Raw genomic sequence first — 142,722 nt, 5'->3', positions numbered from 1 at the left:
CCAGGGTTCAAAATATAAAGATAAAGATGAACATAAAACTGGGCTCTGCATTTCCCGCATTATGATCCTCCAGACACATCTTGAAGCACATGCAGAATCTCACCTTGGGTTTGAAGACTTGGAGGGCACAAACCCAGATGCCCGATTTGGGGACCACTCTTCAGATTCTGATATCAAACCTATTGTTTTAAAGGCCATTACCCAGCACCTCTCAGTTTATGGGCCTCTTTTATATTTACAAGTCCTATGAATGTGCAATTGAAATAGACCAAAAAATGTGTCTCTAGAATCTTACGTGCTTGGAAATCAAAGCAGGACACACTGGTGAAGACAGAAGTTGTTCCAAAAGCTGAAGTCTAAATTATGGGAATCAAGTTGAAATCTCAGTTCTCAGAGTAAAGTTCAAAATACATAAAGAACCAGACAAGAAAACAGGTATCATTGCCAAGAGAAGGGAATGGAACTTCAGCAGGAAAAACAAGCCCAAGAAAGTTATCAGATGCTAAAGACCCAGGGTTTCCATGCCACTTCCCCACCGGGGGCCTCACATGGAGCCCCCTGACTCCAGGATGTGCCATTCACATGTGCTATTCGATAAGATAAACGGTGCCCCCTTAAGTTGTGCGGTATGCCAGCCGGCTCCATCTTCAGGTTATGAGGATTTCTAAGGAGATCAACCATGGTGGGGAGTCAAAGAGGATGGTGAAGTAAGATGTGGGAAATGCCCTTTCAAAAGGTGAAAGCAACATATCCAACATGTGTGCAGCACCTGGTCTGTGTCTCCTTCCTAGGTCTTCACTTGTTTTGTCTCATTTTATTCTCTGCATCTCCCATTTAAGAAGCTCAGAGAGGTTCAATAACTTGGCCACAGTCACACAGCTAGTTCTGGTAGAACCCCAGTTGGAATCCAGATCACTGACTGCACATCAGTCCCTCTCCATCCAGCCACCAGCTGAGAGGACTCCAAGCCAGTCTGGACATGACTTTAACCAGGCCAAACCAGGCTGGAAGAGCCATTGAGGGCTGATGGAAGGAGGAAATTAAGCCACAGAAAGGTAACGTGAAGGGTTTGGGGTATAAACAGAGGGAGGAGGAGACCCAGTTCCTCTAAGCTCTAAGGACCGGGGGGATGAGAATTGAGGGGTTACTGTTGATTAGCATCAGTGAAAACTAGCATCCAGGGTAGGGAGCTGCCCCTTGTCTCCCCACTTTCTCAAGTCTCTGTCTTTCCAGGCTTTACTGAGGGATGACCAGTCTGTCCCTGGGTTCTGAACATTCTGGAAATGGCTCTACTGGGGTATTGGAGGGTAGGGGCACTGGAATGCAAAGCTCTGACTTTGGGTCAGGAAGCCTATCTCAGGCACTTGGGTCCAGAAGTGGCCTGTGAACTCAGCATTGGATGGGAGAAAGAGGGACTGAGGTCTTGTCCTTTCTTGGCCCCTTTGAGCTTGACTTTGGGTGTGTCACCTTGCCTCTATGACACTCAGTTTCTTACTTCAATATAGTACAAGGAGGTTAGACTTAGATGATATTTCTCATTGTTTTTCCATACCTAACATCCTTTGTTTCTGGAATTTGCCTCTGCTCCAATCAGAAAGGCTAGAGTAAAGCCTTCTCCAGGGCAGTGGCCTTGTTTTGCGGGCTCACTTGGTCTGGGTGGCTCAGATTTGTCCCGCCCTTCTCCTTACCCACATGCTCCAGGGCTCAGGCTTCATGAGGAGAAGTGGGGGAAGGGAGCAGCGGCAACGCCTCCCTGGTTCCCAACACCTCCCTACCTTTCTGAATTTTTAAAAGTGCCTTTACTCAAAGTTCATCAAAAATTCATCAGGCTTGGGATTGGCCCAAGTGTTTGCCTGAGGAGCCAAGTCAAGGTGGAACAGGAGGCCGGCAGGCGGTGCAGACCTCTGGAGCTGCACTGAGGGCATGGCACAGGCCTATATGCTGAACCCTGCACCACCCCGTGGAGAGAGGCCAGAGACCAGGGCAGCAGCCTGCCTGGGGAAGCTTGATCCCACCTGTGGAGACAACCTTTCATCAGCCTGGGCCTTATCTTCTGCAAAGTAGGAGTCAGAGCCTGCCCGTCCTTTTCAAGGAGGTCGGGAGGATCGATGAGGCAATGGGCAGGCCTCACTCTCTCTAAAGTGAGGGCTTTAACACATGGAAAGGGAATTGGATAGCATCACAACTGACTTTAAAGGAAGGTATTTGAGAGCTCCTGGGGGAGCCCAGTGTTTCCAGCCTGGGCAGATGCAAGGGGAAGAAGGGAGATTGCTGGGCCAAACACTCTCCTCTGGGCTTCCAGTAGCTCCTTTCCTCATCCACCTTGTCTCTTTAGCTGCTACAGAAGATTCTGTTTTGGAAAAAAAAAAAAAAAAGATGCTGTTAACTTTTTAAAGTTTGCATAGCACTGAATAGTCCACTCTTTCTTTAGAGAAAAAGAAACAGAGGCCCTGCATGGAGAAGTGACTTGCCCAAGGCCATTCAGCCAATCAGTAGCAGAGATGGGGCTGGAGCCCAAGGGTTCTAGCTCCCAGGCCAGGAGCCTGCCTGCTTCTGCATCAGTTTCACCTTGCCAATACCTTTGTCTGGATGTGTCCTTGGTCACCCAAACCAGATGTCAGCTTATCTGACCACAGAAAGACATTCTCCAAGTCAGCATGACCAGGTTAAGAAAGTGAGTGGATCTTCATTGGACGCCCATGATGGGATGTTCTTGTTTGTGTCTGGCTTATAGGTGCCCCTGGCTGGAGTCTTTCTGTGGAACAAAGTGAAGACCCTCCAGCTCCCAACAGGTACTTGGGTTTCAGTCCTCAGAGCACTGGGTTATCTGGTCCAACTGTCTGGTTTTCAGATGTGGAAATTGAAGCCCAAAGAAATTGTAAGTCAAGGGCAGGCATGGTGTGGGTCACACCTATAATCTCAGCACTTTGGAAGACAAAGGCAGAAGGACTGCTTGAGGACAGGGGTTTGAAACCAGCCTGAGCAACAGAGCCAGACCCTATCTTTATAAAAAATAAAAATAATTTAAAAATTAGCTAGGCACGGTGGCACACACCTGTAGTCCCAACTACTCTGGAGGCTGAGGTGGGAGGATCGGTTAAGCCCAGGAGGTTGAGGCCACAGTGAGTCATCATCAAATCACTGTACTCCAGCCTGGGCAAAAGAGCAAGACTCTGTCTCTTAAAAGGAGGAGGAGGAGAGTTGTGAGTCAAATTGACACTAGGCCTCCTGGGTGCCCAGTTAGTGCTCCTGCCACATCACCATGCCTCCACTGGTTCTCTGTTCTCCTAGAAGTCCCCTCGGCCCCTCCTCCCCCAGAGGTGTCACGAGGCTGGGGAGGTATGGGGATCCACTCTAGAGGTCTTCACCTCTCGCACTGTATCAGAGAGGCTTGGCCAGCTCTCAGAACCAGAAAACCCACTGAGGACCAAGCAGGACCATAATCCGCAATAATCATGTTTTTAATAATCGCCTAGAGTTTGTTTAACATACAATCACAGCCAGCAATAAATCCAAATTAAAGGCCCAACCAGGAGGCCTAAGTTAAGCTGCCTGCTTGGAAATAGAACAGCTGAGGAAAAGGAGGGCAGAGGAGGAAGAGGAAAGGTAGGAGCAGGAGAAGGGGAGCAGCCCTCTGAGGAGGTAACACCCTCAGGAGGGCCAGGGAGGTGGCCCCAAGCAGGTTAGTAGGTTCCTGCCTGGCCCTAGTTCCAGCCCCAACCCTAGCACAGGTCTTGCTATCTTCACCCAAAAGGATTTCTCAATGGTTCAAGCAGAGAAAATATCTAAGTTCCAAAACCTCAGAGCTGCAAAAGAAAGAGACAATATTCACTCCTCTGCCTGTGGGCACACAAGCTCCATAAGGGCAAGGACCTTCTTGTTATGTTCAGTTCTGTGCTGCCCCCAGCTCCTGGCATCTAGTAGGTAATCAGCAAACATCTGTTGAATAAACACATGAATAAAGGAGTGAATGTGAACGAATGCTTTCCCATCCATTTATTCATTCATTTGGGATATTTTTCCCTCTCAAATATTCATTGAGCAACTACAGTACCTGCAGGTACAGAGATGAACAAGATTCCTGTCATCTAGAAACTGAGTGCCAAGGGACGAATAACAGAGATGACTCCAGCCTAAGGGGGCCTGGCCAGACCAGCAGTGAAGGGTGGGAAGAGTAAAGGGTTTCAGAAGGGGTTTGCTTAAAGCTGAGTTCTGAAGGGCAATTAACTGTTAACCAGACTCGCAGGAGCCTAGACCTGGGTGTGGCAAGTGATACTGACCAGAGGATAATGTTCTAGACCAAAGGGGCAGCATGTGCAGAGCAGGGGAGCAAGAGAGGATGTGGCATTGCCCAAGAACCACAGAGAGTTCAGTGGGGCTGGGAACAGAATGAGAGCTGGAAGCCGAGGAGGAAGGAGGGAGGGAGGTGGACAGTTGGCAGGGGCCAGCCATGGACAGCTGTGTGAGCCATGCTAAACAGTTTGGACTTTATCCTGGGGGCAAAAGGGAACTTATGGAAGTGTTTTAAGCAGGAGGTTGACATGACCAGAATTGAAGTTTGGAAAAATTGCTCTAGCTGCAGTATGGAGAATGGATTAGAGGTGAGGGTGCCTGGGGCCAGGCAGAGCCGTCAGGAGGTGGCTGCGGTGATCCACGGAGAAAAGCGAGGGCTGGGACCAGTGAGGGATGTTGACACAGACACCAAGGAGGGCCAAACTCAAGGGATGGGGAGGGAGCAAAGGGCCGCAGTGACTGAGTGTGGGAGTGAGGCAGTGGGGGCATCTGGTGTCTCCCAGTATCTCAGGTGAGAGGGCAATGGCAGTGCCACTGAGAACCGAAGTGGAGCATGCTGGCCAAGACACTAGCTCTCCTGCAAAGGCCTCTCTGGGAAGATATAGCCACTTGCAGCCTGCAGGGGAGGACAGAAACACTCCCCTAGGTGTGCCTTTGGTCCAGTTTGGAAACTGAGGCCTAGGGAGGGTAGAGACTCACCCAGTGTCACTCAGCGAGCTAGTGGCAGAGCTGGGAACAGAGTCCAGGTCACCTGACTGGGAGCAGAGGCATTACAGTGATGGCATAGTCCAGATTCCCCAGGGCAGCTCCCAGTCCAGATACACCATCTGCCTGTTCTTTTTACCACACTTGAGCTTTTCAAGTCTGTGTCCCCCCTGAGGGGTCAGAAAACACCATCTCTGTTGCTGCACTAAAGGGCAGAACTCAAAGGCTACACCATCCTTTAGACTCTAACCATGGAGGAGAAAAGAAAGAAAACAAGGCATTGGGACATCTGGTTTGAGCCCTTCCTTTTCTGCTTGCTTAGGCTGGGCAACTTCCTGACCCTCTCTGAGCCCCAGTCTCATCTGTAAAAAGGGAATCAAATGGGCTCAAGGTATGGATTGAATAAGAACACACACATGAAAGATGGACTGTGAAGCACCACAGATAAAATGATGGTTTATTTTCACATCAACTCCTTTAACAAATATTTGGCCTCTGCCTGTTCCATTCTGGACCTGCCTGGAAGCACCATGGTGCATGTGGAGATGACTAAGACAAGGGCTGCCAGTGGGAACCGTCCCCTGGTCCACAGGCTCTGGAATCTGAGTGAATCCATACAGAAGCTGGGGGCTGGGTCTCATCAGCAGGTGGTCTTACGTGCCAGGGCCTCCCATCCCTTGCACTGCCCCAAGTCTCACTCACACTATATCCTCAACCTTGAATTCCCACCTGGGACTATCATCCCAAGCTATCCAACATTCATTCAACACACCTTTACTGTATGCCAGGCATGGAGATAAGTGCTGCGGTCCCTGCCCTCTGGGAACTTACAATCTGACAAGCCTGGGTGCATATGGGTCCAGTCTGCAAGCAGCTCATGGCACACTCCTGCTCAAAACCCTCCCATTGCACTTAGGATAAAAATCGCACACCTGCCCTTGTCTCAGGGATGTGTCCACCACACTGACCTCATGTCATAGCACTACCCTCACTTGTGCCACTCCAGAGACAAGTTCTTCAAACACACCAAGAACAGTCCCACTGCAAAGCCTGTGCACATGCCATACCCTCTGCCTGGAATGTTCCTCTCCAAATACCTACATGGTTCACTCCTTCACTTCATTCAAGCTTGCACAAATATCCCCTCCTCAGAGATGCTTTCCCGATCACCCTTGCTAAAAGAACTGCCCCAATCTCATTTCATCCTCCTAACCTGATGTATTTCTTCAAAGCACTTACTATGACCTTTCTTTTAGATTATTTAGATTCAATTATATTTTTATTTGTTTACTATCTGTTTCTCCCAATGCAATATAAGCTGCATGAGATTTGATTTCGTTAACTGCTCCCCCTCAGTGCATGCAACAGAGGTCAATAAAGATTGATTGATTGATTGATTTGTTGATTGATTGGATGAGTGAATGCCTGAGTCAATACTTGTGGCCTTTGTGCCATGAGAGAAGCACTGACTGCTTCTCCCTGACTCCAAAATGCACTTTTCAAAAACACTTACTCATTTCTGAGATGGAAATACATACATTTAGAGCAGGGTTTCTGTTCCCCCAAAAGCTATTATTAAATCGATGGTGCATCTCACAATCGATGGTATCTCACAATTGAGGGAATGCACAGTAACCCAGAGAGGGCAGGGAGTCCTCCTCCCCAAGGAGACTCGGTGGAAACTTCTCCAGACAGATAATATTTCATGGAGCTTTAAGGAATGAGTGAGCATTTTCTGCAATGAGGTGGTAGAAAAAGCATTCCAGGCAGGGGAAACAGCACATCCAAAGGCACAGGGGTCTGGAACAGCAGCTGTTTGTTGCCAGAAGAGACCCACAGTCTGGAGCAGCTGGAGTGGAAGACATTGGGGGTAGTGACTAAAGATGAGATGACAGGTCATTTAGAAAGGGCCTTAACTGCCCCTCCAAGGGACATGAGCTTTGTTCTGGAGGCAGATGGTAGCCATGGAGGGGTGTGAATTCCTCATTCTTCTCTCTCATGTCCACCCCATATCAGACCACACAGAAAAGCATGCTTCCGGATTTAGTAGGGTAGGTTAAATCCTACATCCAAACACCAAAACCCAAAATGGATTTTTTTCTACTTTCTCTCCATTATGCAGGTGATTTGCTACTAGACCTGTTTCCACTTGGCCTTCAGAAGCCGAGCCTGTGGGGCATGGCACTCCCTTTGGCATCCCCTACCAGGCCTGGGGAAGGGCAGCAGTCTGGTCCTCTGCCTGCCCAGGATGGCCTTTCTGCCTCATGGAGATTGATTTCCCTCCTGCTCTGGAAAGGAAAGAAAGGAGGAAGCAGAGCCCCAAGCTGCCTCGTGATACTACCAGGTGCCAGGCACTGTGCTGAGCATGTCATATCCATTACCTTCTCTCCCTGGGAGGTGGGTAACATTGTCATTCCCATTTCACAGATGAGGAAACTGGGGCTGCCGCTCCAGCACCTGCCATTGCCTGGCCCATAGTGGACACTTTATAAACATTTCATTTTCCCATAACATTAACTGGGCACTCACTCTGTGCAAGGCCTTCCACCAGGACCTGTTTCCAAATGCTCATGCTGGTCTCTCTGAACGGAGTCCCCTGTGCCCCTTCACACCTGGAAAACTCCATGGATTCTTCAAGTTGCTGCTCAGATGCCACCTCTTCTGTAAGGCTTTGCCTGACCTTCCCCAGCAGGACCCAGTACTCTGTCCTCTGCTTCCCTCCCACTCTGCACAGCATGAGACTTCCCTTCTTCTAGGGCAGAAACTGAGCCTAGCACACAATCTGGCATACAGTGAGTCTTCAAAACATATTGGTTAAATGTGTGAGTGAGTGAATGAATGAATGAATGAATGAATGAATGAATGAACGAACAACCAAGTGATCAACAAAAAGATGCTCCCATAATGGAGAGCAGAATCAAAAGTGGGGAAATATACCAAGCTGAAGTAGGAGTCAGGGAAGGCCAGCTTCCTTCCACCAAGCTTAGGATGTCAGAGCCAGGAGGAAGGCATTCTGGGATTACTCCAACCAGGGGTGAAGGAAGGATGAGGGGGGTTTTCACAGAGGAAGTAGCTTCGGATAGGGCTTTGACAGGAGTTACAAAGGACTTGCATGGGAGGAGAAAGAGCAGTAGGAAAGGCCAGGCCAGCTTGTCCTGGCAGCAGCCATGCCTGAGGGTGGGGCCCATTTAGCAAATGGAGCTCAGCATTCAACCGCCCTTCACCAAGCACCAGCAGAACAGAAGTAATCTTTGGGTTTGCAGTTAATTTGTTCTTTTAATGGACCTGTATTGTTGTCAGTGATTAAATTGGGCTTCCCCCATTAGCTGCTGGATTCCAGGGAGGCAGCTGGTTTCCCAGCCCCTCTGCCTTAACTAAAAGTGAATGGACGGGAACATATGTGTTCAGGACTGGGGGGAGCTGGGCAAATACACACTAGCTCAGAGGCATGTGTACCCCTGTGGATATGCACAGTGAAACTTAAACACAGGCTATTTTGAACATGGAGACTCAAGTCCAGTACATTTAAATGTGAATCACACCAATGTCTGCGCATATGGGTTGAAAAGATTCAGTGATTCCTATATTCATGAAAAGGCTGAGCTGAAAAAAGCCTTAGAGACCATTGAATCTAAGCCTTTTTTTTTTTTTTTTTTTGACAAATAAAAGGGAAATCCCAGAAAGGATAATCAACTTTCCTGAGGCTACACAGCACCTTGATGCCAGAGCCAGGTCTGGAACCCTCCTCCCCTGGTCTGTGTCAGGGACCTCCTAAAATATGAGCAGCAGCAGCAGGTCCAGGCACCTCAGAGCCTGAGTTCCCAACTGTCCTCCAGGGTCTGCCTTCTTGTTCATTTTCTGCTCCACCAACCTGTTTCCTAAACATAAATGTAATTACGGCATCACAGTTCAGCTCACAACAGTTCTACCCGCTGACATGTGTGCAGCACTTTACAGTTTGCAAACTGCTGCACCTCATTAACTCTCAGTCTCAAAGGTAGGCAGAGCTGGTATTATTTTAATCTCCATTTTTCAGATAAGGAAGCCAAGGTTCAGAGACAGTAAGGGATTTTTCCAAGCTCACAGCTTGAAAAGATAAGACCAAAATTCAAAGCCAGGCCTCCCAAATCCAAATCCCAGTTCCCCCCAAAAGCTGCTCCATGGTTGCTGAGTGCAGAAACCAAGGTTCGTTCTTCTAAAATTGCATTCAGAAACACGACGGTCAAGAAGCACACACACACGCACCCATCACCCCAACACATGTGCCCGAACAAATGAGCAAGGCTGGGATGTGTTCATCAGCCTCTCCTATTCATACATTCCCTCCCCAACCTAGCCAAGGCTGGTCCAAATCTGCTGACACTCCGGGCACTTAATAAACAAAAACATCAAGTCACTCAATCAATAAGCTCAGCTGTCAACAACAAGCGAGGGCTGAGCACTCCTAAGAGCTAATAATGCTTTGAGCTATAAACATGGCCATTAGCTGGGCTCTCGCCCTGCCAGGCGGGCTCTGCCACTGTGGGCAGGGGTACCTGCAGCCGGAGGCCATGGTATTTCATGGTCGGCTGAACCCACCATCTCATCCGGGCTGGGCTTTTGCTGCCACCTCCCTCCCCTGACATCCTGGGTACCCCTGCCTGGGACATAAGGAGGGGCTGCCAGGCTAAGAAGGCCCCAACTGAATCCTCCCAGAAAATGTGGAAACCCCAAAGGCCACCACTTCCAGGGCTTCTGACTTTGAAGCCTGTGCTGCCTCCACAACCACATAGTGCCACCCTTGAGAGCTGCCAGTAGATGATGCTACACATCAGTCTTGGAGGAGTCCCATTCAGAGAAGATGCCAGACTATCTGCATTTGAATCCGGCTCAGCAACTTAGTAGCTGTGGGACCCTGGGCAAGTTACTTAACTTCTCTGTTCCTCAGCTGCCTTATCTGTAAAATGTAAATTACAGCCATCTCCCAAGGTGACTGTGAAGCTCCTGAGGTGGCTGTTGTGACTTCTGTGCCTAACAGAATGCCCAGCAGATAAATGATGCCTGGGAAATGACACAAGAGGAAAGTAATCCACAGAGCCACCTATGTGGGTGGGAGAAGCCAGCAGGGTTGAAAGGGGGAGGAAACCTGAGCCAAGAGGACAATGTCCCCACCCTCCTGTCTCCCATACCTTGATGTCAAGCATGGTCGGGCAGCAAGCAGAGTCCACCTTTTTCCAGCTGTTTCCTCCAGATGATATCTGACCTTAAAAATTTTGTTCAGCCTGGGCAGGTGGGGGAGGTGAGGGATTAGCAGGCCTGGATGGTACCGGAAGACAAAAGACAGTGGCCTGCCAGGATGCCAGCCCTGGACTAGGGTGGGCACTGAGGACCCACCCTGGATCCTAAATCCAGGCACAAGATTACACTACTAGTCTCTTCTTTTAAATGAGTATAAACCTTGGCAGGGAGTTGCACCACCTGAGCTGTTGTTGCAGCATGTAGAATCAGGGGTCATGTACTCCTCCAACTTCCCAGAGGAAAATAAGATGCCTTCTTTGTAAGTAGGATTACTTGTCAGCACTTTTGACATTCCAGTGGCTTCTCCTATCTGTCTCCCTGCCTGCCTGTCTCACAGTCTCTGTCTCTCTACTCTATCTCTCTCTATGGCTCCGTGTCTGTCTCTGTCTGTTCCTTTTTGTCTCCCTTTATCTTTTTGTCTCTATTTTATCCCTCAGAGACAGTGTGAGCACACACACATACATATGCACATGATCTTATTTCACCTACCACTAACTCTTCCCCCAGTTCAGAATTCCTGGAAACTTTTGGATAAGAGTTACCACCAATGTCCCAAGGTTAAGGGGCGAAGCATCTGCCAGGTATGACGGTTCAGAACCATGGACAGAGTTTCGTGGCTGGGATCTCCTGGCCCTTAAGGAAGGAGGGCAGCTCACAGTGTCTTGGATGGGTCAGGGGAGTAGGGGAAGAAGCTCCTAAGACTGGCAAGGGAAGAAGAGGAGGAGCCTGGAGAGGTGTGAAGGGCTGGACCTGTGAAAGGAGGTGGAAGTGAGTGTCAAGTGGTGAGGCTGACTTGGGCATATCTGCGTGTAAAAGTGAAGTAAATGAAATGTAAATGCCGTGACTGTGTAAGGGAGTTGAGTGGATCTGAAGGCAGCTATGAAGGCCATGCTAAGGAATGCAACCCAGAGTGAGAGCTGTGTTGGCTTCAGCCTTCCTAGGGTTTCCCTCCTCACTGACTCCTGGAAACCAGAGTGAGTCCCAGGGGCTGCAGAGACCTACCAAGCTAAGCCCCAGGGAGCAGCAGGAGAGCTGAGTGCCTGTGGAGGGAGGGCAGGCAAGAGAAGCAGGACATTCCACCAGGCTGGAGGGTAAATATTTAAAGGGCTGTTTCCATGAGTATAAAAACTCAGTGCATCTGCTAGGCAGTATTTGCAGAGGCTGGGAGGGGAGAGCTGGACCCAGGCCAGCCAAGAAGCCTGTTTAAACCCTCTAACTCACAGCTCCCTCAACCCACACTGCACCAGCCTTCTGGCTCTTAGAGACACAGGGCACTCTGCCTACTGATACACATGCTTGCACACAACAATACCCTGTGTACAGGGACATGACTAGACACACAAACATACATACATGCACGCACACACATATGCACAGCTCACTGGTTCCTACAGAGATGCACAAGTGAACACACACTCACAGCACCCAGATACACACCACAGACTCACAGCCAGACAGTGCAGATAGCACACTGCATGCCAGATCTCTCTCTGTCTCTCTCTCTCTCTCTCTCATACACACACACACACACACACAAGCGCACCAGCCACACTGTATCACATACCCAATCAGACCACATAGCTCACATATCATTACAAATACATCCACAGTGGCCTATACATCTCACATGGTAACTCACACACTTGGTTCACATGGCATCACACCCACAAATGTGTGTATGACTTACACTGAAACACACAGAGACCAAGAATCACACATTAAACAATATTACAAGTGAGCCAGTACATACACAGAAAGCCTACCCGATCTCAAACAGGAATCAAATACAGTCATCCTCCACGTAATGATGTTTCAATCAACAACAGCCTGCATATTCAAGGGTGGTCCCATAAGATTATAATGGAGCTGAAAATTTCCTATTGCCTAGTGATGTAATGTTGTAGCACAGCCCATTACTCACATGTTTGTAGTGATGCTGCTGTAAACAAACCTACAGGACTACCAATTGTATAATAGTCTAGCATATACAATTATGTATAGTACATAATATTTGATAATGATAATAAAGGACTATGTTGATGGTTTATCTATTTACTATGCCATGCTTTTTATCGTTAGAGTGTACACCTTCTACTTATTAAAAAAAAATGTTTACTGTAAAACAGTATGCTGTGTTACTCCAGCAGCAGCCTCATATATCTCGTGTTTACTGCACTTCTTGATTGCACTGTTTTCTCTTGTGCTTGATTTAACCTCACAATGTTTTGTTCATCATAGCCCCAAAGTGAACAAAATCCACTGCTAATGTTGCCAGTAAGAGGCCACATCAAGTGATTGTCCTGGAAACAAAATTAAAAGTGATTAAGGACTATGAAGGTGGAGAATCAGTGATGGTTATTGCTCATCAGTCAGGCATGTGCCATTCCACCATAGCTACAATCTTAAAGAACAAGATCAAAGTGACAGAAGCTGCTAAAGGATCTGCTTCATTGAAGGCAATGATACTAACAAAAGTTCTAAAAGGGCCCATATCAGATAGACAGAAATTTCTAATGACTTGATTTGAAGACTAGACACAGAAGCCTATCCCTCCCAGCACCGTGATGATCACTGCCAAAGCAAAAATTTCATGATGTTGAAAGAAGATGCTGGACCCAACTATGATGTTGAATTTACTGTTAGCCCTGGGTGGATTAAATGATTCAAGAATCATTATTTATTACATTCTGTGAAAGTGAGTGGTGAGTTTGCAAGTGCTGATGTGATGGCAGCTGAAGAATTTTTGAAAACTCTAGCAATCTGATCGTGGAGGAAAATTACTTGCCAGAGCAAATCTTCAATATGGATGAAAGCTGCCTATTCTGGAAATGGATGCCTGAAAGGACTTTAATCCTAAAGAAGGTCAAGTCAATGCCAGATTTCAAGACTTTTAAGGACAGGATGACAGTCTTGCTTGGGGACAATGTTGCAGGCCACAAATTGAAACCCTTTGTGATCTGGGACAGTGAGAACCCCAGGGCCTCAAGCATATCAATAAGCACACATGGCCAGTGTACTTCAGGAGCAATAATAAGTCATGGATGACCCAACTCCTCTTCCAAGACGCCCCCTTGTGTTGCTATGCCAGCAAAATGGAGAAATGCTGTTTGGAGAATAACATACATTTCAAGATTTTGCTTATTGTTGATAATGCTCCCACACATCCCTCTTTTATTGGTGATCTTCATTTCAATATCGACGTGGTCTTTCTGTCTCCAAACACCACCTCTTTGATTCAACCAATGGAGAAACGAATTATAGCAGCTTGTAAGACCTACTGCTCAGGGAAGATCTTTGTTCAGGCTATTGCTACAACTAAGGAAGGCACTGAGAAGATATTGACGCAATTCTGGAAAAATCACATCTTTGCATCGTGAACCTTGCTTGGGCTTAAGCGATGTCATCAATGAGTGTATGAATGGCATCTGGAAGAAGACACTCAAGAGGTTTAACCAAGCTTCAAAGGATTTTCCAAGCATAAGGGGATTAAAAATCAACAAGGCTGTGGTTGAGATGGCAAACAACTTCAACCTGGGTGTGGATGAGGATGACATTGAGGAGCTCTCAGAGGTGGTTAATGAAGAATTGACTAAGGAGGAATTGTTGGAACTGGAACAGGATCACAGAGCTGAAGAAGAGGCAAGAAAAAGGGAAAGTGCAGGAGAAGAAAAAGAACCCTGAAGAAAATTCACAGTGAGGAGTTTAGCAGAAGCTTTTGCAGACCGCAACAAGCTCCTTAAAAGGTTTGAAAATGTAGACCCTAACAACAAAAGGTTTGCATTAATAGAGAGGAATGTTCATGGTGCATTATTTGCTTACAAGCAAATCTATGATGAAAAAAGAAAACAACCAAGCAAACTACCATGGATATGTTTCTGAAAAGAGTGACACTACCTCAGGAACAGCCTCAGGCAGGTCCTTCAGGAGGGATTCCAGGAGAAAGCATCATTATCACAGGAGATGACAGCTCTATACATGTTATTGCCCCTGAAGACCTTCCAGTGCAACAAGATGTGGAGGTGGAAGACAGTGATATTGATCATTCTGACCCTGTGTAGGCCCAGGCTAATGTGTGTGTTCATGTCTTCACTTTTAACAAAAAACTTTATGAAGTAAAAAAGAAATAAAAAATTTTAAATAGGAAATCTCTTATAGATTAAGGATATAAAGAAAGAAGATATTTTGTACAGCTATACAACATTTGTGTTTTAAGCTGTTATTACAAGAGTCTGAAAGTTAAAAAAAATTAAAAAGAGTTTACAAACTAAAGAAGTTACAGTAAGCTAAGGTTAGTTTATTACTGAAGAAAGAAAAATATTTTTAATAAATTTAATGCAGCCTAAATGTACGGTGTTTATAAAGTCTACAGTAGTGTACAGTACTGTCCTAGGCCTTCACGTCCATTCACCACTCACTGATTGACTTACCCAGATCAGCTTCCAGTCCTCCACATGCCATTCATGGTAAGTGTTCCATACAGGTGTGCCATTCTCTATCTTTTATACTGTATTTATACCATACCTTTTTTCTATGTTTGAATATGTTTAGATACACAAATACCATTGTGTTAAAATTGCCTACAGTATGCAGCATGGTAATATGCTGCACAGGTTTGTAGCCTAGGAATAAGAGGTCATACTGTATAGCCTAGGTGTGTAGTAAGCTATACCATCCAGGTTTCTGTAAGTACACTCCATGATGTGTGCACAACAATGAAATCACCTAATGATGCGTGTTTCAGAATGTACCTTCATCACTAAGCAACGCATGACTGCATATACTTTAAATAGCATGTCACACTCACACGTAAGTGTGCACACACAGATATTTAACACTCATGAACTCACATAGCTCACACATCAGTTTACTTATTAAAGGCCCAAGAAACATCCTGCAGCATTACATGCTACCTTGCATATGCCACTTATCACCACTTAGGAGGCTTGAGACTATAAGTATAAACACTGTACATTTAGACTACATTAAATTTATTAAAAATATTTTTTCTTCAATAATAAACTAACCTTAGCTTACTGTAACTTGTTTAGTTTGTAAACTCTTTTTAATCTTTTTAACTTTCAGACTCTTGTAATAACAGCTTAAAACACGAACGTTGTACTACCATATGAAGTTTATATGGTAGTAATTAAGAGACTTACTCTGGAGTCAGATAGCCTGGGTTAGAATCCCGGTTCTGCTATTTATAATCTGATCTCGGAGGTGCTCATGAGAATTAAACGAGATAATGAACAATGAACTTAGAATGGTATCAAGCACATGATATGCACTCAATAAACCCTATAATTATTATACGGTTTGCAAATATTTACAGTGCCCATTTCACAGGTAAGGAAATTGAGGCCCAGAGAGTTGAAGTGATATGTCCAGAACCATAAGAATGATAATAAAGATGGCGGTGGTGGGGATAATTGTGGTGATGATGACAATAATGGTGACGATGGTGATGACAATGGTGGTAGTGATGATGATGATGGTGATGATTATGATGATGATACTGATGATGGTAGTGATGATGATGCTGGTATTCATGGTGATGACAATGATGATGATGGTGGTGGTGATAGTGATGATGGTGGTGATTATGTTGATGATGATGATGGTGATGATGGTGACAGCAATGATATATAACAGCAGATACTTATTTAGCACTCACAAGAGCCTAACATAGTCTTGAATGCTTTCATGTATATTATCGCATTTCATACACATAACATTCATATGAGATAGGCACTATGATTATCCCCATTTTACAGCTGAGGAAACTGAAGAACATAAATGTTAAGTAACTTGCCCCAAGTTGCATAGTGAGTGATTCAAAGAACCATGCAGCTCTGGCCAAGGAGCCTTAACTCCTCTGACTTCCCTTCTGCTCTTCTGTGAAATGGTAACAACTATGTCTCCCTCAGAGGGATTGTTTCTAGGACTGGGCATATTTGCAAGCATAAATGGTCTTTGTAAACTATGAAACTATCTATAGATATTGACAGCAGTACCATGGATCTAGGAACTTCACAGAAAGTTTGGCTTTCAGTTTCTGTGATCAGAGAAGCATCTGGATCTCTGTCTGGTTTTCTTGGGAACATTCACAAATGCCAGAATTCTTTGAAGAAAGTGCTCAGAGAGAGATGGTTCTGGGGCCAGCAAGGGTAGAGCCTTGGGAGCAAACTGGTTTACATGACTTTTTCTAGCAATGAGAAAAGTTACATCTCAGTTCAGCATAGGCTATGTTACACTGCAGTAACAACCCCAAAATCATCTTGTTGTCGTTAAATTTCCATCACCATTCAGCAGGAGGTTCTGCTCAGGGTCGCCACTGGGCCCCAGACTGATGGAGTGGCTAACATCTTGCATGTTGCCAGTCACTCTACCAGAAGGAGAAGATTGCTCTGGAGGGTCTTACTTTGGCAATTAAGCGCTTGGTCTGGAAGTGACACATGCCAATTCTGCTCACAAAGTGAGGAGACAGAACTAACACAAAACCCCACTCAAGAGGACCAGGCACAGCAATCCTACCATGTAGGTGGGGAACAGGTGGGGACAGCTGGAAATAGCTGTATAGCAGTACTAATGATGGCCACAAGGAGGAAAGAAGCAGCAGCTATGGCTCAAAACAAGGGGAGTGCTACGCCCTGCAGCCAGAACTGCTGGGGTGGATCTGCCTGCTGTGGCAAGCACACCTGGTCCTGAGAAAGCTTCCCTCCCAGGGTGATGTTCCAGGGAAGACTTGGACTATGGAGTCCTAGAGATCTGGATTTGGAAGCTGGTTTTGCAACAATTCTATGTAACTGTGGATGGTTATATCCTCTTTGAGCCTCAGTTTCCTCATCTGCAAAACAGGGTAAGCTCCCTACCAAAAAAGATGTCGAGGAGATAGCACCTATACTGTGCTAGACATCATGCCTGGTACATACCAGATGCTTTAGAAAGGATGGCTATTCTTCTCCAAGGGTTAAGGCATTGAAGACACCTATCCTCCACCCTGGCCCCAGCCTCTGAGCCTGGACTTTCCCACCTCTCAGTCTATCCCACCCTGTCGGCCTCCTGCTGTCATCAGGTGTCTGCAGTCCTGTCATGCCTTGCAGTGACACTGGCACATCCTTTACACATGAAAGGAGAGAGGGGAATGCTGCCTACCTGGCAAAGGAGTGAGCCAAGGAAAACTTCAGTGGTTTATATGCATGCTCATTAATGAGGAAAACAATTATCCCCCCAAACCTAGGGACTTGATGAAGAAGAGATGTTCCAGGGTAGCACAGGTACCCTCATCCTGAGAATCTGCCTCTCTCCCAAACTGTGGTTGCCTCTGGGTCCAGAATGATTCGTGGGCATCCCCAGCTCAGGCGGGTGGAGAAGAAGAGGTGGGGGTCTGCTTTCCTCAAGCCCATACTTCCTCAGCTTCCTTATCTTCTCTCTTTATTCTTTTTCCCAAGCACATGTTTACACTCCCATATCTCCAACTGCTGCCCATAAGTGTGCAGCTCCCAAATTGCTCTCTGGTCCAAACTTCTCTCTCAAGCTCCTAGCTCATGTTCTCCTTGCCTCTTGTGTATCTCCATATCCAAGTCCACAGACACACCAACTTCAGCCTGGTCCAAACCTAACTTATCTTCTCTCCCAGCCCTCCCCAACCTGGTCTTCCTCCCACATTCCCCATGTAATTGCATGAACATTTAAAGACATCCGTTTGTTCAACACAACTTTAATATCCTCTCTCTAGCAGACCCTGTGCCAGGAGCTGGGGATACAAAAATGAAGGACATGGTCTCAGTCCTTGGCAAGTTCTCAGTCTAAACAGAAAGACGGACATGGACCAAGCACTGTGAAGCAATTGCAGGGACATATGGGGGCAAAAGAGGGAGTAATCAACTTTGCAGTTGAGGCTGGAAGTGGTTAGAAAAACCTCCCAGGGAAGGCAACTTGAAAGGTGAGCATCTTGGGAACAGGTGGGAGGTGGCATTCCAGGCAAAGGGAATAGCAAGTGCAGAGCCTCTCAACATCACAGCACATTCGGAGGGCACAGCCATCTGTGGCTAAAGCATCAGGTGCAGAATTGGAGGAAAGGAGTGAGTAGGGGTAATTAAGTGCAAAAGCAAGCAGGGGACAAGTATTTCGGTGTCACTTCACTATATCCTGAGAATAGATTCCCTCTACTAATGGGGGCGCATTGACAGGACAAGTGTGTGTCTCACCAAGGAGTAAGGGATCTCTAGGATCACTGGGGACTCCCTTAGCCAAGTCCACGTTCAACAAGACCTGCCAAAAATGGGAGGTCATTTCCTTTTACCTTGTAGCTTCTGCTTCCTCTTGGCTTATGCCTCCTCTTAGCTTGTGCTGGCCATGACCTCTTAAGGCCCTGACTCTTCCTCATTTTCCTGGACTCTTCCGTAAACTCTAGTAATTCTGGAGCCTTGAGTTGCCTGGTCTTGAGTTAAGTCTACCCCAGGTCCAGCCAGCTGAAACCCAGGGAGGCCCGTGGCTGCCCTTTCACTAGGGAATTTGCACAGATGAGATTGATAAGGGAAACAGAGGGGTTTGAGTAGCTCAGCCACCTCCAGGTCTAGTGCTGCAGCAGGTCTACAGGGCCTTAGAGGAAGTACTTGGACTTTATTCTGAGGGCAATAGGTATCCATAGATGGATTCTAAAGAGGAAAGTGATAAAGCAAGATTTTTGAATTAAACAGATGATGGGAAGATGCTCTAAGTGCTTGGCAGTGTGGGCCAGAACATTCATGGAAGAGGTAGCCCTGGCCCTTCTGCCCATAAATCAGAGGCTCTGGGGCACAAAGTGCACTAATGGGAAATAGTCACTAAAGAAAGTTTATTTCCCAGACTCATGGAAGGCAGAGCTCACTCATTCCCACTTATTCATGTAGATAAGGAGCAAGAGTCTTGCTCAAAGTCATTGTATGAGAGTCCAAGCTGAACTTGAGTCCAATCTCTAATCCAGTGCTGCACAGCTTCTGTGGCTGAAAGCCTCCCCACCTTACAGAAGGGAAGAAGCCATTTCTAACTCCCTATAAACAACTGGGAGCCCCCACCACGGCTCCTTTATGAATGCAGCCTAAACCTATCACCCCACTTCCTCCACATCCTATTTTTCTGGACTAATTTGTCAAGGACAGAGGCAGCCAAATCAGCAAGCCTGCTGCTGTGAAAGCCAGGTGGCAGGGAGGTAAAAATCCATGATAGGAGGCCCTAACACCCTTTCTGGTCCCTGAAAAAAAAAAAAAAAAGCATTCTGAAGCCCACAATTCAAACATGCAGACAAGCACACACATACAATACACACATAGAAGTTGCCAATTCAGCCAAAAACCTTTCAGAAGTATCTCCAGGCTGCACTGTCTGTCCTCATTTTAGCCAGTTCTCCCTGGAGAACTCTAGGTGGGGATCCCGAGCAGAGACCACCACACAGATCAGTTGCCTCCTGGTCCTGCTCAAAAACTTACTTTTCCTCTCTAGGCTTTTTGCCTCTTAAATCTTCTCTTTGACGTGTACTCTGTCTCTTGGCTGCTTCCTGTCTCTATTTCTCTCTGTATCTTCCTGGATCTTAATGAGTCTTTTGTCTAGGTCTTCCTAGGTCTCTCTGGGTCTCTGCCTTGGTCTGTGTGTGTCTACGTCTCTGTCGCGCTGTCTTTTCCTATTTTTTTTCTCTGTTTATATGACTCTTTTTCTGTGGCACCATTATAGACTAGCAGAGTAGAAAGAGCCTTTGGACTTTATCAGGCCCAAACCAGTACCTGTGAAAATGAGGAAATTGGAGCCCAACATGAGGAAGAGACTTACCCATGAACATACATCCAGTTTTGTACTACTATGACTAAAGCCTCTCTTGTTTTATCAAAACTAGAGTTTTCCACGCCAGTTTGTATTGGTGCCAAGTAGAAGGAGGAGGAACAAGATAAGGAAGGCAATGGAGATTCTACAGCAGCTAGGTGCACTAGGAAGAGCCTTGAATCAGTAGATAAGAACTCAGTTCTAGTAAGAGTAAGTGAACATGTTGCTTAACCTCAGGCATGTCACTTACCATCTCTGAGCCTCAGTTTCCTCTTCTGTGAAATGGAGATAACTAGACCAATCCTGCCTGTTTCAAAGGTCTCTGATTAATTTCTTATTAGAGAAAGGATGTGGAAGTATTTTGGAATAAATTATAAAGCATCAAGCAGGAATGGAAGGCAGGACAAGGACAATGACTGATGACTGATAATGATGATGATAATGATGGTAGCGATAGCAATGAGAGTGGTAATGATGACGATGGTGGTGGTAATGAGAATGATGATGCTGGTGATGAGAGTTGTGATGATGGTGGTGACAGTTATGATGATGTTGATGTTAAGGTTATTGATGGTGCTGATGATGGTGATGTTAGTGACAAGAGCTGTGAGGATAGTGGAGATGTTGGTGATGACAGTAACGAGGGTGATGAGAGTTATTATGAGAGGGTAATGATAATGTTAGTGATGATGGCAGTGATAATGGCGATGTTGGTAATGAGAGTTATGATGATGGTGACAATGATGATGCTCATGATGATGGGGGTGAGAGCTGTGATGGTGGTGATGATGGTGATGAGAGTTATGATGATGGTAATGTTGGTGGTGATGGTGGTGATAATGGTGATGTTTGTGATGGTGGTGGTGATGCTGGTAATAATGGTGACAATGGTGATGGTGGTGATGAGAGTTGAGATGAGGAAGACAATAGTGATGATGGTGATTGTGTTCACAAAAACAAAATGTAATGCCCTGGATCCAGCCTTCTGAGAGTGACATATAAAACAGTGAGCATGCTTTGGAGACATCAGCACTCCTTCCACCTCATACCCAAGAACTTCTCCCCACCCCATACCAACCCAGGCCTCCAGTCACACCTTCTCCTCCAAGTTACCCCAAATCCCTGATCCAAGCTCCAGACCCCTCAGCCTTCCCATCTCCTCCAGCCCCTTCCTTGCAGGTGCCACTCTATGCTGAGTCGATGTGTGTCACCTCCCTCTCTGCAGCCTCAGCTGCTCTCCCCTGGCCACCTCCCCAGCCTGTTCTTTCCCTGGACTCACTCCTACACCCAGGAAAGGAGAGCACACACAGTCACCATAGCTATTTATACCTGGAACACTTCATGTTTGCCTGCCTCGGCCTCCTTCCATTCAGCACCGCCCTGCAGCCAGCTTTCTAATACAGGACAGCCAGAGCTCTTCCTGCTGCCCACACCCTAGCTCTTCCTTGACTTCTGCAGCAAAACCACTGTGGGATGTAAGAGGGTTGCTCACAAGGTAGAACCAAACCCAATTCTCAGCCTCAGTTTCCCCAACATGGGAGTGATCCCTTAGGCTCTGGAGACTATGAGAAGAGTTTCCTAGCATGCATAGATGGAGGGTCAGTGGCTTCCAACCTCTGATGACACCCTTCCCTTCCACAGCAGGCTGGAGCCAGAGGAGTGCAGCTGTAAGATGGGCAGTGTTCTCTGTGTCATGGGGCAACCAGTGCTTCTTCCCACAGCCCTCTCTTTAGCACAGAGAAAGGATCAGGACCAGTCAGGGGATTAGAAGGGATTAAGAGCAGGAGGGAAACAGAGCTGTCAGACAGAACTAAAGGCTGAAGTTCGGAGCTCCAGTGTCCTTATCCTTGTAATGCCTCCCATCTGTTGTACCTCAGTCTCCCTTTTGTAGAAGGCATAGCCTCCGACAGATGCAGAAGCCTACTGAATGGCCTCAGTGCACAAGGGGACAACGGCTGGCAGCCTCCTACTGCCCTGGCCTCCCCTGCACCACCTCCCCCATCCATGGCTGCATCTTTGACAAGGACCGCTAGGGAATCAATCACTCTCAGCGGAGCCAGGCCCCGGCCCCTGACATTCCAATTAAACGCTTCACTCTGACCTTGGTTGCATCATCTCAGCTTGGAATAACGTCATCTATCTTCTGTAGATGGACAAAGCCTATGGGCCAGGCAGCGGAAACTAGCAGCCACCAGTCCCCAGAGCCGCCTCATCACCACAGGGACACATTTCAATCAAAAGGAACTGCAGCAGCAGCACTCTCAGGTAGAAAAGCCATCATCCTTCCCAGGGACAAGCATTCATCTCTGCTGGAGGAAAGAAACAGCCTGAGTCCCTGCCAAGGGGAGCCCCATGTTTATCCTGCTGCCCTTCCCATTAGTCGGCTGTCAGCATTCAGCTGGGAACTCTGGAGTCCCAGGTGGTGATCGGTGGGAAAAGGGAGACCAAGGATAGGGCTGATGGAACCTGGTTAGAGCTGGGAGACAGCCCCCGGCAGGGAGTGCCCTTGCCTGATGGAGTACATCCAGCCCTTCCCTGAGGCAGCCCACACACTTAGAGGGGAGAAGATGCCTCTACAGTGGAGCTTCTTCCAGACTGATAGGAAGAAGGACCCTCCTTTCTGATGAGGAGACACAGCCCTTCCTGGGGAGAGCCCAGTCTGAGAGACACAGAGAAGACAAGGCCCCTCCCTGGCTGCAGAGACACAGCACTTGCCTTGTAATACTCCATCTGAAGGGGAGTATCACAAGGCCTCTGCTGCATCATGGGTATACCCCCTGCATTTCCCCCGATGGAAGGCCTCGGGAAGCTGAGCCCCTCAATCCAGGGATTCCTAGAGGAACGTTTGTAATCTCTGATGTCAGACAGGCCTGACCTGGGTTCCAACTCTAACTCTATGTTTTCCTCCCTGTGTGTCCTTGAACCAGTGACTCAACCTCTCTGAGCCTCCTCTCTTTACCAAGAAAGTGGGAACCACCTTGAGAAGGAAGTGAGGTCATGTATATGAAACACAGAATGTCTGACACACTGAGACCCTCAGTGGAAGACAGTGGACTCTGGGTGTGTCCAACTCAAGGGACAGGGAAAGGGAGCAACCCAGGTCCCACACGGTAAGAACCGAGTCAGCATCGGGGACCAGGAGTGGGGCCCTCAATCTGCCACACCCCTCTTTGGACCACCAGAAGGCAGCACAGAGGCCACATGCCCAGGAAGCATACTGAAGACAACCTGGGGACCTAGATTGTAGGGGCAGGGGCCAGGACTCACCCCCAAGGCAACTCCAGGTTTAAAAATTAGAATCTATTATCCCAGAAGCAACAGAAGAGGTTCCTTGAACGCCCCCACCTCCGAAGAGCTGCTTCTGAGCTGGCACTGTTTCCTATGGGGTTATTTTTAGTTTGTTTTCCCAGTAATTATTCTTTTGGGTGGATTTCAGGGTTGTAGCTGGGTGCTCTCTGGGAGATGGGCGCGGTATCCATACAAAAAAAAAAGAGGGTTGTTATTCATAGTAATTCAGCTGGATTTGTAAAGTTGTTATTAAGCATTTGTCACCACAAAAGTCACTTTGATTTGGCTTTCCTTGGAGCCGTTCTTTCTGCCCAATTTTGCTTCCTTGTCTTACAAGGGAGGCCTAGAGTATTTAAGAGGCCTATCCAGAACACACAGAAAGAAACAGAGATGACTCTTCGCAGGAAGAGAAAACAAATCCTCTGAGGCTTGCATCTCAGAGGAAGAACATGATGTGGATAACAATGATAGCAAACGTGCACAGAGCACTTACCACGAGCCAGTCACTGCTCCAAAGTGCTTTGCAACTTTACAAGGTAGGTGCTATTAATATCTCCATTTTACAGATGAGGAATAGGCACAGAAAGGTTAAGTAAGTTGTCCAATGTCACATAGTTAGTAGATAACCAAGTTGGTATTTGAACTCAGGCAGCCTGGCTCTGGAACTTGGCTTCAGAACCACCCAATGACAGCTCCTGGTGACCATCTGAGAGTATCTGAGAGACAGATGGTGAGATGGAAACGAGGACAGGGCCCCCGTGAGACCAGGGTTAATTTTTGTGTTCTGTTCTGCAAGCCTAGAACATTACTTCACTTGGCCTGGGGAGGGAAGGGGGATTTCCAAGTGAGGAAAACACTCTGCAGGTACCCCCAGAATCCCCTTGAGGATCCCCTGCTGATGGATGTTGATGCGGACACAAGAATTCCCAGGAAGATCAGCCTCAGAGGGCATTTATAATCAGATGTGCTGTGAGCTGGTGAATTAAACACAGGCTTTAAAAACAAATACACTTGAGATCAAATCCCAGCTCTGCCAGTTGCTAGCTACATAACCTTGAACAAGTGACTTTCCCTCTCGGAGGCTCAGTCAGCTTCCTCTCTAAGTGTAGATAATATTTACACACCACTCAAGATGATAGAGAAGCTTCAAAGAGGCTTTGGATAGAAAGTAACTGAGACAGTGCAGGGCTGTGGTATCTGAACTACTGCCTCTTTTGCCATACATTCCTTTGTTCAGTAAATGTCTAGGAACATTTACCCCATGTGTGCTGCTGTGTTCAATGTTATCGAAGATTTAAAGATGAACAAAATGTAATCTGTGTCCCTCTATTAATCAATTATTGCATTGCTATAAAGAAGTACCTGAGGTAATTTATAAAGAAAAGAGGTTTAATTGGCTTCTGGCTCTGCAGGCTACACAGGAAGCATGGCACTGCCATCTGCTTCTGGTGAGGGCCTCAGAAAGCTTCCAATCATGGAGGAAGGCAAAAGGGAGGGGCTGGCATCACACGGTGAGAGCATGAGCAAGAGAGAGAAGCGGGAGGTGCCACACTCTTAAACAATCAGATCTCATGTAACTCAGATCTCGCAAGAACTCACTCATGATCTCAAAGACAGCAACAAGCTATTCATGAGGGATCCACCCCCCATGACCCCTCCCACCAGGCCCCACCTCCAACACTGGGGATTACATTTCAACATGAGATTTGAGGGGACAAACATCCAAACCACATTAGTCCCTACAGATTTTATACGTAAATGAGAGGAAGGCTAAACAAAGATCAGATGGATTCTAACAATGAGGCAGACAGTGATTGATTCCACCTGGGGTGGATGAAACAGCCTTTACAGAAGGGCCCCAAGAAGAGATGGGGAAGGAGGAACAGGCATTCCAGCAGAGCAAAAGGGCACCACGGCAGAGAAAGGCATGACTTATTGGGGAAGAATGGCTAAAAGTGGGGAGGGTGGGCTGGAAAATATGTGTCAAACCCTAAATGTAAATCTGGGGAATTTGGGATTAATCCTGTGGGCATTGTGGAGCCATAGATGGGTTTTTAGCAAGAGGAAGACGTAAGTGAGCTGAGAATCAGATTTGGGAGGTGGGGTGGGAACTTGAAGTAGGATTCCCATCTTAAAGGATCTGGAAAGAGAACCTGGGTTTTGATCTCAACTCTGAAATGGGCTCCTGTGTGAAATCAGGCAAGATACCCACTGCTGTGGGCCTCACATTCCCCCTGTAATGCTCACGGGTTACCAGGATGGCCTCTAATGGCCCATCTGGCCATATGTCTATGATGTGAGGGCTTCCCGTCTTCAGAGTAGACCCGGCTTCCTCTGCAGTCCTCAGCATGCCTGACTCCTTCTCTCACCCTCCCAGCAGGCCCAATTGGCCCTCCTGCCCAGTTCAGGAATCATGGGCACTGCCAACCCCAGAAGCCAGGCAGAGCTGGCTCAACAACTCTGGGAGGTCACGGGCAGCTGATCAGGAGGCCATGGAAAGAAGTTGGGCCCCTGGCTCTTCCTCTCCCACTTGTACCTGGCAGCCAAGTTGGCCAACAAACAAGAAGTTGAGGAGCTTGTAACCACATCAGAGTTCGCTGCTATTTAGCTGCTGGGCTGTGGCAAAGAAAGTGTCCTTGCTCTCTTCATCTCTGTATTTCTGTCTCTGGCTCTTGCTCTCTTTCTCTGGCTCACATTAGGCAAGTGCTTTGCCCTGGAATTAAATGAAGCTGTATGGGGGTGGGGAGGAAAAGAGAGGGAGGGGACGGCGGAGCCCAGCCTGCATGGCTCAAGTCCAAATCCTCCCTTGGCTGGGTGCCCGGGGTGGTCCTAGCTTACTGTCCACGTGGGCCAGAGGGAGGAAGAGAAAGGGGACAGCTAGAGTCAGGGATGGCCACGGGGTGGGGGTTGGAGGAAGTGTGCTGCCTGAAGAGGAACTAAAGGTAGAGATTCTAGGGAAATGGGAGTAAAAAGATCTGTAAGCAGCCAGTACAGAAGGTAACCCATTTTGCAGAGAGTTGAGTTGCCCAAATAATGTTGGGCATTAATGTGGGGTCGGGGTCAGGGACTGTGCACAAATGTGTGGGGTCAGGGTTAGGGACTGTGCACAAACACACTGATAAAATGTTCCATAAGCCTCCCAGTGTCTTTGGCCCCAAACGTGTGAAGTCATATAACTGAATATAGTAACCACGAGCGTGCATGTCACCACAGACGGGTATCTTTGGGCACAGAGGCAATGGGCCTGCTTCCTCTCCAGCCCCTTTCCTAGCTTTGCCCCAGCTCTCAAATGCCCCAGCCATGCAGAAACACTCACTGTCTCCTGATCACACCATGTCCTCCCTGAATCCAGGCTTTAAAATGTTGTTTTCTGTTCTTGAAGCAGCCTCCTCCCCTCCCTTTCTTCTCCCCACTTCCCCAAACCAGCTTGTCTTTCCCTTAGTGTAGCTCAAAGTCACCTCCTTCAAGAAGCTTTCCCATATCCTGCAGCACTCATGTCCTAGGCTGAACTAGATGCCCCTCGTTCCTGCCCCAGGGCTCCTGTGCTTCCTTCCAGGGCAGCACCCACTGCCACTGTGCATCATAATCCTATGTGTCTGCCCACTTCCCTCTCCCACACAATGGCAAACTCCTTGAGGGCAGAGGCCATCTCATTCATCTAGCATAGCTCCAAACACACAGTAGGTGATTAATAATTCACTTAGTCAATAGCCATTAACTGAATACTCAACAGACATCAGGCAAGGGGCACACAACAAGGGTCAACGCAGATAGTGCCTGCCTTCCTGGGTCTCCCCTTTATGGGAGGAGACAGGCAAATCAAGGCAATCTGAAAGCTGCTTAGATGTGGGAGACGCACGGCCCTGCAGGTGAACTGAATAGGGATGGGGGTGTGGGCAGTGTCAGGGAAGGTTTCAGAGAGGAAGAAATGTCCAAGGTGAGGATGAATGACTGGATGAGTACATAAATGCAACTGCTAGAACTGGAGTCCAAGGTCTGGGTCAGTCTAGCATCCACACTGCATCAGGGATAAATCCCTGAAATAATTATCCAAGGAGCCTCATTCTCTCTAGGAAAGAAAAGATGGGTTTCCAAGTCCGAGGCAGGATTGAGCCAGGCAGTGAAAGTTTGGGAATGGGCACACCGTGGGGCAGGGAGCCAGGCATACCCTTACATGGGGTTATATTCCTGTCTGTGCCAGTAACTGGCGGTGTGGACTTGGACTTGTCACTAGCTCTCTCTGGGCCTTGGGTTTCTTATCTATAAAAATAGGAAGGGGGTGGATTCTGAGCAATAATCTTAATGAGAACATGACCCCATTGCAGGGGGGATTTACTGTGTAGTGACGACTAGGCACTCGGGGTTCAGAGAGAAACTAAACAGAAGGAAATGTGGTCAGAACTTGAACCCTGCCTGATTCCAAAATCTCTGTTTGTTTTTTTTTTCCATGAGGCCATATAACCATTTCACAATGTGTCTGAGAACTTTATAAAGAAGACCTCTGAGCTGAAACGTGAAGATGGGCACGATTTTAATTGGTGGAGAAAAACACAAAGGAAGCTGGGTACAGCAGGAACAAAGGTGGGGAGGGAAGAATGAGCCTGGCATGAAGAGGAGCATCCCTCGTGATGGTGGTGGCAGGGAGTTCGGCTTGGCCTGGCTGGGGCAGAGGAGTCATGTTGGGGAATGGTAGGAGATGCAGATGTCTCTGTCCTGCAGGACTTGGTGGTGGGAAGTGGTGGGAGGAATCAGGGCTCTGGGGTCCCAGCCCAAGCCCTACCAGTCAGGATGAGGCTGACATGGCAGGTGGAGGAACTCCAGCCTCCGCAAGGAAAAGGGCATAGTAAGAGTTGGGACTGCCAAGAGAAGCATCAGGGGCATGGGCTGTGGGCTCCCAGGCTCCGGAAGATCATGGAAGTGAGGTGCCAGGCAGGGCCCTTATGGGAACACAGACCCAAGACCCAATTATTGGGACTGGGTAAAATCAAAGACCCGGTTACTGAAGTAAGTGAATATGGATAAATAATCCACTCAGTTTATTTTGTTGAGCACATATGCCAGGCACCATTCTGGGCACTGGGGATACGTTGGTGAATGGTTCATACAGAATCTTGGCCCTTGGGGAGCTTACATTCTATCGGAAGAGACAGATAGATACACAGGCAATTATAAAATAAAATACCAACTGCTATGAATCCAATTAAAGTAGCATGAAAGAATAAGGCAATGGAGGTAGAACAATAGTTGCATTATTTTATATCAGCTCATCATATACCTCGGAAGGTATCTCTGAGGAAGTGGCAGTTGGGCAAAAACCTGAATGAAGTAAAGGAGCAAGGGGTTAGGGGAAAACATTCCAGGTGGAGGGAACAACAGGTACAAAGGCCTTGAGGCAGGAATGTGCTTGATATATGACTGCTGGGCGGCCTTTGTGGTGCCAGTGTAATAAAATAGAAGGGAGAAGGGGGAAGGGGGAAGCAATGAATTTGGAAAAGCAGCTAGAGGTCAAATCACATAGGCCCATAGACCTCAGTGAGCAGTTTGGTTTCAATAATAGCAATGGTTAACCTTTACAGAGCATGCAGTGGTGCTCAGTACTGTCAGGTAATCAGTATGCATTTACTAGTATTTTAAAAGTGCCTGCTTGGGGGAGTTGATATGATTATCTCCATTCAACAGATGAAGAAACTGAGACTCAGAGAGGTGTGGTGGTTTAAAAGAAGATGGCTGTAGAGTGAGTGATGGGGCCAGAATGTTAGGGTGTCCATATGTTCCAGTTTGCCCTAAATGGTCCACTTAAGACTGCTGCTCCAAAGTAATTTTTAGCCCATTTATGCCTAGTGTTCCATTATTGGAATGCTAAGCATGTGGGAATTATTTATATCCTACCGCTCCAGGTCATTGCCAAGATCTGATTGCAAAACTTCAAAAAATTGCAACCTCAGGCATAAATGGGTTAACAGAACCCCTTTTTACTCTCAAATATATCTTCTACCTCCAAAATTCATACGTTGAAGTTCCAACCCCAAGTAACTCAGCATGCAACAATCTTTGGAGCTAACATCTTTAAAGAGGTGAGTAAGTTAAAACGAACCATTTTCATGGGGCCCAAATCCAATATGACTAGCGTCCTTATAAGAAGAGGAAGATAAACCATGATTCATGAACACAGAAAAATGACCATATGTGAAAACATAGCAAGAAGGTGTCCATCTTCTAGCTAAGAAAAGAGTCCTAAGGGGAAACCAACCCTGCCAGCATGCTGATCTTGGACTCCAGCCTCCAGAACGCTGAGAAAAAAAAATTTCTGTCGTTTAAGCCATTTGGTCTGTAGTATTTTGTCACAGCAGCATGAGCAAACTAATACAGTTGCCTTGCCTTCTAGGACTGGAACCCAGGTCTCTGCTTGGGAAAGCCACATGCTGGCCCTCATGCCATGCTGCCCTTCACTGCTGACATTCTCCTGTCCCACAAATAGCTATTGTTCCTGGAATCTGAGCTGGGAGCTCAGCCTACAGGGGAAGGCAAAGCAGCCCAGCTGCAGGGTGAAAGTTGGACAATTGCTACAATAGCCACGTGTATGCATAACTGTGTACTAAATGGGGTGAATGTCTAACAGCATGTAGGTGTGAATCTGGGTGCTGGGGAAGGGGAACAAGAGGCTGAGCTACTCAGAACAGTACTGCAGAAAGAAAACTACTTTCTCATCAGAGGTGCCTGTGTTCCCAGAGCCCCTGTGCTGGCCTCCTTCACACACTGCCCTCCCCGTGTTGAATGGCCTGTTTATGTCTGGTACCCCACTGCCCATAAACATGTCCACCCAGAAATGATAGCTTTGCCATATATGAAATCCTGGGCCCTTGCATATCACAGTGAAAGTGGCTAAATGGGTTACATACCTGAGCTTTGGAATCACATATATGTGGTTTTGAGTTGTGACTCTGCTACTTTATAGCTCTATGACCCTAGGCAAGAAACTTGCCTTCACTCAGCCTCAGTTTTCTCATCTGGAAAATGGTAATAATAACAGTACCTACGTAACAGCGTTGTAGTGAGGACTCAGATAATGCATGCAAAATGCCGGGCACAGTGACTGGCACGTAAAAAGCATGCATTCATTAACATTAGTCATTAATATTACTAGGTTCTCTATATGGGTTGGTGAAAGCTCTTGAACTTCTGCCATCTTGACCTTATCTGTCTTGTTCAACCTATGCATTCCAGTACAGAAGCATTCCATAATACTTCACACACAATTAGAGCTCAATAAAAATTTCAAAGGATTTCATAAAATGACTGAATTAACAGGCCTCCGTTTTTGCAGCTGTAAAATGAGAGGGCTAGCTTAGGAAATCTCGGAACCCCCTTGAGCTGAGACAGAGTAGGATTCCAGGATGATCCCAGGAACGTGTCTTCATGACGCTCCACATTGGCTCATCTGATTGTCTCCTGATGGTAGACATTCTGAAAAACAGAGGCATGCTGAAGGACAGATGTCACCTGGCCTATCATGAGGGCAGGTCAGGCATGGGAGGAAGTGGGTGCCAGTTTATGTATGGGTCCTTGATAAGCATCCATGCAGGGCACTGGGGCCTGGGACAGAACCCCACTTGCTGCCTGGCTTCTTGGCAGGAGGACAGGGCTCTTCCAGGCATCACCTGGGAACTGGTGACTGAGATAACCTCCAACCATTGCCAATCCTCTGTCCAGAAGACACAAACAGAATGGAAACAGCAGAGACACTACCACCTTAAGCTGATAAGGTGCTCATCTGGGATAGAAGAGTACACACATGCCAGGTCCTCTCTCCAGCCCGGGCTCCAGTTGGGGTGGCTCCTCTGACTTCCCCTTATCTAAGCTCCAGTGGCATTGCTGGTTGGGAATCCGTAACTAGGACTAACATGTGAGACCGTGGGCAGTCTGCTGGGGTAGTAGGAAAGGCAGAGGGAATGTATAGAACCTCTTTCCAGGTAAATGACATGCAGGATTGGAATAGCGGAAACAACTGGCTGTCTACCTTGTGCTAACTGCCTTCACTCTGAGCAGTAGGATTTACACTGCTGAGAATGACAGGTCCATGGAGCACTGGAGGTTGTAGTCATATTTTATTCTCCAGGTGGGCTATCGGCTGCCCTTCACTTCCCTGAGGCAAGGAGGAGGAAAATCTGGCATTTGGAGAGTCAGAGGATCATCAGGCCCATGGACTTGGCACAAGGCTTCAATCCAGGAAGGGTAGATCCATATCGGAGGTACAGGAAGAACTTGAGGCTGAAACTGTGTTCTCTAAAGATAGCAGGCTGCTCCCTCGCCCTTTCCATCCACAGGCCTCAGTCTTCTCCGTAAGATGAGCAAAGTGCATGATGCCAAATCACACCACAATTGCAAGCAATTAGAAGCTTAGTGTCTGCCTTCCCTTCTAGAAAGTTAGTTCCATGAGGACAAGAGCTGGTTTTGTCTTGCTCACTGTTGTACCTACAATGCCTGTGATGTTGGAGATATGCACCATACTACTGTGAAAGAGAGGGACAGAGACAGGGAGGAAGGGAGGAAGGGAGGAGGAGAAACTGAATCACGAAGGAAGGTCACATAAGAGCTATGGGGTGGGGTGAGATGGGGTTGCAGAGAGAAGAATTCGATGTCTGAGTCCCTGCCCACCCTGACCAGAACACTGTGCTATTTCCACAGATGGCTGGGTGAGATGCAACATTGCTGCCCCTCAGACCCTAGCGTCAACTGGGAACATTTGAGGAGAAAGGAAATTTGATCCACAACACAGGGTAAGGTGTGTCTTGAGCTCAGAAAAGCACCTTGTCTCTTCCTTCTGGCCATGCTCAGGCTCCATGACCCTTCTGATGGGGTGCTGGGCAGGGATGGAGGGCCCTCCCTGCTTCCTTCCTCCTCTTCCTGAAGCCCTCCTCTGCCTCAGGATGTGGATCTTTCCCTCTTTCTCCCCCACACAGAGCCTGATTGCTAGCTTGCTTCTCAGGGGGTTGGTGAATAAGCCCTTGGGTGACATTAATTGCCATCAGGCATTAGGGGCCTAATGAGAATCATCTTCTTTGATGACTCCAGCACCTTCTATCCCCAGGGCCTCCAAGAGCTGGCCAGCTCTCCTCAGGCTGCACCTCCCCCCAGCTCCAGACAGATGTGGGGGTGGGGGAAGGGCCAGAGCAGCCCTCTACAGGCCCCAGTACCAAGCGAGGCAGCAACAGCCAGCAGCCAGGGAGGAGGAAGCCTTCCATGAAAAATGCAAGCACATTTTCCAAAAACAAAATGTCACTGTCCTAGATGAAAGGTAACTCTCAGGGTCAAGAGGGCTAGCATGGAGTCAGGCAGATGGAGGGCACGGTTTGAGTGCCCCAGCTGGCTTTCCTCTGACCTGGCCCCACACTCACTCCAGTTGAGTGCAGAGGTATGGAAGGGTGACCCTCAAGATCCATATCCTCCCCAGTAGGGATATGTCCATGGGATTGAAGACCCTGTCCCTCCAGAGCAGGGTAGGATTGAAATTCACCCTCTGGGGATTGGAGTTGATACCCAATGAAGCTATAAAATCATTGCCATGGATCCGATGCCTGGTTGACAGATGAGGTGTGAAGGTTGACTTGCCGGGTCTGATCTAGGTTGCACTCTAATGGAAAGGGCCTGATGGTGGGAACAGACATCACTCCAGCCACCCCTCCCGCTAGTCAGCAGGTGCCTGGGTGAGTATGCAAGAGGGGCAGTTCCCCACCCCCACCTCATGCCTCTTTAAAGGCTTGCTAAACAACCTGTAGGAAAGCACTGTCCCCTCCTCTTCTCCGTCTTCCTTCCCCAGCAACAGAATAAATAGGTTTCCCACAGCTGCGCCCCGGACCCATCCCGCACGAAGCTGAGCCCCAGAGCCCCCGCGGCCCGAGAGGAGCTGGGCACAGCAGCGAGGCTGATTCCCAGCCAGTGCCCAGCGAACTCTGGGGATGGGGGTAGGGTGCCCCCTACCCGCGCCTCTGGAAGAGCGGCTGCAAAACACCTCCGGCGCCCGGTGGGGAGCGTGCATCCTTTGAAAAGGGACATGAGTGACTGCGGTGGCGTCTACCCTGGAGAAACGCAGCTGGGGGAGGTGGAGGCTCCTCCCGCCGCAGCTGGCCGGCCCCGTTCGGGTCCCAGCGCTACCCGGCGTTGGGAAGGAAAAATCAAACATAAAATAGGGGCGAGCGGAATCGCGAGGTCGGCCCTTGGCCCGAGTCTCATTAAGGAGCCGCGCGCGCCCCCAGGCTGGGAATGCGGAATGGACACGTGGACAGAGGAGGGGGAGCTAGGAGTGGGGGAGTCTCCGTGGCGCGCGAGCTGTGGGCCGCGCGCTCCGGGGCCACGTGACCACGGGGAAACTGGGAGGGGTGGGAGTGAGCGCGCCAAGCTCGGCGCCCGCTTCTGCCCGGGTGGGCGCTGAATCCCGGACGGAGGAGGAGGGCGGGCGAACGCGAGTGTGTGTGTCTCTCTCGAGTCATTTACGGCGGAGCAGCCGGCGCGAGCGCCGAGGAGGCGGCGACGGCGGCGGCGGCTGCTTCGTGCAACTGTGGCTTCCCCCACCTCCTCTTCCTTTTTGCTCCTCGATTCTTCTTCTTCCCCCACACACGTCCATGGGAAGCCGGCTCCCCTGCCAGCACCTCCTCTCCTCTCGGCCCCGTAGGCACCAGCTGCCGCTTCCCTGGGCGCAGGCTGCGCAGGTGCCGGCTGCCCTGGCCCCTGGCGCCGCGCCCGCGTCTCACCGCCCGCAGCCCGGACTGGCGCGGCGATCCGCTCGTCCAAACTGATTCGGAGGGAGCGGGAGCCGATGCCCGGCAGCATCGAGACAGCGGGCGAACGGGCGTCCGGGGACAGGGTGGGGGCGGCGGGGAGGAGGCGTCGGAGACTCTGAACCCCAGAAAAGTTCAAGGTTTGTGCAGGTTCCCCCAGGGAAGGCGAGGAGCGAGGCGGGGCAGCGCGCCCCTCTGCCGAGACAGCGAGACCTTAGCGGGGTGGCCCGGAGCTGCCGCAAGCTGCAGAAGCCCCTCTGCATCTTACAGCGTTTATGGTCATCAAGCTGGAGTCGACGTCTTGGGCAGGAAGGGCTCGGGGCAGGGCGCATTAGCCGGCTTTCTCGCTCCCTCGCTTCTCCAAGCCCCATCTACATGGGGCAGCCCGTTCTGGACGCGCCACCCTTGCTCCAGCCGCCGAGCGGCTGCCTGGGCAGGAGGCGCTGAGCCGGCCTGTGTGGAGCCTGGGCCCTGATCCAGACTGGAGAAAGCGCGCTGGAGCGGAGAAGCGAGCCTTGCGAGGGGACAAACATCTGGCCGCCCGCCTCGGGCATCCGGTCTGGGCGTCGCCTAGGGTGGTGGCGACCCGCGTCGCCAGTTTCAGCACCGCACGGAAACTTTTCCTTCTCCAGATGGATTAAAGTTGTCTGGATTTTCTCTTTCTTTGAGAAAGACAGCATTCATTTGCACCTGACCTGGGATTTTTATGCTGGGCTGCTGCAGGGGCTTGGAGGAAGAAAGCGGCGCTATCCATGTGCGGTTACTACCGAAACCGAGGAAATTGGGGATTGCGTTGGAAGTCTGCACCCTCGAGTGAGTTCGGATTCGAGCTGGGCCGTGGGGCCGGGAGATTCAGCACTGGGCTCTAGGTAGCCCCCGGGACGCCCGCGGCCACCGGGCTCCGGACTGCACGTGCAGCTCCCCCCGCGCCTCGCAGATCCTGCAGGGGGCACCAGCTGGGGGAGGTGGAGGCTCCTCCCGCCCGGAGCTGCGCCCCCACCGGCTCCGAGGGTGTAGCCGCCAGCGCCTGGGACGCCCCCTCCCCGCAAAGTGTCCCCGAATTGCACTCTGTGGTCCCGGAGCTGCATCTGAGACAGCCGGGCGCCACGGCAGCCCTGAGTTGGATGTGACCAAGCCCAGCCTGGGGCCAAGTCGTCGTCGACTGTTGCCCTCTCGGACCCCTCCCGCCCCCGCCTCGGCCATGGCCCCGGGGATGTCGGGCCGCGGCGGCGCCGCCCTGCTCTGCCTCTCAGCGCTGCTCGCCCACGGTAAGTGTCGCGGCGCGGACTCGGGGTGAGGATGCGGCAGGCGCCACTGGAGGGGGTACGGGGAAGGCTGGGGAGAGGAGCACCCACACCCCCTGGACTCGCAGCCGCCACTCCGGGTTTGGCGTCTCTGGCTGCAGCTCGAGTTACCGCCAGCCCCCGAGCCCTCCGGCGAGCTCAGCTGAGGGGACCGAGCCCGGCGCCAGAAAAGGGTGGGGGGAGGGTGTCGCTCCAGTCCTCTCCTGGTTATAAAGAAGGGTTCGAACCCGAAGGTCTGGGGGCGTGTCCGCCCACGGAAATCTAGAGGGATCCGAGGGATCCTCCGGATCGCGTCCAGGCCGACCCCCGCCCCCGTCTCCCCCTGCAGCCGGCCGGGCTGGGGGCTGTTGGGATCCACCGGGATCGCGTCTTTCCCCGCCCCGGGCGCGCAGGCCGGTGCGGGGCCGCGCCGCCCGTCGCCTCGCTTCCTGCGGCGGTCCTCGGGAAGGGAAGTGGACTGACTCCGGGCCGGGGAGCCGCCGCGGCTCGCACGCCCGCGGTCCTGTGAGCTGCATCTAAATGGCCGGCTTAGGCGAGCCCGGAGGGCGGGGGTCTGGGCACCGGCACAGGCCGGGGCCGTGGGCCGCGGGCCGCGCGCGGAGGGAGCGGGCTCCGCGCTCTCGCATTCTGCAATCTGTTGCGTCTGCTCCCCAGGCTCGCCCCGGGCTCCGCGGTAAAGGGGGTGGGAGAAGGAGGGATTGGGGTTGGCGCGCTTTGGCGGTGGGACAGCGGGCATACGGGTGGGGGGCAGCGGGTTTTTGAACAGCCCCCAAGAGTGGGAACTCAGACCAGAGGGAAGGAGGCTGCAGCGGGCCTTCCGCAAGCTGGAGACGCTCCAGGAGGCGAGGGGAGCAGACCGAGGTGGGAGGGAGAAAGCTCCGAAAGGAGAGTGGAGAAGCGGGGCCGTCTGCTCTCTCCTAACGTGAAACCAGCCGACCTGGGATACATTTTCTTAACCAGCAAGGCGTGGCGGGGTTGGGGGGCGGGGGTGTTTCGATGCTCCACGCTGAGGGGTGAGCCTCAGGCAGAATGGAGGGCGCTTAGATGGAGGGGGCAGTGGGCTCTCCGCATTGGTGGAGCGCCCTCAGTGTGCCGGGCTCAGCTCTTGCCCAGATCTGCCCAGTCCCTAAGAGCCTGCTCAAGCTCGCCAGGAGTGTGCCCAAGGTCTCTAACCAGCGGCCTCTTTCACCCTGACCAAAGCGCATTCTCAAGGTTGAGAGAATAAGAAAAAGAGGGGCTCTCGGAATCGTAGGGTCCTGGGGCTAGGAGGGGGACGGGGAGCAGGCAGACCTCCCTCTATGGGTGGCTTGGTTATTCCCAGCTGAGGTAACTCCAGGGGGGTTGTTTTGCGTTCAGTTCACCAGAGACAGCTAACCTCAGTTCTCTATGGGAGGAATAGGCAGAGCAGCGAGCCAGCAGGGGGGCGAGGGTGAGGTGGGGCGAAGTGGGAGCATAGCGGGGAACCAGAAATCTCTAGGCTCTGTATGCAACACTGAGAATGAAGGTGGGGGAGAGGGAGGTGGGCTGCCTGTCTGCGCACTGGAGCTGCATGGGCTGCACTTGTGACCTAGCACTGGCCGGCAGGGAGTTTCCCTGCCCAGTAGGAGGAAGCCCAGAAACCCAGGCCTGAGTCTAGGTGGGTTCTTCCCCTCTTCTTACATCTTGCTGTCGGAGTTCCCTTCCCAAAGCCCGACCATGGCGTCACCTCAAACGCTAATGATGGGCAGCTCAAACTCTGTCATTAGGGCCCCTCTGCCCACCTTCCGGATCCCTGAGCCTGGAATTAAAGATTCCTTTCCCTTCCTCACCTGCCAGAATCCTGCCTGTTCCTAAGACGCAGTTCCAGCTGGGCCTTAGCGTCCTGGCTGCCTTCCCTCGGTCTTGGCCTTGGCCTCCTTTTTTCCTTAGGCACCAGTGCCCTCTCTGTGCCCCAGTAGTCCTGGATTGGTGGAGGCAGAGCCATGGGCTTATTCCCTGTCTCTCCACACAGCCAGTGCCTAACACAGTGACAGCACACCTAGGGCAGAGGGCTTGGCTGCCTGAGCAGAAAGAAGGTATTTGAGGAGGTAGGGTCTGAATCGCCCTACTGAGCGGACATTTCCCCTCCTGACTATCTGGCTCCCTTTCCAAGCTCCTTCCCTGAGTCCTGAACTCTCTTCTCCATCCCATGTCTCAGTCTCCCCTGCCTCAGAGAAGGGTGCCAGCAGATACTTAAAACTTGGGGGATCCCCCAGATGGGTAAGGCCAGTATGATAGAAATCCCCCCACAATAAAACCCCATCTCCCCTGGGCTGCCCTCCTCCTCCAGGGCTGCCTGACACCTACCTAGCCACCCCTTCCCTCTGTTAAGAATAGGGTCCGGGGACTTAGTCTCCCTTTAAACTGACTCTTGGTTGGGGTTCCGGGGCTTTTCTAAAATGCTGGGAGATAGAGGGACAGTTGCAGTTTTCTGTGCCTGGCAGGCAATTGAGGTCACAGGGTTCTGACCACACAGCCAGACTGGGAGCCAAGTGGCCTGGGTTTCAGTCTGATTCTGGCACCACCAGGCAGGGTGACCTTGGGCTGCCTCCCTCACATTCCCCATCTTCCACAGGCAGCGTGGTCTCTGGCCTTTCTTTCCCCTTTCCAGTTTCTGCCAGGACTCCTGGACAGAGACCATGTGTGAATGGAGCCTCACTACCTTTTCAGGGCCCAGTTCAGCCCATGAGATAGGCAGAGTGGTGTGTTTGGGCACCTCTACACTGTTCCCAGCCTTCTTCCAGGGAACATCTGTGAAGGCCACTTTCTTGTATCTAATATTAGGGGAGACTCCCAGCCCCACTGTTAGTTTGAATAGGAGTTTAGGGGTCAGCGTGGTGAATAAATCTGTTAGAGGGCTGATTATGTCAGCTCCCTACTCAGGAACAATTACTGGTTCCCCACAGCCTCTAGGATCAAGGGTACACTCATTGCCCTGGCATCCAAAGCCGTTTATGATCTTGTCCCAATCCACATCTTCACTTCAAAGATACTGGCCTCTCGCCATCCTCTGTGTGCCCTATGAGGTATTGCTTTTCTCACTTTCCTGCCTTTCTGCTTTTGCACCCACCAGCCCCTCCATCTGGAATACTTTGCCTCCAGAAATTCTTACTTAACCTTCAAAGCGGAGTTCAAATGTCACCTCCTCCAGGGAGCCTCCGTAGATTACCCCCTAGCTTCTCACCAGCAGTCCCCATACCCCGATAGAAATAAATGAACTTTTTCCATGACTTCTTTGGTACTTCATGCTACTTTTCTAGCACTTTTTCCTCATAGGCTGCTGTGTGAGGGGTACACATGGGCATGCTTACCTGTGCAATCCTCCTAATCCCCACGTTCTTGCATTTAGGGTAGGAGCCATGTCTTCTATGTGTTTGCATGGCTCTCCAGTGTTTGACACATAGCAGGTGCTCAGAAGAAATGGATGGGGTAGGAGGACAACTCTGTATTGAGGGACCCTCCCAGCATCAGTTGAAAAGGGAGCTCTGGGGTAGAGGGCAGAAGAGGGGCAGGGGAGGAGACAGGCAGAGATACCACAAAGAGAGCAAGAGGATGGAGCAGGCCCATGCCATGCCCATTGAGTGGGCACATACAAGACCCATGTGTCTCCGGTGACATGTTATGACATGGTCTCACAGGATACAAATGTAGTGTCCAGGGTCATTCTGAATACATGATCTCAAAACATGTGTCCTCACCTCCATGATCCCCAGCCCAGCAACCTTGAGTTTCTCCTGCGGGTTGTGTCCACACCCCTACCCCATCCCCCGATCACCCAAGCCCTGAGCCCTTTTGGAGATGCAGGAGGAACACAGCAGGACAGGGTAAGCACCAGCCCTTGGGAGACCCCTTTATTGCCAGGCGTGAGGGATGATGCTTGCTTCCCCTCTCCCACACCCATCTTTCTTCTGGCCACATGCAGCCGTATTCACAACACAGCCTTGTTAATGTTTAAGACCAGTAGGTGGGGATGTGTTATAAACTTGGTGGCAGGAAATGAGCTTTATTGGAATCCATTCTGAGGACGGCTGGTGCTTCGCTGTGGGAGATAAGGCCACTGTGGAATACCAGAGCTGGACTTGGGTGTCTCCTAGGCCCTTGCCTGGGGCCTGTCTGGAACTGACAGACCCTGGACTTGAGATTGGTAGTGAGTGCTGGCGATGCTGCAGAAATTGAAACCCTGAGAGGCACCAACTCCCACCACTGGGGTCTGGCCCACCTACCTGGGGCAGGGGAGTGTGCAATAGGGGGCAGGGTCTCACCTTGTTGCCCTGCACATAATGATGTCCAAAACACTGAAAGAGGAACCACCAAATCCAACCTCATGTGGATGAGGAAATGGACACACAGGGAAGGGACTGGCCAAGCTCACTCTGCAAGTTTGTTCTGGAATCAGAACAAGCACCAGAGCCCAAATGGGGCTCCTGGCTTGGCTGTCTGCCCCAGACCCCTCAACAGATTCCACCACCTCTACTATCCCCTCTCTCTGCAGCTTCTTCCAGTGATGGGCTTCTAGCCTCAAGCCAGCCTCTGGTTGCAAGCAGTCATGATAATCAATTACTAGTAGCATTCATTAATAAACCTTACCAAGTGCTGTGAAAGAAATGTGAGGGAGTCCAGACCTGACCCCCAGCTCTTTCAGTAGCTCAAAGTCCAACTTGGGGGAATGAGACAAAGGTCCAAAGTCTTGAAATTCAAAGCAGTTTGAAATCACACAGTCCTCAGGATACAGGATATCTGGGTTCAAACCCTGACTTTGTCATCAGTTTGCTGTGCAGCCACAGGAATTTGACCTACTTCTCTGGGTCTTGTTTTCTTGCTCTCCCAAATGCGAGGGGGCAGTGCCCTCCAAGCCCCCTCCCAACTCTTTTGTTCTGTGATGGAGAAGCCCCTTCTTACCTCCCTCATCTTTCTCTGTCCGAGCACACGCCTCTCTCCCCAAGCACACGCCACTCTCCCCTGATTCCTGCAGCCGATGCTAACAAGTGGAAGAATCGTATTCTTCCTCCCCATTTCCTCCCCAGGGTCTTCCTTACTTCTTCCTTGCCCGTGCTCAACACAGAATTTTAATAAGAGATTAATGAACCAGTTGTGTGTGTGTGTGTGTGTTTAGGAACATAAATTTCTTTAAAAATTTTCCTTCTCTGTCTTCTTAAATGAAAAGAAAAGTAGGCCTTCTTATCACCAATTCAGCTGGCTCTGCCATACTCCAGCAGTCCCCAAGGATGGGACAGTGTATCACAGAGCACCCACACTCAGCTAGCTACTGCACGGGTCTCTGGGGGACAAATGCACTGCCCAGAGAAAGCGGGGACTGAGACAGGTGAGCCAATGTTGCAACAAGTGGGGACAAGCAAGCCATTAGAGTGGTCTCAGCACCCACAGTCCGAGTCCAGGCACCATTATCTCCTTTCTGCTGTGTCATTTGACCCTTTCAGCTCCCCACCACCACCACCTCCCACCCATTCTCTGCCATACACACTTCCATCCCAGGCCCTGCTGGCTAGCAGACAACCCAGCAAGATGAAGTGGAAAATGGAAGCAGTTACCTAGATAATTCAATGCTTGTTGCACGAATGAATGAGTGCAAGGATGAATAATTCAATGCAAAAAAAGGGAAGTAGAAAAGATAATTGAAGAAAATCTCTTTTTGCCTAAATTATCTAGGACATTACCTGCCCTCAAAAAGTTCTGCTTTTTATCAAACTGTAATCCTTCCTGCTGCATTCTCACCCACACTTTTTTTGGCCTGTGAGAATGAGCAGCTGGTTATTCTCTTCTCTTACATGACTTTTTTTGTTCAGTTCAAACTGACGGCAGTGGGCAGGATGTGTGCTTGCTGGCAGAACTTCTCAGATTTTCTGTTTCCCTGGGCCTATCTTTCACGACCACTGGAGCTGGAGAATGAGGTTACCAGGATGGATAGGATGACTCTTAAAATGGTCCAGGTTCTCAGCAGCATCTCCATCCAAGAATTCCCAGAACTGAACATCAGACCCCACGGGGCCCTGGCCCTGAGAGAAAAGGCAGCTAGGATACCCCACCCTTACTCCTAAACCCCTCCCCAGGAACACAGCCCTGGAGCTGGCCAACCCTTAAACAGAATTAGTCACAGTCACAGAGTGGCAACCTCTCTCTTTTTCTGAAGAAGAAAAGCTGTGGCAGTGGGGGGGAATGGTTCTTGCACTTGGGGAGCACCCAGTATAACAAGGGAGGCAAATTTCCATCTTCAGAGAGGCCCCAATAAGATGAGGGAGGCATAGCTCCAGATCTCAGGGGTAGCCTTTATTCCTTGCATGGTGAGGGTCTGATAGTGACTGATGACCACTTTGCCCAGAGACTGAGGACCCCACAACCTTCTCAGCCCCTCCTGGTCTCTCCTTCCCTACCTCAGCCCCCAGGGTTTTGGGGGAGCCTGGCTCTGGTCCAGAAGCCAGGGTATTTTTAGTAGCTTGGTACAGGTGATGCAGCGGCCTTGTCATGGTGGAAGAATGGTGTTGGTGGGAGGTAGGAGCACAGGTGCACACTCATGTGCACACCCACTCAGTCACGGCCACACACTGCTAAGCTTGAGCATTCTAACTCTTCTCCAGTTCAGATCCATGATGGCTTTGTTTGTCACATTGGCTGCTATGTGAAGGCAGCACTGTGATCCCCTTTTTATGCAAGGCAAAGCTGAGGCTCAACAGAGTCCTGGCCACACTGGCTTTTGAAGTCATGACCCTGCCTTCGGAGGTCTTCTTGCCATACCTCTCTGTCTCCTGCCAACAGAATCAGCACAGATGCAGGCAGCCAGCCATGCGAGCCCATATACCTGAGTGAGTCCTGCCGGGTGCTGTCAGGGCCCACTGACCCTCCAGTTTCCTCTGAGCCTTTCTCTTCCCTTGCCCTCCATGCTTCTTTCAGTCCCTCGAATAAGTCATGCTCTTTTGCATGTCACAGTCTTTGTGCATGCTGTTCCCTCTGACCAGAACACTCACACTCTTCCACTCCATTGCCTACTCAGCTGTCAGGGCAGAGCATATCCACCACTTCTTCCTGGAAGCCCATCCCTATTCTAAGAACAAGGACCCACTACCCACTGCAACTCATTGCAGATTTGCTGTGGTTTTAATTCTGCATTGCCTGGCTTCCTGCTGGCCAAAAGCTCAAATAGACCTGGACCGTGTGTGATCTTTTCTCTGCCTCTGTATTCCCAGAGTCTGTCTGGGATGTGATGTCTGGAATAAACTAGGCAACCGATGACTTGTCAAATGAATCAATGAATGAATCATTGTGCACATACAGGCACACAGAGACGTTGTCACTCAACAAGTATTCAGTTAGTGCTTACTACGTGCCAAGCACTGTTCTAGGCATTTGGTTGTAGTCAGCGCGCACAACAAAAATCCCTGCATTCATGGTGGGTATGTTTGTCAGAGGAGGGATGCACAATATACATTCTTATGTATATTGTGGGTGGGGAAGGCAGACAGTAAAAAATAAATTCATTGAATAAGTGAATTATATATGTTCAAAGGCAATGAGTGGTTTTTGTTGTTTTGTTGTTGTTTTTCTGAGACGGAGTCTCACTCTGTCACCCAGGTGGTCACCCAGGCTGGAGTGCAGTGGTGCCATCTCAGCTCACTGCAACCACTGTCTCCTGGGTTCAAGTGATTCTCCTGCCTCAGCCTCCCGAGTAGCTGAGACTGCAGGTGTGCACCACCACACCTAGCTAATTTTTGTGTTTTTGGTAGAGATGGGGTTTCACCATGTTGGCCAGGCTGGTCTCGAACTCCTGACTTCAGGTGATTCACCCACCTTGGCCTCCCAAAGTGCTGGGATTACAGGCAAGTGCTATTTATTTTAAAGGCAGGGAAGCAGGGTGAGGGGAATTGGGAAATCTGAGGTGGGTGTGTATGTCAGGGGAGGGATGCGTAGCATTAATACCAATGATCAGTTGATAGAATGTCCTTTGGCAAAGACATTAAGGAGGTGAGAGAGAAACTAAGTGAATATCTGAGAGCCTTCGGAGCGGAGGGACCAGTCAGGATAAGAGCCCTAGGGGGAGTGGGCTTGACCATTCAAAGAACAGCAAGGAGGCCAGCGGGGCAGAGCACCTGGACGGACCAGGAGGGAGGGGAAAGGGCCAGGGGCGCCCTTGTAGTCACAGTGACTGGCAGGCTGAGGGAAATAGGGAGCTATCATGATGGAGGCCACATGCCGGCTGTTCTCATCTGCCCAGGGCACATGGGATGCTAAGCAACCTTCAATGTATTTCACAGATTTGGATTTTCTTACTAATTACCTGCCTTTACAAAAAATCAGTTCAGGGGCAGGGATTACAAGCACTTGTTTGGCCTGTCTGATCTTACACCACTCTGATTTGGGGAGTGCAATAGTGGCAGGTGTGGGGGTCCTTGTGTTCAGGGACTGCAAAGTCAACTTCTTCTGAGTCCCTGAGCACCCCGCAAAGGCCCTGGGTTACCTGTTGCTCTGACCTTACTGCCTGTTGCCGTTCTATGTCTGCAAATGCCTTAGTTGGTAGTCCGTCCACCCACCACCGGAGCCCTGCCACCGCATGACAGCTGCAGCCCACACCTCCTAGCCAAGGAGGTGACCTGCCCCAGGATGACCACATTGTCCCCTGCCCTGTCTCTACTGGAGAGAGGCTGGCTTATGGGGTCTTTTTCCAAAAGCAAGGAACTATTGGATTGGAAATAGGAAAAATGGCCATTTTCTCAGCTGCCAACACAGCAGAGAAATGATCTCAATTTTCTATGGCTGTACTCGGCAGGATAAAAACTGCCATCAGCCAGCCCCATGCATGAGAGGTCTGAAATGCTGTGGGAGGTGGTCGGGTGAGAGGCAAGGGTACTGGCATGGTGCAGAGGGGTGGGCTCCGTCCTGGGGCATTGCCAGCCCTCCTGCCTGGGAAGTTCGCCCCCACCTCCAGCCACCACTGACCACACACCTGTGTCTGAGCAGTTATTGAACTAGCTAGTTATTTCAATGGTCACTTATGAAATGAGCACCTGCTATGAGCCACACCCTGTGCTGGACACCAGGAATCTTCCCCCCCCCCCCCCCCCCCCGGAGCTGGCTATGGACTCTATTCTCTTGGCTTGGTCCCGACACTCATAGCTTTCCTCCTCCACTCTCACCCTTTCCCTACACTCAGCTCTAAAACCAACCTGTCTGCTGTCCTCACTTCCACATCTGCACAGATTGTAATAAAATGCGGAGTCATCGACATGTTGCAAAGGATGCAGAGCATTGTGGAGGAAGAGGGAGAAATGTCATAACTGTTAGAGGGATCTGGGGAGGCTTCATGGAAGAAGTGCCACTTTAGGAGCCCTTGACTAAGTTCAAGAATTCTGCTTCTGAAGACTAATCAGCCAGCATCTACTGTTTGTTTGATACCCTGGATAAGATAAAAACACAGGGCAAAAATGGTCACTGGCCAGTGAACTCTCAGAGTCTTGGTGGGAGAGAGCCAAAATGCCTGTGAAGAAATAGCAAGATACAATGCTAAATTCAGGGTATGTAATTGGTAACTCTTTACCTGGGTGATCTTTAAAGACTTTGGCCCAATGTTCCATGAAGTGCTGGGGAGCTGTAGAGAGTTATGGAGTGAGGGAGTGACATCATCAAAGCAGGGTTCTCAATAATTACTTGATCAGGGAACAATTGGCAGATTGGATCAATGCTGAAGCAAGTGTTGGCAGCATCTGATCTGGGAGTGGGGGCCTTGGGATGGGAAATGAGCACTAGAAGTCATCTGAGGCGCCACCCCATGACAAAGAGCTCACCGTTAGAACCAGAGGGATACATCTGAGTGTGAGTGCTGACTCTGCCGCTTACCAGCAGCCTGACTTAGGTTTCCACTCCTTGGTTTCCACCTCTGTAAGACTGGATGGCAAATTGAAGGTGAGGAGGCCGCAGCACGAGGGGTCAGTACGTGGAAGTGTCTTTATTATTTTAGCAGCCAACGCCTGGAGAGCAGAAGGGACATGCCTGTGACTTCATAGCCAGTTCTGACCCCTTGGTGTACAGGAGCATCCTTACGGTCCAGTCAGGAGTTCTGAAGAATATGGCCAAGTAGGAGAACCTAGAGAGAGATGGGATCTCCCTCACTATTTTTTTTTTTTTTTTTTTTTGAAAGACAAGGTCTTGCTCTGTCACCCAGGCTGGAGTGTAGTAGTATGATCACAGCTGGCTGCAGACTCAACTTCCTGGGCTCAAACAATCCTCCCACCTCCACATTCCCAAGTAGCTGGGACTACAGGCACATGCCATCACACCTGGCTAACTTTTAAGCTTTTTCTCTCCCTGGGGTCTTGCAAATACATCGTTGCCCAGTCTGGCCTCGAACTTCTAGCCTCAAGTGATACTCTGGCCTTGGCCTCCCAAAGTGTTGGGATTATAGGCATGAGCCACCACATCCAGGCTCCCTCACTATTTTTAATGGAGAACCAGCCTACCTCCTCATTCCTCATCCAACGGTCAGCCAGCAGCTGAAGGAGCGGATCCACACAGGTGTCACTGTCAGCATTTGGGCCCCAGGAAGGTCTTAGGAACCAGTCATGTCAGAGAATCGTGGTGGGTCTTCAAGTCACACAGATGTAGGTTGAAATGGTGTGGGCTGCCTGCTCTGCTGCAGTGTAGCTGAGTGACCCTGGAGCACTTACTGACATCTCCCTGAGCCTCTCCTCCCCTGTCTGCACTGGGAGTAATATCCTCTCTCAGGCTGGGCTGCCACATGAATGAGATCCCACGGTGTGTTTGGAAGTATCCAGAACAAATGCTACGTGCCTGCTGGAGGGGCTCGGTAAACTGGGGTCTTTCCATCCTTTCTTGCCTAGAGCCAGGCCTTACTGCTGGGAAGCATGTTTAAGACAATGCCAAAGACTTCCCGGAGAGCTGTTTTCTGGTGGTTGGGTTTTTTGTTTTGTTTGGGATTTTTTTTTTTTTTTTTTTAGCCCTTGATGCCTCTTAGCAACATGCTGCTTGTTTTAAAAACAGCAGTGGCCAGCTGCTGGCCCCCACCCTTCCTGCCTCCCCACTTTCCTTCCCAGGAAAGCAGTCACAGGCATTGCCCCATGTTCCCAGTGCTTCTGCAGCCCAACCGGGGTGGAGGAGGCATTCCTGGGTCCAGCAGCCGGCCCCCATCACAATGCCAAAGTTGCACCCAGCTGGCAAGCCCACTGCTTCCTGAAATTTGCATCCTCCCCATGGTGGGTATAAAGTCTGTCTACACACTGCCAGGACAGCACTGCCATTGCCAGATAGCAGGTCTAGGGTTATAGGGAGTTTCTGACAAGGAACACAGGCCTCCCTAATCTGCAGCCTGAAGGTGTATGGGGAGAGATACAGGCTTGAACCCTGAAGATCCTGGAGCAGGAGCCTCCTCATCCACTCCTAGCAGGATGGCCAGGTAACCATAGGCATATTACTCTTTCGTTTCAGTTTCTTTATGTGCAAACAATAAGAAGAAAAACCTACTCATCTTGCAGGGTTGTTGAGGATGGGGCCACTGCAGTTATGCACTCCGCCTGACACTGTCAGTGCTCACTCAGTAAATGGTTGCCATAATCATTATTTCATAATGGTATCATTGGCATCAAGGAACCCTTAGGAGTCACCTCAGACAAACCTGACCCACCCAGAGGGTCCCCCACCTCCCCACATTCCCACCTCTGGTGTTGCTCTTTCCACCACTGTTCTCTCAGCCAACTTCAAGCCCTGTGATAAACCCTTCCTCCCAGTGGAATTTTGTTTTCTTGTCTTTGAAATAGAGGTTGCTGAGCAGCATCGGCACTGTCCAATAGAAATATAACACCAGCCACGTATCTCACTTAATCTTGTCTATTTATCACATGAGAAAAAGTGAAAAGAAACAGGTGGAATTAATTTTAATAGTATGTTTTAACCAATATGCCCAAACGATTGTCATTTCAACATGTAATCAGGGCCAGGCCTGGTGGCTCATGTCTGTAATCCTAGCACTTTGGGAAGCTGAGGCCAGAGAATCCCTTGAGACCAGGAGTTCGAGACCACACTGAGCAACAAAATAAAACTCCATCTCTACATTTAAAAAAAAAATTATATTGAAACAATCAAAAATAAAAACATGTAATCAGTATAAAAGATTATGAATGAGATACTTTGTTCTTTTCTTTTGTATTAAATCTTCAAAATCCCCTGTGCATTCTGCCTTGCCAGCAGCATATCTTCATGCCAACTAGCCACATTTCAGTTGCTCCACAGCCACATGTGGTGAGTGGCCACCCAACAGGACAGTACAGGGCTGGATGCTGCCCACGGGCTTATCCATACCCAGTTCTCCTATTGGAGGTATTTTCAGGGCCCCAGATTCAGTGCTCTGGGACTGATGAGCTGAGCCCACTCACCTCCTGCTGTCCTTCTTGGAAATCCCCTGCCCAGCTCAGTGCCTGCTCAGCCCTTCCTCAGCTCTGGCATGATTTGTGCTGACGATGATGACTCCCATCCATTCAGAGGCAGCAGCTTCTAGGGCCGGGGTAGGCAGCTTCCAGCTGCCTCCTAAGGCCACTTTCCCTTCTGCTCTGCCAGGAGATCCTGCAAACCACAAGTCAAATCATCACCCTTCTTCTCAGAACCACCTCACTGAGAGTGAGAGCCAAAGTCCTCACAGTAGCTCGTACCACCAGCATGATCTGTCCCTTTTCCCGACACTACTTCTTTGACCCAATCTTCCCCTTCACCTGCTCGTCTCTGGTCATGCTGGCTTCTTTTCTGTCCCTGACATGCCAGGCACAGAGAGCCTCAAGGACTTGGCTGGCCCTTGCTGCCCCTCAAATAAACACGATTCCCGCCTCTTACCTCCTACCTCTTTCAGGTCCCTCCCTGGTCCCCCTCTATCTAAAGCAGCCCTGTGCACTTTCACTCTGTCCCCTGACCCTGCTCTGTTTCCCTTCACCTGACATATGACATGGTTATGTGTCCCATTGGAATGGAAGCCCTTGAGAGCAGAGGCCATCTCTGTTTTGTTCACTGCTGTATCCCCAACCCCTGGGGCCTGGCACAGAGGAGATGCTCAATAATGATCTGTGGGATGAATGAATGAACCTGGGAGCCTACTCCTTCGCAACTGCTCACCCTTTCCACCCCAGGAGTCACTAGCAAGACAGATTGGGTGGCATGATTGGCAGTAACCAGAGAGAGAAAATGTATTCCTTCATTCACTCATTAACACATTCGTCTGCCATATCCCAGCTGTGTGGTCTTGGAAATATTGCTTAAATTCTCTGTGGCTCCGTTTCCACATTTATAAAATGGGAAAATAAGAGTGCCTTTCTCATAGAGTTGCTGTAATGAATAAATGAGTTAATGCATGTAAAGTGCTTGGAGCAGCGCCTGGCTTGTAGGAAGTGCTCAAATAGACACTCGCTATTGTTTCATTCAGCACATTTTGTTTGTTTGTTTGTTTGTTTGTTTGTTTTGTATTTTAGAGACAGGGTCTTGCTCTGGCATGATCATAGCTCACTGCAGCCTCGAACTCTTGGGCTCAAGTGATCCTCCTGCCTCAGCCTCCCGAGTAGAAGCTGGGACTACAGGTGCATGCCACCATGCCCAGCTAATTGGTTTCTTGGGGTTTTATTTTTGGAGATGGAATTCTAATGATATTATCCAAGCTGGTCTTGAGCTTCTGGCTTCAAGTGGTCCGCTTGCCTTAGTTTCCCAAAATGCTGGGGTTACAGGTGTGAGCATGTTTTTGAACGCCTACTGCACACCAAGCACTGTGACAAACACCAGGCATGCAGAGATGAAGACACAGTGGCTGGCTAATATGAGACAAGGATGCAAATAATTTCAGTGCAGTGTGATCGATGCCAGGGTGCTGGAGGAGCAGGGACTGGCCTACCCGGACTTTGGAAAGGGCCAGGTATGGCTTCCTGTCATTCTGTAGGAACCACTGCCAAAACCTGTGTGAACTGATGAGTTGAGCTCCAGCAGCATCATGGAGTAACATTTTGTCCAGAGCTTTGCCCATTCAGCCACTGCAGTGTGGTGAACAGAGCACAGCCTAGGAGTTAGGGAACCTCAGCTCTGACAGCAACCTGATAGGAGTCACTTTTGTTCCCTAAACTTCAGTCTTCTTACCTGTAAGGTGGTCTATAATGAACAGTGCCCACCTCTTAGATCATAAGAATTCAATGAGCTGATGGATGTAAAGTATCAGCATGTGCCTGGATGCTCAATAAACAGGACAGATACTCTGATTATCCTCATTATTGGTACCAGCCAATGGGAAGACCTCCTTATAGGGTGCCCTGCATACAGCTGGCACTAGATCAGTGTGTGTGGACCTGCACTGAGAGCCTGTGTGTACTCTGAATTCCTCTCTGGACTGTGGCACAGAGGGCTTCACAATGAGGTGTGATCCTTAAAGTCAAAGAAACATGGGACAAGGGCTGGCAGGGAGATTCAGGCCCCTCTCACCTGGAACCATTTCTGTTTTAAAGGTGGGAAAACCAAAGTCCAGAGAGGGGAGGAGTTATAAAGCCAGGGTTAAGACCCGTGTGCCTGACTCCCAGGCCAGTGGTCTCCTTCTTGTGTCTTCTTTGGTTTCACATGAGGGTATTGACAGGGGCAGCAACGCCAACAATTGCTGAAGGAAGTTGGTTGGTCACAGCTGTGGGTACCCTCACCTCTGGCTTCTTCAGGGACTGTATTTGGGGAGGCGCCTCAGTAGGCCTGGTATTTACATTGAGTAACCAGATTCCATCTCCAATAATCACATCACAAACAGCATGAAATGTGAACTATGGGGAAGGCTTTGCTAAATGTGTGACTGGTTTTCTTATTTTTCCCTCCATTCCCCTCCCTCGGACCCCAACCCCTCTCTCCCTCTCACGTCTCTCTGTCACACACACACACACACATACACACACACACACACATGACTTGCATTCCCCAGGCAACTGGTGCAGGCCTCTGATTCCAGCCCAGTGAAGGCCATCTTTAGAAGAGAGATTTCCCCTGTCTGGGGTGTGGCAAGAGGAATTGGTATTTGAAGATCAGGTTCTTGCTCCTTGCAGTTCACCACTGTTCCCCACCATGACCAAGGAGTGTGGAGCCCTTGGCAGTTTAAAAATGGCTAAACATCTTACACCATGTAAGCCTCATCCATGAAATTGGCAATCATGATTCCCATTATATGGATGAGGAAACTGAGGCTTAGAGTATGGAAGGGACTGCCAGGTCACAGAGACAGAATTAGCAGAGCAGGACTCTAGCTCAGGAGACAGTGTCATCTACTCCCCCTGGGCCCTAATCCTCTAGGCCTCCAGCCCCTAGTGTCATAGAGGATGTGTCACACCCATTCAGCTTGGTCCCAGTGCCATCAAATTTACCTATGCAGGTGCCCCAGTCACAAAAAAGGGAAACTGAGGCATGGAATGGCTGACTCATTCCTGGCAGTTGCTTTTCTCCTCACGTGTCTTAGCCTTTGGTCCATCATTTGCTTCCTTTTCCTTGGTCCCTGGCTATTCCCAAGGTTCTCCCAGCCCTGATGTGTGGGACAGAACCCTGCAGGTCCTCCTCAGAATCCAGATTTTCCTCCACATCTCTGCAAAGCTGATCAGCATAAAACCATCCCTAGGCTTTGCCTTTAAAAGTCTTCATCTTTTCTCTTCTCCCTAAACGGCCCCTAAATGATTTCTGTAAATTGCTCTAAGTAGCTCAAAAAAAAAAAAAAAGGAAGAAAGAAATAATAATAACTCAGTGACTGCCTGCCTGACCGGAATGTCGATGGCTCTCCTCCTGCCTGGCTGCACCTCCCAGCTCCATCCCACCGAGCATCTAGACACGCAGCCCCTCTGCTCCAAAGCTAGGAAGCGGGAGCTATGCCTCAGCCTGAGCCCTGCCTCCTCCCTCAGGCAGGAGGCTGCCCAAGTCAGGGCTGCGGCCACCGTATCAGACAGGGAGCTCCTCAGGACAGCAGTATCCTCCCCTTCCCTTCCCCTACCACCACCAGACTGGGGAGTCTCCCAGGGGAGACCTGCACTTCCCTCATCAGTCTGGGGACTCCTCCAGAGAAGACTGCTTCCTTCTCAGACTAGGGGCTTCCCCAGGAGAGGCTGTGCCTGCCCCCAACAGACGGGATTCCCTCGGGGCAGGGCTCCAGGGGCACTCGGAAGCCCCTCTGAGTCTAGCTTTCCTTGTTCTGCATCCAGCTCCTTTATAGAGCCTCATTTATTTTACCCCAGGTTAGAAATCTAGGTCCCGATTCCTAGGAAAAAGATCTTAGGATCTTTTTCATTGATTCAGTCAACTATTCATTCATTCATTCCATTCTGCAAAGGTTTCCTGAATACCGACTATGTGCCAGACACTGACTGGATATGTGTCCTTCTGCAGATGCGGTCCCTTTGAGGAGGTCCTGTGGCCAGAGACCCCAGGCATGATTCTTCTTGGGGCAGGGCATCCAGCCCAAGGCTGACACCCCATGGAGGTGAACCCAGCCTCAGCTCCTAGCCACCATCATGATCTTCATGACCACAGCCTTTTTTCAGTGTGGGCCAGGAAGCAGAGGCCAGAGGTAGGAGGGCCCCACCAGCTCTGGTGCTTCCCATGAGCCTCTGGCCTGGCCCACCTTTCCATCCATAACCTCCACTCATGCTCTCCTCCACACTTCCTGCCCATGGAGATCTGCCATCTCCTGGTCACTGGGGGCTGAGATCCTGCCCAGAGACCTCAATCCTAGCAGCTCAGCCCCTAAAGTGATGGTGTGGCCTTGAGCAAGTCCCTTCCCTCCCTCCGGGCCTCAGTTTCCCTGTTTGAGATGAGACAGAATCGGACTAAATCAATAATTTCCTAAAACATTTTTAGCCAGTAAATTATATATGTAATAGATAATGCATTACAATATATCATATACATTACATATAATACATGTATTATATGTAATGTATATATGATACTGGTAAAAGCAGAACTACTGGTTGAAGAGAGAGTGGAGGTACCTCCCTAAGGTCTCATCTGTCCCACCTTCCCCTGTCACCCCATGGAAGGCCTTGAGACACCCCCAGAGAGCCCAGCTGGCAAGTTGTTGGTGAACTTGATCCCTTCCTAAGGCCACTTCCACTGTGCCATGGGGAGAGGGGTCTGGGTGGTGCTATTGAGCCCATCAGGTGATGGGACAGTGAGGGAGACATGGCACAGTGGGGGAGACAGTCCCATCAGAGAGTCCCATCACCTGTCTGCCCCCTGATTACCTGGGGCCCCACTCTGCTTTCTGGTGGGGGTGAAGCCCAGGAGAAGGATTGGCTCTTGCTGGGTACCCAGCACCCTCTAGGACTGGAATGAGTCCAGCCCCTGATTAGAAATGCAGGCCCCAGGGAAGCTCAGCAGGCAGAGGCGGGGCCTACCCAGGACAGCCCTGCCCACCCCTGACAGAAGGCCGGATTGTTCCAGATGAGATAAAGCCCCTTTGTCATCCTCCCTGCACTCCCTTTGATGTGCAGAAGGTGGAAGGAGGAGAATAAACACAGACACAGTCCTCTGCTTCCTCTCTGATGTAATTGGAACCCAATTAAGTGAATAATTGTTACAAATGTTGAAATTACCTTCCACCAATTTGGGGATGTGAGCCTGCTCTCAGCAGGAGCCTCTGAGACCCAGGCTGGGACCTGGCCCTGGCCTAGCAGTTTTGGGTTTCCCTGGGGTGGGGAGGTGTTGAACTACAGCACTCTTGATTGTCCTGCCAGAAGAGATGCTGAGCGATCCAGTCCAGCCCCTGGCTGCTGCAGACCCTGGCCCCCAGCCTCAGATATTCATTCAGCTAACCTTTACTTACACTTCCAGAGCTTACAGACACTTGCTCATAGGAGCTGACCTGAGTCCAGGCGGATGAAAATAACTAGCACCGTTGAGGCATAGACAGGGGTCCCAAGGAGAAACAGAGAGGGAGGGCCCCAACTGGAGCACTGCAAACCTTAGGCAAAACCTTGCAAGATGGGTGGGAGTGAGGTTCCTGGTTCTGTCCAGAGTGGGCATCTTCAGTAGAAACTGAGGTGGGGGGTTCCCCACAGCAAGAGGGTATGTGGAGAATCAGAGCATGGAAGATGAATGACTCAGATTAGGATGCATTCTAGAAACCTGCATAAGGAACACCCCACCACGGGGCGCCTGCTAATGCTGCTCAACCCCCACTGTCTAGCCATAAGCGCAGTTGCACCATCATGGGGGGCATCCAGCCCTCACCTTCAGGGCTGGTTTATCTGATGGTGGCCTTTGTATTGGGGCTTTTAGGGTATACCAACCTCATTGATGACACTTGCAAAGTGAATGGCTGATGCCACTGCTTCTGCCAGCAGTGGGTGGAGGGGAGAGTAGGGGGACAGGGCAGGTGTTAATTTCGTAATGAATTTGGTGGATTCAGATGCAGGGAAAGGCAACACTTTTGTGAAAACTAGAACTCAGGCAGTGCTTCTCAATCTTGGCTGCACATTCAAGAGTTTTTTATTTTTTATTTTTATTTTTCATTATTATTATTATTATTTTCATTCCAGTACCTGGGTCCTAGCCCTAGAGATTCTGAATTCACTAATCTGGGCACAGCCAGGGATCCCAGGTGCTTCTAATGGGAAATCAAGCCTGAGCCTCACTGTCAGAGCAAGGCTTCCCAAGTGTGGTGGAGGGAGTGGGGAGGGGGCCAGAATCACCTTCTCAGCACCTAGACCAGACCTTCTGAATTAGGATGGCTGGGAGGGTCCCAGGGACCTGCATTTTATAAGGCCCTCCAGCATTGTGACAGGCCTAGGGCAGATCCCCTGATGCTGGGGGCCCTGGTGGGGAGGGGGGCTTGGAGGCCCTGGGGCCTCCAGGAAGGACCCCAGGAAGGAAGAAGAACATAGAAAAAGTGTGGAAGATAGGCATGTCCTATTTTTAAATGATTTGAAAGGGAACCTTTATTCACTTCCTATCTTCTTTTCTTCCTCTCGTTCACTTAGTCCCTTGTTCTAGGACCCAGAATCCAAGATAATACTCTTAGAACCACTCTTTAGTCTCATTAGACACATAGTAGATGCTCAATAAATATTGACTGAAGGAATTATGGGTAAACTCTGTTTGGTGGGCTAACCTGGAAACGTAACTACTGATAATTGCTACTACTACTGAACTGCTACTGATAATATTGTCCCTGTGTGGGAAAGTATTGAAATGTGTTTCCAAGCTCTAATAGCTAATTTCTAAAGAACTTTTGATAAGCAGCCCGTTTGTTAAGTTTGAGCATATATGAGTGTGTGCGTGTGGCGGGGGAGGGGAGGGGCAGGATGGGGAAAGAGAGTTCTGCTCTCAATGAACCCAGCAGGGGATCCACCCTTGGGAGTCTGCCCTGAGGTTTGCCATGGGGCACCGGATTGATATTCCCAGTGGGGCATTTATGGAGATGGCAAAGTAGAACAAGGTCAGGGTAGGAGGGCCTGAGTGACTGCTAAGGAGAGAAGCAGCCAGGAGAAGCCAAAGAAGGCTGACAGGTCTAGGGCAGGAGGGCCAGGAGTTGGAGTGCAGCCCTGGCAGAACTGGCAGTCCAGGATGGAGCTGTGAAGTACCCAGAGCAGCAGGGCACCTTGCACGTGGCCTTTCCGAGGTGTGCAAGAGCAACCCCAGCAGGTCAAAGGTTCCAAGCGGGAAAGTGATGGATGCACCTGCAGAGGCAGAGCTGTGAGACAGAGGCCATGAGGTCATGGAAGCAGGAGGTCACTGGCAGCCTGGAGCCCCTAGGCCCTCGCCAGCTCACGGCAGACATTCTCTCTCCATGTTTGCTCTGGGAGAGAAGAAGGGCTGGTCTCCACTGGGGAGCAGGCAGAATCCAGGAGGCCATTGGGCTGGACAAATGGCCTTCCTGCCTTCTCACAGTGTGAAATTTGGGCAGCAACAGCCAACAAGAATCCCAGGAGGTGCAGTTTTCAGGAGGATTTCAGGAGATCTCAATTTGATTCTTGCCACATCCCCAACACCCTCCATGCCAGCATTAATGAGGAAATAGACAAAAAGCTGAAAGAGAGAGAAGCAGAGCGGGTCCAGAGGCCTGGGAAGAGCCTGCCCTTCTGTGAGCCTCTGGAAAGCCCAGGAGGCAGACAGCATCTCGTGGGGGTACTACAGTCAGCCTTTCCCAGTGAATCCCTCCCTCTCCCTGCGGCAGCCATTGAACTCAGAGTGAGGGGCTTGGAGGAGATCCCCCAGTCCCTGACTGCCCTGTCCCAGGCTGGGCTGTCTCTACTGAAGCCAGGCTGTCAGCTCTGCAGGGAACTCCGGCCTCTGGCTGGAGGCTGTCTTTGTCCCCAAAGTCCCAGCCCTACTTCTTACTGATGGAGGACTCCAGAGAGGGGGCAATTCACAAGGGAGATGAACCTGATGGCCTTGTGGGAGGGGGCTGTCCCTGACCACACAGGGTGACAGTGATTAAATGCACCAGCAGCTGGGCCATCAGGGCCCTCCCTGCTGCTAATTTGGGTCAATTAAGCCAATTTGTCTTTGTTGACTTGAAGTCTCTTCTCTGTAATGGCTCCAGCCCCTCTGGGGCTTCAGAGGGAAGAGAAGAGGAAGGAGGCAGTCCCCTGGCTACAGGGCTACCTCTCTCTTCCCCACCCCAAAACCCCAGGCCCAAGTACCTTCCTCAACCTTGTGACCCCTCTCATTGTCCTGCCCGAGGGCCTCCACAGCTGTCATCCCTGCCGATGCCTCAGGGTTAATCTCACTGCACAGATGAGCAATTAGGGGTCCTCTAGAGAGGGTGCTACTCCAAGTTAGTGGGAGAGGGGGGACCCCAGCATTTGGACTCACAGTCTAGTGCTCCTCTCCAGTCTCCACAAGGCACTGGGTCCATGGTCTGGCCCCTTGGGAGTCCTGCTACCATGGCCCCCTGAGGGGTTCCAGGGAACACCATTTAAAAACCACTTCTTCAGCCCATTAGGCTCCATCGGGTACCCAAAAAATGGGGGAGGCAGGGACCAAAAAATGTTGTCTCCAGAGAGAGACAGCTGCCTCCGCATGGCCTCCCAGTCTAGGAGAAGACAGAGTCTGAAATGAACAATCGTGCTGCCTTAAAGCTGGCTCTCATGTCCCACTGCCCCCAGGGCTGGCCCAGCCCGCAAGAGATTGAGGCAGCAGCATATTGGGCACAGGTCAGAGACAAGGCTGACACAAGGCTCTGTCCATTCTGAGGCCCCTTCACTTCTCTGGGCCTCAGTTTACCCATCTCTGGGATCCCAGGGGCTGAAGAGGAAGGCTGCAGTAGGCCCCTGCAGCTCTCACATCTGGAGAGTTGGCCTGACAGGAGCCAGGGTGGAGGGGGAGGCTTTTCTCCCTTCTAGCTTAGGGGATGGAGTGCTTCCTCTCTGTCTCCATTCTTGACAGGTGAGAGCAGGTGGGACATGTTGTCACACTGGAGACTGGCAAGGACAGGAAGACCCAGAGCTTCAGCATCCCCTGCAGGAGGCTGCATCTCCAGTTTCATCCCCATGGAGTCAATCCGGCAGAGGGAGGGCTTCGCCCAGGGCAGTGGGGTCAAAAGGGAAGGAGCTGTGGTTTCTGGGGAAGAGAACCCGGGAGCCGTACACAGCAGGATTAGTGTCCACAAAGGACAGAATTAGCTGAGTTTCCCTTTCAAACTCCACGAGATGGCTTCCTTAACCCATCTGTGGCCAGGATCATTGGCGCCAAGGGCAGAAGCTGGGGAAGCAGGTCCACGTGGGATGGATGTAAGTGGCCTGTCATTGCAAAGAGAGATGCCAGTTGCCTCTCCAAGATCTTCCTGGAGGTGCTGGTGTCAAACACTAGAGCCAGCTACGTGGGGCTAGGAGGTGGCATTGCCTCCCAGGGAGGCACAGAGGCTGTGTCCTCCCAGCCTAGGCCTGTCTTACACAGGAAGGGGGTCATCTTCTGGTGTTAAGTCACCTGCATTAAGTCATCTTCGTGGCTGCATCTAGGCTGACAGAAAGTGGGATGGGCAGGGGTCAGGTTGCGAGACAGTGATGCGCAGAGGAGACCCTGACCTCGTAGCCATCCTCCTGGGGGATAAGCCAGTGTCTGTATCAGATGTGTGTAACCTCAGATTCCTCCACTGCAGTGTTAGGGCCTCTAGGGCAGGAGCCTGGAGGGTAACAGACACAGACCCTCGGACCCCTAGAAGGAACCTGAGGGAAGGGCTGGCTCAACCCCCTCTTGTTATTACTGGTGGGGAAACTGAGGCGAGATGGCTCCCCACAGCTAGCACACTGTACAGACGTGTTCCACAGAGGCTAGAGTATGACTCCCAGGCTCAACTGAGCACTGCTTTCCTAGTCATAATTCAGAAACCTCCATGCCATGCCAGGAACTGCAGGAAGAGGGGCTGTGTGCCATGCCTGCTCCTGCACAGGGATCCAGCAGGCAGAAGACACAGAGGTGTCAGGCAGCGATGCTGAGTGGACCTGGGTCTGGAGCCTCAGAGGCCATTCCTTCCCTGTGTGGGCTGTGGCAGGGTCCTCCTCTGGCCAGCTCTTCCCCCTGGGTGTTCCTGTCCTCCCCTCCCTAAGCCTTGCCTTCTCAGCCTCATGGTGGCTCCTCTGCAGTGCCTGCCACCCTCAGTTATTGCCCTTGTGGGCCTCCATCCCTGGCCATCTCAGCCATACTCACTGTCCCAGCTGCAGCTGACCACTCGTCCACCGTCTCCTGTGGCTATTCCATGAGTTCCTCACTGTGGGTACCAGCCCCCTCCGCCACCAGGCCTGGTCCCTTCTTTCATCCCCCTCCCTCACTCAATGGAGCCGCCCTCCCTCTACCTAGAAGCCACAGCAGGACAACTGCACCCCTCCCTCTACTCCCTCCTGCCCTGGAGCCCCCTTGGACTGTGCTGCTTCAGAGTAACAGCAACAGTAAGCCTCTTCCTGAGTGCTGGGCATTGTTCTAAGGGCTTTGTTTAATCCTCACAACAACAGTACTTGTACTGTCTTCACTTCACAGGCTCAGAGAAGGCAGTAACATGTCCAAGATCACACAGCACTGATAACAGTGGGGCTGGGACCAAGTGCAGGCAGAGTCTGAGCTCTTCAGAATGGCTTCTTAGGAAGGGTTCGCTCCTTCTTTGCTGCTACTGCCTGTTGGGGACTCCACATCTCTCCCCTGGACCATGACAGCTGCATTCTGAGCACTCTCCCTAGTCTTAGTCTCCCCAGCACACCATCCGCCAAGAGATCCCTTCCCAAAATGAAAATCTGACCATGTCACCGGCATCCATCCACATTTGATAGCTTCCATCTCCCATTGTCTGTGTGGAGGATGAGATCCTTCCAGCTCCTCATGGCAGCATCCAAGGCCCCTGTGATCTGAACTTGCCTTGCCTATTCTCCTGTGTCATCACCTGCGTCTCATCCTCTCCCTCCAAACATGTGCGCACCCTCTGCCCCCTCCCCCCACTCAGATGACCATCTGCAGGCTTCCAGCTCTGCATCTCCACTAGTTCTTTGTGGGTCTGTCCCCCTCAGAAACCAACTTTGACCTCTCTGTGCCCCTCCTGGCACACAGTAAGTCCTTGAGGGAGCAAAGAAAGGGAAAGAATGCATTTTGAGGGAAGATGAAGTCCAAAGTCTAATGAGAATGATTTATTATTAATAGCAACAGCTAATGTTTATTTCTGAGCATTTCTGTGCCAGGCACTTGCATTTCCTCCTCACGACAGCCCCATGAGCTGGATGTTATTGTTGTCAGCACTTTAAAGGACAGGTGGCTGAGGCTCAGCAAGGTTAAGCAACTTTCTCAAGGTCACACAGCTGGAAAGAGGCTGGATTGGGATTCAAAGCCAGGTTTATCTGAGCCCAAAACTTAAGCTGGAGACCTCTACTTTCTGTAACCCACCTTCCAAAGCTGTCCAGAATAACTGGGTGATCCTGGATGGGGCCTGTGATTTCGTAGCCTGCACTGAGAGGGATGTGCCTGTCCTCCACTTCCTAAAGAGCTGCCTGTATTTTCTTACGTAATCAGCCATGAAGTCCTAAGTGAGTGGATTCAGGTCCCTTGTCACCTACTGTCGCACGGGCTGTTGGGGCCCTCAGAGCATGAATCGTGTAATGAGTGAGGCTCAGCCCAGCTTCGGAACCATGTGGTGCTTCAAAGCTGGGCCCGGAAAGGTATTTCCTTTTGGAATAAAGTGGTCAGGTGTACTCAGCACCTCCCTCAGTGAGTGGGGACAGCCAGGAGGAGTGGCCCCTTCCAGGCTAGCTTCTATGGAAGGCCTTCCCTCACCATCCAGAACAGGCCCCACTGAGCCAGCCTCCCCCAAGTACCCCCAGCATCACAGCATCCTGACCCCAACCTGCTGTCCCGCTTGGGCTGAACACAGACAGGGAAGAGCCCTGTGGCTCTCCTAAGCAATAGCTTTGCTACAGGCGGAGGAAGGGCTGAGGTTATCCTTCAAAGCCCCCCACCATCAGCACCAGGATTCCAAGCATCTAGGAAAGAAGATTTATTCGCTATTGCCACGATAAAGCCACGTAACAAACCACCCCCAAATCCCATGGCTTGAAACAGTGAGTGTTTATTTCTCGTGAGTCGACCAGATGTCTGGGGTTTGGTTGCTTTAGGCTGGGTTCAGCTGGTTGGACTCCCAGCTGCTGATTTGGTCTTGGTCTGTTCATGCTTCTCTCCTCCTCTTTAGAACCGACGCTACTTGAGACGTATTCTTCTCGTGGCGAAAAGGCCCAATTGTGCGAGCATGTTTCCAACCTCTACATGCGTCCCATTCATTAAAATCTCATCCACTAAAACAAGTCCCATGACTGAGCCTCAAATCAGGAGGTGGAGAAGTAGATTCCACCTACAACAAGGCCATGGCAGGAGCATGGCTGTGTCATGCTATTCCAGAGCAATGTGAAGAACTGGGTCTGGGCCGGGAGCAGTGGCTCATGCCTGTAATCCTAGCATTTTGGGAGGCCAAGGCGGGCGGATCACCTCAGGTCAGGAGTTCGAGACCAGCCTGGCCAACCTGGTGAAACCCCATCTCTACTAAAAATACAAAAATATTAGCCAGGCATGGTGGTGAGCACCTGTAATCCCAGCTACTTGAGAGGCTGAGGCAGGAGAATCGCTTGAACCTGGGAGGCAGAGGTTGCAGTGAGCCGAGATCGCACCATTGCACTCCAGCCTGGGCAACAAGAGCGAAACTCCATCTCAAAAAATAAATAAACAAAAATAAAAGATTGACACTGATAGTTCAGTCTACCACACAAGAAGAGAGTAGTCCAGAAGTCAGAACTGGAAAGGGCCTGAGAATTCACAAGCATAGAAACTGAGGCCCAGGGAGGGGAAGAGACTTGTCCAAACCACAAAGCAAGAGCTGGGCAGAACTAGGAGATGCACACATGCTCAGAGTTCTGGATTTGTTCTGCCCCACAGCTCTACCTCCCCTTCGCCCTCACAGACTTCTGGGAAGCCCAGTCCCTGGACGAGGGGTGTTTAGGGAGCTATGAGCCCAGTCTCATTCTCAGACCATGGTTCTTACATAGGTCCCCTGGCAAGTTGGAGGAGCTGGGCCACCCGGGGCTGGGGCAGTGATGTGCCATTCCTGAACCCAGAACCACCACTAATGAGCAGAGAGACATGGCTGTTTCAGTTTTCCCAGCTCCAACCCTGTGTGACCTGCCTGGCTGCACTTCCTCTGCCCGTAGAAACAGTACAGGGGCCCTCCTCTCCCCACTCACTCGCTCTCTCTCTCCTCCTTTACTGGCCTCCTTCCTTTCCTCCTCCGCCTTCCACACAGCAGGCAGCAGCTCCGAAGAATGGCAGCCTCCCAGAATCTCACAGCTGGAAAATCATGCAGACCAACCAGCTGCTTGTGCAGAAGGCTCTGCATGGCATCCCTGATGGGAATCAATCAGCTTCAGGTGGCTGGGATCCTTCCTGGGACAGGGAGCTCAGTACGCTACAAGGCAGCTCCTTTCATTACAGCTCTGACCCTGAGAAATTACTAACCCATTTTTGGTTCCAAGACAGCCTTCCCCAAACTTTTATGCACTGATCTTAGCTCTACCATTATTTAGGGAGAACTTACTACGTAAAAGCTGTGGACCAGGGATACAGAGATAGGGTCACTGTGCACCTCCTCAAGGGGCCCACAGACCACAGGGGAGACAGACATGGCAACATGGTGCGAGGTGACACGTGCTCAGGCAGAGAAGGATGGGGGAACGAGGGTTGACTTGGGGAGGACCCCTGCAGCAACAAACAAATCTCTTCCCAAAGGAAAATCCTGCTCCTCTTTTCACAACATTTCAGACACCAAATGTGCAGGATTTTATTCCTCACACCAAGGCAACTCTCCAGTTCTCTGTGGGCACGAAATGGGTGTCCACAATTCAATTTAGTTCTGATATTAACTGCCTGGAGTTAACACAGACTCCACAGGTTAAAGGCTCAGTCCCACAAGACTGCCACCCATTTCAGATGCCAGTTGCAAGTATTGAGTGCCCAGGTACCACACTTCTGTCTGACTCGGCTACGACGGGGATTCCCAGGACCCCTTCCTCAAGTTCAATAATTTACTACTATGGCTCAAAGAACTCAGGAAAATCTTTTTTTTTTTTTTAACTATTACCAGTTTATTATCAAGGATACAATGAATCATCAGATGGAGAGGTACATAGGGTGAGGTCTGAAAGGGTCCCGAGTGCAGGAGCTTCTGTCCCCCTGAAGTTGGGGTGTACCACTTTCCCAGCACACGGATATATTGTTCACCAACCTGGGAGACCTCCAAACCCCGTAGTTTAGGTAGGTTTTCAATAAAGGTTCCATTATGTAGGCGTGATTGATTCAATCATTGGCCATTGTCGATTGGCTCAGTCTCCAGCCCTTGTCCCCTCCTTGGAGGTCAGGGAGTGGGGCTGAAGGTTTCAACCTTCTAATCACAAGCTGGTTCCCCTGGCAACCAGCTACAACCTCCTGGAGTCACTCCATTAGCATAAACTCAGGTTTAGTTGAAAAGGGCTTATCATGAATAACAAAAGGTGCTGTTCTCACGTCTATCGCTCAGAAATTCCGAGGGTTTTAGGAGCTCTGTGTCAGCAACAGGGATGAAAACCAAATATATATTTCTTATTATGTCACAATGTCACACTTCCCCAGGACGCTCTGCAGATGCATTGGTGCTAGTCAGACCTGAGTTTGAGTTCCAGATCCATCATCTACTAGCGATGATCTTGCACATGGCTAAGCTGCAGTGTCCTTCTGTATACAGTTGGGAAGATGGACGCATATTCTCGTGGGAGAATGGAAGGTAGAATACATAAACCACTCGGCACATGCAAGAACCCAGTGAATGGTGCTGTGGCTGTTATTATTGTTCATTATGCAACCCAGGATGGAATTAGCACTTAGCATATCTGTACTCATGAAATTAAAACCTTGTCCTTCCAAGTGGGACTGTACACTTACCCCACGTTGGAGTCTGCAAAGAACTGTTGGGAATATGACTCTGTTATCTGCCTTCTTGTCTCTTCCTCTCAGAAATCAGGATGGAGGGGCTTGGCAGCAAGACCCAGCCGTGGACCATTCAAACCACATAAGACCTCTTTTTCGCAGAGACAGGGGAGCAGGTGGCCTTAGCATTGAAGAAGATATCAATATCATCTGCTCTTTTGTGGCCTCATAGGGAACCTCAAAAATGTCCAGCCGAATACCCTGTCTGATTATTGTAGTCAGAAGGCTAAGGACAGTAAAGCTATGACACGGAGGCCCCTGTTTCCCATCTAGCACTCGCAGCAGGCAGCCTTAATCAGTCAAGGCTCTCTTCTTCCTCTGAGTTTGGACTCAGATCCTGAATCATTCCCATCTCAGATTCCTTGGCATGAGAGAGAAAAACCTTTTAACCAGCCTGGCTCTACAGCAGTCGGGACAGTCTTCCTGGAGAAGGTGGGATTTCAGAATTTTGTAAAATGGGGGTGAATCACATTAAGCAGATGTGAGGAAAGCATGTTTTGAGTATGGAGTCTGGGGCGTGTCTGAAGAAGGTCTGTGCCCAGTTCTGCATGTGGCCTGGAAGAGAAGCCTCCGGCTGCCCTGCCTTTCCTGAACCTTCCTCGCAGAGCTTGGGTAAGGCCTCAGGAAGGGCGAAGAATGTGAGAAAGAGGATGAGATGGATGGAAGTGAAGTGAGATGGGGAGAGGTGGGGAGGAAGAGGAACACAACTGTGAGCGGATGAGGTCATCAGGTGAGGGGAGTGGCGCCTGCCCCTTTACCTCAGGATGCCTGAGCAGAACCAGAGCAGGGGAGCTCTTTCCTCCCCAGGACCTGACAGATTGCTGAGATAACTTAAGACTTAAGCTGGAGAACTTAATTACAGCACTTGCCTCTCGCCCTATGCACCAGCCCCATGGAACGGCAGCTCTGTCTGCCTCCCCTGCCTTGGCCCCACTGTCCAAGTGTGTGTGGTATGTGTGGATGTGGAGGAGACAAAGACAAGCACCACCTTGTGGTCTCATTCCCCTGCTCAAGAACCCTAAAGGCTCCCTATTGCTCATGATGGGCAAACTTTTAAAAGTATAGGATCTATTATTTTTGCAACAGTCTATGTGAAAAATCATGACAACAAAAGCTGACCCTGGGACCTGGGACTCCTCTGCAGAGCCCCAGGGCTCTAAGGAGTACAGTTTCAAAACCCCTGGGATAAAATCCACAGACTCCTTAGCTTAGCATTCAAAGCCCTTTGTTCTCTTGGTGTTAACCTGCCGGTCCAGCCCCATCTCTTTGCTTCCCCTCTTCCATGCCACTCAATCCAAACCTGCCTTTAATCCCTGGACCCCACTTGCCACTCTATTCCCTCCATCCCTGACCCCACCCAGGTCCCACCACACCCAATCAGTCCTCGAGTTTCTACCCATTCTTCAAGATCTTACTACTCAAATGACTCCTGCTCCTGAAAGCCTTTCTTTTGTGGGCATCTGGCTCTCAGAATGCTCAGGGAGCTCTGCACTTCTCCGAAGCCTAGCAGTACTTCCTACCTTTTAGCATGGTTATTTATGTACTTGTCTGGTCTCCCTGTTAGCCGGCAAATTCCTTAAGGGCAGAAACTATCTTCTTTATCTCTGTCTCCCTGGCAGTTCCCAGCAGGGTCTGGTGCAGAGAAGGGGCTGAATAAATATTTATTTGTTGAATATCTTTACTGAGTGTCAGTTACAAATCTAGTATTGTACTAGGCAGTCAGGCTGCATGGTGAAAGGCCCGGTCTCTGCCCGCAACAGGGCCTCCATCTAAGAGAAAGCAAAACATGCAAACCGACAGATGCAATGCAGAGAAAAAATACAGAATGACAGATGTGAGCAGACCAGAATCCTGCTTAACCCAACCTTGTGGAGTGGTCAAGGAAGCCTTCAAAGAGGAGGTGATGCTGGGAGAAAAAGGACATGTGACACTGATACTGGTGGGCTGAGGGAGGTCCCCAAACACCGGTGCAAAGCAGCTGGTGTCGAGGCTCTTGACAGTGTTGTGAGAATGAATTCAAGGATGAGTCAAATAACAGTGAAATCACAGAGATTTATTGCAAAGGGAAAAGTGCACACTCAAGAACAGGGAGCGGGAGCATACTCAAGAGAATCATGCAAGTGGGTCGGGGCTGCTACCTTTATGGATTTCTTTAACTGAGGGGTGGAATATTAATGAAAACTCCTGAAAAAGTGGTGATTTCTTGGAACTGTGGTGCTACTCATTTTTATACCAAATATGGATGTTCTCAGAACTGTCATGGCACTGGTGGATGTGTGACTTAGTGTGTTAATGAGTGGATAATGAGGTCCTAGGTGAAACCTAGATCAAATCCAGTGCCATATTGGGTCCAGTCGGTCTTAGCCAACTTGATTCACACCCTGTTTTTCAGGGTCTTATCAGCCCATAGCCTCTAGTCATGTGAAACTGCTGCCTGGAATTTTTTATTCTTGTCTCAACACCTACCAGGTGGAATGTGTGAGGAACAACACAGCAGACAGAGGGAACAGCATGTGCAAAGGCACAGAGGCAGAAAGAGTATGACTGGAGATGCCCAGACCTGGGGGTGTGGGTTGGGGAGTGGGAGAAGGGAACTCAAGAGCAGGCAGGGGTGGGACAAAGGAAACACTTGTGGAAAAGTTGGATTGGGAAGTAGGAAGGTAAGCAGTCCTAAGAGATGAGAAATGAGCTAAAATGAGACAGAATGGCAGATGGGAGAGGAGGGAGCTGTGAGACCTTGGGTGGGCTTTTTCTCCTCTCTGGACCTTAGTCTTTTCTGGAAAATTAGTGGTTTGAACCACAGTCTTGAAGGCCCCTTTCCGGCACTGAGTTAGAAGTGCTGATGAAGCAGCAGCCAGACAACTGTCAATCAACCAATATCGTGCCAAGAGAAACCAAGTATAATAAGGCGTAGGCTTGGAGGGGTGGTTAGAACAGGAAAGAGCCCATCAGGGAGGGCCCTGTGGGGAAGACCAGGCAGCTGGACAGTGGGGACGTCAGGTGCGAGCCAGGGTCTAGGAGAAGTACTCTGCCTGGATTCCCATATTCACTCCACAACAATTGTGTATGGGTAGGTTTTGTTGGCTCCATTTTGTAGATAGGGAAGCTGAGGTTCAAAGACTAAGTGTCTTGAATTCACGGTGATGATTCCAGGGGCTTCCATCCTCCACCCCCAACAGAAGAAACCGGCCCAGTCCCCAGTCACCTCTGCACACATTGCAGGTCTCTTTTCTGGGCCTTGTCACCACCCTATGGGGCAGAGAAGGGAGGTTAGCCTCATTCTGAGGGTGACTAACTGTCCCAGTTGGCCTGGGACCGAGGGTCTACTATTAAACCTGTAATAGTCTCAGGCAAACCAGGACAAGTTGATCAGCCTACTTATTCCACAGATGGTGAACTGAGGCCCAAGTCACCCCAGGCAGGTGGCAGTGCCCTAGACCCCCAGAGTTTGCCCTACTCTCAACACACACACACCTGCTGCCTAGAGACCAGCTCAGGAAGGGGGCTGTCCTTCCCAGCCACCCAATTCTCTAGGCTTCATGTGACCTGGCCCTGAGTTGGAGGCCACTGAAGACACTAGGAAAGTAGACAGCATGTAACTGAGTCAGGGAAACCAAGCTAAGACTCAAAGCGCAGAAAGGAAGGGGTCAATTCGGGGCTGAGGAAAGCAGGCTCCTCCTCCAGGGGCAGGTGCCCAGAGGGGCTTGGAATGTGCTCTGCTGTTGCTTCACTCTCCTCCCCAACTGGAAATGCCCTGGCTTTTCCAGCAGGGGCCTTGGCTTATGGGACCCAACTGTGGAGCCCCGGCAGAGCCCCCACTCAGAGGTAGGAGGGTGAGTTCCAAAGCCCACTCTCTGCCACTAAACCTCTGGGATCTTGAACAAATATCTTCCCTTTTCTAGGCCTCAGTTAAAACAGGCATCAGAAGATGGTCCAAGTCTCAGGAATGTCGCCTGGCAGAGCAGTGAGGAAGTCCCACCTTCATGACCAAGCCCACCTCCACCTCAGGTCTGGGATCATAGCTCAGGGGATCTCTACGCCTGGTCCCCAACTTCCAGGCTCACTGCTCCCATGAAGTGAGCCCAGGACCAGGGAAATCAGGAGGGCCGGTGGGGCCTAGCCTCAGCTGTGTGTTTTGGGGAAGCCTCTCAGCCTCTCTCAGCTTTGGTTCCGTCACTAGCGGGGGGTGGGGTGGGAAAGATGCAGTTTTCCCAGAGTTATTGTGAGGTTGGGGCGACACTCGGCCAGTACCTAGCACTCCAGAGGCAGCCTCTATATGTTAGGGGGACCCCATGTCCCCCACCCTGCACCTCTAAGGCTGCTGTTTGTTGCAGCTCTTACCTTGCCCAGGGCTGAATGGGCTGGAGGGGTGAGGTGGTTCCCCAGCTTCCCCCCAGAGCCTCCCCTCCCAAAGCCCAGCTCCAAAACCTTCTCCACCCACTGCAGGCCTATGGTGGCACTCACACACTCTCTCTCTCTCTAAACACACACACACACACACACACACACACACACACACACACACACACACGTTCTTACATTCTTTTTCCGTTGTTTGCGGCTAATTGTTTATTAGGAGATGCAGGCGGCTGTGCCAGTGGGAAGGCTCAGCTTGCTCTGCTATAATTAGGATAATGCACATTAGTCATTTAGTGTAACTCTGAGAGCAGCCCCCTCCCCCGCATCCCCTCCCCCGCTGCTCCTGCTTAGCTGGCTGGGTTCCCAGGCCAGGGCTGTGCAGGTTTGTTCAGGTTCCCTCCTGGGCCTTCTCGGTTGGCTCTGGCTCTACCTCACTACTAGTCCGTCCAGCTGTCCCTAAGCCCCCCACTGCCTCCCCTGACTCCAGGATAGGGTTTTCTCTATTTTCTCTCTTCAGGCTTGTCTCCTATTTCCTTCCTCTCTGTCCCCTCTTTCTCCGCCTCCCCCTATCTCTTTCCTTTGAACCCTAGCTTTCTCTCCCTCTCCCCTGTTCTCAGCCCTTCTCTCTAGCTTCTGCACCCTTGCCTTATTTCGGGGGTCTCTCTCCCTCCCCCAGCCCTCCATGGGTAGGTAGCCCAGCAGAGCAGGTCAAGCCTATACTCCAGGCCCTGGGGGGTTGGTGGCAGTTCTCCTCTCTGGCGTGACTGTAGGAGGTAGTCCAGACCCTCTCCCTGGGGCCTGATCCTCAGGAGGTTGTCCTTGCTGCTGCCTTCCCTGACACTCCCTGCCCCCAAACACAATGCACTCTTTTTGGCTGAGGACTAGGCTGGCAAAGGCAGGCCATTGTCTCCAAAAGGCCCTTCCCACAAGCACACCAGTGTGGCCTCATTGCCTTGTTCCCCCCTTCCCTCGTGGTCATCCTGAGATCCAAGAAATTGGGCCCCACAGGAGGCTAGGGTGCTGGGGGGGTGAAGGTGAGGGCTCTCATCATGCTGGCTGGAGCAGGTAGCCCTCTGTTTCATGTGGCCTGGATTGGGCACCAGGCAGCCGGGTGGTAGGGAGTATCTTTTCCACTAGGAAAGAGAGGGTCTTCAACAGTGTCTTTTTGTCTCTAGCTGCACAGCCACTGGCCAACTCCAGACCTGCTGACAAATAAACCTCCTGACCCCTATTCCTACATCCCTGAGACCCCCACACAGCCCTTTCCATCACAAAAGGGACCTCACATCAAAGCCCATTACAGCTAGGCAGACTGAGGTCTAGGGCCAAGGGTTTGCCCTGCAGGTCGCTGCTGGGGTAAGGGTGAGGATGGGGTCCCTCCAGTGTTTCAGAAATAAAAGAGCTGTTCCCAGGGGTAAGCGATGCTTGATTGGAAGTACAAAGCCTTTCTTGTCTTCATAAGCCTGTTGATGTCTCTGGTCCTGATCCTGAAATCACAGATGCAGACAGACTAACAGACACAGGCTCACAACTTGCAGGGCAGGCTCACAGAGTAGGTACCACAGAGGGCCTGGGGTCACTGTGCACTTGGAAGGGCCAGAGCTTCTGTCCCCTATATCTGATATCTCTCCTCTGCCTGGACTCTCCATGCAACAACTGGGCCTCCAAACTCCAAGCCCCTCTTGCCTTGGGACCCCTCCAGCCCAGGGACACCAGCCTGAGTTGTACATATTGTAGTCCCTGCCCCTAGAGGTCCACATCACCCTATCCTGAACTACTCCTTCTCACCCTCCTTCTCTATCATGTGCCCCGAGGCTCTGTCCCTCAGTGCCATGTGCAGCTTACAGGATCCCATGGGAGCAGAGTCTAGAGGGGAAGGGAGGGACCATGGCCCAGCTGATCTCCCAGGACCAGGGAACCTTTCCTTGGCCTCCTCTTGGGATTGCTTCCCCATAGGTGGCAAGGCTCCAGGGGCCAGAGGAAGGTACCCCTGAGACTAGCAGGGAACTGGGAAACAAGAGCCCTGGTTTTCAGTAAGTCTCTCATACCACCTTGCTGTATGCTTTCAGCAAGTCTTCCCTCCCTGGGTTTCCCCAGGAGCAGGACTAGGAGGCCAGTTCAGGGGCTGTCCTGGTGGCAGCTTCTTGGGGTCTCATGGCCACCTGTCCTTCTAGTACCCTCGTCCTCCTTCAGGCTTTCAGGAAGCAGACCTAGCCCCCAAGTTAGCTGAGCTTGATTCATTCTTTCATTCACCAATCTGTAGTTTAGTACCCCCCCTCCCCGATTCCTCTGCCTAGGTCTCTGTGATTTCCTTCCTTCCTTACTCTCAAAGATGAGGAAGTCACACTGAGCAGCAGGCTTGGTCTGGTTTTAGGCAGAGGGAGCAAAAGGAGTGGCCAGTTTAGGATAGATGTCCCAGGATGGGGTACAGCAAGGGTGCCTGCAAGGGGAAGACTGGCACAGATGTGTGTGTGTGTGTGTGTGTGTGTGTGTGTGTTAGCACAACCACCTCCCGGGGCCATCCCAGTCATTCCTTCACTCACTCATTCACTCGACAATCCTCTGTTCTGCACAGACCATGTGTAAGACTCTGTGCAGGTGCCAGGGATTAAAAAAAAAACAGCAGGGTCTCCACCCTTAGCGGCAGGCAAGTTGAGCCCCATTCAGAGCACAAGAGGATTCGCATTGGGTTCACATATAGGAGAGAGGGGAGTCGGTCGCTGGGTCTTGGAGGATCTCTGCCTCCTGACTCAGGAGGCCGTGTGGGGGATCCATTTAATGACGATGATAATAACACTCAGAGAACAGCTAACATTTAAAGAGGGCTGCCTGTGTGCCAGGCACCGCTGAAACATTTCACAGGTAATCTTATAACATAGGCATTTTGTTAGCAAAGCAAGTCAGTGAAAAAGGGGCTATTCTCACTCCATTGTACAGTTTAGGAAACTGAGGTGGGGGATGTGAAGCCACTTGCCCATGATCACACAGCTAAGAAATGACAGAGCCAGCCTGACCCAAACCTTTGTGACCCTTTTTTCTCATCTGTAAGACGTAGGGGAGGGACCCTGATATCCCTTCAGCTAAGAGATGGGGAGTTCCCAGGCAGATGGCAGGAAACCAGAGCTGCTGGGAGTCAGCAGGCAGGAGGTCTCCTGGGAGGGGATTCAGGGCAAAGTGGAGGAGGGGTGCCCCTCCTGCTGGCCCCTCCCCACAGCTGACTTTTATTCCAACATTGGGTTCCAGCCAGGCGTGGGGGTGGGGTGGATAACAGTACTGGGAAGCTGCTTCTCCAGGATTTACAACCTGCCAGGGAGTGGGCAAGAGCCATCTGGGGGCTGCTGGCTGCTGGTGGCTTCAGTGGCTCTTCCTCCCACCCACCCACTGGGGGAGTGGCCACAGCATGGAGTCAGTGATTATGTATTCCCCGGCTACATGTCCTTGCTCTGGGGCTCCTGCTGCTCCTAGAGCAGCCCAGGCTGCCGTCACCCAGAGGCACTCAGTGTTGGGAATACGGCGGAGAGAGGAAAGTGGAGCCTCCAGGTTGATGAAGGAGCCACTAGCCTGTGCCAGAGGAGAACGCAGGCTGGTCCTAGAGATGGGGTCTGCAGCTTCGTGGTGGGGAAGGTTTGAGCTGCTTTGGAGGAGGGAGGAGCTACAGGGCTGGGGATGGGGTGGACATCTCCCTCAGACCCCAGACCTCAGGGAGGCACTCATCCCTCTGTCTCCGGACTGGACCCCTCTTCTCCCCTCTGGCCCAATGTGGTTTACTGCAGCTCCAGCCTGGGGTGGGGACATGCCTGTGGGGACCAGCTTAGATGGTATCTTTGTGCAATTTAGAAAGATACAAAAGCAGCCCCTCACTAGGCACCGGGCTTGGCGAGCAGAGCCGGGGCTGGGTTTTAACCTCTGTTTGCTCCCTGAGCTGTGCATCTTTGTCCAAGACACCAACTGTTCAATAGTATTATACACAGAGGCCCTGCCCTGGTGCTTAGGGAGGGCAGTGTTCAGGGCCCACCGGGCCCAAGTCATCACCTCTCCTTCAGCCAGCTGACTGCTACCTAGGTCCAGAACTCCCTGCAGACATAACCCCTACCTACTTCTAGGTCACTCATGTGGCATGCAGAGCAGGGACTATCCTCTTCTCCCAAAGAAAGAAGCTGAGGCCCGGAGAAAGGAAAGAAACTGCCCAAGGTTACTCAGCAGATCAGTGACACAGCTTTCTGGGCCAAATTCTAGGGCCCCTCAACAGCTGGCACTCCTTCCAGCCTCGGTGCCTCTTTGGAGGCCTTTGGGACACTGCTCCATGTGCCTGTCATCTCTGTACTTGTCTTATTTAACTTAACCAACCTTGGCAGAAGACCTGCACGAGCCAGACAATGCACCAAGTGCAGGAGGAAAACAAGTGAGCACTTCCCTCCTCTCAGAACTAAATAACCAATAAATGTATGAATGAATGAATGAATGAACGAATGAACACTGAGCACCAACTTTGTACCAGAAATTACACCAAGCAAGCAATTTGCTTATTTAATCACAACTCTGTGAAATAGGTTCTAAGCTCTTCATTTCACAGGTGTGGAAATTGAGGCTCTGAGAGGTTAAGTAACTTGCCCAAGGACACACAGCTATGTCAGAGCTGGAATTTGAGTGAGAGTTTATGTGACTCCAAAGCCAAACGGGCTCTTTCTTATTTTTGTAAGGATTTCCTCTTTAAAAAAAATCCTTGGAACAACTTCAAACACTTTCGTTTATTTTTAATGGCATTTATTTTTCCCTTTCTAATTTTACAAGCAATGTGTGTTCATTGCAGACAACTGGAAAATACATAAAAACATAAAGTAAAATATAGCAATCATCCATAATCCCCACCCCCTAGAGATAACCACCATTAGCATTTTGATACATTTCTTCCCAGTGTTTACATCTTTGTACATAAAATTGGTATTATGCCATATAGCCAGTTTAATGCCCTGCTTTGTTAATTTGCACTATTTTGTGAACATTTTCCCATTCAAGTAAATATTATTTTTGAAAACTTGATCTACAATGGCTGCATATATCCATTTTTATGCATTTGCATTTATTTAATCTAACTCTGCTTTTGACATTTAGGTTGTTTCTAATTTTTTACTATAAACATAGCATTACAGTGAACATCTATGTAAATTTTTTTGTTTTTTGTTTGTTTGTTTTAGAGACAGGGTCTCACTCTGTTGCCCAGGCTGGAATGCAGTGATGTGATCATAGCTCACTGCAGCCTTGAACTTCTGGGCTCAAGTGATCCTCCTGCCTCAGCCTCCCAAGTAGTTGGGACCACAGGTCCACGCCTGGCGATTTTTTTTTTTTTTTTGAGAGATGGGATCTCGCTTTGTTGTCCAAGCTGGTCTCAAACTCCTGGTCTCAAGCGATCCTCCCTCCTGAGCCTCCCAAAGTGCTGGAATTATAGGAGTAAGCCACCATGCCTGGCCAACATTTGTAAATCTTTGAGCAGATTTCTGTTTATTAGATTCCCAAAGCAGGATTTCTTGGGTCAAAGAGCACGAACAGTTTTAAGACCTTTAAAGCATATTTTGTAATTGCTTTCTAGAAAGCTTACCTAGTTCACCCTCCACTAGGAGGGCAGAGGAATGCACCAGTTCTTTAGCCCCTTGCTAACACTGGGTATCGCTGATTTTTTAAAAAGTGAAACATCTTTCTCAAGACCCAGGTTTTTCCCACTGCAACACTCTGCTCCACAGGAATGATTTGGTATCATGGGCTACTAATTCCCCATTTGCCTATGGGGAAATAACGGCCCTGGAGAGCAGAAATGACCTGCTAGGTCAGACTTGCCAATCAGCCAAGGAAGAGCAGGCCTGGAACCCAGGCATCCTTCCTCCCAGTTCAGAGCCCTCTTCTTTATACCCTTGGCCTCAGCTTCCTCCACCGCAGGTCTCCTGGGTTGGGGGTGTTTCCCCAGGGCCAGTCCGTCCTACTCCCTTAGGTTATACCGCTCCTGTGGTCCTCCAGGTCTGGGTTGGGGTGGGGTCGCTGGGCAGAGCCTATTTCTGGCCTCTTCATCATGGACCACATAGCACCTGGGATTCTCACCACTGGCACTAATCATGGCTCATGCCCCCTCTCATTCATTCATTCATTCATTCATAGATTTGATAAAAAGATGTGTTTTGCATCTATATGGGCCAGGCACTGTTCTAGGCTCGGGGTACTTGTCATCATTAACTATCAGCAACGCCAACATTATGCTGCACAACTCACAGCCTCTTCAGCATCTTCACCAACTCTTCCTACTTAGCGCTATGTTCCAAGCATCTGCCATAATAACAACGCCTGGAATGCTTCATAAACATATGGATACCAGGCTTGTCCCCTGAAAATTCTGACTGTATAGGCACTAATCATGGCTCATGTCCCCTCTCATTCATTCATTCATTCATTCATTCATTTGTAGATTTCATAAAAAAGGTGTTTCGCATCTACATGGGCCAGGCACTGTTCTAGGCTCTGGGTACTTGTCACCATTAACTATCAGCAATGTCAGCGTTATGCTGTGCAAGTCACAGCCTCTTCAGCATCTTCACCAACCCTTCCTACTTAGTGCTATGTTCCAAGCATCTGCCATGATAACAATGCCTGGGGTGCTTCATAAACATGGATACCAGGCCTGTCCCCTGGAAATTCTGACTGTATAAGCCTGGGCCCTTCCTTAGGCATTGTTTGCTGTTGTTTTGTTTGCTCTGGTTGATTCCTATATTCAGGCAAACCCAGGAGCAAGTGCTAACAGATCCCTAAACACTGACATCTGGTGTGGATGCATGTGCATGTGCACACACAGGTGAGCAGGCCAAGCTCCCTCCCAGCACAGCCCAGCACCCTTGAGCCCTGCTGGCACACCTGCTGTGCCTCTGAACCACAAACTCACCAAAGCTAATGACAATTTTTTTTCCGATTTGCAAGAGATTAGTTTTAATTTGTAGACAATTAGAGGTAGAAGCAGGAGGCATCAGATCTTGATTAGAAGCAGGGACATGGCCAGGGGAGCCCCCACCCCTAGCCTGCCTGGCCCTAGCTTCCACAGAGATTCATTTATGTGCCCAATAAGGTAGGGGCTGGCCTCTGCACCTGGGGAGAAGGTTGTCTGGGAGAGGCAGAGGGCCCCTGCTGTGCTCCCAGACACCTAAGGCAAGCCTGGGCAGGTACCCCCAACCTCAGAAAAGTATGGAATTGACATTTGTTTAAGCACCCACTGTGTGCCACTTGAGTTGGGCATCTTTGTCCAAGACACCAACTGTTCAATAGTATTATATATAGAGGCCCTGTCCTGGTGGTTAGGGAGGGCAGTGTTCAGGGCCCACCGGGCCCAAGTCATCACCTCTCCTTCAGCCAGCTGACCTTGTACTACGCAAAGCTGGTCCAGCCCCAGTGTCCACCAATATCCCAGTTCAGCTGGATAGGCAGAGGTATGAAAAACAACTATGTGCCATCTAATGGTGGAGATGGCTTGAGAGACCTCTGTGCAGGCACAGGGACACAGGAGCCAGTGTCTCATGGCCCCAGGGGAGCAATCACAGAAGTGACTAATGAGAGAGTTCCCAGATCACATGCGTTTCACTCATACCAGGACCAGGCTCCTCCTGATCTGTCAGAGTCAGAGCTGGCCAGAGCAGAGCAGTGGCAGAGAGGAGGAGGGGTTGAATGACTAGGATGGTGGCCGTGAGAGGTATCAGAGAAGGCTTCAAGGAGGAGGCGATGCCTGAGCTGGGCATGGAAGGATGAGGGGGACCCCCACATCCTCCCACATGCAAGTCTTCTCTTAGGTCTTGTTGGGTCAGATACCCTCCTGCAGAGCTGGTGAAGCCACTATTCATGTATTTGTCTTTTTGGGTTGTGAGAAGAACAGAGCTGGTCCAGCTCATACGGAAAGGGTCCCTCACTAAGCACAGTCTGGCAGGGGTCGGGGAGGGTGGGGAGAGCTGGGAACACCTCAGTCATCATCATTATCCCCATGTGCAAAAGCTGGATGATTCCAGCCTGTCTTCCTCCCCCTGTATGTTGTCTCTACATTTTACTGGGGAAACTGAGGCTCGGAGGGGCAGAAATACCAAATCCCCATGTATCAGTTTGCTAGGGCTGCCATGACAAAGTTCCACAGGCTGGGTGGCTTAACAGAAATTTATTTTCTCACAGTTCTGGGGGCTGGAAGTCTGAGGTCAAGGTGTCAGCAGGATTGATTTCTGGCGAGGGTTGTCTTCCTGGCTCGTAGACAGCTACCTTCTCACTGTGTCTTCACAACTTCTCTGTGTGTGTGTCTGCATCCTCATCTCTTCTTCTTATAAGGACACCAGTCATATTGGATTAGGGCCCACCCTCACAGCTTAATTTTAACCCTAGTAGCCTCTTTAAGGATCCTTTCTTCAAATACAGCCATATTCTGAGATACGGAGGGTTAGGATCTCAAGGGCAGGGCACAGTTCAGCCCATAACACCCCATCATAAGTCAGAGAAGACATGGAGAAGCCCCTTTTCTCAGGAGATGGCAGCAAGGGAGAGGGTCCCAGGGCCAGACCCAAATGACTGAAGACCAAGTCAGAGCCCAGGTCATCAGCAGGAAGGCAGCAGGCAAACTGGTCTGCAGGGCAAACTGGGGTCAAAACAGAACTGCAGCCTGGGGGCACAGTGGAGCCAGGGTTCAGAACCAGGCCCACAGAATCGTTATGGGCAGCCTGCTGTGGAAGTGGGGGGCGGGCAGGTGCCAGCCTGTGTGTGTGTGTGTGTGTGTGTGTGTGTGTGTGTGTCCTCCCAGGTCAGTCTGGAGGGCATAGGCACACCTTAGTGTTGTGCGTCCAAGGTGGGTCCAAGCAGTGCCTTTCCCCACAACCTCTCCTCTCTTCCACCTCCAGTCCTGGCCGGACCTCAGTTTCTGTGTTGATCAGCCTCCCTTCTCCCCACCCCACATCTGTCTTCCTTCAAGGAACCTTCCAGTAGCTTTTCCTCCCATGCCATGCTCCATGATGTCTGGCAGTCAGAGCTCTGTGCCGAGATGCAGGCCAGAGTGCAGGTTAGCACACACGTGTGTGTACACTCAAGCACATATTTAGTGTCTCTGAAAACTTGACAGACCAACTGATCTGCTCATTCCACCAATCTTACCTCTTCCCTCTCCAGCCACACCAGAACACTTCCAGGGCCTTCTCCACCTCCCAGGAGAAACTGAGGTCCAGAGAGATAAAGCAGGTTCCTTTAAGCTCCAGAACAAGTGAGTGGGAGAGCAGAGATTAGTGTTAGGTCTCAGGGACCCACCCTGCTCCAATGCTGAGGAGACTGAAGGGCCCCAGCAGGATGGAGTGGTTCATGGTGGTGATGGGAGAGGCTGCTGTGGGCCACAGTGACATAAATAAAAAATTGCAATGCCCTAATGTCAGCTTTCTTGCTCCCTCTTCTGAATGCCAGCTGTTTCCTTGATACAGGTTACTTCCCCTTCCAGAAACTCAGCTTTCTTATCTGCAAGGTTGCTGACAGGGTCCAGAGCCCCTAGGCCTGGTGCCAGGAGCCCTCCCCTCAGTGGCCACCCAGTCTCCTCTTGGATGCCCCATTGACAAGGAACTCATTACCCTCACAGCATCCCAGTCACTGCTGGGCTGCTTATTCAGAGAATTTCATTCTTTCAACAAAAATATATTGAGGGCCTGCCTGCTATGTGCCAGGCCATGTTGTAAGCACTAAAATAGAGCAGGGAGTAAAGCCATGTCTGTGCCCCTATGGAACTTAATTTCTAGTTGGCAGAAACAGACACATGCATATAATATAGAGGTAAGTGGTGGTAAGTGCTATGAAGAAAATGAAACAGGAAAAGGGATAGAGAGAGATCAGTGGTGGGGTTGGGGGAGAGACAGCGCTACTTTAGATAAATGATCAGGAGTATGTCCCGAAACAAAGACTGATGAGAGAGAGAGAGAAAAGAGAGGGGGAGAGAAACATTGAATATCAAGGGGAGAAAATTCAAGGCAGGAGGAACGGCAATGCAAAGGCCCTGGGGTAGAAACATTTTCTCAGTGTAATCCAAGAACAGCAAATGGTTTGGATGATCCAGGATGTTGGTTTTGCCAGACCAGCTCCTCCCCCAGGGGGGTGAGGGGATTCGGGTGGGGCATGCAGTCACAATTGTCCAATCCCTTCCTTCACGCCCCTCTGAGTCCGGTGCCCATCTGGTGGTCTCTGCCCCTGCCGTGCCTCCAAGGAATCCAGATGGTCAGCCGTGAAGTTGGAACAGTAAGAGAGGGCAAAGGGGACTAAGTGCCACTTAGCAGCTCTGGGGTCTCCAGGGGATGGATAACGAAGGCAGGGCTAGTACCCCCCACCCTGTCCCTCTGCAGCCTGGATAGTGAGCACTGAGAGCCCACTGACCACAGCTGCCCTTCTCCCAGCCCAGGGGGAGGAGCATGGGGCCCCACCTTGGCCTCAGCACTCAAAGGCCCTGTACCTCCCCATACATGCAGCAGTGCCCCTGCCCTGGGCTGCTCTGCAGGTCCCAGAGGATGTCCTGTTCTTGGTCTTTCAGCTACTCTCAACATCCCTGTGAGGGAGAGGGACTGATGTCACCACCACAACTTTAGAGGTGGAAATGGAGGCTCAAAATGGAAAGCAACTTGCACAGTGAGTCTGTGGCAGGGAGAGGGCTTGCACTTGAGTCCCAAAGCCGGTTGGTTCGCCTGCTTGCTGCTGCTTCCAAAGCAGGGTCCAAATGTGGACCCTGCATTTCCACAGTTGGCCTCGGGGCCAGCATTCCCCAGGCTGCAGGGACACGTTATGAGACCTAGGCACCAGCCAGAAAAGCTCTCCCCATCTCTGCAAACAACTTCCCGTCCTCACTTGGACTCTGCTGCACACCCCCACCCCACCATCAGCTCCCAGCATTTCTTGCCGGTGATTTCCCCAGTTGGTCCTAAGGGCTGCTCACGTCCTTCCGAGCATGCCGCAGGAGAAGTGGTGAGAGCATGTGCCACGCCTCTTAAAACAACTGACCCCGAGGGCCTTTGTCATGCCCCAAGCCTGTTGCCTTATTTTTTGAACAAGGAAGATTACTGCACATTTTATTTTTTTGAAGGATATTGAGACCAGAACCTCAAGAGCAAGGAATTTGTAGTTCACCGCTTTTGCGAGGAACTGGATGTGAATGTTTGTGAAACTGCCAACGTTTAACTGACAGTGGTAAAATGATAAATATGCATAAACTGCAAGTAATATCTAGTACTGACTAGGAGTCTCCTCTTTGGGACATATGTCTCTGCAGATCACTCAGTGTAGATCAGCCATGACTTGTTGAAGGCTTTCTTGGTGCAAGGCCAGGTAGGTAACTAACTCCCACACAGGCAGGATGGGAGGTCCCTTCAGAGAAGGACAAAGCTCTGAGGAAACCCCCAGGAGTTGAGGGCACATCTTGGAGGGCCTCATGAAGGAGGTGGCATTGAAGCTGGACCCTGGAGGAAGATTCAGATTTGGATGTGCACAGATAGGAAAGGAGAGAATCTAATGCAGAGGGTGCAGCATGAACAAAGGAGGGGAGATAAGGCAGCAGCCGTGAGTGTGAAGGTGAGTGAGTTGTCCAGTTACGCCACCAGCAGGGGATTGGGAGGAGTCCTAGGAGAAAAAGGATCCTGACGCCTTGTGTAGGGGGCCCTGAATGTCACACTCAGGTACGAAGTGAGTTTGGATTTTATTTTGTAAGCAGATAGGAGCGCTTCTTTGATATACACACATTTGCATTGTGTTGCACAATTTATAGAGTGCTTTCTTATTTGATTCTGAGAAACAAAACAAATGACAACACAGCCTCCTGCGAGACCAGCATTACTGTTATCATTGTCCTGTTTTTACAGTTGAGGAATGTGACTCGGGAGGTTCTTGGGGAGATCCAAAATAAGATTTCAAACCTCAAACCTCCGTTTGGGTCCTTCCTGTTCCTTGACAGTGTCCAACGAGTTTTGGGCTGGGAGTGAGAGGGGCAACAATGTCTGATTTGTGTCCAGGAGAAAAAAATACTCTGGCTACTGTGTGGGGGAGGAGAATGCCAGAGAGGAGGGGGAGACCCTATTGGCCAGTGGTATGTCGTCATAGCGACAGCAGTAAGGCCAGAATGGGGGCAGGGAGGGAGGACAAGGGGCAGCCTGAGGTGGAATTGCCAGAAGTTGGCAGCTTCCTTGGTGGGTAGGGAGAGGCAGTTAAGAGGAGGGAGGAGGCCCATGTTTAGGTGTGGGAGACTGAGGATAAAAATTCCTGGTTATATAGTCTATGGCCAAAGGGAGAAGGGAGAGAGCTGGATCCCTGGGGACCCTACACCAGCTGAGACAGCAGGTACAATACTAAGGAGCTTGGGTTCGAGAGTCAGGCGACCCCAGGTTCGAGTCCCACTGCTGGCCCCTTTGCCCATGTAACTTGGTTAAATTATTTAAGTGTCCTGCACCTTAGTTCATTTATCTGTAAGATGTTAGGATTGGCACTCAAAAAGGAAGTTACTGATAGAAAACTGGTCGCGTGGATGGAGATCATAATAAGAGGTACCTCAAAGGATTGATCTGAGGATGAAATACGCTAAGGCCTGTCCCACACGGAGCGCAGTGCAGGATACACAGGGATCACAGGGACTCTTTTCAGCACCAGAGTCCACTCAGCCCTCTATGCGCACGACTTTGAAAGTCCTCACAATGGCACTTTGAGGCAGAAACAATTTTTATACTTGTTTTACAAGTGAGGACGCTGGGGATAGAACCTCCTGAAGGTTCACAAGGTTTTGCGACGGTATCAGCTTTACCCCTATGTCGCAGGTAAATAAATGAAGCGGTGGGTGAGAGGGTAATTCACATACCAGCAAAGGGGGTGCCAGGCTTGGAGCTCTGGGAGCCAGGCCTGAGCCAGGGTCGGGGCCCACCGGAGGATGGACAGCCAGGCTGAACCTGCCCAGCTAGAGGAGTTGGCAGCTCTCTGTGGGGTGGGAGAGACGAGCCTGGGGGCACCCTGGGGTCCCAGCGTGGCCTCTCCTGACCACCCTGGGCCTCTTTCCTCTGTCTGTCCCCAGCCTCTGGCCGCTCCCACCCGGCCAGCCCCAGCCCGCCGGGGCCGCAGGCCAGCCCGGTGCTGCCAGTCAGCTACCGCCTGTCGCACACGCGGCTGGCCTTCTTCCTGCGGGAGGCGCGGCCCCCGTCACCCGCGGTCGCCAACAGCTCTCTGCAGCGCTCCGAGCCCTTCGTGGTGTTTCAGACCAAGGAGCTGCCGGTCCTCAACGTCTCTCTGGGGCCCTTCAGCACCAGCCAGGTGGTGGCGCGGGAGCTCCTGCAGCCGTCCAGCACCCTGGACATCCCCGAGCGCCTGACGGTGAACTGGAAGGTGCGGGCCTTCATCGTCCGCTCGCACGTGCCCGCCTCGCAGCCCGTGGCCCAGGTGCTGTTCTACGTAGCCGGCCGGGACTGGGACGACTTCGGCGTCACCGAGCGGCTGCCCTGTGTCCGCCTGCATGCCTTCCGGGATGCCCGGGAAGTCAAGAGCTCCTGCCGCCTCAGCGGGGGCCTGGCCACTTGTCTGGTGCGGGCCGAGCTGCCCCTGGCCTGGTTCGGGCCCCCAGCCCCCGCTGCGCCACCCACGGCCCGCCGCAAGTCCCCGGACGGGCTGGAGCCCGAGGCGACGGGGGAGAGCCAGCAGGCCGAGCTCTACTACACGCTCCACGCCCCTGATGCGTCTGGGGGCTGCGGGGGCTCCCGCCGGGGGGCCGGGCCCGGGGTGGGGGCCCGAGCGGAGAGCCCTACCCAGCACCCCCTGCTGCGCATCGGGAGCATCAGCCTGTTCCGCCCGCCCCCCAGGAGGACCCTGCAGGAGCACAGGCTGGACAGCAACCTGATGATCCGCCTGCCAGACCGGCCCCTCAAGCCCGGGGAAGTGCTCAGCATCCTCCTCTATCTGGCCCCCAACTCCTCCTCGCCCTCCAGCCCCAGCGTGGAGCACTTCACACTCAGGTAGTAGGGAAGATGGGTGGGGATCTGGTTTCCCTTCCAAGATCAAATGCATACCTGACTCCTTGTGGGTGGGTTGAGGGGTGGGGGGACCTCCTAGCTGTATCCCTGTCCAGCATCCTAATCCCGGATCTGTCACTTAGCACTTGAGCAACCTCAGGAAGATACCTCGCTTATTGGAGCCTCAATGCTGTTATCTGTCTAATGGCAACAAACATTCCTGCCCCTATTTCTGGATCTCATAGAAATGGCATCATGGTAAAGAGGAAATATCAGTTTCACAAGCATAGATTTCCAGAATAATAGAACTGGGACTAGAAGGGCCCTTAGACATTTTACAGACAAGGAGACTGAGGCCAAGGAAGAGAAATGGGGTCCAGAGAGCAGCCTCTTGGCTGGGAGCCAAAAGAATCATGTGTGTGTGTGCGTGCGTGCACGAGTGTGAGTGTGTGTGTGTGTGTGTGTGTGTGTGTGTGTGTGTGTGTGTGTGTGTTTTGGGACATTTGCCCCAGTCCTAGAGTTGGGAGAAAAATTTTCAGAATTCCCAGCTCTTTCTATCCTTCTACACCTTGAAAAGGACACAATTTGCAAACTCAAAAATGCCTTAAATTGTATCACATCCACCCCAAAAATGATAATATTTCACACTAGGAATCTGTGGTTTGAGTTATGTTGTGTGACTCTGAGGACACCCACCAAAATGCTTCGTCAGCCCCAGGCACTATGCGTGGGACCTGAAACATCACTATTAGCCTGCAGCTTCTTTAAGTATTTCCCTGTCTCCTCAGTGTCCTACCTTCAAGTTTAAATGCTGTCGGAAAGGGTCATGCCTCATTCAGTGATTGATACCTGAATGTGAACATAAGTTAAATCAGTCATCAGAGATCTTGGGCTGCATTAATAGGAGTAGAGCTTGCAGAATTAGGGAGGTGGCAATCACCTTGCTTTAGCCAATGTTCATTGGAGTGCAGCTGAAGTGTCGTATTTAGTATGGGATACTTCACATTTAGTGTCCAGAGGAGTGTGACTGGCTGTGAGGTGATTCAGAACTATGGCAAAAAACAATTGGAGGCACTGAAGGAAAGAAGATTCAGAGAACACCTACTCACCTCGACAGCTTTTTGAAGAACTACTACAGTTAGGACGGAGGGGAATTGTTCTCTGTTGGCCAGCAGAGCCTGTGGCTGTTTTAGCTCAGCTACATCCAGGGAAGATCTTTCTAGTTTTCTTGGTCTTTCTGAAAAAGGAATGGGATGTGTGCAGAAGTAGTGAGTCCCCTGTCACTAAGGTATCCCAGTAGAGATTAGGCAAAGACTTGGCAGGGATATGGTAGAAGGGATTGCAGCTTTCACTGAGGGTCAGAGTTTTCAGCTGTGTGATACCAGATTCCCCAACTTCATCTGAAACATTCATCTGAAACATCCAGGACTCAGGGTAACTTAGCTTATCTGTTCCCCTTCCCCCCAGTACAGTCTAGTGATGGTGGCCAGGCAGGCAGCTTTGGGCTGTAGCCTGACCCTCTCCCTCTTCTTCCTCCCACTTTGTCCCAGGGTGAAGGCCAAGAAGGGTGTGACCCTTTTAGGTACCAAGTCACGGAGTGGCCAGTGGCATGTGACCTCGGAGCTGCTGACTGGGGCAAAGCACTCAACAGCCACCGTGGATGTGGCCTGGGCTCAGAGCACACCCCTGTCCCCCAGGTGAGCCCGAGGTGGTGCATCTACCCACCTCTTTGCAAAGCAGCCATCTGAGAGGGGTGAGGAATCTTTGAAGGAGGAGGCTAGGCTTGGGGAGGGCTGGGGCTCGGTCATTGGGGTCTCTGAGGTCCAGGCCCCTTAGTGGGATCCTGGGGCTGGAGCACCTCAGATGGGCTGGAGAAGGCTCAGAGGGCCCCATCAGGCAGCTGCCGGGGAGGGGTGGGGTCCCCACTGAGAGTTTCTGAGCTCCTGGGCTGCTCCCAGCCCTTCATCCTCTGCTCTCCTTCCCTCCCCTACCCTGGCAGGGAGGGCCAGGGCCCCTTGGAGATCCTGCAGCTGGACTTTGAAATGGAGAACTTCACCAGCCAGTCGGTCAAGCGGAGGATCATGTGGCACATTGACTACCGTGGCCACGGCGCCCTGCCTGACCTGGAGCGGGCAGTAACTGAGCTGACGGTCATTCAGCGGGATGTGCAAGCCATCCTGCCCCTAGCCATGGTGAGCAGGCAGGTGACCAGCCCAGAAGATGCCTGGGTCTATGCATGTGTGCACATTTGTGTGACAAGAATGTGAACCACTGAGTATATGTACAAATTGACATGTGTGTATATGTGAGACTTCCTGCCATGCCCAGGTATGCCTGTGTGAGAAGGTGCATGCATGTGTGTTATATTTGTCGGGCCATGAGGACAGCAGATGCTCAGGGGGGCAGAGGTGGGAGATGTCACCATGGAGGGACCACTGATGGGAAGTTTGCAGAAGGAGGTAGCAATGCAGTTGAGTCTTGGAGGTCACCTGGGAGGGAGCCTCCCAGAGATGCAGGGTGTGTCCCAGGCAGGGCATTACTTGGGCAAAGGTACAGTAGTGAGAATATGAGTAGTTTGTTCAAAAGAACTATAGATTTAGAAAGAGTGTCATGGAGTGGTAGGGCTGGAATGATTGTCTGGGGCCAGCCCAGGGCAGCTTGAATAGCCAGGCATGTGTTGGACGTTACTGTGTGAGTCCTGAGGAGCCTGGAAGCTGTTTAAGAGGAGATGGCAGGGGCCTGGGGAAGGGTTGTTTCCTGGCAGCACAGTGAGGTGGATCCTGAGTTTCCTGCAAAAGCCCGAGTGAGCAGACCATCTGTCAAGGAGTGCCAGGAGGGGTGGTTGCCTATCCCTGCACATGGGTGCAAGTGTCCCCACTGGAAGGACGTGCATCTGAGGAGTAGGGGTGGGGCGTCCAGGAGCCGGGGCCTTGGCCAGTGTGTCCCAGGACAGAAGGGGACCACAAGTAGAGCCCCCCCTTCTCCCCCCTGCAGGACACAGAGATCATCAACACGGCCATTCTGACTGGCCGGACAGTGGCCATCCCTGTCAAGGTCATTGCCATCGAGGTGAATGGCCTCGTCCTGGACGTCTCCGCCCTAGTGGAATGCGAGTCTGACAATGAAGACATCATCAAGGTGGGCATCCTGGAGGTGGGGCCCCTGGGGAAGAAGCCCTAGGCCTTCAGGAGAGTAGAACCTCAAACCAGAGTCCAGGTGGCTGACTCTTACTCATCCTCTAAGACTGAACCCATGCCTCCCTGTGCTGGGACCCCTTCTGTTGCAGCAGCTGCCCTGCCCTTTTCCTCCTACAGCACTGGCCTTACTTCATCCCAAGCTTCACCACACCATTCTGAAAGGGTTGATTCTCAAGTCTACTGACTCCCATGATACTCCCTCTTCCTGCCCCTGGATATTGCTTTGGCCAGTCCTGGAGGGCTTCCTGTAGGAATATGAAATGGACGGTCAGGCCAGAGGGGGAGAAGGCAGTGTCAACAGCTTGAAATCAATCTAGCAAGACATTATTGAACCTTGGTGTGTGGCAGACACTTGGCAAGGCAGCAGGGGGTGGGTGAGGGAGACAACCCCTCAAAGACCTGCCGTGAACCCAGAGTGCGAGTGATCAGATGAAGGCAATGTAGCTCAGGAAGAAGCCTCAAGAAACACATGAGTTAGGCCAGGCATGAAGGTTGTGTACTGAGGGCCCCACTCCCGGCACACATGCTCCAGCTTCTCCAACTCCTAAAGGCTCCTGTCAGCTGTGAGCTCCCACCCCACCCCTGAGCTCCTTCCCAGGGACCTGCTTTGGCCTCAGGTCCCCCACAGCCCAGCCCACATGACACTCATCTGACTCAATGATCCAGTTTGCCACCTCCCCAAGAGGGCTCCAGATTCCCTCCTTCCCCTGGCTTTGAACAGTGGTCAGAAGTGAGTTGGGAAGAGGAGGCAGTAGAATGGGCAGTGGTGTGAGCAGATGTCCAGCCCTGGTAACTGTGGGGTGGGCCAGCCACTCACTATGCCACCCTCCAGTAGGCATCAAAATCAGATGGTTAGACAACTGAATTTGTTCTTGCTCCTGTAAATAATTCAGCTTGAAGGAAAGCAGGACAGTTGGAATGCAGATGTCCTTCTCCTCCTTGTCACTTGGGCTCCCTCCTGCTCTCTCTCTCTCTGTGCTTTGCCTTTGGGTCCCTCCAAGTCTGGGAAGCATGGGGCTCACCTCTTCTATCCATGATCCAGGAAGGATGCCTTCCAAGGGAGCCAGAGTAGATGGTCTGGAACCCCCGCTCCACTGCATCACCCCCTTCAGAGAAGCCTCACCAGAAGCCTGTGGGCTGTCCACTGCTGGAAGACTGGGATGGGAAGAAACAGGCCTGCTCCCAAGGGCCCTCACCCAGCACCTTCTCTGCCACCCAGACTCCCCCATCCCAGCTCCAGAGCAGACCAGAACCAAGGGGCAATCAGAGAAGATTCTAAATGAAATTGGTTACAAATCTCAATGAAATATATTCAGGTCTTTATGGAGTTTGCCACATTCTAAGTGGAATTTACAGGTCTGCAGTTGGAATTCTTTGCCTTCTGAGGTGGGAAATGAGCGTTTCTGGCAGGGCTGCTGTCCCATCCCTCCACCCACCCCTCTGAGATGATGATGGGAGCTGGCAGCGTTTGGGATGCCCCAGGGGCTCATCTCCATGGATAAACCATAGTCCCAGAGACCCTGGGTCCTTCCAGAGCCTTCAGGGCATCATCAGCCCACCAGTTGAATGATAGACCTTCCCCCAAACTCAAGACCATGCACCCATGGACGTGCACCAGCATGAGAACCTAGATGCATGTACACACAGGATCCGTTCTGGGGTGCCAGGTGTGTGCGTGGGCATATTTAACACACAGAGCCATCTGCATTTGCCCTAAAGTACTGGCAGTGACACCTCTGTGAGTGGGCACAGGTATCAATGAAGATGTACTCAGCAGGCATGTGGTTTCCATCCAGGGAACCTCTAGGAATGCAAGTCAGTATCCAGGTGGGCAGGCATTTACAACAGCCACATCCATTGGTGGCAGCCATTCACCCATCTGTGCTTGGGGTTCTAAGGTCCTGAGTTTTCCTCTCCCATTCCCTCATCTCCACACCTGGTTAAGCAGCCCCCCTCACCGGAAATTAACTACCTGCCCATTCTCCTGGGGCAGCCATGCCAGAGAGGCCATGGAGGACATGGGTCTGCCCCTCATCCCCATCCCCTGCACCTCAACTTCCTCCCTGCCCAGTCAAGTGCCCATGTCCTTTTCTGCATCATAGAGGACTCTACCTGCCAGACCCCTGGCTCCAGAGCCCCGTCAGTCTTGCTGGGGGAGGGGAGCCAACCCTGAGAGGCCCTCACCCTGGAGCCTCCTCCAAAGCGTGGCTCTGGCAGGTCAGGAACAGCCCCTGTAAAAGCATTTGCATGTTGGCTCCTTACTAAGGAACAAAATCCTCCCCCAGTAGGCACCAAGAGGTGATCTCGAGAAAGAGCAGAAGCAGTGATAGAAGCCAGGACTCCCAGAGGAATCAGTGCTTCCTTCCACTGGCCTCCTCCCCTTCAGCCTCCTAGGACTTTCCCTCCAGCCCTGGTTGTCAGACTGAAGTCCTCTGCACTGCCTCACAGGAAGACCTGTAGGGAAGATGTGCCAACTGTTCCTCCCTTCCCCCAGGTATCCAGCAGCTGTGACTACGTGTTTGTGAGTGGAAAAGAGTCTCGAGGGTCCATGAACGCCAGGGTCACCTTCCGCTACGACGTCCTCAATGCTCCCCTGGAAATGACAGTCTGGGTCCCCAAGCTGCCCTTGCACATTGAGCTCTCAGATGCCCGCCTCAGCCAAGTGAAGGGCTGGAGGGTACCTATCCTCCCCGACCGGAGGTACAGCCCCTCTCCCATGGCGGATACTTGGGAAACTCATGAGTGGATACAGCCTCGGCCCACAGTCTGATCTTCATATGGGTATAAGGCCCTTGGTATACATAGTCTGTAGGTTGGTTGTGCAGTCAACAAACTTCCATTGACCAGCTACTGTGTGCTAGGCACTGGCAAGTGTTTGAGAGATGGGGTGAATATGGCCAGTGCCTGACCCTGCCAGTCTCTCAGTCCAGCAGGGGAGGAAGGCATGTGCATGCCACAGAACATGGTGGTGGGTGGGAAGCCCCGTGTGCAGGGAATCAAGTGGCACAAGGAGAGAACCCCCTCTCCCTCCAGGAGAAGTCAAGGCAGGCTTCCTGGAAGAGACAACTCTTGAGCTAAGTCTTAAAGGATGAACTGAAAGGAGTTGGCTGGGGAGACAGGTTAAGAGACTGCCTGCAGTCAGGCAGACAAAATGAAGCAGACACACCTGTACACATGTGTCCCAGCCTGGGCACACCAAGGGCACACTAGTGAGTGCATGAGTGCAGACACACTGTGACTCATACACAGGCTCCCTTGTGGGCTTGTAGGCTCAGGCACCTGGGTGCCCATACGTGGGGCATATACATGTGTACTCACCGCATTCCAATCACCCACTCAGAGCTGCTGGAGAGAAAAGCACAGCAGGGAAGAGAAGAGAGGAAAGTGACAGGCAGCTAAGAGCAGGAGGTGGGCGGGGCTGGAGAGGGAAGCAGGTGGTGAGAGAAACAGGCGGCCAAGTGAGAATTGGGCTGAGTTCAACTCAGAGAGATTTGGAAGAGCAAGGTGTGTAGACCAGTGCCTCTCAAACTTTAATGTGTACACGAATCACCTGGGGATCTCAGTAAAATGCAGATTCTGACTGGGCAGGTCTGGGGTAAAGCCTGTGATTCTGCATTTCTCACCAGCTCCTGGGTGATAGCGATACTGCTTTGAGTAGCAAGGATGTAGCAGACTCTGAAGCCAGACAGCCTGGTTTAAGTCCTGCCTCTGCTATTTACTAGCTGTGTAAACTTGGGCTACTTATATAACCACTCTGTGCCTCCATCTCCATATCTGTAAAATGGGCACAATAACACCTGCCTCATAGGATTTTTGTGAGGAATAAATTAATGAACCCAGGTAAAAGAATGCTCTGTGTGAATGAATATTCTGGTTGCTTGATCCTCCAGTACACTAACAAAGCACTAGCTACAGAGAAAAACACTTGGCTTTCTCACCAAAGCACACCTTCCTGGCAGTAAACCTCTCAATTTTAGCATTTTTTGCAACATGCACAGGGCTGAGAATTTCCCAAATCATCAAGTCCAGGTTCCCTTTTGCTTAACAGTTTATCCATGTGTCTCTCTCCTCTCACATTTGACTAAAAGCAGCAAGAGGAAACCAGGCCACGATTTCCACACCTTGCTTGGAAATCTCCTCAGTTAAATGTCTGAGTTCATCACCTACAGGTCCTGCTTAGTTTCCACACAACTGCAGGACACAATTCAGCTAAGATTTCTGGCATTCTGTAAGAAGGATCACATTTGCTCCAGGTTAGAGCTTAGAACAGTGCCAGGCACAAACAGTACTGAAGAAGAGGCAGCAGTTGCTGTTAGGATTTGACACCAGCTATTCCCAGGCTTGGCTTAAGCCAAGAAGAGGCAGAGAGGGACAGGAGGTAGGGTCAAGAATGTACTTTTCTAGGAGAGAAAAGGCTGGGACTCCTGGTTCCAAACTTAGAGATGGAAGGCATGAGCCATAGAGGAAGCTTGCTTTTGCAGAGCTTCTGGGAAGCTGGGAGGACCCAACAGGGCAAGGGTGAGGGGTGTGTACTGTGCAGGTCAGAGTCCAGGTGAGAAGCCTTCAGCATGGCATGTCCCCACCCCAGGTCAGTCCGGGAAAGCGAGGACGAGGACGAGGAGGAGGAGGAGCGGCGGCAGAGTGCAAGCCGTGGCTGCACCCTGCAGTACCAGCATGCCACCCTGCAGGTCTTCACCCAGTTCCACACGACATCATCCGAGGGCACCGACCAGGTGGTCACCATGTTAGGCCCGGACTGGCTGGTGGAGGTCACCGACCTAGTCAGTGACTTCATGCGGGTGGGCGATCCCCGAGTGGCACACATGGTGGACAGCAGCACGCTGGCAGGACTGGAGCCAGGCACCACCCCCTTTAAGGTAGGTATGGGCTCTGTCCCAGCACAAAGGGGCAGTGTCGGGAGCCTTATTTACCTGTGGGTGCAGAACTCAGATTTTCCTGACCCCAACTGGTCCCCAGAACACTCTTCCCTGCCTGCCCCTTGTCTGAAATTCCAAGGTCAGGCTCTTTTAGCTTCATCTTGGTAAAAGTTCTCACTCCAAGCTGTATCAACCTTTATCAATCCTCAGTGTGGGTGACTCAAGCAGACCCCTCCCTGAGAGCAGAGGGGGAGCAGGTGAGAGTCAGCCAGCCTAGAGTCCAGGAAGGTGCATTTGGTGATCTAGGAACTCAACTTTGACCTTTCCTGACTTGTTTCTACCCTGACAATTGGGTGTCTGGATAGAAATCATCTACCTAAGAAACTGTTGTGATCTGTGGGCTAGAATCTGCCTGCAGACATATCTTCTTTGTAAAACAATTGATCCAATGTGTTTTAAACTGGGAGATTTCTCATTTAAAAAATATATAGAGATTTCTGGTTTCACAAAAAATGAATCTGGTTAACAATCAGCTAAAGCCAGTATTGGTGCCTCCCATACACGAGAATGAGTTCCCTCATTTTCTACAGTTGTCGCCACTCCCTTTTGTCTCCCTGACATTGAGGTTGCACATCAATTGCTACTAGTCACCATGCGGGGGTTGTTGTTTTCCTTAGAATTGGCCCACCTCTCTCATTTGTGTTCCCGCCTGGCTCCTGTGAGCCCCCGACCCTCTCATGACCTCTGGACACTGGTTCTTGGTTGCTGACCTGAGGCAGAGCTGCGAAGTCCTGCCTTCCAGCCTGCCTCACCCTTCAGGCCCCTCTTCCAGCAGTGCTGGGATTTTTCCCTAGCTGGGGGTCTTGGGCAGGGGGGTGTGCTTTCCTGGTTCTCTCCCACCCCGGTCCCGTTCTGCCTCAGGTGGTGTCTCCGCTGACGGAGGCTGTGCTCGGGGAGACGCTGCTGACGGTGACTGAGGAGAAGGTCAGCATCACACAGCTTCAGGCCCAGGTGGTGGCCAGCCTGGCCCTCTCCCTGCGGCCCAGCCCTGGGAGCAGCCACACCATCCTAGCCACCACAGCTGCCCAGCAGACCTTGAGCTTCCTCAAGCAGGTAACTGGCTCCTTGGCCCACCAGCCAGGGAGTTGGTGGTATGGAAGGAGAACTTGGGGGCTCTGCTTTGCCCTAGCACCAAGATTCCCCATATTAGGGCTTTAGGAAATGGAGGATCTCTGCCCTCCATGCCCTGCACAACTGCCCACCCTATGGCCGCAACATCTACATGGGAGGTCAGAGCAAGGTCTTGCTTGCTGCTCTTGCCACCTGAGATGTTCCCTCTGAGGGTCTCCCTCCTGGATTCACAGAGGGCTGTCACCTCCACATCACCCCCAGGACGTACCCTCACTCATCTCTGGAGCCCCAAGTATACACCACAGGCATAGCCACAGGATGAAAGTGGAAAGGTGACAGATGAGAGTCCTGGGGAGTGGGGAGGTGACAGGTGGGAGTCCTGGGGAGTGAGGACGTGAGCATCAAGTGCTGAGCCCGGAGTTAGGACACGGGTCCTCTGTCCCTAACTCACTCCATCACCCCAAGGCAATCACTTCTCTCTGAACCCTGCTTCCTCATCTGGAGGGAGGGCAATCCTCAGAAGGTTTTAGCCAACAGGCAGAAGTGGGGAGGGGGTGTGTATTCTCAACAGCCTGTTGTCTGATGGGGGTAAGCCCAAGGTTAGGCATGGAGATATGGAGCTATTCCAGCAGCAGAAGGGACTTGAATTAGACCCAAGGCAAAACTTACCTTTAGGTTATCCAGGGGAGAGGGGTGAAGTGGACAAGGGCATCCTCAGAGCAGTATGAGGCCTGGATGCCATGGTCTGGGATTTACCCTCCCCACACCCTGTGAGGAGGACTCTCACTTGAACAGTAGTTCCTGAGTGCCCGCCACAGGTCACAGGCACAGTTCCAGTGCTGAGAATACAGCAGGGAGCCAGAGACTCGTGGTCCCTGCCCCTACAGAGCCCAGGATCTAGCAGGAAGCCAGCTGAACCAGCTCTTTGACTCCTATCCCCTCCTTCTCCTTCTCCTCCAGGAAGCCCTACTGAGCCTCTGGCTCTCCTACAGTGATGGCACCACAGCCCCACTCTCCCTCTACAGCCCCCGAGACTATGGACTGCTAGTGAGCAGCCTGGATGAGCACGTGGCCACTGTGACCCAGGACCGGGCCTTCCCTCTGGTAGTGGCTGAGGCCGAGGGGTCAGGGGAGCTGCTTCGCGCAGAGCTAACCATCGCTGAGAGCTGCCAGAAAACCAAACGCAAGAGTGTGCTCGCCACGACCCCTGTGGGCCTGCGGGTGCACTTTGGGAGGGACGAGGAGGACCCCACTTATGACTACCCGGGCCCCAGCCAACCAGGGCCTGGCGGGGGCGAGGACGAGGCCCGGGGAGCTGGCCCGCCGGGCTCTGCGCTACCCGCACCGGAGGCTCCAGGCCCGGGTACCGCCAGCCCCGTCGTGCCACCCACAGAAGACTTCCTGCCGCTGCCCACCGGCTTCCTGCAGATGCCACGGGGTCTGACAGACCTGGAGATCGGCATGTACGCGCTGCTGGGCGTCTTCTGCCTCGCCATCCTCGTCTTCCTCATCAACTGCATCGTTTTTGTGCTGCGCTACCGGCACAAGCGCATCCCGCCCGAGGGCCAGACCAGCATGGACCACTCTCACCACTGGGTGTTCCTGGGCAACGGGCAGCCGCTGCGGGTGCAAGGAGAGCTCTCGCCGCCAGCAGGCAACCCGCTGGAAACCGTGCCCGCCTGCTGCCACGGCGACCACCACAGCAGCGGCAGCTCGCAGACCAGCGTCCAGAGCCAGGTGCACGGCAGGGGCGACGGCTCCTCGGGCGGCTCAGCCCGAGACCAAGCCGAGGACCCCGCCAGCTCGCCCACCTCCAAGCGCAAGCGGGTCAAGTTCACCACCTTCACCACGCTGCCGTCAGAGGAGCTGGCCTATGACTCGGTGCCCGCGGGCGAAGAGGACGAGGAGGAGGAAGAGGACCTGGGTTGGGGCTGCCCGGATGTGGCGGGCCCCACGCGGCCCACTGCACCCCCGGACCTGCACAATTACATGCGCAGAATCAAAGAGATTGCATAGAGGCGCCAGCCGGAGTAGCAGGGACGCCCCCCCACCAACGGGGTCAGCTCGGGGTAGGACACAGCCGGGACCCCCGGTTCACACTGACTCTGGGCGGCTGAATTGATTTTGTACTCCCTGCCCCTGCAGCTTGGCTCCGTGCGGAGCGGGCCGCCTCCGTGTCTGGGCCTTCCCTCGCCTCACACCATTACCCTCTTCTGCCCCCTGCAGGTGGAGGGCTCTTCCTCCAGTGGCTCGTAAGGAGGAAAGCAACCCCAGCCTCTGTTCTGCCCTTTCCAAACCTCCTCCCATCTCAAGCAACCCCCTGCCCCAAGAGTGAGGCAAGGAGGTCCAGCTTGGGGTCAGGTGGGCCCACGCTGTGTCCCGGCCCCGCCTCCCGTCCCCCGTGTCGTCCCCCTGTGCAGGGGGTTCTGTGGGGGTCTTGTGTCACAGGCTGCACAAAGACTTTCCTCAAACTAATATTCAGGGATTTCTGTCCTGCAGGGTGGGGAGGTGGCGGCTGCCTGCCCTGCCAAGGATCTTGCTGTGGACGAAATATCTGGGGGTTAGGGGGACAGTTGTAGCATCTGCTGGCATTCGGGTGCCTCCCAGGACCTGGGAGCTGACTCTACAGAGAGTTCTGGTGCCAAGCCAGGCACCTTCCTGAGTTCTCAGGACTCCCACCTCTGCCCCAAGGGCTTTGGGCAGGGACCTAAAGGGGAAAGAGTCCTGGATCCATCTCTAGCCAAATCACACCCCAGAGCCAGAGGCCTGGGGACCTCCTTGCCTTTCCCTTCCCCCACAGCAAGGTCAACACTACTACGCCTTAGCCACCCCTCACCCTGCTGACTGCGCCTTCCCTCTGCAGCACAGGGCAGGCAGCCACCTATCCCCCACAAGACGGAACCCGGGAGGGGAGTAGAGGGCACCAGGGAATGCTGTGAGGGACTTCAGGGTGGGCAAATGCAGAAGGGAGCCAGTGTCGCCCCTACCCCATCCCACAGCCATTTTTCTCTCGGGTTCTACCCACCACTGTGTTGGATTTTTCTTAAATAAATGGAAGCGGTCAGACTGGAGGTGGGGGCAGCAGCTCCCATGAACAGAGAGTACATGGTGGCTGGCTCTGTCTCTTCCTTATGTGCATGGGCAAACATACACACATACACAAGCGAGTGCACACATGCACACACACACACACTCACACACTGTGGACACACTACATGACATGAGACCAAAACTCGGCTAGACCAGGCTGTGGTCCCGCTCTTCCTCCCCCAACATGCAGGTCCCTTAAGACCCTCTGGTGCTTTGGGATGCCCAGGTCAAGGGATGAAGAATCCGCTGACCCACAAATGTGCCCTTATAAAGAGGTGCCTCCTCTAAGGCTCTGTCCTGATTGGCTCAGGGGAGGGAAGGGCAGGCCTCGGGACTGCAGAGAAAGGTCTTTGGGGGGCACAGAAAACTAAGGAGAGAGGTGAGAGGGTTGGCGTGCCTACCTGAGTTACTTCAGCTTCCTTCACTGCCCACCTCTCAGAGGTGGCCCTCCCTGTAACCACCTCTCAGGGAATCCTCCCTTCTCTCCCCCTTGGGGTTGATGGAGAAAGCCTGGGGATCTACATGTTAGAAACCAGGCAGGAGACAGCACAGGCATGTTGGGGTGCCCCTCCCCACCAGTGGACCGTGGACTAGCTGCATCTTATGCCACACTTGACTTGTGAGTGTGCACGCAGCCTGTCATGAGGCCCTGGGAGCCCACACCCCAGCACAGGCAGCAGCCTAGGGGGCACAGGAGCTCAGGCCTGAGGGGGGCAGGAGCTCAGCCAAGGCTACCTGGCCAGCCTCCAGTGCCCATAGACAGGTGGCTCTGGCAGCCACTTTTGGAAAGGAAAGGAACACTAACCAGCATGTGTCCCAGAAGCAGCCAGCAGCAGAACTGGGGCTACACTGGAACCTGCCCAGACATGCTGTTGCCCACTCTGGAAGGAAGCCTGGCCTCCCACAATCATCTGCTCAGCTGATGGTGCAGCCTAGGGTGGTTGTGAGGATTAAATAGGATCATGTATGGAAAGCACTCTGCACAGCTCCCGCAGACAGCATGCCTAGTACAGACAGCTGCGCGTAGAGGGTATCAATGAATGGACTTTGGCACAACCAGGTCTTAATTTTCAGGCAAGGCATAGGTCTGAAAGGAAGACTAGAGACTGACCAGCTGTGCCCAAGATACGTTTAGCAACAAAGAACAGGTGCAGCTCAGCAGCAAGTAAGGAGCTACCAGAAAGCTGAGCCCAAAGCAGAACCACAGGGGAGCTTGGCGCGGGGGTGGGGGGGGTCTCCTTGAGCTCCCAGAACAACAGATATCTGCCATTCAAACACTGCCCTGACTACATACTCCTGGAAGGGTATGGGGGTCTCAGTCATTTTTTAACCCACTTGTGCTTAACCTCGTGCCTGGAATCAGCAAGTGCTCAACAAATGATTGCCTACCAAATTAAGTCCAAATGCAAACTCTAAATGGCTTTTACATTGTCCTGTATTGGGGGATTTTGCACACTCTATCACCTTACTTGAGGTTCATCACCTTATCCCCTTGGAGTTCTTATAAGAGAGAGATGAGGAGGGCAGGGATGTGAGTTGAGGAAGAATACCTTATGTTGGGGAAGTGTGCCAGGTGGGGTGGGTTGCTGCTGTGAAACTTGGAACATGGAGCCATTTGTTTCTTCAGTGCGTTAAGCTCCTGCTACACCCTGGACCCTGATGGGGAGTCTGGGAAGCAAAACTGTGGATCCGTCCTCAAGGAGCCCCCAGCCCCGTAAGGAAGATGGACAAGTCATCTGCCCACTGTCATCTGGGATGATGACAGACCTTTACCCTGGGTTGACAGGGCACAAAGGAGGAGAGGAGAAGACAACTGAAGCTGAGTTTGCTGAGGACAAGGCCAGGGACAGTCCGGTAAGGAGGACAGAGGTTACAGACTCCACACCCTGTGTTTTGCTGCCTGACTTTGCACTTGCTTTCCCTATGCCTGGAACATGAGTCCCTGGTGAGAGGGGAAGCACAGAAAACACACATGCAAAGGCGCAGAGACCAGAGAGGGTGATGGGTCCAGCAAGGACGGGAATCAGGCTCAGACATGAGGTTTAGCTCTTGTGAAGGAAGGAAGGATGGAGGGGAAAGGGGATCGGTTAAGAGGATGCTGCAGCAGAAAGCATGAGGCCCTGAGCCAGAGCAGTAGGTACAGAGAGCTGGGAGCAAACTGGTATTCGGCTGCAGAATTCGGTAACTATACATCCCACACAGGGACGATGAGGAGGAGACATGAGCTGCTTGGCTGCAGAGATCTCTTTCCCAGATAAGCTTCGGAGACCAGCCCACCCCAAGCAGAAAAGTGGAATGCTTTTTGCAGGCACCCAGGGTTTCACAAACAGAGAGACGAGGACCTAGAGAGGAGGAGCAATTGACCCAAAGGCACACAACAAACTCGGAACAGAGCCAGAGCCATGCCTGCTGCCCTGTCCTGTAATTTGTGTCCTTCTCTCCTCATCCCTCACCCCCTGTCCAAATGCGAGAACTCAGAAGCAATTGCAAGAAACGTCAACTCCTGACCCTCATGGAGTTCAAGCGGGAGCCGGCTTGGTGGGAATGCAGCAGGACATTTAGTTAACAGCCCCTCTGGAATGGCCCCGGTCCTCGCACTCCTCTTTAAAAATTTGTCTTCAACCCCGAAAACGAATCGAGGGACCTTGTAAAGAATAGTTATTGACAAGAGAGCTGCTCAGGGAGCACCAGGGAGCCAGGCCCATGAATCAGTTCGCTAGCAAAATGAGATTTCTCAGACAGCCAGGGCTGGTGAAAGCAGACCAGGAGATTCGGAGGAACCGCCCGGAGCCCACCCTGCCCCAGCCCCAGCCCCACGCTTCCCACTGTCCTCTCCACACCAGCCCTGGACGCTTCTCCATGCTTGTCTTTAACAAACACTAACTTCAGTTCAGTGTGCTCCCCTTAACAGAAGGCTTCAGGGGGTAGGGGGTGGGAAGTGGGGTTGGAGCCCAGTTGAGAAAATGGAAAACACAGTAAGTAGGCTAGAGAAGGAAACTCTCATTTGAAGGGGCAAAATGTTCTAAGATAGGTTGGCAGGGACTCCTGGAGTCTGACAGTGCATTTGCCAGGTGACCTTTAGCCAATATGTCACTATTTCTGAGCTCTGGTGTCCCCATATGTAAAAACATGGGAATCACCGCTTCTAGGCAGTGTCCACTGGCCTCCCTGAAGAGGTCCTGTTATTCCAACACTTGTATTTCTTTTTTTCTCTTTTTTTATTTTTCCTTTTATTTATTTATTTATTTTTGAGACAGTCTCGCTCTGTCACCCAGGTTGGAGTATAGTGGCACAATCACAGTGTGCTGCAGCCTGGACATCCTGGGCTCAGACGATCCTCCTGCCTTAGCCTCCCGAGTAGCTGGGACTACAGGTGTGCACCACCACTCCCAGCTACATTTTTGTTTTTTATATTTTGTAGAGATGGCATCTTACCGTGTTAACCAGGCTGGTCTTGAGCTCCTAGCTTCAAGCAATCCTCCTGCCTCACCCTCCCAAAGTGCTGGGATTATAGGCGTAAGCCACCCTGGCAACACTCGTATTTCTAACAAGAGTCGTGGAAGATAGGAATTATGGCTGTTTTATAGATAAGGAGGCAAGCACACAAAGAGGGCAAGTAACTTGCCTTCAGCTTAGAAGTGACCTGGCGGGCAGCTCCAAACCTACCTGCTTTCTGCTACATCTGGAGGCAACTGATGATGTTGGAAAGTGAAGGGAATGAGGTTGGAGAGATTTTTAAGTGGGAGAAGAAGAGGGAAGGGTCTCTAAGGATTTGATGTGCTCAGTAGTGGGGTCTAGGCTGTGGGACCCCCATTTAAGTCACAGATTGTGGATAGTGTTGGGGCAGATGGAAGACTATGAATATGCCACAGATGCTTGGCCTCTGCCATTGCTGGAGGAACCAGACTCCCTCCTCCACTGGGAACTCCATCCCTAGCTGACTATCACAGCAGACAACCATCAACTCCTGAAAGCAGAGAACCACCAGACCTTCCTGAGCAAGGTGCCGAGCTGAGCTTGTTCGGAGAGCTGATGGCACAAGCAGAGATGCCTCATGTAAGGAGATGGGCATAAGCCGGCACCTGCCCTTTCCCTTGGGATACTGTCTGTTCCTTCAGCCTCTCGGGCTAAGCAAGAGAAACTGGGAAGTGGAAGCCATCCCCTATGGCCCTCATCCTTGCCACATCGGCTCAGTGAATGTTTATTATACCCTTGCCACAGATCTGACAGAGTAGTGAGCACAGAGAAAGTAGGAGTATTAAATAACTGCTGGCATTCACTGAGAGCTCATTACCTACTAACCACTGTATAGCCATCATTTTATTGACTCCTCACAATAACCAAGTAAGGTAGGTATTATGATTATGCCCATTTTACAGATGATGAAATTGAGGCTCAGAGAAGAGAAGTTACATGACTTGTCTCATGCCACCCAGCAAATAAATAGTAGAGACAGGATTCAATCCCAGGTTATAATAGCTCCAAGTTCTAAAGTCTCCCCGCTGCTCCACACTGCCCTCCTCAGTGGAGTCTGGCAGTTCAGAGAATCATTCTGATGCAGTGGCAAGAGTGCTAGGCTGGATTACAGGGGCTTAGTGGGGTTCTCACTCTGGCATTGACTGGTCATGTGGCCACGAGTCTGGTACCGCCCACATGTGGAGCAAGCCAAGACCCTCAACAAGAGGCCAGGAGCCAGATGGTCCCTCCAGTGCTGTCCCTTCTGTCTTGATGGTTCTTGGGTCTCATGGTATGAAGCCTGGGCACACCCCGATCTGCCAGTTCACACCCTCCCTTCATCCATCCTCTTGGACAGTTGTTGTGTGGTGGGAGGTGGCAGAGGTGGGCAGTAACAAGCGTCAGGGGTCCCCAGCTATCCTCCAAGCTTTGCCAGCTCTGCCATCCTCTATTTGGTGCTGCCATTGGCAGGTGCTCCTGTGGGTTTGGGGTTTGCTGTGTCGGAGGAGGCTGGGCATTGTGAAGGAGAAAGGGAGGATGGGAATGGTAACTACCCCTTTGCTGTGTGTGCTAGAGAGGCACTGAGTCTCAGGGTTAAGACAGAGCTGGAAATTTCAAGTCGTCTATCCTCTGCCCACAAGGAGTGCTCAGGCAAAAGAAGAGAAAAAGGATCTGTCCTACAGCAGCTCCCAGGCTAAGGGAGAAAACAAGACACTGGCCCATGAAGAATACCCAGTCTGATGGGAGAGACTAGTCATACCATGAAGAAATGATGTCAGGCATTCAGGGAAATATACAAATAAGTGCAAAGTAACCAATGCATGTAATTTGAGAAGAGGAAATGGAGCAAATGCAGAAGCCAGGCAGTTCATCAGAGAGGTAGCCTGGAGAAGGGTGGAAATGGTGTGAGGAGAGGTACCAGAATGGGCCCACCAGATGGCTGGGATGTCAAAAACAAGCTGAGGATTAGGAGCAGGGATGGATTTAGCCTGACTGGAGGGATGGAGTCTTGGGGGCCTGGCTGAGAGGAGAAGTGGGTGTGAGGAGGCGGAAGAGGTGACCTCAGAGCCTGGAGCAGCCCTGGGCACCTCCAGTCACAGTGTGAACTTTCCTGGGTCTCTGCCCTCCTGTGATATGGGTCTGGACTAAATGTTTTCTGAGTGTCCTCCCCATTCAGGGCCCAACCATAACTTGTCTGCAAAGCAGGTTTAAGCATCACCATCACCGATGTCTAACAGCCCTCCCTGGCCACTGAGCAGGGCTGGAGCGCAGAGGGGGCCTCAGCCCCCTGTGTTAATCCCAGCTCTGGAGCATGAGGCAGACAGCTGCAGAGTCCCCTGAGGATGAGGCCAGCAGAATTAGAGCCTTGTCTCTGCCACGGCCTTGTTGTGTGACCTCAGGCAGCCCCTACAGCCCTCTTTGGGCCCCACTGTGGGGCTGGAAGGGCCCTTTCCCTCTTGACCTTCTGCAATTCTAGAATGGCTTTCTTTCTCCTCCATTACAAACATTTCCAACAGCCCTCCTGTGGTTCCCGTGGGACAGGGGCACTAGGCTGCTTCCACAGCTTCTGCAAGGTGGGAAGTGAGGGAAGCTGCCAGCGAGGAGAGTTGACAGGGAACAAAGGAAAAGTGGGCATGTCCTGGGAGCCAGCCTTCATGCCCTCATCTGTAGCAGAGCTGTATGGCCCAATCTCTGCCCTGAGGGTTGACCCCACCTGACAGACCCTTCCACATCCAGACACAGAAGAGGGGAAGGGGAGAAAGGGCAGAAGGGAGCTTAGAAGGTTGAAGATGGTGGAAAGTGGCAAGGGAAGGGTCCCTCTTTCCTGCCTCTGCCCTCCTCACTACCCGCCACCTCCATCTCAATGCACTCTGCCACTCCAAGAAGCAGAGAGCCCAGCCCACCCCTCCCCTGGTGGGGTGCAATTCATCAACATTGACGGGAGCCTGGAAGATATCAGGGGAGGGACCTCCTGAGCCCACCCCTCTACACATAGACACACTTGCCCACAAAGTCCTCCTTCCAAAGTCCCTCCCTCTCTAGGCTCAGTTCCAGAATCATCCCTTGTGGGATGGCATTCTGCCAAGGAAGGGGCAGGCCCCGTAGGGGTGGGAGAGCTAGAATCTTGTTAGCCCACTGGGCAGGGATCACACATCCCAGCGATTGGGGAGAGAGGAGAGGAGAAGGAGGAAATAATGCTCCAGCATCTGCAGCTCCTCGAGATCTTTAGTGATGCCAGGGCCACAGGGCGACCCTCCACCCCAGAAACCCCCACTCCAGGAAGACACGGCAAAACATCAATCATACCTGGTGACAAAAGTGCAGCCATTGTCAGGAGACAGGAAACGGGCTCTGTGGGCACTGGGCACACAGGGCACATGAATGCACACATGCTCCCTGCATGCTCACAGGGCACACACTGTAAAGGCACACTCTCTGAGCACTCTGCTCACACGCTCGCCACACTCACAGGGTGCAAACATGCAGGCACACATACGCACACCCACCACATATGCGCACTTGCATGTATGCATGTGCACCCTGGCTATTGGAGCCACACAGCTCTGGTACAGTAATAACCAGAGGCAGCTAATGGGAAGGCGGAGGTCACAGCGGTGGCGGCCAAACTCAGGTGTGGGCCCAATGGAGAGGGGCTGGAGTAAAGAGAGCAGCCCTCCAGACTCTAGTGTACCCATGGGGTCTCTGCAGAGGGGAACTGCTGCCCATCTGTGTAAATGGCCTTCAGAGGTCCTTACTGGAATAAGAGCTTCTTAGAGGGAGGGGTGACCAGGAGCCTATCTACTCCATACTTAAAATAATACATAAATAGTCTCATGGCACTCAGAAGAATAGCCATTTGCATGCAAGCCAACAACTGAGTTAATGACAAAGATTCTTATCTGTTCATTAAAGCAGACTAGCGGGCTCTCTATGTGAAAACACTTTGCAGTTAAAGGGACTATGTTATTAACTCTCATGAAATGATTTATCTGGGGCTGATGCCAGGTGAGTTGCAACCTGGGAACAGAGGCCCTCATTCAGGGGTGCCCCTGGACTTCTGGGAGGAAAGGGGCAGAGATCCTGGAGAGATGATTAAAACCCTTCCTGTGGATGGAGAGAGGCCTGTCGGAGGCTGGCTGGGGCAAAAGGGCACCTCATGCGATTCGGGTTCCATCTGGCCTGGCCGTGGAAGGCAGCAGAATTGATTTCTCCCTGAGCTTCAGTTCCCTGTCTATGAAATGGGGATAAAATAGCACCTACCTCATAGGGTTCTTGTGAGGAATAAATGAGTTATTGCCTGTGAATAACAGAAAACGTCTGGCCCACATCTCACCTCAGTAAATGCAAGCTATTATTTTATCATTTTCCAAAGAAAGATGAATTTTCTAAAGGGATGTGACAGGGAGATCTGATCTGATCCTCCATCTGATACTCTAATTTTTAAAACATTTTTCATTTTTTGATTTGGTGTTTAGAGGCAGGACTTCCTTCTTGAACTAAGTCAGCTCTCAGGGGTACTTTTGAGAAGATGTTAGAAGTACCCCAAAGAAAGATATTGATGTTTTGCTAATTTGGGGCAGGAGGAGTTCAAGCCATCAGTTTGACAATTCAAAAAAGAGCTTACTCTAAAGTGGTGTCAAGGGTAGCTACATTTAAAGCATCCTTCAAGACGGGTTTTTTCCTGCAATTATTCTAAAATAAGGGGTCTGAACTGAATATTTCTTGTAGAGGGGAGGAGGCACAACAAATTAATCTTCTTTGTCCAGGCGACACTAACTGGGGATAGGAATGCTTAGGCGGGGCAGGCCCTGGACACTCAGCTATAGAACCAGGCCTTCGGCTAAGGCAGGCCAGGGAGCTTACAGGCCCTGCACAGCCCCACTCCCACTCCTCAGTCAGGCACAGAACTCCAAGGACCATGGTGGGCCTCAGCTTCTAGCCCAGCAGAGATGTTTATCTGCAGGGTGGAGATAAGGCCCGGGCCCAGCAGCAGGGAGCTTATCACAGCCAGCCTTTCTCTGGGCTGTGTTCACAAGCTGGCTGGCTGCCACCTCTCCCCACTCCATCCTTCCATTCCTCTCCTCTTCCAAGACCTGCATCTTAGTCCCCCTGAAGGGGCTGTGCACTGGGACAGGGACTACCAGACACACCAGCCTGGGCCCCTTCCAGAGGAAAGAGCTTCTGCAGTCGGGGCAACCAGGGCAAGAGAAGAGAGAGGAGCCTATACCCTTTTCAGAGCTGGGTATCACCAGGAATTGCCACTGTCTCTGATGGCAGGGACTCTCTTTCCATGGCAAGACACCACCTGGGAGCAGCATGCCTCATCCATGGGCCTCATCTGCAAATGCTTACTCCTTGGTATTGATGCAGGGCAGGTGAGCCCAAAACTGGGGCTTAGCCCTGGAGGGTTCTTGGCTTTGCCCAGGAAAGAATTCAAGGGTGGGCCAGTAGTGTTAGACAGTGACTTTTACTGAAGCGGCAGAGGTACTGCTCTTTGCCAAACAGGGCGACCCCATAGGCAGTGTGCCCAGAGTAGCAGCTCCAAGGCAGGGCGGCAGTCATATTTATACCCACTATTAATTACATGCAAATTAAGGGCAGGATAATGCAGAAATTTCTAGAAAAAGGATGGTAACTTCCAGGGCATTGGGTCGTTGCCACGAAAAGAGGCAGTAACTTCTGGGTGTTGCCATGGCAATGGTAAACCGGCAAGGCACACTGGTGGGCATGTCTTATGGAAAGGTGCCTCCCTTTCCACCATGCCAGTTCACCACCTCCTCCCCTCCCCATCCCTGTTTTAGCTAGCCTCAATTCAGTCCAGTGTCCGAGCCCGACCTCCAGAGTCAAGTCCCACCTCCTACCTCAGGATGATGAGCCTCCTGGGAGGGCTGCAGTCCCTGGTCTTGGGGGTGTCCACCTGTATGTTCAAGGAGATGCACAGACTTCGGCTGAGGCTGCCAGATCCCAGGGCAGGACCCAAAAGCTGTCTTCTGTTTGTCTCCTCCCAGACCCATTGGCCTCTGAAGTCAGTTTTGTGGAAACTCATATCCTGAAGATTTGATCCAGGACTGGAGGACCAGTGGGAGAAGCCAGTGATTCGATTCTTGCTTGGCTATCCCCTCCTCAGAGGGCCCTTCTCTGACCCCTCTACCCAAAATAGCAGCCCTGAGTCACTCTCCATCCCTCCAGCTTGTGCCCTTGTCCTGCCTGCACCCACCCCCACCTGACACCCGATTTTGTTAAATGCTGTGTGTCTCCCCCACTAGGATGAAGGGCTCCATGAGGACGGAAACCTTGTTTTAGTCAACACTGTATCCCTGCATCTGGCTCAGGGCATGGCACACAGAAGGAGCTTCATACGTGTGTTTAATTCTGAGTTGGCGGGGATGTGAGAAGGGGCAGAGGCTTCACTCACAGGGAGCTGGATGGCCCACTGAGCATCACAGGCTGGTGTGCACCATCAGTGAGCCTCTCCCTCTCAGGTGGAAAGGGAGCCCAACATAGTAAGCTCCTGGGGCCCAAGGCCTCCAGCCCAGCATGCCAGTTTCATCCTGGGTTGCCCTGGGCCTGTGAGGTAGCTGAGAGGACTCCCAGGCTGAGGCGGGCCCACCACCCCATCACCAACAATCTGATGACAGTCAGCCATTAGCTGGGGGTAGTGGGAGAATGGTGGGGTGGGAGACTCACAGGCAGGGACTCTTCCCTGGTCAGAAACACTGGAAAGGGAGGGCATGGCCGAGGGGAGGGCATTGGTTATGGAGTCTGAATTCAAACCCTGGAGAAGGGCTCTAACTGGAGGTTTGTGAAGGACATCAGGGAGTCCACAGCCCCCTGAAATGATTCACAAAGGGAATGTGGGTGTGCACACTTGCACACTGACTTTTCTGAATTTGATTCATTTCTCAAAGTGGCCTTGACACTGAACATATTGAAAACTTGAGGTAAGGTATAGAACTGTACTTAAGTCACAGCCCAGGCCCTCCTCACCCCTAATCCCCGCTCCAGGGTCCCAACTGGAATCCCACCCTAGGTCACACCTGAAGGGGGATCCTTTTAACGTAAACAAGGCCACTCACTTGCCTCAGCAGGCAGTGGAAGTTACCACCAAAATAAAGTGAAATAAAATCTCTAACCCCAACTAGCCCATAATGCATTCCCAGACAATGTGGATATGAATTGGAGCATGACGATTCTGTTTGGGATACTCTGTACTCCCTGTCCTTCTGCTGGAAGGAAATGAATGTGCAACAGCTTAATTTATCCTTCGCTGGGAAGCCATGGAGGCTGGGAGGCAGCTCCTGTGAGGTCCAATCAACCCTGTAGAGGATTCCTGCTTATCCTAACCTGCCCACAACCCACAGTCTCTGGGCAGGCGTGGCAGGAGCCGAGCTCTACACCCAGATTGGGAGAACCCCTGCCTTTGATTGCTCAGACTCAGCCTCCTGTAAAAAGACCTGGACGACCTTCTCACCCAGACAGCTTTCCAGGGGTTGGGGGCAGGGCAGGGAAGGAATGAAGTCTGATGGGCAAATAGATGGGGAAGGCTTTAGTAAGGGTTCAAAACTTTCTTCTGGACAACATAAGGAGAACTCATGCTGGCAAGAGGAGAAATCTAGACCCCCAGAAAAGACCCAGAGGCAAGAGGGGCCTGGGAAATTTTAGAAAATCACAAGGATTCTCCCACTGAGCTCAGTGAGCAAGCTGGGAATGGCAGGAGAGGAGAGACAGGGCAGGTAGGCAAGGCAGTCCTAAGGGTCTGGACTTTATCCTGACCCAGAGTGTACCAGGAGAGACTTTTCCAAAGGGAGTGGCTCAAGAAGATTAGACCAATCGGTTTTAGAACAACAGATATGATGCAGGAGAAAGGTGGAAGGGCAGGGACTAAATGAGATGAAGCTATGCTAGGTGTTAACTGAAGCCAGGAATGGAAATACTTTCCCAAACAGCTTTTTCAGGATTCCCAAATCCCTCATTTCAATTCCTCAGCAAGATTTCCTGACATGCAGGCTTCCAAGATTCGCTGTGCCCTGGGACAGACATGTCATCTAGCAAGAAGAAAGGACTTTGAAGTTCAACAGGGTTGGATTTGAATCTTGGTTCTTCACCTTATTTCTTGCATGTGACTTTGAGTCAGTATCTGTTACCTAATCTGTAAAATGGGGGTGAAGTTGACTTTTTCTAAAGATGGTTGTGGAGATCAATGATCTTTTCCACATAAGTCTAAGGCACATAATAAGTGCTCAATAAACAGTGAACATGAGTACTTTGTCTTTAAATTCCCAGCATGTGCTTGTTAGTCTGGAATCACCAATCCCTAGTACCGGGAGGAATCCATTCCAATATTGGAAGAAACAAGACCCAGAGCAGTAGAGTGACTTTTCCAAAGTCCTAGAGTTTTATTAATAAAGGGGCTGGGATTCAAATCCAGCTCTCCTAACCACTGTTCCGTCTTCCATCTTCCCAGTAGTCTCACTCTTGGGCAGACTTGGCCTTTGGGTGCTGCAGCGAAATGACCACCCTTCATCATGCTTTAAGACTGTGAGGATGTCAGGTCTGTAGCCAATGCCTTCTCTTCGCCTCTCCCCATATCACAGCCTCATCGTCTCCCTGCCTGGGAGCATCTGTTTCCAAGTGCCCTCAATGCCCCCAGGCCTGGAGGAGCAGAACGGGGCTGGGACTGCGCAGTGGCGTGGGCGGATCTTGGGGGAGGGAAAGGGCTGCACCGAGGAAGGGAGAGATGCTAAATGTTCACCCTGTCACCACTCTCTCCCCTGGGCCACAGCGCAGGGCTGAGGGATGGGCCTGTGCTCTGTCAGCAGCCCCGGTCCACGATGGATGTGGAACCTGGGAGGATGGTGTCGGCAGCACTTGGTGAGATTCATTTCCCCACTGCTATGGGAGAAAAATGTGGCCTTCGTGTCATCCATCTGCTCCGCAGCGAAGTGGTAAACAGGCAAGCCTTGCAGAGAGCAGCCTGGAGCCCAGCCCAGCTCGCAGTCTTCCTACAGGGCTGGGAGGCTGGGACAAAGCACTGTATCCACGTCCCTGGGCCCACGATGGCAGGGCTTCTTGGGGAGGACCCACTAGCTGGGAGCCTTTGGCGCTGCCACATGCACCTCCAAGAACCAAAAGTTAGAAAGTCAGGTGAGCCATCATTCCATATCCAATTCATTCTCACCTCTCAGATGGATTCCGGAGAAAAATGGCTGGGATCCCCTGAGGTTCCCGAAGCCAGCCCCTCTGCTCAGGCTGTTTCTCTCTCCGCATCTGTCTTGGAATCCTTCCCATGACCAGCCCACAAGTCACTTCCTCCAGGAGCCGTCCCAGATCCTCCCAGCCTGATCTCAGTGTTCCTAGTGGTTCTCTTACCTTTGAATTGGGCTTTAGGTAGTTGAATAGCTTTTATCTCACCTCCACCCCCCAGAGACATTTCTGAACCGCCTCCCTGTCAGCTTCACTGATAGCGAGTTATCTGCATTCCAGCTCAATCAAGGACTGGGCTGGAACACAAAGAAAGCCAAAGTTCACCCTTTCGCCCCAAATCAGAGGTCGCCTCCTAGAAGACTGTGTCAAATACTCTTGTCAAATAAATGCATTGTGCTTCCAGGAAAGCAACTAGGACGCCTCCAGGGGAGTTGACTCGTCCATCTCCTGACAGTCCCCATCACCTCCTCCCTTCCCCACCATCACGTCTTTCTATAAAACCTTTCTCAAGTCCTTGCCAACAGTCCCTCCATCTATTCTCTGCAATGTCAAAGCACTTTCATGCCTGCTTGCCCTCTTGTTCTCAGGCCTCACTGACTAAGTTGGTTGCTGCTGTGATGATTTCCCATCTTACAGATGGGGAAACTGAGGCCAGTGCAGAGATGAGTCTTTCCCTAAGTGACAAGAAGGCAACACAAGGATTAGGACAGGATGGATTCAATCCAAAGCTTCAGAAGCAGTCCATTTCCACATTTTTAATGTTCCCAGCACCAGCATAAGGCCCCTGCTGGATCTTTTACTCTGTTTCCCCACCCCTTGTTCTCCCCAGGATAATGACGACACCCTCTTACCCAGCCTCCCTGCCCGGCTCTCCCCTTGTACAGCCTTTAGCTGCAGAGCCATCTTTCTAATCTGTCTCTGATCCTGTCACCCCTCAAGGAGGCTGCCTTTCTCCCTTTCCCCTGCCCCTTATAGGTGTCCTTTAGGGGAGTGCAGAGATGACATTTATGCCACCCCAGGTGGGTGGACCTTGTGGGTGCTTTCAGTCTGCTCCATGGAACACCAGAGCCCTCCCCACTTCCAGGACTCTCTGAGGAAATGGGAAGGACGGCCCATCCATCCAGCGACACACACCAGACTCTGTTCAAAGCCCTGGTCTTGTCTCCACCTTTTATCCCCCAGACCTCCTGCCCCATGGTTCACCAGAAAAAAGGGCATGTAGAGGACAATCAGGAGGCCTGAATCAATCCTCCTTCAATGCCCCTCTTTAGCCAGAGGCTGCAGAGACCATGGGGAGACGAAGATGATCACAACCCAGCCCAGCCCCCAGGACTCACCCCCCATCCCATGTGACATTGGACAAGCCCCTTTCCCTCCCCGTCTGTTAAGCAAGAGAGAAGAACCCAGATCTTAACTTGGGGAGGGGACATGGACCCCTTACACACCATCCAGGGGAGTGGTTGATGCAATGACTGCTTCCTAACCATGGATTCCCCTTAAAGCTCCATGGAGGCCACTTTTAGATGCCTTTTCTAGTTTCTGCATCCCCCAAACAGGCCAAGAAAAACCAGTCCCTCCCTGTCCCCTGGTAGCCAGCTCCGGAATAGGCTAGGGGAGGGGGCGTTTCACCGCTCATCCCTCACGTGAGGTTAGTGGAGCCGGCAGGGCCATCACTCACTGCGCCAATCTCTTGCTCCAGCGCCGGCCCAACCCCGTCCCCTCCTCCGGAGAACAAAATTAAAAGAGATTTGTCCTCCAGCGAGGACAGCTCATCTCTCTCGCCCCCAGCTCTCAGCAGGCGTGGCTGGGTGAGAGCCTGGGAAGGACCCTGGAGACCACCCTCCAACTTGGCAGTCTGCCTGGGTCCTCCTGCTCTCAGCATCTCTTCAATACTCAGCCCCTCCCTCCGGCCCTCTCCTCCCATTCCACTTTCAGCCAAGGAACATTTTAAATGAATTCAATTTAAAACTTCAGAAGCAATCCCTTCCCACATCTTTAAAGTTCACGGCCCCAGCATCAGACTCATTTGTTCGAGCTTTCATTCAACAAGGAGCTCAGTCTGTCACCTCTCTGCTGAAGCATCCAAGCTGAATTGTGGCACTCTGCTTGGAAGTCCTAGAATAAGCACTTCCTTGAGCACCCTGTCTTCAGGGTGAGGGCCTCAGCTCTGGCATCTCTGCCTCTCCCACTAGGCTGTGAACCACTCAAGGGCACACACCCTCTGGATTCATTTTCTAACTCTCTACCTGTGCCTGGCATACAGTATGTGCCATGGATGGCTGACTGCCTCTGCTGACTGGGGATCCACTATGTGCCCAGCATCGTGTAGGCCCAAAGGGCTGGCCAAGAACAATGCATCTAGTGGAGGTGACAGATGCAGAAGCCAACAAAATGCCGCTCTGACCATCAGCACAACAAGGTAAGCAGCCCCCACCCACATGCTGTGCTCTTTATCCACTTACCCACAACTCCAGCCACATTGGCCACACCCTCTAGAGCTGAATCAGGCCCCCCAGGCAGATGAGGAGTCCAGCTCTCCTACATTCCACCACTATCATCACCACCACTCTCCAGAACATTGGGGCCAGAAGAGAGAGCTTAGTGCAAGCTCTGCACCTTGAGAGGAGAGTAGGAAATTCTCTCTGGCTGTTCTTATAAAGGATGGGGAGGGCCTGGCAAAAAGGGGAAGCAAAGAGAACCATTCTCTCACTCTGCCCCGACCACTGGCTTACTTTGGTTAGAGGATATTATCGCAAATGCCATGGGGACAGCAAACTCACTACAGAAAACAGCTGTAGCCCTCAGAATGCATTTGGAGGAGCTGCTTTGGGAGATCTTCCCAGCTCCCTGGGTCTCCTCCTTTAGAGAGCTTGCAACTACAGCAGAAGTCTAGACAGACTTCCCATTGTACATTCGGTCTCAGTTCAAGGGGGTTCAAGGAGGAGAACTATTCAGATCTAGGCAAAAGGGGCCCCTGCCCAGAGTTAACAAACTTTCTCAAAGGACCAGAAATAAATATTTCGGGCTTGCAGGCCATCCAGGCCCTGTTAAAACTACTCTGCCCTTGTACCTCAAAAGCAGCCTTAGGCAATATCTGGACAAATGGGTCTGGATGTGCTCCAATACGACTTTCTAAAAACAGGCAGCTGTCTGCTGGAACTCACACACACCACACAAACACACCCTTAAAGAACATGGGGTGCCTCCTGTCACTCAGAATTATTATGTTCAGCACTGTCATGATGCAGCCTATAATCCTAAACATCTACTTTCATGATTAACACTGTTCAGACCCCGGGAAATGTTTTTCCACATCTTTTGCTCTAGGTTCTCAAAAGAAAAGACAACAGAGTCAGAATGCTGTGAAGATTTCTGGGATCTGCTGCTGGTGACATCAGGCTCCACTTCAGAATGTTGAGAGGGTATGCGCAGCAGAAGCTCTTAGATAAGAAAGGAGATAATTAATTAGCTTTTCAAATCCTTGCTCTTTGACAGCATGAATGCAATAGATTGTTGAAAAGGTATCGTTTCCAAGTAATGCCAAGTGTCCATTCTCTAGCTGTCTTCCTGTTCCAATGAATGGTTCTGGAAGAACTCATGAGTTGTCAAATTATTATTTGTAGCATTTACTATGGTTGACATGGCAGCTGAGAAACATTTTTCTACATTAGCAATTCGTATTAATCATATGGTACATACGTAGGTCTACATGTAAAAAGTACGATGCTGATTGATTACATTTAAAAATGGCACATTTCATGTTACAGTTGTGAACAGTTTTATCTTTATAAAATATTTAATAATAGTTAAGTATGTTTTCCAAAAAATTAAATACAATTTTAGCTGTACTCAAATGGTTTTTGTTTAATTTTTTTATATTCATTAATCATAATGTGAATTACACCTTTTAATTTTACAGGTGATTTTTAATACTTTTTTGAAAGCATATATGAGATAAGTATAATGTTTCAATTTTGTACTATACTTGAACTTAAATGTTTAAGAAAAATACCTTCAAATTTTGGACACTGAATAAGATTGCATTTTATTTTCTAATCCTTTACCTGGGTTGTCCAATACAGTATCTGCTGTTTACATATGGCTATTCAGCACTGGACATGTGGCTTGGCATACTGAGATGAGCTAAGAGTAAAATACACACCAAATCCCGGAGACCTAGCATGAAAAAAGGAACATAAAATATCTCATTAATAGTTTTTAAATATTGATTCCCTGTTGAAATAATAACATTTTGGGCATATTGGACTGAATACAATATATTATTAAAATTAATTTCACCTGTTTCTTTTTATTTTTTTATGTGAGTCACAACTGGCCACATTTCAGGCTTGCAGGCCATCCAGGCTCTGTTAAAACTACTCTGCCCTTGTACCTCAAAAGCAGCCATAGGCAATATCTGGACAAATGGGTCTGGATATGCTCCAATACGACTTTCTAAAAACAGGCAGCTGTCTGCTGGAACTCACACACACCACACAAACACCCCCTTAAAGAACATGGGGTGCCTCCTGTCACTCAGAATTATTATGTTCCAAGTTATATGGAGATCCTCATTTTAACAAAATTGATGTTAAATTTTAACCAATTAAACATAATGGCAAGAAAAATAAATTTTATGGAGTAATAATTTAAGCATTAAGTACATCTATTTTTGTGTAATTTTTATTATTCTTTTTTGAGACAGGGTCTCACTCTGTCACCCAGGCTGGAGTGCAGTGTCACGAAAACAGCTCACTGCAGCCTTGACCTCCCAGACTCAAGCAATCCTTCCACCTCAGCCTCCCTAGTAGCTGGGACTACAGGCGCATACCACCATGCTCAGATAATTTTTGTATTTTTTTGTAGAGATGGGTTTTTGCCATGTTTTCCAGGCTGCTCTCAAACTCCTAGGCTCAAGCGATCTACCTGCCTCAGCCTCCCAAAGTGCTGAGATTACTGGCATGAGCCACCGTGCCTAGCCAATTTTTCTGTGATTTTTAACACCAGTTTATTCTAAATTTCTCATGATTCTGATGTCATTAAGGCTTTTGTTGTACTTGAGGTATAGTTTACATACAGTGAAATGCCCTTATTTTAAGTATACAGTTGAATGAGTTTGGCTCAGTGTATATACACCATGCCAACATTCCAGTCTAAATAAAAGATAACTGCATTGTCCCAGGAAACACCTCATACTCCTTGTCAGTTAAACTCACCTCAGAGGCAACTGCTTTTCTGATCTCTATCCCCCTATATTCATTTTGCCTGTTCTCGAACTTCATATAAACAGGATCAAGCATTATCTAGTCTCTTAGGTCTGGCTTCTTTTATGTGCCTTTCTATTATTACTCATCTAAACATCAGCAACCCGCAACAGAACACCAGCACACATACAGGAAAAATTTAACTCAGTTGTCTTCGATATTTGCCACCAAAGCTTTATACATATTTTTCGATTTTGTCATTGTGAAGGTATACTTTCCAAGGGAGATGGATAAAACATATTTTGTTTACCAACCTGCTTGCTGAATTAATGACTTGTAGGTATTTAGACATGTGGTATGTGAGCCTCCCTTCTGCCCTTTGCCCTGGGCCCCACAGATGGTAGGTAGGCATGGGCTGGCCAAGGAGGGAGAGAGAACAGAGGCCAGTGCTGCAGAATAGCCTCCACCTTCCAGCCCAGGAGCCTGGCCTGGGAGAGCGGGACAGAGGAAGGGGCCCTGGGGTGCCAAGCTGAAGCAGGCACTACCCATTCCATTAACAAACCTTTATTGAGCATCTAGTATCTGCCCACAGTGTGCTAAGTTTTAGGATTACAATGAGGAAAAAGTAAATAAAAAGACATCCCCTCTGGCTTCATGGAGCTTACAAATTAGAAAGAAGAGACAGATATTAATCAAACAGTCACATCCACAAGGGAGAAAACTTACAGGATCCAGCACAAATTTCCTTGACTGATATTCAGGCCTTTATTATTGCTGCCCTCAGTGCTGGAGATGCCCTTCTCACTCTTGCACCTACAGAAGTCCATATTCATTCAGCAAGGCCTGGCTCCAAATGCCCCACCTTGAGAAACCTACCCTGTCATCTGAATTTGTAGCCCCTTCCCCTGAGTTCCCATAGCACCATCCTGTCACCCCTGTTATCTTGTGCATCATGTTAGCTGGGCACCTTTGCCTCCGCATCTGTCCCTCCCACTGAGACGTCTCTGGTATGGGGGTGTGGGAATGAACAAAGAGGTGATGTGCTTTAAGGCCTGCTTTTCTTTTTTTTTTTTTTTTTCAAGGCAGGTTCTCACTCTATTGCCCAGGCTAGAGTGCAGTGGCGCAATCACGGCTCACTGCAGCCCTGACCTCCCAGGCTCGTGTGATTCTTCCGCCTCAGCCTCCCAAGTAACTGGAACCATAGGTGCACACCACCACTCCCAGCTAAATTTTTATGTTTAAATTTTTTTGTAGAGATGGTGTCTCACTATATTGCCCAGGCTGGCCTTGAACTTCCGGGCTCAAGCGATCCTCCCACCCTTGGCCTCCTGAAGTGCTGGAATCACAGGCATGAGACACTGTGCCTGGAAAGGCCTGCATTTGAGGCCTGGCTCTACCATCTCAAAGCTCTATGGGTTTGCCCAGGTGAATTCTCACCCCTGAGTCTGCTTCCTGGTCTGCACAATAGGAATAATGCTAGTTACTCCATACCATTTTTGTGAAGATTAACTACGTCTACAAGCACATACAAACACTGAGTGGGTTAGTCTTCACACACACACACATTCCTCCCCTATTCATCTGCAAGGCCCAGGACCTGCTGAAAAAAGAGTTGTCCACCCTCACCTGGCCCTGTAGCCTCTGCATCCAGGGCTCAGGGTGCCTCAAAGCAGATAGACAGCTAGGACAGGGACGGAGAGGGACAGAGACAAGCTGAAGGCTCAGGGCCCACAGGTTTCCTGGCTGGAAGAGCAACTGGGTGAATTGGTCCCCACCTGTAACGTGCCTGAGGGTAGGAAGAGGTGGCTCAGAGCCAGCTGCTAGGATGGACCCTGTGTGGTGACAGAACAGGTTCAGAGCAGCTGGGATCCAGGTGGGGACTGCCAGGAACAGGCCCAGGATGCTGGACCGGGGCCCAGAGCCGCTTTCCAAGGCCCATTTTCTCCCCATTCCCAGAGTGTGGCCACCACGCTGCCAACAGTCCTGGCAGCCCCCAGCCCCTCTGTTTCCAGAGCAGCCTGAGATGTTGCCAAGCCAGCTACCGGTGGGCAGAGGTACCCCTGCCTGAGCTCTGAGAGTAATACCCTTCATCCATTTCATCACCAAGCTCCAGGCTCTCAAATCACGAGTGGCCCTGGAGCAAAGTCCCCACCCCCAGACAGAGAAGGCAGGACGGAGTCCTCATCTTGAACTCACTGCTTCCTCTCTGGAGCTTCCTTTGACCTGGCTGGTGCTTCCCCTCTTCTCACTTATAAAAAGGAAAGAGTAAGCTCTGTGATCCTATCTCCCACAACTCTGTGACTGTAAAATAAGACGACTCAAGGGGATACGTTTTACACACGGGCCAACTTACTATGTGACCTAAGTCAATGTGTTGCCCTTCTCTGTGCCTTAGTTTATATGAGGCAGCACTAGGACAAAGCTAATATAGTGCTCCCTGACCCCATCTCAGAGAAAAAGGAGAGCACTTCTTAGCAGACATCAAGTTTTCTTTTTTCTCCTTAGAGAAATCAAGGTGGCTTGATTTCCACCTCCCATCTCCATCTGTCCAGGGAGGGTTCCCAAGTCCTGGAAGAAGTCCAGAGGGCCCCTATACGGAAAGATGAGTCCCCGACTAGAGCCCAGCTCCCCTACCAGCAGCCAGGCTCAGCTGGGCTCCTCCTGCCCCCCACATGCCAATTATCACTGGCCCTGGGCAGCTCCTCCTGGCAGCTCAGACCTCCACACCTTGCCCAGCTGAGTCTCTCCTCCTATCATTCCTTCCCTGCTCCTCCACACCTGTCATCATTTTTCCAAAATCATTTCATCTAGTAGGGATTCATCAACAGCCTGCTAAGGCCCAGGCACTGAACCAGGCATGGGGATACCACATAAATGAGACATAGCCCAACTTCATGGGGCATGTGGCCAGAATTTATCCCCAGCGAGCCCAGAAAGATGTGCTTCCTTACAGATGTATACCAATAGTCAACATTTATTTAGTGATTACCAGGTTCCAAGGACAGAGCTGAGGGATTTACAAGTATCATCTCCTTGAACCATCTCCGCACTCTGTGCACTACAGATATACAGTGCACTGCACAGTAGGGCTCTGCCCTAACACTGATGGTGGGGAAACCAAGGCTGGGTAGAGGCTGTCCAGCGCAAAAACAAAAACGTGGAGTCTCTCTGATATCCTTCCCCATTCCCTGGATCCTTGCCCTGCTGTCATTCACGTCCCAACTTTATAATAAAGCAAATAAGTCTGGCCCATGAGATACAGACACTGAGGCTCAGAGAGGCTATTTCTTGCTCAAGGTGGCAATGTCTAACGGGGGCAGAGCCAGAGTTCAGACCCAGTGTGTCGGGCATTAAGTCGCTTACTCTTCGCCTACCACCTTATACCATGACCACAGCTGGGCAATGAGGAGCCACCAAGTATGCCTGGGAAGACCTAAGAATGCTGAGGTGACTTTCAGACAAGGATGGACCTTGGTAGGTGAATAAGGCTTTGACAGGCAGACAAGGAAGAAAAGGCATTCCAACCAAGGGATAGTGTAGGCAAAGGCACAGAGGCACGGGAGTGCCTGGTGGGTCTGGGGAACACCAGGCTCTTACGTATGGGCAGACCCAAAGAGAAGCCAGAAGGAATGGGGAACATGCAAATTTTCTTTTTTTTTTTATTATTATACTTTAAGTTTTAGGGTACATGTGCACATTGTGCAGGTTAGTTACATATGTATATATGTGCCATGGTGGTGCACTGCACCCACTAACTCGTCATCCAGCATTAGGTATATCTCCCAATGCTATCCCTCCCCCCTCCCCCCACCCCATCACAGTCCCCAGAGTGTGATATTCCCCTTCCTGTGTCCATGTGATCTCATTGTTCAATTCCCACCTATGAGTGAGAATATGCGGTGTTTGGTTTTTTGTTCTTGCGATAGTTTACTGAGAATGATGCTTTCCAATTTCAGCCATATCTCACCTTTTCTTTACAAGTGAGAGGCTGAGGCCCAGGAGAGCTCCACCCACCAAGGCCAAGTTGCCAGGTTGGGACTTCCACTCTCAGATCAAGCTACCTTTCTGTTTCTCCCCTCTTTCCTCCTTTCTTTGCCTCTTCTCCCTGTTCTCCTTCACTCTCTGCAAACCTTTCCTCCCTCCCCTCTCCCCTTCCTGCCACTAGAACCACCTGCAGGAGGTTCCCAAACTTCTGCCGTCACCAAGGCTCCTCCCCTTTCTCTATCCCCAGCCTCCTAGACCTGGCCTTCCATTTGCTTCCCTACTACCTCTGATGGGCTTTACCCATAAGGCAGAGGGTGGAGTGAGGTTGTGGGAATGATTTTCCTAGTCTGTGTACACGGCTCAGGCCACAAACTGCTCACCCACAGGTAAGATACAGGTCTCAGATTAGCCACTCACTTCAGCCTGCTTCCTGATCATGCACAGGTACCAGTGCCCTGCACGAGTGCACTGTGCCCTAGCACTGGGAGTGGGCAAGCCAAGCCTGGGTAGAGGCTGCCCAGTGCAAAAACAAAAATGTGAGGTCCCTTCTGATGGCTCCCTCCCTTTCCTTGCCCCTTGCCTTGCTGACATTCATGTCCCAACTTTATCATAATGCAAATAATTCTGGTCCATAAAAATGCAAATTGTCTGCAGAGGAATGCAATTGATTGTTGCCCTGTGGATGCTGACTAGATCGCTAGGCTTTGCATCTATCTCTCTGTAATTTCGTGTCAGCATACCGTATCTGACTATATATGGGAGGTACCTGGAATTCTGCTTTGAACAGGTTGTAATATCTCATGGAGTCCCTCACTAATTAGTGAGTTAAATGCAATCTTTAACACATGTTCATTTTATTTCCATATGAGAGTCATGATTGTACTTTTTCAAAATCAATTATTATTTAATGCTCCCAAGATGGCAGTGGCCAGCTTTCATCTGAAAACTGAGATGGTTGGGATTATGGACATGGTGCCCTCAGTGGCAGGGGTGTGTACCCCAACGTCTAGCTGGCCCAGCACTGCTGCTTCTAGGTAGTTGTTCCCTTGCTATCATCCCTCCCTTAGTGAAGCATTTGCTTCACTACGATTTCTTTTTTTTTTTTCAAACGGGAGTGGAAAGACTTCCGTGTTCCCTCCTGAAGGGAGGCCTCAGCCCCACACTCTGAGCAGAAAAGGGCCTTTCTCTTCCTAGTCATACCTAGCCCTTGAGTCTCACAGAGGAGGGCTCTAGAGGCCAGACAATGGGGACTCAGGATCTTCTGCTGGGGGTCCTCAGTCAGCCATTCATTCAAGCAGCAATAACCGAGCACCCACTAGGTGCCAGGTGCGCTGAGAATAGAGTCCAAGCAAAAGGGCTTCCCGCTCAGGTCTCTCTCACCTTCCCTTGGTTTTGACTCATGACTCACAGCCCAACTGGCCCTGGCTTCAAGTGGGGCCTTATGGAACCAGAGAGGCCCTCTGTGCCAACCCCATCCCTCCCAGCAAACCTGGCCGTAAGTCCTCCCATGGGAAGCAGGGCTCCCATAGGACTCCCGGGAGCTGACCCACCTCACTGACGACCCTCCTGCCCCCAAGGGAAAGCCTTCTCACATGACGCCTACTTCCCCAGGGAGGAAATCATCACCTTTTTCCAGCAAAGGTCCGGATCTTTAGAGTCTCCCATAATAATTCAGTAAAAAGAGCACTGGGCTGGAGCAAAGTTGGAATCCTGGCTCTTCCACCAGTTACTCGCTGTGTGTCCACTCCAATTTCCCATATGGAGGATGGGAACCACAGTACAACAGCCCCTATCTCATAAGGTTGTGAACACTCAGTGGAACCATGTAAAACATCTGAGCATAAGCCCAGCACACAGTAAACTCTGAATAAACGCTGTCTGCTATTATAGAGATTATTAATTAGTAAACCCCCCCCCAGCCCCCATAAAAGGCTAAGTGAGGTCAGGGCTGTTAATTTCATCTCATAAAGTAGCAAATTGAGGTCCAGATGACAAGGAGATTCCAAAATGTCTCTAAATGTAAGGTCAAGTACAAAGCCAGAAAACAAGAACCTGGGGACACCCCACCTCCACCTCCACCCCCACCACTACCACCAGTTTGAATTCCTCTCACCAATTCCTGGGGAAGATAAAAGGATGGGACCACTGAATGGGCAGATGGGGCAGGAGGAGGAGGCTGGCCACAAAGGCCTGGGTACCCCAAATCCCAGGAGTCCTGTGCCCAGTTTGCTGTATCCCCCTTGGAGTAGTTGAAGGGTCACGTAGGCAGCACAGTCCTCCTGGGACTTCAGCTTGGAGCTCCAGGCACTCCCACCAGGGGCGTATGGAGGGTGAGAGGCCTCTCCACCTGGGGCTCCCCATCCCCGTCCCTATCCTGCACTCTCTGAGCTGCAGCAGCCAGCAGGGAGCAGCAAGCAGGTGTCCTGGGAGGCAGGTAATGTGAAAGACTTCATGGAAGTTCATTAAAGAGCTATTAGAGGCTCCACTGCAGCCCTGCAGATGGATGGATGGATGAACAGGAGAGTGGAGGGAGATCTTCCCAGGAGACCACAGCCCCACCTCCCCCTCCTGCAGCCCAGGCTATACCCCCACTTTTCCCCCACGTAGTTTTGGAAGAGAGGAGGAACAGGAAGGCATTTCTGTTGATAACCAAGACACTCTCTTCTTTCAGGCCTGGTGGACCTGGCAGGGATCAGGGCGAAGGGTTCCAAAGGAGGAGAGGGTCAGAGTCCAAGAAGGTGGGGCTTAGATGGATCACAGCCTATTCTGGCCCAAGCATCGTGCCAATGACAATAGGTGACCTTCATGTGGCACTTCCTCTGTACCAAGCACTGGTCCAAATGCTTTACTGTGCTATTTCCTTTAGTCCTCACAACCATTAGAAGGGAGCACTGTTATTATCCTCATTTTACTGATGAGGAAACTGAAGCACAGACAGGTTAAGTAACTTGTTGAAGCCAAGCACTGTGTGTACAGGACCTCACTGAATTATTCTCACAACTCTGTGGTGTAAGGGACTATCTCTATCACCATTTTATAGACAAAGAAACAGTGGCTGAGAGGGCTTAAGTAACTTGCATAAGGCTACACAGCTAGAAACTAGGGCAGTGTGAATTAGAACACGGGAGTTCTTTAGCCTCCTTCACCCCAAGTTTGGGTTCATGATCACCATGTCACATTGCCATCAACCCTGAAATGAAGGTGCATGATCACCAGTCCCATTTTCCAGAGGAAGAGGCCAAGGGGTGAAGTGAGTAGCCCAGGGCACACAGTTAGTAACCAGGGCCACCTGCATCAGGACTGGAGCGCAGTCTGTCTGTCTCCACACTCCAGGACACCAAGCACTCCTTCCACCCACACACATGGAGGCTACATCTTCCACATCAGGCCAGGCACCCCAGAATAAGGGACTCTCTGTTTCCAGAATTTCTGCAGTCTCTAGCTGGGTGTCTGCGCAGTGTAGAGAAGATGCCTCCTCAAGCACAGCTGTCTAAAAACGGACTCAGCACTTCACAGGTAGGGAATTCCTCCCCTGGAAGGCCTGCATCAGAGACTGGAGGGCCCGGGGACACTTGGTGGGCTTGCTGGTGGGTGGGGGCCTGTTTTGAGAGGGCCTTGGTGGACCTGATCTCAGAGAAACTTCAAATTCCACCCAGTTCTCAAGAGCTTCCCGTGGAATCCTTGACTCTTGGGAGCCCTGCTCGTCCCCTTGGCACCTACCCCCTGTCCTGGGGGTCTCAGCCTGAGGTGGACAAGAGACCTGCATGGTACACTGGCTCCCAGTCTCGACTCCCCTGCTCCCCTTCTCCAGCACTGGGTGGCCCTGGATGGAGGGCCCTTCCACCCTGGGCCTTGTGTGTTTGTCCATTTTGCACTGCTATAAAGGAACAGCTGGGGCTGGGCGATTTATAAAGAAAAGAGGTTTATGTGGCTCATGGCTCTGCAGATGTACAAGCATGGCAGCAACATCTTCTTCTGGCCAGGATCTCAGGAAGCTTTCACCATGGAGGAAGGTGAAGGGGGAGTAGGAGTGTCTCATGGTGAAACAGGAAGCAAGACAGAGAGGAGGAGGTGCCAGGCTCCTTTGAACAACCAGCTCTCGTGTGAACCAACGGAAAGCAACTCCCTCAGTACCCAGTACCCTGGGGAGGCCACCAAGCCATTCATGAGGGGTTCGCAGCATGACCGAAGCACCTCCCCCCAAGCTCCACCTCCAACATTGGGGATCACATTTCAACCTGAGGTCTGGAGGGGACAATTCTCTAAACCATATCACCTTGTCTCTGTGAGGGGAGCAGAGGATCCCACCTCAAGTCCCCGCACACATGGAGCCATGAGAGTCCCCACCAGGTGGAGGCAGCCAGGCCCAGGACACTCAGAAACCCACCCCCACGTGCATGGCCCCACCCTGGCGCAGGATGAATGTGTGGCAGGCCCGTGAGGAAGGCCGCCCGCTGTTGCCCGAGGCGGTTGTCTGGAGGAAGGGCACAGGACACATGGGAGAGAGACGGAGATTGAGAAATGGGGGGAAATCAAATGACAGAGAGACATAGGGGGATTTACCAAGACAGAACCACAGGAAAAGATACAGAGAGAGCCAGAGGGCGTCCCAAAGGCAGAGAACCACGCAGAGAAACAAATCTACAAATCCAAATATAAACCTTGAGGAAGACAGGCAGTGAGAAAACAGGGAAAAGAACAGACATAGAAAAACGGAGGAAGATGGGAAGGGGTATGGCAGGGAGTCGGAGAGAACGCGAAATTCCAAACGAAACACAGAGACCAGGTGCAGGGGAGAAGGTACACAGCAAGGGGGCAGTGAGGAAGAAAGGAGAGAGGAAGCAGAGCGGGGACCGCAGGAGGAGGTGGGGCCTGGAGGGAGCCGAAGCAGAGGTGCCCAGCACCCCCACCCCGCCCGCCCGATCACACGCTGCGGCATATGGCTCCCGATTTCCTAGAGGCACGAGAGTGATAACCATTAATCTCTATAAATAATTTTACCAACCCAGGCTCCTAAATGGGTTCTCTGTGTCTGTGAAAGCTTTTAAAAACCATTTGCTTGGTAAACATGCAGGCAGCAAACAAGGCCTCTCCCTACCAGCAGGAGAGGAGGCTGAAAGATCAATTCGGCTGGGGGGATAATTAGAAGGGAGAATATGTGCGCAGGCTCGCCCTGCTGCCTCCTTCCCACCTGGGGCCACGGACCCCGCTGATGAGGCTGCTGAGACCCCTGGCTCTTCACCCCACTTGCACCGTATTCCTCTCTTCCCTGCTCGGTGGGCCTGGGCGGGACACCCTGTGGGCATCTCAGCCATTCCCCTGTCCTGATCCCACAGCAGGGGTGTTTTTCTTAACCGAACCCTGAGGGAGGGTAAGACCTTGGCTGGTATTCCTAAGCATTTAGGAAGTTCTTCTTCATCTCTACCCCGAGTTCCTCATGCTTTTCCATGTCATTCAGCCTTTAGACCTGAAATGTCACCAGTTACAGCTGTCTTAAAACAGACTGGGGCCAGACAGGGTGGCTCATGCCTGTCAGGGAGGACTGCTTGAGCCCAGGAGTTCGAGACCAGCCTGGGCAACATGGCAAAACCCCATCTCTACAAAAAAATACAAAAATTAGGTTCACGCCTGTAATCCCAGCACTTTGGGAGGCTGAGGCAGGCGGATTGCCTGAGATCAGGAGTTCAATACCAGCATGCCCAACATGGTGAAACCCTGTCTCTACTAAAAATACAAAAATTAGCCAGGAATGGTGACACATGCCTGTAATCCCAGCTACTTGGGAGGCTGAGACAGAAGAATTGCTTGAACCCAGGAGATGGAGGTTGCAGTGAGCCAAGATTGCGCCATTGCACTCCAGCTTGGGCAACAGAGCTAGACTCCATTTCAAAAAAAAAAAAAAATAGCCAGGCGTGGTGGTTTGTGCCTGTGCCTGAAGTCCCAGCTACTCAGGAGGCTGAGGTGGGAGGATCACTTGAGCCCAGGAGGTGGAGGCTGCAGTGAGCCTTGATTGTGTTGCTGCACTCTAGCCTGGGAGACAGATCGAGACCCTGTCTCAAAAACTTAAAAAATAAGCAATTAAAATATACTGGGCAGCCTCCCAGATAAGGAGTTCCAAATCCTTGACTCTAAACCCCAATGTTCAGTGCTGGCCCCAGGCCCTTCTTCCAAATATGATGGTTTCAGGGCCCCTCCTGGCCATCCCCTTGACACACTCCATTTTGTCAAAGTCCTTTCCATGTCTCATACTGGGAATTGGACTTGCCCGGAAAAGAACAGTCTTGCCTTTTAGTTTGGCTGCTGTATTAACAGAGGCCAGGAGAATATTAGTTATTTGGGCATCTATACCTCCCCCTCCAAAAAATAACTGCTGCCTGATGTTAGCTGTGTGTTTGCTGAAGCCCCCAGGTCTTTGTCACTCCTGCTGACCCCAGCCTTGACTCTTGAGACCGCCAAAGCAGGACTTGCCCTTTCTTTCTGTTAAGCTTCGTCTTGGATGCTGGACTTTGCTCCGATCACCAAGATCCTCTTGAATCCTGATTCTATCATCGGGCTTATTCACCATCCCTCTGGTTCCTAAGCAGCCTTTGGTGGCTAGGCTCCAGAGCATTGCTGGGAACACTAGTGTTGTTGGGGACAGGGAACTCTTGTTTGCCCTGAGTCTTCAAGGCTGATCCCTTTGTGGGATGCCACCAAGCCCTCAATTCATGCTGCACACAATCGCCCAGCTGCACAGAGAACATCACTGGGGGCCCCAGCTTCATGGGCCATGCTCCCACATGGCCCAAAGTAGTCCAGTGGTGCTGAGGCTCCCCCAGCCAGCATTCCTTGACCCCCCACCCAAGCCCCACAATTCCTTGACTTTAAGAGCTTAGGTTAAACCGGCCCATGAGGGCTCCACACAGCAAAGAGGGGGCCTGCACACCAGCTCCAGGTGCAATTAAGCAAGATCCTTCCCCTCCGATCCCCAGAGGCCTTGGTGGGAATGGTCCAGGGGAGGAGGGAAGGGTAATGGCTGGACAGATCCATTTCCCAGTGCTGATCTATAACAGCTCTCTAAGCCAGGCAGAATGGCTCACACCTGTAGTCCCAAGTACTCAGGGGGCTGAGGTAAGAGGATGGTTTGAGCTCAGGAGGTTGAGTCTGCAGTGAGCTATTATCACAACACTGGGTGACAAAGGAGACCCCTTCTCTAAAAATAAAACAAAACCCAGCTCTCTGTGCAAGGCCAAAGATCGCCCAGAGATATGGTAGTTGTGGCTTCCCAAACTCTGCCTGCATCAAGTCAAGAGAGGAGGAAGGAGCCCAAGACTCCACCAGCCTTTCCCTGAGTCCTGTGTCCAGCAGAGGCAAGGGCCAAGCTGGAAGTGGGAGAGGAACAAGTCATGAATAGAATTCATCCTGGATTGACTCTGGGAAAAACAAATCGCCTGACAATGGACATTTTATTTAGTGACCTGTATAGTGACTAAGACTGTGAATTTTGTGTTTGAATGCAGTTCTGCCACTTACCTGCTGGGTGATCCTGAGAAAGTTACCTAACCTTCCCGAGCCTTTATTTTCTGATGTGTAAAATGGGAACACAACTGCCTCCTTACAGGGGCATCTGGCCATTGACTGAGTGCCCACTGTATCTAGGGAGTCACAGGAGGACTGCTTCATTTCAGCCCCATCGAGCAGGTGCTATAGGTCCACATCCATCTTCAGAAACTCTTGCAACCAGATTTTTGGAAGGTAATTCAGTGGATATTCTGTTTATTTCATAATGCCTCCAGGGGTGTGCCCCGTAATCCAATGCATGAATGTATCTGCAGTGAAATATGTGACTGCACACAAAGCAAAACAAATAAGCCCTATATGTTTACAGCCTCATGTCCTTTCAAGTCAAGTTTTGTCAGCAAATGAGTTTTGAAAAAGTTTGGTTTTGGGGGATTGTTGTTTTCCAAATTGCGGGTAAGAGATGTGGACCTGAGTTACTGTCCCCACTTTATGGATGAGGCAATGGAAGCCAAGAGGGCTTAGGCAAAGTGCCCAAGAACCCCCAGCGAGTTTGAACAGGGCAGACTTGGAGCTGAAGTCTGTCTGACTGTCTGCCCGCCTCCAAGACCTGAGCCCTTCCTGGGCACTCAATATAAGATTTTGCCTCTTGCCTGCTACCCAGTTCTTTTATGTCCAGTCTCTACTTTGATCCTTGTAACCCCTGAGGGGCAAACAGGGAAGGTTTGATTTCTATGAATGAGGCATTAAGTCCTAGATTGGAGAGTGACTTCCTCAGGAACACAGGATTTGCCGTTGTTTCTTCTCCCTCCCTTCCTAGCTGGCTTCTCTTTCCAACCCAGACCTTTTCCCTGGACAGCCCCTCATCTTCCAGACCTCAGTAAGGCCGGGATCAAAATCAAAGATCCACTGCAGCTTGAGCCAAGAGGCCGAACCTTTGTACTTGTGGGGGTATGTGCATGTTTATTGTGAGCCAAAGGCAGGCATGGAGGGGGCAGGATTAGGGCAGAGTGCCCCGCAATGGCCAAGGGACTGTGGGTCAGGGGCGTAGCTTCATGGTACTCTGGCGAAAACTCTCCACCCCAACACCCCACCACTAGCTGCCCTGGCCTTAGCAGGGGAAACATCGTCCATTGCCAAGGTCACAGACCTGAGGCTTCCTCCCACTGTGCCTCCCCTTCCCTCTCTCCCCTTGACCAGGTCTTCCCTGCTGAGCCCAGTCCATGGTCATCTATCCCTCTAAACCCCGAGTCTCGAGTCCAGGATACTGAGGACCTGTGCGTGGTCCTGTCCCAAAGTCCACCCTCGTTCTGAAGATGTCCTGGGCCAGGGCTTCCACTCAGAAGTCAAGCAGCTTCCAAACATTATTGGTATCAGTCTTCCATTGCTGCCGTAACACATTCACAAACATGGCAGCTTAAATGATATACATTTATTATTTTATAGCTCTGGGGATCAGAGTCCAAATGTCTCTCATGGACATCACATCCTAGCAAGAGGAAGATGGGGAAAAAAAACAAATCAACATATAAAATATCCAGTGTGGGGGATAACTGTCATGGAGAAAAATAATCAGGGAAAGGATATAAGGACCAAAGGACAGGGCATGTTGCTGTTTTAGGAAAAGGGGTCATGAAAGGCCTCTCTGAAGTGGTAGCATTAGAGAAAAAGGGAGGAAGTGAATCAAGGCCTGTGAATTTCTAAGGGAAGGATGTTCCAGGCAAGTGGGCCAGTCAGAGCAAAGGCCTGAGGCAAGAGTGTGCCTGGAGTGTTTGAGAAGCAGAAGGGTGATCAGAGTGGTGGGAGGAAGCAGGTTATATATGAAGACTTTGAAGGTGATGGGAGCCTCATTAAGTAGGGCCCTGTGAGCCGTAGGGACGGAGGACTTTGGGTTTGGTGCTGGATGGAATGGTCAAGCTGAAAATAAACTTCTTGGGAATTGATGTTGTGTAAAAACACCTGGTACAAGACCTGACACATAACAGTGGTTTAAAACACTTCCATCCCTAATCCTCCAGGGCAGGAGTTTTGTGTCCTCAGTCTGTCTAGGATTCCCCACGGGCTAAGCTGTGTCTCTCCCGTCAGACTAGCGGATTCCCCCTTCCAACTTCTCCCAGCCTGCAGGGGTCTCTTCCTCACACTCAGAAGCTATAGCCCAGAGCCCAGCCCTCTCCAGACAGCCCCCCGCCGCTGCCCCTGTTTGTGTTTGCTTAGCATTTCCTCGCAGGCCCCGCAGTTCTGTTAGTTTTCATTGCTCCTTTATTAATTGCCTTTTCTGTCCTTGGGATTATTTGATTTCCACTTAATTGGTTGATGACAGTGAGGTTTATTTTTGTTCTCTTCTTTCCCAGAAATGGGGAGGGTGCTGGGGAGTGGGCCAGGCTGGCCGCTTAGGGCTGTCTAGTTTCCCACCTGCGCCCTTGGATCTCCTTCCCACCTGTCACCCTACAGGGGATGGAGGCTGGGGCCCACAGGCTGCCACAGCTCTAAGCCCCAGGTCAGGGCTGCAGGGGCCAAGGAGGAGGAGCACTCGTAGTGTTTACAGCCACGATCTGGCTGCTAAAGACCCAGTTAAACCTCTCATCTGTGGCACTGGTGCCTGGAGCTGACTGGGAAGAGGCTTGAACATACACTATCACTCACTCCCAACAGCCTGTAAGTGGGAGCCATTAATATCCCAGTTGAGGCAACAAGAACTGCAGGGAACTTGCCTGCAGCCTCAGAGCCAGCATGGGGCAGGACAGGAAGCCAGATCCATCAGGTGCAAAGGACAGACCATTCCCTTTTCTGTGCATGAGCTTTACCCTCTGGGGACTCTCAGAGCATGGCAGTGATGGACAAGTAAGCTGACAGTGATCAGTGAACATGGAAGGCAGAAAATTACCCGCCCACACAACCAGGGAAAAAAGCCACAAAACCCTACAGTGTGACCCATTTTTCGATAAACGAACACTGTCTATTCACATATATGGAAAGATTCATTCTTTCAACAAATATTTACTGAGAGCTTTCTGTGTCTGTTTCTCATCTAGTTACTAGGGATAATGCAGTCGTAGAAAAGAGAAGGTCCTGTCCTCATGGGCCTTGCATTCCAGAGGGAGAGATGATCACACATGAGAAAATCAGCAAGTGACAATTTTAAATAATACTATGTGCTATGAAAAATATAGGGCGCAATATTAAATGGTGTGGCTAGGGAATACCTCTCCAAAAAAGTGGCATCTTGTGGAAACCTGAGTGATGAGGAGCTAGTCAGAATCAGGGCAAGACTGTGCCAGGCAAAGAGGATGACCTGTGCAAAGGCCCTGAGCTTGCAGTCTTTGAAGACAGTCAGACAGAAGCCTGGGAAGTGAGTGGGGAGGAAGATGTCAGAGAGGAAAGCATGGCCAGATCACACAAGGCTTTGTCAGCTATGGAATGGAGTTTGGATGTTATGTTAAGTATAAGGGGATGTTACGGGAGGATTTTAAACTTTATGTAGAAAAAAAAGGTCTGGAAGGATACCTGCTATACTCTAATTGGTGGTAATCCCCTAAGAGAGTGTTGCAGGGTGAAAGAAGAAAGGATGAGGGATTGGGGACAGCAAGACTGACATCAAGGTACAAGAGTGGGAGGCAGACTTGGGGCCACTCAGAGGCATAGAGGGGCCCAGCACTGGGAAGGCAGAAGGCTTCAGCCAGATGCCTGGGGTGGGGCCAGGGGAAGAGATATTTAGACCCCAATGGAAGAGGCCACTGGGCAGGGAGATGAGTTTCTGGAAGCTTAGTCTGGTTCCAGGGGACCCTGAGAGGGCTGGGTCAGTCTGCCAAGTCAGGGAAGGCCCTGAAAACCTTGACAAGGAACTGGGTTCCCAGGACATGAGCAGAGGGGGCAGCTCTGAAGATTGCATGTTCATGGTGGGGGAAGGGGAAGTTAGGTAAGAGGCTATAGCCTCTGGAGTCCAGGACCCAGGTCACTTGGGGTCACTTATACATTCATTTATTTATTCAGTGAGCATGCATTAAATACCCACAAAGCACCAGACATGCCATCATTACTGGAAATAGAAGATTGCCCATGATACACTTGGATCCTACCCTCTCGGACGTGAGAGCAATGTAGACTTGACCAGACCCACCTTCTTGTGGGAAGAAGTGAACTCCCTGAGTCTGCACAATGTGCCAGACATGCAATAGGTCTCTCGTATTCATCACACTGTTTAATCCTCACGACAAATCAAGGAGGAAGTATCATTGTTCATGGTTTTTAGATGAGGGCCCTAGGCCTTGGAGAGGTTGAGGGATTTGCTGAAAGTCATGCAGCTATAAATGTGAGACAGAATTTGAACCCAGATCTATCAGAATTAAAATCCTGGGCTCTTTAGATGCCACCATGCTGGGAGCTCAAGGAGGATCTTGTTTTCATGAGCTGGGTAGGGATGAACTTGTGGATGGCTGGCGATATTGGGCGTGTGTGGTGGGGGTGTAGGGTAGTGGAAGGTTACTTAAGACTGACAATCCTGGAGGAGGGGTTGTCATAGGGACTCTGGCAGAAACTGCCTCCTTCATCCATGGAGACCTAGGCCCACACTTGCATGGAGCACTGAGAAGACTCTGAACTGTCACCCAGCCCTTGGGCTCTCTGGCTGGGGACACTTGGAGCCTAAACTTCAGGGTTAGACCCCTTCCTTTCCACTACATTTGGGCTTCCAGATCTGCTCAAAAATGTCAACGACTCACTCCTCCCCACCCATCACTGCCTACAAGTGTACGTGTGATCTCAAAGTCTGGCATTCAAAGCCTGGCCCAATCTGGCTCCAAACTCCTCAAGTTCATTTCTAAACACCTGACACCTCCCCAGCACACATGCTCCATCCTGTAGCAAGCCAGGGGTCTTAGCCCAGGGATTTTTGGTGGCCAAAAATAGAAACCCACTCATGCTAACATAAGGACCCAACAGGACAACTCATATCAGGTCCCACAGGCTTTCCCCAGCCCTACTTCCTTCTCCTGCTCCTTGCTGCACACCGGCTTTCCCTGCTCACAGCCCCAGCACTGGGGTGGCAGGTGACTCTGCCTTCTCTGGTACCAATTCCCACGCCCACACTATGTCTCCTGTCACCTCACCTGCTCCCTGCCATCAGGATTCTGATTCTCAATTATGAGAAGCAGGGCTGTGATTGGCTCAGCATAGGTTAGGGGTTTACCCTGGTCCAATCAGCTGTGCCTTCAAGGAATGGAGTTCATTGTACATGACTGCCCTTTCTAAGTGCCCTGGGTCTCTAAGAATGGACAGTGGGCCTAGAAGCCATGGTTGACATTTTACCTCTTCCTGTTCTACAAGCCGACCCCTACTTGCCAGCCCCTGAGCTTTGACTTTTGCTGCCCTTCTACCTGGAACACTCTGCCCACATTTGATTTCTCCAGTCCTCCAACTGGGTAACAATTCCCACCTCCCAAATGCCTTTAGATGCCCCTTCCCCACCACTTGCCCCATCCAGTGATGCTCTCCAGGCCTCCGCAGGCTCTTCCGCTGGCACTCCCCAGTTTGGTCCTGCCCAGCCCCAGTTTGCACTGGCACAACATACTTCCCCTAGTCTGTATCCCCACCCCTACCCCAGTACCCAGCATGGATGCTCAAACACATTGATGAGGAAAAGGCAAGTGCAAATTCTGAAGACCCCACTGGTGATGCCAGGCTTTCCAAAGCAAGGCTGACTCCTTCTCTAGATTTGGAAAATGTCTCCTCCCTCTTCTGACCACTCCCCAACCTAGTCTCTAGGACAACCCCCACTCTCAGACCGGGCTTTTTGGCTAGATTCCCCCAGCTGCCCTACCATCCTCCCTGGTGTCCCACTCTGGGGCCCATCTCCTCCCCCTCCCCTTCCTGATGCCTACTCTGAACCTCCAGGTTGGGCAGGGAGAGTTATTCCTCCACCCCCACACAGGCACCTGCAAAACCTTTTAAATCAAAGATTACATCAAAATGCTCCAATGCTGAAGATACTAATCACGCCCTCCCTCGCTCGCTTTGCTGGAAGAGCAGGGTCTCACTTGGACTTTCCATTCTCAGCTCCATTAATATTTTCCCTCTCTCTTCCTGTTTAAACACAGGGTAATTTAAAACCTCTTTTCACAGATGAGAAGCTTTTGACTTTGGCACCAGAACCTGGGTTTGATTTAGGTTTTGTTTTTTTGGTTTTTTTTTTTTTTTTTTGATCTTCAGAATAGATTTTTTCCCAGCCAGAGGGACCCCCCCGATCCTCTGGGCCAAACTGGAGCTTTTACAGAAATGATTGCTGAGACACAGGGAGGAGAAGTGGCCTTCCCCAGGTCCCCAGCGTGAGCAGGGTGAGATCCCAGATTTCTTGACTCCCTTGTTTGCACCCTCCTCACTCTGCTGCACATGGTCATATTTTAATACTTGCAGAAACTATGCACTGAAAGAGAAAAAGAGGAAGGGATTGGATCAATAAATGTCACCTTAGAGAGGACCAAAGCCAAACCGATTCCAACACAGACTGGCATAACTATGAGGACACTCCCTGTGTTACTGCAAAGCTTGGGGCTGGGCCCAGAGTGCAGTGCTGGAACCACAGCTGCCTCCAGAGATCCCTGGCCTCTGAGCAGGGCCTTGGACATGAGAAATAGAGGCTCTGGGGCCTCTGGTCCCCTGACGCCCAGGGAGGCAGGGATCCCAGGATCTACCCAGCATTGTGGCTGCTCCCATAATAGAAGCCCAGGTTCACTGAGGGCTGGTGACATGCCAGGACCTTTGCATGCATCATCACATCCAGTCTTCCCAACAATCCCATGAGGTAGGCACCAGTGCCACTAGGCCCACTGTACGAGTGAGGAAACTGAGGCTCAGAAGAATTCAGCAACTTGTTCAAGATCACACAGCAGGTATAGGGTAGATCTAGGATCAGAAGCCATCAGGCACAAGAGCCCGAGCTCTTCCCATTACTGCCCTTAGATTAGATTTTTTAAAAAATTCTGCAGGTTGGAAAGCAACCAGGTGCGGAAACATGAGAAAGACTGAGGGAACGTTATCTACATGGCTGGGGGTGTGAGGATGCTGTCAGGAGTGCCAGAGGCCAGCAAGTCAGCAGACAGTTAATCTCATTGCCAGCCTGGCTAGGCCCATTGGTAACACTAGCAGCTTAGATGCTCAACTGGGATCAGACCTGTCTTCACTTCCCTCTGAGGCTGACTCTACCCAAGTGGACCAGCCAGCCATTCCAAGGCCAAGACAGCAGTAAGACCCCAGGACAGAGGATGTGCCCTGGCCCATGGGTGGCATCGGAATAGTGCTGGACGAAAGCTGAATGTGCAGGGCCATGGAGGCCACCTGCACCCATTCCTGACATAGCTAAGAATGAAGGAAGGAAGGAGAGGGAGACCAGAGAGGAAGAGGAGGAGGCAGCAGCTCTTGCAAGTAGGCAAATGAAGCTTATCTCTCCTTTGAGCTTGAGTCTTAGAGGATTTCCTATGGGATTGGTGCTCACCCAGAGTAAAACCAACATTATTGCCATGACTGTCAGGGCCCTTGGTGACCTGGGCTTTCTGATCTCGCTGACCTCACCTCCTACTTCCGTCCTCAGTGCAGACTCCTCTCCAGCCACATCAGCTGTTTGCTGTTCCTCAAAGGCCACAGGCACCATCCTGCCTCCTAGCCTTTGCAATTGCAGTTCCCTCTGCCTTCACATCCTCCCATATCATATGCTTGGCTTACTTTCTTTGGGCCTTTACTCAGATATCACCTTCTCAGAGAAACCAGAGAGACTGCCCCAGCAACACTATCTAGAATTGCAAATCAGCCCTACCATTGCCTAAGTCCCATGGTCTCGCATTTCCTCCTCCATACCTCTGGCCATCCAATCTATTTTGTATATATTTGCTTTTCTCTCCACATAAGCTCCATGAGGGTAAAGATTTTGTCTATTTTTTTCCCTGCTCACTCCTCAGAGTTTCCAACAGTGCCTAATGCAGAAGCACATCATTGAATGAGGTTGGTCTTCAGTTTAGCTAGCACCACCTTGACCACAGTCAAGTAGGTGTTTGAAAACGGCAAGGAGATGTTACACCCAGGTACCTGTAAACCACCCAGCTGTGATAGAGTGTGTGAGAGAGGGCAGTGGAAACCAGGATTCAAAGCCAGGCCAGAGAGGAAATTTCCACTGAGTAGTTCCAACTATTATGGCAATTATAGCTGCACATTTCTCTCCATTGCAGCATATGCTTCTATTCAATCAGGAGGGTCTATGCTAGCACTGGAGGTTGTATATGAGTGTGAGTGTGTGAGTGTTGAAAGAAAAAATTAGTAAAAGATACTCAGAGCCAACAGATAGCCACAGACAGACAGAAAATGAGATGAGAGTGGGTGAAAGGGAGAGCTAGAGCTCCTTAGAATATCTTGCAGGGTTGCTTGAGCATGGTACCTCATGCTGTTGAAATTCTTGTTGCACTGTCACATTGTGTGTAGTTATGGGTGTGCTTGTCTCTTTTTCTCATCTGCTGCAGCTCTTTGAGGGTGGAGACACTGTGGCATTCACTTGGACCTCCTGTGCCTAACTGGGCGTCTGGTGTATATACACTAGGTGCTTGGTACAGTTTTGAGAAATTGACTCGGCTTTTTGGTTTCTTTGTTTCTTTGTTTGTTTATACTTTAAGTTCTGGGATACATGTGCAGAACACACAGGTCTGCCACATAGGTAGACACATGCCACGGTGGTTTGCTGCACCCACGAACCCGTCATCTACATTAGGCATTTCTCCTAATGCTACCCCTCCCCTAGCCCCTCACCCCCTCTACAGGCCCCAGTGTGTGATGTTCCCCTCCCTGTGTCCATGTGTTATCATCATTCAACTCCCACTTATGAGTGAGAACATGCGGTGTTTGGTTTTCTGTTCCTGTGTTAGTTTGCTGAGAATGATGGTTTCCAGCTTCATCCATGTTCCTGCAAAGGACATGAACTCATCCTTTTTTATGGCTGCATAGTATTCCATGGTGTATACATGCCACATTTTCTTTAACCAGTCTATCATTGATGGGCATTTGGGTTGGTTCCAAGTCTTATTAAAAAGTCAGGAAACAACAGATGCTAGAGAGGATGTGGAGAAATAGGAATGCTTTTACACTGTTGTTGGTGGGAATATAAATTAGTTCAACCATTGTGGAAGGCAGCATGGCAATTCCTCAAGGATCTAGAACCAGAAATACCATTTGACCCAGCAATCTCATTACTGAGCATATATCCAAAGGATTATAAATCATTCCACTATAAATCACATGTACACATATGTTTATTGCAGCACTATTCAAAATAGAGAAATTGACTTGGTTTTAATAGCACTTAATTAGCTGGGCCAAGGGAAGGGATGTGTTTGGGACCTCCCTCAAGGGCCATTGGTGGGCTTATCCAGTCTATACCCTTTACAAGACATGTGTCAATGAAAACACCCCTTGCCTTCTTTACACCTCATTTTTGTCATCCATGAAATACATGCTTATACTGTATCATCTCTTAGAGGGTATCGAACTTTAATATTCTGTGGATTTATGGGGATTTTATTCCAAATTGCATGAGCCCCTTCCTGAACGGAGGTAGCTACTCCCCTTACCTAGAGGGAAACTGAGGTGCTACCAGAAGAGATATAGTGTATCCAGCCTCATTCTTGCCCCAGGGGTCAGCCCCTTCTTTTTCCTGTCTACCCTTTGCTTTATGTGTGGTCCCAGTCTATCCTTTGCTTTATGTGTGGTCATTGTCCATTCTGCATAGCTTCACTCAGACTCAAGAGTGGCCTTGGCCTTCTCCGTCTGTCTCACCCCTCTTCAATCCCATCATCACGTCACTGCCAGAGAAACCACATTGGAGCTCAGCTCTGATGATTTTACCCCTCCTGCAAGTCCCTCCATGGCTCCCTGTTGCCTACAGAATTAGGCTCAGTCTCTCATCTGGCATTTGAGGCCCTCCACAATGTGACAGCACCCTTCCTTGCTTTCCCACTCTCAGCTCCCTTTCTCATCTCCTCTTCCTCAGACCAGGTTCTTTTCCACCTCCATACCTTTGCTCATGCTAGTGTCTCTCCTAGAACACCCTCCCAGCCCCAGTATTCACTCTATTCATCCTCCACTGACCCAGTCAAAGACCATTTCCCTCTCTCTCCATGAAATTTCCCATAATTCTCCAAACAATTGGAACATTTGACCCAGCCCAGCCCCAGTGCTCTTTCTCTGTGTTTGTTGTGAACATCCTGGAGGGGTATGTCAGGGGTTATCTCTGACTGATATTTGTACCCTCCATGCACCAGCAAGTGACCTGCACACAGTACGTGCTTTATATCCCTGGTAGAATGAAGCCAGGCATGATGGCTCACACCTGTAATCCCAGCAATTTGGGAGGCTGAGACAGGAGGATTGCTTGAGGTCAGGAGTTTGAGACCAGCCTGAGTAACATAGCAAGACCCCAATCTCTACAAATAAAATTTAAAAATAAAAAATAAAAATATATCCTTGGTAGAATGGGATGTCAAGGACTCCAGTCCGGGATAGAAATAACCACCAACACTGGAGCACATGCACTCTCCAGGCACTGTTTTAGCTTTGTGGTATAACGAAAAATACAGTACAGATGCTCCTTGACTTACGATGAGCTTACTGGACAAAACTCCATGGTAGACCAAGGAATGTACTGAATGAGTATTGCTTTTGCACTATCATAAAGTCAAAAATTGTGACATCAAACCCCATCTGTATATTTGGTCTTTGTCCCTGGTGCCTGGTGCAGAGCCCCTAAAGCCTTTGAAATTTCCTGAGTGATACGAGCATCTTTGATTATCCATAAAGAGCCCCTTTCAACCATACCTGAATTTATAGTAATGAGGTGATATTTGGGCCCCTAAATAGCTTCAGGACAGGAGCTGGTAGCCAGAGGAACCAGCCATGTGACCAGAGGGATTCGGAACTTTCAACCCCTTTCTCCAGCCTGCTGGGAGGGGAGAAGGGCTGATAATGGAGTTAATCACCAAAGGTCACAATCATGCCTATGTAATGAAACCTCCATAGAAATTTCTAAATGATGCAGCTCAAAGAGCTTCCAAATTGGCAAACATGTCTGCATGGCAGGAGGATGGTTCATCCCAACTCTATGGGGACAGAGGCTCCTGCGCTTGGGACCCTTCAGCACCTTACCCTATGAACCTCTTCATCTGGCTGTTCATTTGTATCCTTTGTAATAAACTGTAATAGTAAGTATAGCATTTTTTTTTAGTTCTGTGAATTACTGTGGCAAATTACTGAACCCTTGGTAGAGGGATTGTGGGAACTCCTGAAATTTGCCCTTTGCAAAATTTTGTCTTTGCAAAAATTATAACAGTGAGGCCGGGCGCGGTGGCTCACGCCTGTAATCCCAGCACTTTGGGAGGCCGAGGCGGGCGGATCACGAGGTCAGGAGATCGAGACCATCCTGGCTAACACGGTGAAACCCCGTCTCTACTAAAAATACAAAAAATTAGCCGGGCGTGGTAGTGGGCGCCTGTAGTCCCAGCTACTCGGGAGGCTGAGGCAGGAGAATGGCGTGAACCCGGGAGGTGGAGCTTGCAGTGAGCCGAGATTGTGCCACTGCACTCCAGCCTGGGCGACAAAGCAAGTCTCCGTCTCAAAAAAAAAAAAAAATTATAACAGTGAGAAAATTATGACAGTGAAAGAGATCTGACCTAACCAACCCCCATCTTGCCTTTGAGCTCCAAACTGCCCTTAGTCATTCCTGGGCTTGGGCCAAGCTATCTTTGGGAGAAATTTAGTTTATAGTTTAAATGATGATAGCCCTTCCCCAAAACTAAACCACCTTTGTAAAACAATGAAAGACCACCAGGTTAGAAGGATGAGAAGAGCCTGAATTCTGCTAAGATGTAGACATAAACAACTACCAGCCATTATTATGGAGGTCACAAGATTTGTAACTTCCCCACTTACTCCTGCAGATAACATCACTACTGTAGAACTTAAAATTGGTCTTTTGAGATGTCTTTTCAGGCTTCTGCATTTCTGATGTTTGATAGCTCCACCCAGACCCACAACTCTTCACTCAACTGGTCTTGTGGCCCCTACTCAGAAGCCAACTCAGCACACAAGAACCATTTCCACATCCCTTTGATTGCATCCACAACAAATCAGCAGCACCCATTCCCTCGCCCATCAAACTATCCTTGAAAAACTCTAGCCTCTGAATTTTCAGGGATGCTGACTTGAGTAATAATAAAGCTCCAGTCTCCCGTTTTGCCAGCCGTAGGTACATTACACTCTCTCTATTGCAATTCCTCTATCTTGATAAATCAGCTCTATCTGGCCAGTGGGCAAAATGAACCCATTGGGTGGCTGATCTTGCAGCCAAGTGAGACAGAAGTGAGGGTAACCTGAGAAGCTGATACTTGTGACTGGCATCAGAGGTGTGGGTGGTCTTATGGGACTGAGTCCTTAACCTGTGGTGTGTGACAGTAACTCCAGATACTTAGTATATCAGATTTAAATTGAATTGCAAGACATCCAGTCAGTGTTAGAGAATCAGAGAATTGGTCGGATGAAGGGGGAAAAGCCCACAAACTCTTATATGTACTAACTTATTTTATCTTACAGCAATCCTGTGAGGCAGATACTGTTACTACCAGTACCCCTATTGTACTGGCAAGGATACAGTGGCTCAGGGACCTGCCCAAGGCCATAGAGCTGATAGCCAAGCTGGAATTAGAGCCCATGTCCTCAGCAGCTGCATCTACTGCAGGCCCTCCCCAACCCTCCAGGCTAGACACAGTGAGCTCCTGTGCCTCTCAGTTAAGAGGCATAAGGAACCCCAGCCCCTGCCGAGGTTTCTTAGAGTCACTCTTATAGAAGGGGGCAGTTTGGAATGTTGATCCTGAGCCCTGCATGGGAAAGATGCCTCAGAGAAGTAGGGCTTTCATGAGGTGGATGCTCAGCAAGTATTTGAAGGATTTTTGTTGTTTGTTTGTTTAGAGACAGGGTCTCACTCTGTCATCCAGGCTGGAGTGCAGGGCTGCAATCATAGCTCACTGCAGCCTTAACTTTCTGGCCTCAAGTGATCCTCCCATCTCAGCCTCCTGAATAGTTGGCACTACAAGTGTACACCACCACACTCAGCGGAATTTTTAATTTTTTTTTGTAGAGATGGGGTCTTGCTTTGTTGCCCAGACTGGTCTTGAATTTCTGGCCTTAAGCAATCCTCCCACCTTATCTCCCCCAAAGTACTGGGCTTATAAGTGTGAGCCACCATGCCTAGCCTTCAACAAGTATTTGCTAGGAAAATGAAAGGATGACTAACTGGATGAATGAGTAGGAGAAAAGGTGAGTGGGGAAATGAGTACAAGGGCCAGAGGGATTGAGGAGGAGAAATGAGGTAGAGTGAGGGGCAGCTCCCTTCTCCCTCCCACCTTAAACAAAACCCTATTGCTCTAGCCACAGAGCTGGCCACAGTATAAGGAGAAACCTCCCCAAGGCATCCAAAGGGAATTTGACAGCAAGAATTCCTGCCTTCCCCCATTAGGGGCTTGTGGGACCCCAAGTGAAAAAGGGGGTTCTAGGAAAGAGTAATTAAGGACCCCCAAGACTGTATTTACCTGACATTCAATATCTGGATAAAAGATGAAAACTCATCATTGTCAGGATGTGTTTTTTCTCTGTACAAAACTCTAGGTATTTAGAAACATCTGGGTAAGGGGCTGGCTGATTCTGCTTTTCATCCAGATGTTCAACATTATCTACTTTCAGTCTGAGTGGAGGGGTTGAAGTGGAGGAGACAAGGGGCTGATGAGGGGGAAAGGACAGCAGTCGTGCCCTGTGGAACCTTCTGTCCCTTGGCTCATCCTAGTCTTCACCACCATTCAGAGACTTGCCACCTGAGCTGGGAGGATTTGTTCTCCCCCGACCCCATCACACAGCCCCCAAGTTGCAGGGAGCTAAGAGACATCGTCATTTATACATCTTCCACTGAGAAACAGCTGGCCTGATACAGAATTAACTGGCGTCTTCCTGCTCCCAGATTATGCAGGCAGCGACTTTGATCGAATCTGGCAACCAGATTTATGAATCAGTCGATATTTATTGCAGGGAAAAATCCATCTTCATGACTGGTCTGTGCACACAGAACCCTGCTCTGGGCACACCCAGGGGCCTTGATGCTAAATGTTGGAGAGGTCCAGTGAACACATCTGAGGGAGGGGGCAACAGAGAGGGCTCTGACACCAATCAAAAAGGAGACAAGTTATGATGTGGGAAGTGTCAGTTGTGGGGGATAGCTACCACATCCATCCATGTTTGTCCTGGTCTGCCCTTCCCACACCCTTTCCCACTCCCCACACCATCTGACTCAGCAGGAGTCAACTAATTGTTAAAAGTATTTGAAGTCAAACATAATGCAAAATTTTGATGTAATGCATTCCCAAGTGAACTAAAAGTATGTTGTTTTCTTCTAACATCTACTCTTGTGTTCCCTCCCTTGTCCACTGGCCCATTAAAGAAGATAATTGAGCCTGAACTCTCAAGCTGTCTTCTGACAGACCAATAAGAGAGCCGAGGTCAAAACTCTGCTGGTGAGTGGCCAGGGAAAAGGCTACTCAGGATTCTCTCATTTGCATGCCTGCACTGATTGGCTACATTGCTACAGCCTGCACCACAAAACTAGTTCCCAGTTAAGGCAGAGGGCACAATGACCATCCACCCAATGATAGGCAGTCAGCTCATTTGGAGGACTAGGAAAGATGGTGTGTTGAGTAGAGCAAAACCATCCTGGGCTTCTCAGCCTAATTGGAAGAAAGGAGTGAGGGGCAGAGTTTAAGATGGTAAGAGGAAGAAAGTAGAATTGTCTCCCAAACATGGTTTTCTACTGCTCCCTTCTCAGCCCTAACTCTGCCTCCTGCCCTGACAACCCCTTATTCCTCTGGCCCTGTACTTCAACATGACCACACTTTAGATACTATGCCCATGGCCCAACCCCCACAATCCCTCCCCTGCTTGGGGCCTCTTGTAGGAAGTACAAGGCCCACTAAGGGGCATTGGGGAGGAAGAGCAGAAATGTTTGTGGAAAGCTTAGTAGCCTCCCCAAAGCTGCAGAATGGAATTTCTCCCAGTGGGGACATCAGAGAGACCTTGCCCTTCCTCATTTCCCCAGCCTGCATATGCCCCAGGCACGTGGAGGATGTTCTAGCAGTGATGCAGGAGCTGAGAGGCAAGGGCTGGGTTGGGGAGACATGCCCAGGAGCCATCTCCACCCAGCCACAAGGCCTGGGCCTGAAGTTGGGCAGGGGAGCTGCTTTCTTGCCTCACAGAGTCATAGAACCATGGTGAAGGGCTGGGGAGGAACGGGCAGGTGAAAGGGGCAGCTCAGATGGCACAGAGCCAAGAAATGGGCCAAATGAGCTCCTTAGAGCATGTGTATTAGTCTATTTTCACACTGCTGATAAAGACATACCCAAGACTAGGTAATTTATAAAGAAAAAGAGGTTTAATGGACCCACAGTTCCACGTGGCTGGGGAGGCCTACAATCATGGCAGAAGGTGAAAGGCATGTCTTACATGGCAGCAGGCAAGAGAGAATGAGAGAGCCAAGCAAAAGGGGAAACCCCATATAAAATCATCAGATCTCATGAGACTTATTCACTACCATGAGAAGAGTATGGGGGGAAACTGCCCCCATGATTCAATTATCTCCCACTGGGTCCCTCCTATAATATGTGGGAATTATGGGAGCTACAATTCAAGACAAGATTTAGGTAGGGACACAGCAAAACCATATCAGCATGATTGATGGGAAGAGATGGGGGCACCCAGAGGAGCTAAGATAATATCCCTCCCCCATCCCCACCCCAACTATGGACCAAAACACCTAGGCACTTGGGCTCTTAACCTAGCTCTGAGCCTTGGTTGATAGCTTCACTTCTCCAGACCTCTGTAAGATGGAGAACCATCTCTTCTCAGGCTTTTCCCAGAGTGATGTCAACAAGACAATTCATGTGAAGGGCTTGAATCTCTGTGGTTCCACAGGGCAGAACCAGGACTGATGGGTAAAATCACAGGGAGACAGGCTATGAAAGATGTGCAGTCAGTACCACAGGTGACATTTGGTCAACAACGGATCACATGCACTACAGGGGTCCCATAAGATTACAGCACAGTATTTTTGCTGTGCTTTTTCCATGTTTAGATACACAAATATTTACCATTGTGTTACAGTTACTTACAGTATTCAGTAACATGCTGTACAAGTTTGTAGCCTAGGAGCATAGGTTATACCAGGAAGCCTAGATGTGTATTAGGCTATACCAGCTAGGTTTGTGTCAGTACACTCTATGATGTTCACACAAGGATGAAGTTGCCTAACGATGCATTTCTCAGAACATATCCCTGTCATTAGGTGACGCACGACTGTAGAAGCATGTAGAAGAGTTTTCTGTATTCAAAGTATCCAACAATAGAAGCAGTTAACATAATGATCTCTCTGTCACCAAAAGCATCCAAGCATACTTTGGATGACCATGTTTTGTAGAGTATAACTTCTGGACACTCCCACCTGAGATGGGAATTTTATCATAATGTGTTGGCTGCCTCTAACTCTTTATGATTCTATTATTCATTCAACAAATGTTTTTCAGTTGCCCACTAAACCTTCCTCTGAGGCTAGTATGCTATATGACTACTATTTTTCCTCTTAGAACCCAGTTTTTTATACAAAAAATTAGGGTGTCAGCAGAACTCTGAGGGCTGTTGCATCTCTGACGACCTGCCTTGCTCAAAATGACAGTGGGACCAGAAGGAACCATGAAGGCACATCCTCCTCTCCCTCCTCCCCCTCCTTCTTGGACTTCTTTCTGCACTGCCTGTTACTTAGAGTTAGGACAGAATGAACTTCCCCTGGCCTGGGATGCCACATGAAACAGATGGCCCTGTTGCCACAGAGACCAGGGAGGGCTGGGGATTGTCCTGGGGGGCTGGGGATTGGGTGGGGATGAAGGCAAGAAAGGGGATTTACTCCTCCAATAGCCCAGCCCAGAATCTACATGAATGTACGTTCAACAGGGGTGGCTCCAGGCACTCATTCAGTCAGACAGATCAGAAACCACTTAAGATGAAAGACCCAGAACATTTGTGCCTCTCTTCCCGAGAATGGTGCAACTTCCTCAGCTCCCCATTCCCACTGCACAACCTTGGGCAGGTCCAGGGGATTTGACCCAATTCTCCCACAGGCAAAGCGGCACTTCTTCAGGAGAGGGATATAGGCAGCTCTAGAGAGGGGCCTGGAGATGGGGAGAGGCTGACTTATTGGGCTCATTCAGAAAAAATAATAATAATAAGTTCCCCAGCAATCAGTGCTGTCCAATCACAGATGGGCTGTTCCATGTGAAAGTTGACTTCTTACTCCCCGAAACATTTGAGCTGGGCTGGGAGAATTCTCAGCACAGCTTTCCCTACAAATAGGAGATTGAGCTTGTTGACTTCCTAAGGTGGCTCTTCCAAGTCTGAGATCTTGCAATGGTAGAGGCGGTGGAATGCAACGGGTTTGAATATGTGCTTTGGATGCAGGCAGCCGGGGCTCCGGCCCCAGCTGCGCATCTTACTTGCTGTGTGACCTTGAGAAGGTTAACTTTCTCTGAGCCTCAGTTCCCTCATCTGTGAAGTGTAAATCAATACTGGCTTTATAAAAAAAAATTTGAAAGGATCTAAATGGGATAATGTATTTAAAGTGCTTTGCACAGAAACTTTTATGTATTAAATGCCAAGTAAGTGGTAGTTATAATTATTCTGCAATAGTAAACCCACAGCAGAATTTGGATTGGACTCAGTCAAGATGCCTGGCTTGTACTCTGCCATTTACTGTGTGACCTTGGTAAATGTGTTAATCTCTCTGTGCCTTGGTTTCCTAATCTGCAAAATAAGGCTAATAATTGTGCTTACCTCATTATTGTGAGGATTGAATTCCATAACACATCTGAAGTGTTTAAAATAGAATCTAGCCAGTAGCAGTGTGCTATTGCAATGAACTAAATGCTTGTGTTCCTCCCAAATTCATGTTAAAAATCCTAAGCCCCCATTGTGATAGTATTAGGAGGCAGGGATTTGGGGAGGTAATTAAGTTACAAAGGTAGATCCCTCCTGGGTGGGATTACTGTCCTGATAAAAGGGACCCCTGAGAGTTCTCCTGCCCTCTTCTGCTATGTGACAGTACAAGAAGTCAGAAGTCTTCAGCCCAGAAGAAGGCTCTCACAAGAACCTGACCATGCTGGCACCCTGATCTCCAACTTCTAGCTTTCACAGTTGTGACAAATAAATTCTTGTTGTGTATAAGGTACTCAGTCTGTGGTATTTTGTTATAGCTACCAGTACTAAGATAACTATCATCATCATTGTCATCATCCTCATCCTCATCTCTAAGTCACCTCTCTAATGCCTGGTACTTGTTAGTGCTTATTTAAAGAAAGATTGAGTGAACGAATGAGTCAGATATGAGGTACAATAATAAGCATTTGTGACGATCTGCTGTGTTTGTGGTCCTGTGCTGGCCAAGAGAATGCAGAGGCACTGTCCTTGTAGGGTTAACACTGAGTTTAAGCAACTAGCAACTTTGGGGAGAAATGAAACATCAGTAAGTTCTACAGAGCACCGAAGAAGAGCCATTGTATCCCTGATGGCATGAACAGACAGGCATCTCAGAAAGAGTGAGAGTTGCACGAGGCTTCAGGAAGGTGGCAAAAATTTGGCAAGTGTCCAGACATAAAGAAGGTAGGTGGGTAGTATTCCAGGTAGGGGGACAATAAGGAAAAGAACCCAGGTAGTGGTGCACATGGCCTTTCTGGAAGACAGTAACAGACACAGAAGGTTGGGTGGGCCCCAGGATTTCCATCCAGGGCATCCATGCCCGGAGATGTGACAGTACAAGTCTTCAGGGATGAAAAGGGAGTTAGGAAGCAAGGTAGAGCATTTCATGTGAAAGGCAGCAATCTGGATTCCATTTCTACCTGGTAGTTGCATGACCTTCAGCAAATAATTCAATATTATAAGCCTCAGTTTCCTTATACTTACAAGGAGGTTAATACATGACCCCTACAAAAATTAATATTAGTTACCCTACAAAGCTCATTTTAGTGCAGAATCTGGCATGTAGAAGATACCCAGCCAATGGCAGCTATTGTTTGTCCTGTGAGCAGCAAAGAGCCAAGGGAAGTTTTTCCTGATAAGCTTCAGGGAAATTAATCATTGAGTGGTAGGAAAGACGGATTGGAGTGGGACAAAAGGGAAGGCCAAGAGATTGGTTTAGAGACAGTGGTTCATGAGCAAGGCAATGCTGCTTTAAGATGTAGTAGAGACAGCAGAGATCCAAAGGGAGAAAAAGATAAGGCGGTGCAACCCAAAGGACCTAGCAAAGCAGAAGTTGGTAACTAATGGAAGAGCAAGGAATCACCAGTGGCTCCACACTTCTAAGGAAGAGAGGGTGAGTGAGAGAATAGAAGAGGGAACTGATGGGGAAAAGCCTGAGTGATTCCCCATGGAAACCATGATCTTCATAAAATGCAAATGTTATGCAGTCAATAAACAAACATATCCTGAGCACCTACAATGCAGCAGGTACTAAGGATATAAATATGAACAGATATAGTTCCTGCTCTCAGGGACTTTGTGGAAGCAAAGATATCAGCAAATGCATGCAATGAAGGATAACAGATGCCTTTATCCACAGTATCTGTCCAAGTAGACTGCAGAATAAGGAGATAATTGATTTCACCAAGCTTCATGGAGGAAGTT

At 50.6% G+C, this 142,722-nt stretch overlaps 2 protein-coding genes across 3 annotated transcripts; one reads left to right on the top strand and one right to left on the bottom strand.

The window, feature by feature from the left end:
• Positions 1 to 28,367: 28,367 nt before the first annotated feature.
• On the bottom strand, positions 28,368 to 33,630 carry LOC101137349 (uncharacterized protein TMEM132E-DT). Its single transcript, XM_004041946.5, has 2 exons — positions 33,132 to 33,630; positions 28,368 to 31,871 (listed from the first exon to the last, which is right to left on the bottom strand). Exons 1-2 carry the CDS (start codon positions 33,539 to 33,541, stop codon positions 31,778 to 31,780), a joined length of 504 nt encoding a protein of 167 aa, XP_004041994.3. The 5' UTR covers positions 33,542 to 33,630; the 3' UTR covers positions 28,368 to 31,777.
• A 161-nt stretch (positions 33,631 to 33,791) lies between these two features.
• Positions 33,792 to 93,606, top strand: TMEM132E (transmembrane protein 132E). 2 transcript variants are annotated; one of them, XM_055388497.2, is made up of 9 exons: positions 33,792 to 35,404; positions 80,370 to 81,300; positions 82,848 to 82,994; positions 83,297 to 83,489; positions 84,292 to 84,435; positions 86,989 to 87,194; positions 89,083 to 89,371; positions 90,293 to 90,484; positions 91,463 to 93,606. In XM_055388497.2, the coding sequence occupies exons 1-9, from the start codon at positions 35,338 to 35,340 to the stop codon at positions 92,516 to 92,518; spliced, it is 3,225 nt and encodes a 1,074-aa protein (XP_055244472.2). In that variant the 5' UTR covers positions 33,792 to 35,337; the 3' UTR covers positions 92,519 to 93,606. The 2 variants fall into 2 exon arrangements, with proteins under 2 accessions (XP_055244472.2, XP_055244473.2); XM_055388498.2 differs by lacking the exon at positions 33,792 to 35,404 and adding an exon at positions 77,096 to 77,950.
• Positions 93,607 to 142,722: the final 49,116 nt, after the last annotated feature.

This window comes from Gorilla gorilla, chromosome 4, assembly GCF_029281585.2.
Source record: "Gorilla gorilla gorilla isolate KB3781 chromosome 4, NHGRI_mGorGor1-v2.1_pri, whole genome shotgun sequence".
Lineage (NCBI taxonomy): Eukaryota > Metazoa > Chordata > Mammalia > Primates > Hominidae > Gorilla > Gorilla gorilla.
This window is presented reverse-complemented; position numbering and strand designations above follow the sequence as displayed.

Excerpts from the sequence above, each read along its gene's own strand:
- LOC101137349 (XM_004041946.5), bottom strand. The coding sequence starts at position 33,541 with ATGTTTGATTTTTCCTTCCCAACGCCGGGTAGCGCTGGGACCCGAACG. Across the intron at positions 31,872-33,131 it reads GGGACAGTGCTTTCCTACAG|TAGTATGGTGCATATCTCCA; the intron begins GTTGTTTAGCAA and ends TCTCTTTCACAG.
- TMEM132E (XM_055388497.2), top strand. The coding sequence starts at position 35,338 with ATGGCCCCGGGGATGTCGGGCCGCGGCGGCGCCGCCCTGCTCTGCCTC. Across the intron at positions 35,405-80,369 it reads CTCAGCGCTGCTCGCCCACG|CCTCTGGCCGCTCCCACCCG; the intron begins GTAAGTGTCGCG and ends GTCTGTCCCCAG. Across the intron at positions 90,485-91,462 it reads CCTTGAGCTTCCTCAAGCAG|GAAGCCCTACTGAGCCTCTG; the intron begins GTAACTGGCTCC and ends CTTCTCCTCCAG.